The sequence below is a fragment of the Mytilus edulis genome, chromosome 3 (assembly GCF_963676685.1).
Source record: "Mytilus edulis chromosome 3, xbMytEdul2.2, whole genome shotgun sequence".
NCBI classification, from domain to species: Eukaryota; Metazoa; Mollusca; class Bivalvia; order Mytilida; family Mytilidae; genus Mytilus; species Mytilus edulis.
Window position 1 is genome coordinate 14081174 of NC_092346.1, and position 144179 is coordinate 14225352.

The 144179-nt window shown below is 33.3% G+C and overlaps 1 protein-coding gene and 1 long non-coding RNA gene across 2 annotated transcripts; one reads left to right on the forward strand and one right to left on the reverse strand.

The window, feature by feature from the left end:
- The first annotated feature begins 211 nt into the window (after positions 1 to 211).
- LOC139515867 (uncharacterized) lies at positions 212 to 86952 on the forward strand. The gene is made up of 11 exons (XM_071305604.1): positions 212 to 296; positions 10515 to 10856; positions 35724 to 35953; positions 36622 to 37015; positions 59394 to 61976; positions 64780 to 65031; positions 69595 to 70158; positions 74334 to 74470; positions 77884 to 79089; positions 82470 to 82956; positions 83861 to 86952. The coding sequence occupies exons 2-11, from the start codon at positions 10640 to 10642 to the stop codon at positions 83920 to 83922; spliced, it is 6132 nt and encodes a 2043-aa protein (XP_071161705.1). The 5' UTR covers positions 212 to 296; positions 10515 to 10639; the 3' UTR covers positions 83923 to 86952.
- A 25173-nt stretch (positions 86953 to 112125) lies between these two features.
- LOC139515849 (uncharacterized) lies at positions 112126 to 118174 on the reverse strand. The gene is made up of 4 exons (XR_011662855.1): positions 117922 to 118174; positions 115157 to 115313; positions 114263 to 114340; positions 112126 to 112940 (listed from the first exon to the last, which is right to left on the reverse strand). It is a non-coding gene; the product is annotated as an uncharacterized lncRNA (long non-coding RNA).
- Between the last annotated feature and the right edge of the window lie 26005 nt (positions 118175 to 144179).

Sequence of the window (144179 nt, forward strand, 5' to 3'; positions counted from 1 at the left end):
GTCTCATGTCTATCTATATATATATTGTTTGTACTTTACTATATATTATATAAAATATATGTTTTAGATCATTTATTGATAGAAATCAAAGTGACTGGAATTTAATGAACCAATCTATAAACATCCATCATCATCCTTCATGGCCAGTTTATTTATATCGACTACATTCGTTTCGGTACTTGGTTAGACTATAGAATCAGAAACGAAAGTAGGAAATTTAAGGGGATTCCCCACTTTGAAACGATTTTGTTGTCCATGTTCAAGGAATGTATTTTTAAGTTCAACATGTTTATCTGGTAAATATAACACATCTCATCATAGTTCCATAGATTTTAAAACAACAAAAACATCAGTAATATAGCTACATGCATTGAAAATGAAATGTGAAAGAGGGGGTAATACCTTTTTATGTTAACCTGTTTTGGCCTTTTTCAAGGTGTTAAATAAATTTGAACTGTACATAACGTTAACTGTTTTAACCCATGTGTTAACTGTTATCAGCATTTTTGCATTTGTTGTTAACGGTTTTTGCCCAAATCGAGATGTTGTTAACATGTTAACGGACCCCCTATACACCTTATATCGCTAATCCCGGCTAACCCGGCCGCTTGAACTTTTGACGTCAACAACAATCACTTTTCCATTGTGGCGTCAGATATTTTGTTTTATGACGTCAACATTTTACGGGAACCTGTGTGATTTCCAGCAATTGCGGACAAATAGCGATAAGGTGTATTGCCGTCGAATACGAATATCATGAGTATGGATAGTAAACAGCATATTGCCAAAAACAGAAAAAGTTGTGCCAACGTTAAAAACGTATATATGATGTAATAAAAATTGACATGTAAAACGAAAAAAAATTATTTGAAAAACATTGATAAACAAAATATGAAGATGATGACCGAGTCCCTGTGTTGCAAAACACTAGTAAACGACCAAAAAAAGACAAATATCAGTCTACAAAACACATTATAAACCTTTTTCTAAATTATTAACATATGTTTTATCAGCAATCAAAGCCGAGCTTCAAAGTTATTGTTAAACTGCCTAATCCAGAGAAGGCGTGAATCAGATGTGGATACTGAAAAAATCCAAAGATCTTTTAGAGTACATACAACCTAAGACTCTTTCACCTGCAATAGTTTTAAAACATTTGACTTTTCTACACTTTACACAAGTATTCCCCATTCCAAACTAAAAGACAAATTGAAAGAGTTGGTATTATTTTGTTTCATTAAAAAGAATGGCCAACGTAGATACGTACAAGTATCTTGTCTTAGGGAGGGACACATCCTTCTTTGTAAAGGATCACACTGATTCAAACAAAAAAATCTTTGAAACTGACATTATCAAGATACTTGATTTCTTGATTGACAACATATTTTTCACGTTTGGAGGACGTGTTTTTCAACAGACTTTCGGCATTCCAATGGGAACCAAGTGTTCCCCTCTTCGTGCCGACTTGTTTCTTTATTGTTATGAAGCTGATTTCATACAGGAACTTCATAGGATGAAAAATAAGAAGTTAGCAATATCCTTTAACTTTACTTTCCGCTATATAGATGATATTCTCTCACTAAATAATTCAAAATTTGGGCCTATGTTGAACGCATCTATCCCATCGCACTAGAGATGATTAAGGATACAACAGATACAGTGAAAGTCTGCCTCATATCTTGACTAACATCCAGAAATTGACAATAAGGGTCGGTGGAAAACAAAACTTTACGACAAATTAGATGATTTTAGCTTCCCAATTGTGAACTTTCCATTTCTATGTAGCAACATTGCAGCAGCACCTGCATACCATTGGCATACGGAGTATATCTCCCCCAATTGATACGATATTTCCCCACTTGTATTTCCTATCATGATTTCCTTTACAGAGGGTTGATGCTCACTAGTTAGCTATTAAATCAAGACTTCCAAATGGTTAAGTTGAAATTACTCCTTCGTAAATTTTACGGACGCCATTACGAATTGGTTGACCGTTATGGAATAACCGTTTCACAGATGAAATCGGATATGTTTCTTACGTTGTTTCTACAATCCCCTTCCCTTTTCATGAATGTGACCTACCGAATTAGACTATAAACCGGGTTAGTAATAACATGAGCAACACGACGGGTGCCACATGTGGAGCCGGATCTGCTTACCCTTTCGGAGCATCTGATCACCCCAGTTTTTGATGTGGTGCGTGTTGCTCAATTTTTAGTTTTCTATGTTGTTATTTGTGTACTATTGTTTGTCTGTTTGTCTTTTTCATTTTTAGCCATGGCGTTGTCAGTTTATTTTCGATTTATGAGTTTGACTGTTCCTGAGGTATGTTTTGCCCCTCTTTTATAGAATACATGAACCTCACAAAAATGGAGGTGATCTCAATTGCTCAAGAAGGATAAGAAGATCCTGCTAGAATGTTGCACATCGTGGTGCTCTTAATAGATATAGATAAAAGAGGAGAAACCATTAAAGATTGGCAAGATGATCCCATCTTATTCTTGTAAAGGATCTAACAGCTGATACACCACCCTTCTATTTCTGTCGCTGGCAAATAACAACTACACCAGACCTAGCTTTCTGTACTGACGAATATCAGTAGAAAGGTATGAAACCAGCTAGAATGCAGTGACCATCGCCCAGTTATACAATCCATCAGAGGAACGATAAACACCTGATAATTCTTATTTACCAAGTTTGAATTACAAGAAGGTAAACGGGTGAAAATTTGAAACAAGAGCAAATGAACTTACAAAGGACATAGTTACAAAATGAAAGAACATCAATAATGTTGTCAAAATATTCAATGCAAGCATAGTAAGAGCGGCAAAAGAAAGTAAACGAAAGGGTGTGAGAAAGGACTGCAAGCCATACTGGTACAATTAAGTTCAGGAAACACATGATGTAGCCCCCAAGAGCAAGAGAAGAGACCGAATCAAACACCATACAGGTGAATAACATCAATCTCTAACAAAGCAAGGCAAAACACCTCAGAACAAAGCTTAAGTGCCAGAGAAGATTGGCAATGTGATCGAAAAGTAATTTTAACACAAAGGATCCCACATTGAGGAGTATAAACACCAACTCTATTAATACTTTTTATGAACGATCTAGTACCAGACATTTAGTACTTTATGCAGACGATTATGTTCTCTGGTGCTAAACTAAATACAGAATACAACCAGCTTTAGATAAAATAATCACATGGGATAAGCAGACGTGTTTTCCAATCAACAAAGAAAACACAACTGGAACACTCTCGAAATATCACAAAACCCGATCTGTCAGACTGATTGTGGATGGTAATCCACTTAAAATGGAAGACCAACACACATACCTTGGGGTAACTTTTGACAAAAGAATGACGTGGAAGTGTAAAGCAAAATTATATCCGGGTGAAATTTGATCCGGAGGAAAAAATGTCACAGTAGTTGTTATTTTTTTATCCGGAGGAAACTATTTCCCTGGGATATTTTATCCTTTGCCGTGAAATTCTATCTGGGTAGTTAACTTATTGAATAGTTATTAGAAAAAAATTATCCTTTAAAAATACAATGACATAATAATAGTGTATTTGAAATAAAGCGAAAATGTTAAAAAAAAATATATTATAATGGGAAATAATTTCACAAATTATCCTTGAAAAAAGAGGTAGGGACAATTTGTCGGCAATTTGTTTCATTCGATAAGATAGGTAAATAATGTTTTAAATAGCCCGATAGATGCTATTTATAGTACATAAAAATACGTCACATCATTTATTTTCATACCTTGAACAGGTATTCCTACAAAAACAAGGCCATGACTATTGATTTTTTAATATTGATTTTATTTTATTATTAACATCCTTTATGCAAGGTGCCATACCATGCAACTTCTCAAGGAGCCAAATGATATCGAACTAATTCAAATCGTGATTTTCTCATTCTAAATATGTATATCTGTTACACAGTATTTGTCCTGGTCTTTTAAGGTTTTATCGTCTATAAGATTAGACAAGAAAATGCATGTGCATGTATATATTTTAACCGCAGAACATCTTACATCAGTTGGTCATAGATCACCCTGTGTTACTACTTCATGTTGTATTGCCTTTTCTGTAATTTTAACAAATCGGCCCTTCGTTGTGATACAGATGCAACAGCTTCTTGATGTTTTACCTACAATCACGATTTGTAGTGTAATTGATTTGTTCTGTTATGTTGTTTTATTTTTCTGATGAGTTATGTACCCGTGTATAGACGGTGGTAAAAATTTCAGTACTAGTATCTTTACAGTTTGTGATTTGGCGACAAAATTGTTGTTGACTGCATTTGTTACATATAATACCATGTTCAAAAAAGGTTTCGACGAAATGTGTTTTGTTGTTATGAAAATTGTATACAATGGCCTTATTTTAAGTTATGTGTATATTACACCCGCAACATGTAGGCTTAATTTCTATAGAATTAATTCTCGTGTTATTGGTTATGTACAGGCACCTACATCAGTTTGACGGCAGTTGTCCCTTGGGCCAAGTTCGGATGGAATTCTAGAGTAGATTGAATTGACATGGTCATATATAACACCTGTTATGATTGGATAAAGCTTTTCCGCCATTAACACTCGAGGAACCCTGGTTGTGGCAGGGTTCCTAGAGATCGACTCGATATCCCGGATGTTATGACGTCAATCCAATCAAATTTGAATGTAAACATATTCAGAGTAGAGGCCTTGTACTTCCGGTAATCTAGAGACCTTACTCTTCAAAATTAATTACCGTTCATATGGAACTCTAGTCAGAACTCTAGGTCCATCCGAACTTGGCCTTGGATATATGTAATAACGTAAACACATGAATAGAAAGTAATTCAAGAGTATGGACAGTCATAGGATTGCACACAATAAGCGATACATTGTTTTTTCTTTGATACACGTAAAATTATTTACTAGTACACTAACTGAATAGTCAAAATGAACCAAAATGACTCTATGAATCAAGCAAACAACCGAAAAAATATGATAGAAACTTTAAAATTTAATATAACAACACAAAAAAATGCAAAAGTTCTAAACGAGGTTCGAACCCTTTCTTCAAAACCGTCATTTATTAGTAGTTCTGTGCTCTACTGGTGGAGCTACGGCGATTCTTATCATTATGACTCTTATTTAGAAACTATATTGGTACAATTTATCGATGTTACAATATTTTCTTTAAAAAGTTGTTTTTTATGTAATAAGGACACACTAAACCAATTTCATTTTTGAAGTAAAAAGTAGTATGAATAACAACAGTCATAAAAAGCATAACTTTTCTTTGGTTTGAAAAGTCCTTCTTGGGGGATTCCCTGTTTTTTTCCACAAAAAAACACCCGAAAATCCGGATATTGTACTTTCATCCTTTTTATACGACCGCAAAATTTGAAAAAATTTTCGTCGTATATTGCTATCACGTTGGCGTCGGCGTCGTCGTCGTCGTCGTCGTCCGGCGTCCGAATACTTTTAGTTTTCGCACTCTAACTTTAGTAAAAGTGAATGGAAATCTATGAAATTTTAACACAAGGTTTATGACCACAAAAGGAAGGTTGGTATTGATTTTGGGAGTTTTGGTCCCAACATTTTAGGAATTAGGGGCCAAAAAGGGCCCAAATAAGCATTTTCTTGGTTTTCGCACTATAACTTTAGTTTAAGTTAATAGAAATCTATGAAATTTTGACACAAGGTTTATGACCACAAAAGAACGGTTGGGATTGATTTTGGGAGTTTAGGTTTCAACAGTTTAGGAATTAGGGGCCAAAAAAGGGCCCAAATAAGCATTATTCTTGGTTTTCGCACAATAACTTTAGTTTAAGTAAATAGAAATCAATGAAATTTAAACACAATGTTAATGACTACAAAAGGAAGGTTGGTATTGATTTTGGGAGTTTAGGTCCCAACAGTTTAGGAATTAGGGGCCAAAAAGGGACCCAAATAAGCATTTTTCTTGGTTTTCGCACCATAACGTTAGTATAAGTAAATAGAAATCTATGAAATTTAAACACAAAGTTTATGACCATAAAAGGAAGGTTGGTATTGATTTTGGGAGTTTTGGTCCCAACAGAATAAGGGGCCCAAAGGGTCCAAAATTAAACTTTGTTTGATTTCATCAAAATTGAATAATTGGGGTTCTTTGATATGCCGAATCTAACTGTCATGACTGTGTATGTAGATTCTTAACTTTTGGTCCCGTTTTCAAATTGGTCTACATTAAGGTCCAAAGGGTCCAAAATTAAACTTAGTTTGATTTTGACAAAAAATGAATCAGTTAGGTTCTTTGATATGCTGAATCTAAAAATGTACTTAGATTCTTGATTATTGGCCCAGTTTTCAAGTTGGTCCAAATCGGGGTCCAAAATTAAACTTTGTTTGATTTCATCAAAAATTGAATAAATGGGGTTCTTTGATATACCAAATCTAACTGTGTATGTAGATTCTTCATTTTTGGTCCTGTTTTCAAATTGGTCTACACTAAAGTCCAAAGGGTCCAAAATTAAACTTAGTCTGATTTCAACAAAAATTGAAATCTTGGGGTTCTTTGATATGCTGAATCCAAAAATGTACTTTTTTTTATTATGGGCCCAGTTTTCAAGTTGGTCCAAATCAGGATCTAAAATTATTATATTAAGTGTTGTGCAATAGCAAGTCTTTTCAATTGCACAGTATTGCGCAATGGCAAGAAATATCTAATTGCACAATATTGTGAAATAGCAAATTTTTTTTTAATTAGAGTTATCTTTCTTTGTCCAGAATAGTAAGCAAGAAATATCTAATTGCAAAATATTGTGCAATAGCAAGATTTTTTTTTAATTGGAGTTATCTTTCTTTGTCCAGAATCAACTTAAATCTTTGTTATATACAATATACAATGTATATTCACTTTTTACTACCAACTGATAAATTATAATAAATAACATTCAGTGATAACAAGCAGTTTTTTTTACATCTTAATATTTTATGATGTATTTAAATGAGTAGTTATTGTTGCAAACTCCATTAGAAATTTTAATTGAGATTAGTTTTGGAATAAGGGAAAGGGGGATGTGATTAAAAAAATTGGGTTCAATTTTTCTCATTTGAAATTTCATAAATAAAAAAGAAAATTTCTTCAAACATTTTTATGCCCCACCTACGATAGTAGAGGGGCATTATGTTTTCTGGTCTGTGCGTCCGTCCGTCTGTCTGTCCGTTCGTTCGTCCGTCCGTCCGTCTGTCCCGCTTAAGGTTAAAGTTTTTGGTCAAGGTAGTTTTTGATGAAGTTTAAGTCCAATCGACTTCTAACTTAGTACACATGTCCCCTATGATATGATCTTTCTAATTTTAATGCCAAATTAGAGTTTTTACCCCAATTTCACGGTCCACTGAACATGGAAAATGATAGTGCGAGTGGGGCATTCGTGTACTGAGGACACATTCTTGTTTTGAGAGGATTAATATTCAACAGCATAGTGAATTGCTCTAAGAGAAAACAAAAATTTTAAGTTCATTAGAACACATTCATTCTGTGTCAGAAACCTATGCTGTGTCAACTATTTAATCACAATCCAAATTTAGAGCTGAATCCAACTTGAATGTTGTGTCCATACTTGCCCCAACCGTTCAGGGTTCAACCTCTGCGGTCGTATAAAGCTACGCCCTGCGGAGCATCTGGTTTAGGGTTAAATTAACTATTGATCACACATATCATACTATATGTAAATCGAGATATAGATCAAAAAGCATTTTTATTTTTGGTTTTTATAGGAAATTTTACTCTGTTGGCACTTTTTGAAATTTGCCCTTCTGTGAAAAAAATCCTCGGCATATTGGCCCTACCTCTTTCCTGAAATATTCAAGTCAATATCATCCTTTTAAAAAGAAAATTATCATGAAACATAGGGAAGAAAATCAGAAGTAATTTCAAAGATAGTAATTGTGAAAATAATATCATGATTAAATAAGGTTAGTGAAATTCATGTAAAAGTGAGTTGTTTTCAGATCTCAGTACAAATATAAATTTAAAAGTAAGGTAGAAATATAGTTGCATTACTACCGTTAACAGTAATAGAAGAATTTGATTATGATGATATTTTCAACTATATAAATAGTTTTGTCTGGGGACAGAGATGTAGTTGTTGATTATATGGAAATCAGATAAATCATAGCATAACAATATATTGGAACAATAGCATATGTTTAACAGCTGGATAGTTTTTACCTGTGAAATGTTATCTGTCTTATTAAATCAAGTTGTAAGTCATCTTTTTATATAAATGAATATATAAAAAATAAGATTCAAATAAAAATTTCGCTATAAAATAGATTCAGAAATATATTATATTAATGTCTTTAAAATATAAATTGCTCATAATTACCTCCCTTTGATAAATTATGCAAATTTAGTCTACCTTTGTGAAACATTTTATAATTATAGTCAGGTATATATTGATTGTGAGTAACTTACATAGTAGTTAATGGGACTCTATTTCACACAGTTCTGTGAAATATAGTACGGCAAATATATACCAGTACATACTATCCGCATAACACAGATAGATTTTCACTCCTCTGGAAAAAATCAACCTGTGAAATACCATGCCTGGAAAAAAATTACCGGGACAAATTATCCTCAGGATAAAATATCACAGAGGAAGAAATAAACCGTTACAAGTAACACACATAACACCATTAATTAAGAGAAAGGATTGAAAACCCATGATACAGTAACAGGCCATCAAATATCAGTGTTCACAAGACCACCTGATGAATACCAGACTGAAACAACTCAAGGCAGGCAGACTCAAAAGATCCAGCTTTACATTAGAAACAAGAGCCTTACAAAGAAAACACCAGAAAGTTCTATCTTAATATATCAAACCCATAGCTTTCACAATGAATAACAACCCGTGTGAACATAAACTTGGGAATGTCAATATTTAGACAGTAGTACCCCTCATTACTACCAAAGATGAACAGACTATCACTGTTTACAAAACACTGACGATGAGCATACTTGAAGACGAATACCCTTCAGACTCCTGGGTAAGAGTATATAAAGACGGGTCAGCCACACATGCCACAACAAAAGTAAGGACTGGTATATACATTAAGTACCCCAACGCAGATCAACAATCAGATGCAATTCCAACAGTCCTACAAAGCTGACGAAGAAGCCCATATTCATGCTACACGCTCATCAGAAACAAAATCGATAACACTTTTAACTTTTAAAAAGTATTTCATACTGATGCCCTCTCTCTCTCTGTGCTACAGGCTTTGTCGAACGACAAGCTACCTCAACTCAAACAAGCTTTATACACCATAAAAAGTCTGACTACAGTACTACAGTTGATCCCTTCGCACTGTGGAGTTTTAAGTAATAAACAAGCCGATAAACTAACACAGCATGGTGCTGAACAACAACAGGAAGAAAATCCAGTCTGCTACACAGAAACAACACCCCTAAGCAACAAGACAGTAACCAACAGCTAACAAGATCTTAACAAACCACCATTTTTAGACGGAGGACAGGACACAACAGACTCAACCAACATATATATCCAAAGTTATGAAAGTTGTTCCATCTCCAATGTCCTTGTCGAGAAGCAGAGCTGGATACCGCACACCTCTTACAGTCTTGAAAGATGAATCAGGCACAGAAACACAACCCAGAGAAAGGCATTATGGACCAGTGGATGCCCTACATGAGACCACCAGATTTGTTGAGGAGACTGGTATTCAAGTGTAAAAGCTTACGATAAGAAGGAGAAGATGTAAATACAAGCTTTACGATTAATACGTCTGTCACGTTGGTATGTTCGAGATTACTCTGACATCTTATGACTGTCTTGCCAGACATGCTGGGGCCTTGATCCGTCACGGCCTCAGCTTGTCTCTTCAGTGATGCTCGAGGCAAAATTATTTGAAAATCAAAAGCCTATTAAAAGGTGAAGAGCTATACTCCAAAAAAGGTATAAAAATGTGTAGCCAAAGCAGCGCAAAGAATCAGGGCTTTGCACGAGGGAGATACAATCCTTAATTTTAAATAATTTCTAACATTTTGTAACAGCAAAATTTAATAACAAAAAAAATCTGTATTTACATGCCTGGTTTCGAAGTACTGGCTACTGGGCTGGTGATACCCTCGGGTACTAACAGTCAACTTGAACACAAACGTTTTTATGAAAATATGTTTTTGCAATTTTGTATTTTTGCAGATGAATAATTTTATTGGGGAGGAGGGGAGCCGATCTTAACCATTGGCTAGCGAAGATGCATTGATATGTAGTTAAGTGTGTAAAAATTCCATATAACAAAAATTTTGTCAAATCTTAATTGAATTTTATTGTCTTAGGTAGGGTAAGTTTTCATCAGACATTCTAATCAATTTTCAAGAATTCAAAATTATTCCAGATTCAAATAATTCCTTGTTTGTATGAAATTTAAAGGATTTCCTATTTCCAACAACAGTATTTTCCATACATGCTCAGTTGATTCATGTATTTCTTATTTTATTTCAGGGAATCTCATGATGGAGGTTAATTTCATAAGATGTGCAACGATCTAGATTTATGTAAAAAATTTACTTATTGCATGGACAAAAATTAAGAAAAAACGTTACGCTTGGTTCACATAGTCCAACAAGATGGACCTTTTTTCTCCAGAGGAAGAAAACTATGTCAGAATGAGTTTGTTGCTGACAGGAATTTCTCCACGTGCAATAAGAACCTGTTTTGATGGTGAATTTCCTCCAGCATCTTTAGAGGACTCATTGAAGAAGAAGTATAACAAATTGATTGACTTGAAAGATAAATGTTTAATCAACAAATTACAGTGGAACCGCTTGTTCCCAAGGTCACCTGGTAAGTACATAAAGACAAACTATACACTATACTGTGACAAAGACCCCCCTTAAAAACAAACTATATGATATGCTGTCATAAAGACCCCTTTTAAGGACAAACTGTATAATATGCTGTCCTAAAGACCCCCATTAAGGTCAAACTATATGATATTCTGTCCTAAAGACACCCCCTCTTAAAGACAAACTACATAATATAATGTCCTAAAGACCCCCATTAAAAACAAACTATATGATATGCTGCCATAAAGACCCCCATTAAGGACAAACTATATAATATGCTGTCCTAAAGACCCCCATTAAGAACAAATTATATGATATTCTGTCCTAAAGACCCTTATTAGTCCCCTACTGACTAAGTTGAAAATTGACTTAAGGTTTGCACTCCGTTCGTCTGTCTGTTTGTCTGTCTGTCCATCCGTCAGTCCGGCAAATCAATTTTCCACTCTTTTTTTCTTCGTTCTTGAAGATATTGATTTGATATTTATTATATAGTTTAATCAGGACAGCATATTATATAGTTTGTCCTTAATGGGGTCTTTATGACAGCATATCATATAGTTTGTTTTTAATGGGGACCTTTAGGACATTATATTATATAGTCGATACATCAAGTTCGAATTTTGTTCCGGTCTAATGATTTAGTCCAGAGTTATGGTATATATCTAATAATAGAATGCCATGTAAAACAATATTTCTGTACAAAGGAAGATAACTCATTTTTTAAAAGACATTCTTTGGAAAATAATATGAATAATTTTGGTGCAGTTTTTTTGTTGTTGGTATAAACTAATTTTCTGAATGCTATATATATGTTGTGTACAAGTTGTAATGTTGTACAGATTTTTTTGTACAAGTTATCAGTGTTTTATGACCTGCTGAACAAAAATGGATGATGCAATCACACGGTCTTTTGTTTCGCAGATTTCTGTCATATTTTCACAACTTCATGATACAGTCTTATACTGAGCATTGATACAAAAACATTATAAGACCACACAAAGTTTTTGTATAAATATGAATATGGTTTATGGAAAATAATAAAATTAGAATTTAAACCATTCATGTATCCTCATTTGCAGTTTGAAGACAAGGAGACTAGCACTAAATGTAAGGTTGAAGTATATTTTTTTAATTTAAAACATTACACTGGTACATTTTTTAAGATAAACCTGTATCACCTGTTGCAAGAAGGTAGGTGTCAAAAAACTTATAATTTGTACAAAAACCCTGAACAAATTGTACAAACTTACATCTTGTACACAACATATATATATATATACATAACTTGTTTGATGAAGTGAAAATAATCTATTTTTATAAGAAATATATTTCATTACATTACATTGTGTAGATATAAGTTGTTGACATTTTATAGATAAGTTACAAATCTATATTAGTTTGTTTCAAATAAAAGAAAGATATTTGGAACTATTAATAATACTAGAACACACCCGCGAAATCGCGGGCATATACAGCTTGTAAACTATTGTAGGATGATTTTTTGTCAAAGATATTATGTATGGAGAATTTCATAAAAGGTACGAAAAGCTCTCTCCCTTTTTCCAAAGTCCGATATTTGTTTCCTTTCTGGTAAATTCAATTATTTCGTGTTTTTGGCCTCAGACCACAATTATTCTTCTCCTTTGCTACAATGCTTCTTTTGGTAAAAGTCAAATCAAATAAAAATTTGCACCGTTTCAAACATGAAATAAATGTAACTGCTTATATATAGACCATTAATAGTCTAATAAAATATGCTTCCAGGACAATCCATTAGTGCTTTTTCTTTTGAGATCCTTATTAACATGCCAACGGTAGGATATGAATCTTGTATAAATGACCAAGACCGACTAAGGCTAATTTGAGGTGTGGTCGGAGGGGGCCTGATTCCGAAATCCCGGGCTTAAAACCATGAAATTCCGAGATGCAGAATTTAAAGAAACTTTATATCCCGAAATCCCGAAATCGAAAAATTTATTCCCGGATCACGTAAGGATCAATCCCAAAATCAGGAGCTTAAAAACACCCGATCCCGACGCCCCCATAAAGGTCCTGCCTTCCTCTAATCTCTACCAAATCACTATTTTCCCTTTCAACAATAAATTTGTATGCCCAATTTATGGGCATTATGTTTTCTAGTATGTACATCCGTGCGTTTGGTCGTCCGTCCATCCGTCTGTCCCGCTTCAGGTTAAGTTTTTGGTCGAGGTAGTTTTAGATGAAGAGCATGTTTAATTTATTTATGCAAGTAGTATGACCCCTTAAATAGTAAACATTTCAAAGAAAACAGTAGACAGCTTCAGGGACTTTCTATACTAACATAGAAAGTCCCTGACAGAATATAAAGAGTCTCTATATATTAAAGTAGTATAATTGTAGTTTACATGTAGATAATCGCGAAAAATAACCGTCCTCTGTAAGGAGGTATAATAGTTGTGATTCTTGCGATCTAAACACCATGCTATGGAGAACGCTCTGAATGGCTTATTTATTTTTCATTTCTGTTATCTATCATACGATTGGTTGTACTTGTGTCACAAGTTTTACTTTTTTAAATATATATGCAACTGGTATGACCCCTTAAATAGTAAACATTTCAAAGAAACAGTAGACATAATACATACAGAGAGTCTGTTAGACTATATATTAAAGTAGTATAATCGTAGTTTACATGTAGATAAACGCGAAGAACAATTGTCTTCTATAAGGAGGTGTAATAGTTGTGGGCCTTGAGATTTATACAGCATGATATGGAGAACGCTGTGATTAGCTTATTTATTTTTCATTTTTGTTATCTATCATACGATTGGTTGTATTTGTGCATGTTTCAAATCGGAAGTCTTATCTATGACTAAAAGTCAGTCTGATGACGGAATTATATCCGGACTCCTTTTTTGTCGTTTTTCTCCCAAAATAACTCAATCTGAATAATCCTAAGAATGGATGACAAATGCGACTATGCATGTTACCTATAGGACACAGAGGCATGATGATTGATTTATTGTGGAAGGAAGAGAAGCGACACACAAAATGAGTTCTTCTCCTTTAATAGTATAGATTTAATAACAATTTGAAAATAGATAAACATTGTATTACATATCTAATTTTACAGAACTATTAATCATACCTAATGTTTGAGTGATTTCCACACTTGTTTACACCATGCATGAAGATATTGATTGATAATTGGTATATAGTTTTATTATGACAAGTAACTGATCAAGTTCAATTTTTTTCGGTCTGATAATTGTGTGCAGAGTTATGGTCCTTGGACTTGAAAAATTAACTCATACAATCAGTTTTCCACACTGTTTTTAGTCATGCATGAAGACATTTACTTAATATTTTCTCCTTTGTTTACACCATGACAAGTTATAAAACAAGTGAGCATTTTGTTCCAGTATAATGAATCTTAACGCGGTAGAGGACTATGTCTCAGAATGCTTGTTTAGAACATACTATATGATAGGCTGTCTTAAAGACCCCCCCCCCAAAAAAAAAAAAAAAAAAAAAAAAAATTTAAGGACGAACTCCATGATATGCTGTCCTTAAGACCCCTGTTAAGGACAAACTATATGATATGCTGTCCTAAAGACCCCCGTTAAGGACAAACTATATGATATGCTGTCCTAAAGACCCCCGTTAAGGACAAACTATATGATGTGCTGTCCTAAAGACCGCGGTTAAGGACAATTTATATAATATGCTGTCCTAAAGACCCCCGTTAAAGACAAACTATATGATATGCTTTCTTAAAGACCCCCTTTGATGAACATTTTTATGATACACTGTCCTAAAGTCCCCAATAAGGACACACTATATAATATATTGTGCTAAAAACCTTTTGTAAGATAAAAATGTTTCAACATGAATGCTCAAACCCAATAAATATAAACAGCCAAGGATATGAAATATATATAAATGTTCGGAGCTATATGGTTTTTGTCTCACAAAGGTCACGGTACGTGAGATATAGGGAATGCTATCTGGCACCGGTGTAACTAGTTGTTAAAGCTTTGCATCTCAGAAGGTAGGATAACTTGATGCTTCATACCTTGTATGCAGATACCTTATACTACAACAGTGTCATCTGGCATATGTCCACTGTCCTTGACCTCACTTCCATAGTTCAGCATCTTCTCGAAAAATAATAAAATTTTGGCATGAAAATTTCTTATATATTATGACTAATGAAATAACTATATTTGGTATAATGTAACGTTTGTGGGTCACTTTATTTGGTTCATTTATTTATTTCATTATTACTATTTTTAATTATTTTTCCAGAAAGATTGCTTTTTATTATTTTATTACTTTCCGATTTTTATTTCATTCATTAAATTTTAGTGACGTAACGAACCTCGCATTAGCATTAAAAATGTTTTCCCTTCTCAACCAATCAGAGAGCTCGATTGAATTCCCGGGGAAAATTTAGCTCGTGCAGATATTGTCTGCTAGAAATCATTCTCAGCCCAGACTTCCAGGTGTGTAGATGTAAGGTAAAAAGGGGAATTTTCAACCATGTGCGCGATATTTTTGGAAGTGGTCTCGGTAGGAATCACGCGCTATTTTTATATACTATAATTAGTGTATTGAAGAAAAGGTGTTCTACAATATTTTTAGGTAAGAAATTCCCCCTCCTATGATTTTCATGTACATATTTTGAATGACTAAAACTGGCTGGTTTTTGATCACGGTTTGCATTGGAGATTTAGCGGAAAACTTTGAATATTTACATGTTGAGGCGTGAATTATTTAGAAAGCGGTTCGCTGGTTAAATTATGAGTTGAGTTTTTGAAAAGTTCTTTGAACTGAATAAAAGTTGTCAGTTGGCGAATAACGAGATTCGGTTAACTGTTCAGCTGTTCAGTTGTTAAGGTTAAAGTTATTTATAACTTGCGGGTTAAAGCAAGTAAAAGTTCGGAGTCATTATTTGTTGGCATTCACGTGAGTGACTCAAATCTATGACTTGAACTTAAGGACGGTAAATTTAAGTATTAAAGTGTTAACAAGCGAAATCCATATGCAAGCCCTGATCAGAACGGCAGAGTGAGTCGTTAAAGAAAGTTAGATACTGAAAGAATTTATTTTCTTGGTCTAAGAAATCTTGTTATAGACTGCAGAAATAGACCAATGACTCGCAAAACTGTAACTTATTAAATGTGCAGCTGATTCATATGCGTGTTGTCTAATAAAAGTTGTATCTTACTGAATTATTTTATTACAGAGAAACGCCTTGTCCCTTGCCTGAATTGATCCTTCGATTAAAACTCGTCCTGATTACTTCCCTTGGTATTGGTAACAACCTAGATTTTGAACCTCCCACGAGTCTGCGTTTCATGGTTTGCTGATTACAGATTATTTAAGTGAGAGCATATTCAGGACAGAACGAGTCTTATGTTGCCTTAGCTTCCCTTTGGATATTTATTTTCTGGTATTTGTCTGTGTATTTGGTATATAAATCCTACTACAGGTTTGGAAATACTGAAATAGATTTGTTTTAAAAGTCTGTTATTTTTGTGGTGTCGTACTTGAAACGCCCACACTTTTTGGGTCGGGCTATTTACATTTGGTCCGTCTGTCTGTCTGCCCCTTTATTTATTGTTTACCTTTAGGTTTATGGGAAATGTTTTAGTTTTACTCCAACCCATACAGATCTATAATATAGAATTAGTGTAGGACGGTACTTCATACTTGAGCAATAAAAATACCTAGACATATTTTTAGAGGTGCAGTATATTACTCGGCTACTACCCTAACTGTCGTGTTAGGACTGATTTCTCTGGTAAACTGATATTGCCAGATCCTATATTTGGTAACAGTCCAGATTGTCATTTCAGTTGTTCATCAAGTTCTATACTAGGATAGCACGACTGCGGTCAAGGTCAAAGGTTAGGATCTGGTTGGCCCTCTGAGTAGACTAGATCTTCTTGTTTAGATCTTCTTTGTTTACCTTTGGTAATAGAATCCAGAAGTCACACTTAACTGAGACTTGGAGAGTACTGAACATCAGAGACATCTTGTTCCAGAACACATATTTTAAATGAATTATAAACTGGTGGCATAGACCGGTAAAAATTATACCTAATAAAACTCTTTAAAATATTCTAGTCGGGCATCACTATAATAGAAGTCCTAGAGCGAAAGCATAGGCCGAACCTACCCTCGAGATAGATTAAATGAAAAATTGGGTTGCTGTCTAGTTTATAGAAAGTCTAGGTTAAGGTCGCATAGACAGTACCCCAGTTTCGTTTCACTTAATCTATCTCGAGGGTAGGTTCGGCCTATGCTTTCGCTTTCGCCGTCCAGGTAGATTAGGCAAATGTCCCACTGTAAACCCGCAATCACTATAATAGAAGTCCTAGAGCGAAAGCATAGGCCGAACCTACCCTCGAGATAGATTAAATGAAAAGTTGGGTTGCTGTCTAGTTTATAGATCCTAACCTTTGACCTTGACCGCAGTCATGCTATCCTAGTGTAGAACTTGGTGAACAACTGAAATGACAATCTGGACTGTTACCAAATATAGGATCTGGCAATATCAGTTTACCAGAGAAACCAGTCCCAACACTACAGTTAGGGTAGTAGCCGAGTAATATACTGCACCTCTAAAAATATGTCTAGGTATTTTTATTGCTCAAGTGTGAAGTACCGTCCTACACTAATTCTATATTATAGATCTGTATGGGTTGGAGTAAAACTAAAACATTTCCCATAAACCTAAAGGTAAACAAATAATAAAAGGGCAGACAGACAGACAGACGGACCAAATGTAAATAGCCCGACCCAACAAGTGTGGTCGTTTCAAGTACGACACCACAAAAATAACAGACTTTTAAAACAAATCTATTTCAGTATTTCCAAACCTGTAGTAGGATTTATATACCAAATACACAGACAAATACCAGAAAATAAATATCCAAAGGGAAGCTAAGGCAACATAAGACTCGTTCTGTCCTGAATATGCTCTCACTTAAATAATCTGTAATCAGCAAACCATGAAACGCAGACTCATGGGAGGTTCAAAATCTAGGTTGTTACCAATACCAAGGGAAGTAATCAGGACGAGTTTTAATCGAAGGATCAATTCAGGCAAGGGACAAGGCGTTTCTCTGTAATAAATTAATTCAGTAAGATACAACTTTTATTAAACAACACGCATATGAATCAGCTGCACATTTAATAAGTTACAGTTTGGCGAGTCAATGGTCTATTTATGCAGTCTATAACAAGATTTCTTAGACCAAGAAAATAAATTCTTTCAGTATCTAACTTTCTTTAACGACTCACTCTGCCGTTCTGATCAGGGCTTGCATATGGATTTCGCTTGTTAACACTTTAATACTTAAATTTACCGTCCTTAAGTTCAAGTCATAGATTTGAGTCACTCACGTGAATGCCAACAAATAATGACTCCGAACTTTTACTTGCTTTAACCCGCAAGTTATAAATAACTTTAACCCTAACAACTGAACAGCTGAACAGTTAACCAAATCTCGTTATTCGCCAACTGACAACTTTTATTCAGTTCAAAGAACTTTTCAAAAACTCAACTCATAATTTAACCAGCGAACCGCTTTCTAAATAATTCACGCCTCAACACGTAAATATTCAAAGTTTTCCGCTAAATCTCCAATGCAAATCGTGATCAAAAACCAGCCAGTTTTAGTCACTCAAAATATGTACATGAAAATCATAGGAGGGGGAACTTCTTACCTAAAAATACTGTAAAACACATTTTCTTCAATACACTAATTCTGGTATATAAAATAGCGCGTGATTCCTACCGAGACCACTTCCAAAAATATCGCGCACATGGTTGAAAATTCCCCTTTTTACCTTACATCTATACACCTGGAAGTCTGGGCTGAGAATGATTTCTAGCAGACAATATCTGCACGAACTAAATTTTCCCCGGGAATTCAATCGAGCTCTCTGATTGGTTGAGAAGGGAAAACATTTTTAATGCTAATGCGAGGTTCGTTACGTCACTAAAATTTAATGAATGAAATAAAAATCGGAAAGTAATAAAATAATAAAAAGCAATCTTTCTGGAAAAATAATTAAAAATAGTAATAATGAAATAAATAAATGAACCAAATAAAGTGACCCACAAACGTTACATTACCCCCTTTCCCACAGAACAGATATGTCCGCATATCTGGCAAAATCCATGTGCTAGTTAACGCGCGCTGCTATGCAAAGCTGGTGGTCTCGGGTGCAAGAAATCAAAATTTTCAATTAAGATTAAAACATCTCCCCTCCTGAAATATACAATTAATTATACAAGCTGAAAAATATATTTACTCCACATTATTACGAAAAAATATATCTCAGCCACCACCAACCACTCCACATTAAAATGTATATATCTATAATAAGTGATAACAAATGGCATTATTGATTTTTATTTTCTAAGAGAAAGCTTAACAGCCCTCTTTAAGGAATAATAATAAGTCCTCATTTTGGTTTTATTCAAATGGACACCATCTGTTGTCAATAGAAATTTTGATGTCAACCTCTTTGGTGTCCAGTACACTAGAAAACCTTTAAACTCCCTTTTTGTCAAATTTACAAGTTCCAGATTAATCTGGGCTCTTCTGCCTGCATATACAGACCTTGAAACTCTAGTTTTCAATCTATGAAACAATTGAACTATAACCACCTTTTTTACATTTTTAGACTTCAAATGTCTCAAAAACTTTTTAAAAGTCTCTATAAAAGTATTAACCATGAAATTATGGTTATCTATGTCATTACCTCCTAGTGAAACGAAACTGGGGTACTGTCTAGGCGACCTTAACCTATACTTTCTATAAACTAGACAGCAACCCAACTTTTCATTTAATCTATCTCGAGGGTAGGTTCGGCCGATGCTTTCGCTCTAGGACTTCTATAATAGTGATGCCCGACTAGAATATTTTAAAGAGTTTTATTAGGTATAATTTTTACCGGTCTATGCCACCAGTTTATAATTCATTTAAATATGTGTTCTGGAACAAGATGTCTCTGATGTTCTGTACTCTCCAAGTCTCAGTTAAGTGTGACTTCTGGATTCTATTACCAAAGGTAAACAAAGAAGATCTAGTCTACTCAGAGGGCCAACCAGATCCTAACCTTTGACCTTGACCGCAGTCATGCTATCCTAGTGTAGAACTTGGTGAACAACTGAAATGACAATCTGGACTGTTACCAAATATAGGATCTGGCAATATCAGTTTACCAGAGAAATCAGTCCTACCACTACAGTTAGGGTAGTAGCCGAGTAATATACTGCACCTCTAAAAATATGTCTAGGTATTTTTATTGCTCAAGTGTGAAGTACCGTCCTACACTAATTCTATATTATAGATCTGTATGGGTTGGAGTAAAACTAAAACATTTCCCATAAACCTAAAGGTAAACAAATAATAAAAGGGCAGACAGACAGACAGACCAAATGTAAATAGCCCGACCCAAAAAGTGTGGGCGTTTCGAGTACGACACCACAAAAATAACAGACTTTTAAAACAAATCTATTTCAGTATTTCCAAACCTGTAGTAGGATTTACATACCAAATACACAGACAAATACCAGAAAATAAATATCCAAAGGGAAGCTAAGGCAACATAAGACTCGTTCTGTCCTGAATATGCTCTCACTTAAATAATCTGTAATCAGCAAACCATGAAACGCAGACTCATGGGAGGTTCAAAATCTAGGTTGTTACCAATACCAAGGGAAGTAATCAGGACGAGTTTTAATCGAAGGATCAATTCAGGCAAGGGACAAGGCGTTTCTCTGTAATAAAATAATTCAGTAAGATACAACTTTTATTAGACAACACGCATATGAATCAGCTGCACATTTAATAAGTTACAGTTTTGCGAGTCAATAGTCTATTTCTGCAGTCTATAACAAGATTTCTTAGACCAAGAAAATAAATTCTTTCAGTATCTAACTTTCTTTAACGACTCACTCTGCCGTTCTGATCAGGGCTTGCATATGGATTTCGCTTGTTAACACTTTAATACTTAAATTTACCGTCCTTAAGTTCAAGTCATAGATTTGAGTCACTCACGTGAATGCCAACAAATAATGACTCCGAACTTTTACTTGCTTTAACCCGCAAGTTATAAATAACTTTAACCTTAACAACTGAACAGCTGAACAGTTAACCGAATCTCGTTATTCGCCAACTGACAACTTTTATTCAGTTCAAAGAACTTTTCAAAAACTCAACTCATAATTTAACCAGCGAACAGCTTTCTAAATAATTCACGCCTCAACACGTAAATATTCAAAGTTTTCCGCTAAATCTTCAATGCAAACCGTGATCAAAAACCAGCCAGTTTTAGTCACTCAAAATATGTACATGAAAATCATAGGAGGGGGAATTTCTTACCTAAAAATACTGTAAAACACATTTTCTTCAATACACTAGTTATAGTATATAAAATAGCGCGTGATTCCTACCGAGACCACTTCCAAAAATATCGCGCACATGGTTGAAAATTCCCCTTTTTACCTTACATCTATACACCTGGAAGTCTGGGCTGAGAATCATTTCTAGCAGACAAGATCTGCACGAGCTAAATTTTCCCCGGGAATTCAATCGAGCTCTCTGATTGGTTGAGAAGGGAAAACATTTTTAATGCTAATGCGAGGTTCGTTACGTCACTAAAATTTAATGAATGAAATAAAAATCGGAAAGTAATAAAATAATAAAAAGCAATCTTTCTGGAAAAATAATTAAAAATAGTAATAATGAAATAAATAAATGAACCAAATAAAGTGACCCACAAACGTTACATTACCCCCTTTCCCACAGAACAGATATGTCCGCATATCTGGCAAAATCCATGTGCTAGTTAACGCGCGCTGCTATGCAAAGCTGGTGGTCTCGGGTGCAAGAAATCAAAATTTTCAATTAAGATTAAAACATCTCCCCTCCTGAAATATACAAATAATTATACAAGCTGAAAAATATATTTACTCCACATTATTACGAAAAAATATATCTCAGCCACCACCAACCACTCCACATTAAAATGTATATATCTATAATAAGTGACAACAAATTGCATTATTGATTTTTATTTTCTAAGAGAAAGCTTAACAGCCCTCTTTAAGGAATAATAATAAGTCCTCATTTTGGTTTTATTCAAATGGACACCATCTGTTGTCAATAGAAATTTTGATGTCAACCTCTTTGGTGTCCAGTACACTAGAAAACCTTTAAACTCCCTTTTTGTCAAATTTACAAGTTCCCGATTAATCTGGGCTCTTCTGCCTGCATATACAGACCTTGAAACTCTAGTTTTCAACCTATGAAACAATTGAACTATAACCACCTTCTTTACATTTTTAGACTTCAAATGTCTCAAAAACTTTTTAAAAGTCTCTATAAAAGTATTAACCATGAAATTATGGTTATCTATGTCATTACCTCCAATTTGTAATACTACTATTGTAGGAGAAAAATTAGTGATCAATCTTTGAAAGACATGATCTTGTATCATATTGCACAATTTTGTACCACCTTTACCATACATAATACCATTAATATAAGTAATACCAAAGTTGGTTGACATCCTATTCATTTTACAATAATTAGATAATCTTCGAATATAACTATGTCCCAAAGTAAGTACAGTGGGATTCATTTTTAATCTTTAAATCTATTTTCCCAATATAATTTTAATATATCTTTACTTTTGGTTTCTGAAATTTAACCCTGAAAAATAAATTGTAAGGTGATATTAATATTGAATTAGTCATGATTAACCGAAATAAAATCTATTTATAATTACATTATGTTTTTCTTAAAATAAAAGAAACGAAAGTTCTTGTTCAACACCTGATTCCTAGCGAAAAAAGTTCATCTCCACCAACACGAAATCAGTGTAAGCGTTGAATAATGATAAAGATCTGACGCACTTCCAAGATTTGTAGGTATTTTTTTCAAACCAATGACACAAGTTTACGGATAAAACAATGAATATATTTCCCTTTGATGAGTTTACGGATAAATTTCCCTTTGATGATAATTACCATGGTTTTAGTCCGTAATAAAGTTATCAGCCGGACTCCGAATGTTCGGAAGCCATTTCTCCAGATACTTCTAGTCGTCTTGGTATTGTAAGTTTAGATACTTCTAGACGTCTTGGTATGGTAAGTTTAGATACTTCTAGACGTCTTGGTAGGGTAAGTTTAGATACTTCTAGACGTCTTGGTATTGTAAGTTTAGATACTTTGTATAAATGTCTTTTATACAATCGCCTCAGTTTGAGACTAAAACGATTGATAATACGTATTTTGTTGTACAAAGCAATTAATTTTCAAAAACTTGGATACAGTTCAATTCTAAATAGGACATGCTGCATGGAGTAGGCTGGGTAACACCTCATAAAATCTATCTGTGGTAATTACCTCCTCCAACACCTAACTGTTGGTTAGTTTTCTTGCGATACATAAATATCAGTCATACCAATTGAGTGAATTTCCACCATAGAATTTTACCGTGATATTAATCCTGGTTACACATAGATTCACAGACATTTTCAAACACAATTTCCTTTAAAATAGCTTATAGCAACAATATTGTATGAATATCGGTTGAATTATAGGCACTAACTGGTATATTTCGCACAAAAATTAACTTGTATCTTTCATGGATTTGATATTACACGATGGAAGTGTTAGATAGGACGCACAGACGTGTTTATGGAGACACCACGATCCACCATTTATCCAGCGTTGTAAACCACGAACAGATGTTGAACCCTTATCCCTTATTATTCATAATTAAATATATATAATAAATGAAAGTTCCAACTATTTTAATTTATATTACTAACAAGAACTATAATATTTGACAAATTAAACTGTAGTGACTTATAAAATTAGCTTTTAATAGGATTCAGTCATAGAATCCGAGCAAGAAAAAGAACATCAAATTTCAGTTGAAACCTTCATTCAGTACTATCGTATCAACAAAAATAAAAATAAAATACATCATTATTACACTTATACCTGTATTACTCGTCTGGCTTGGAATGGATTTTATTTCTCAATTTTAGAAGAAAAAAAAATTAAAAAAAAAATAATTGGGTGTTGGCATGGACATCAGGCAATTTTTGACCATACGACATCAATACAAACAACCAATTTTCAGTTGAAGCAAGTTAATACATCATCTCAAAAGAATTCCTTCTACTATGTTCCAATTCAAGATCACAGGAGGAATTAAGTTTTTCTTTCATTCCAAGCAGACATAAACCTTATCTTATGTTAATATCTATAATTATGTGGAGTTTACAAAACTTAGTGGTGTGGCAGCAGTGGCTAAGAAAATAAAAACAAATATATACACATAAAAACAGCTGACAAGACAACTACAAGACAGGATTCTCAGCCCAGCTCAGTATATTCAGTTTAATAAAAGACATAATCTCTAAATCGCCTAGGAGGAAGTCGCCTACGTCTGCCGGGTATAGATGGTGGGGTTTGGAGTTGCTGATCGAACACACCCTCTGAGAAAAATTATCTCTACCTCCATAAAAGGTTGGTGCATTTCCCTGGGACTGACCTGTAAATCCAGTATTTTGGTCAGGATAACTATAATACCCTCCATTTTGGTTTTGACCCATATATTGGCCAGGAGAATTATAACCCCCCCTTTGGGCACCTCTACCATAATTTCCTCTCCCTCTTCCTCTATACCTGTTACCATATCCACCCCTATTACCAGAGTTTGGGGTATTCCCTGCAGGTATCTGAATTGGCGCGGGCGCGGCGGCGGCCTCCTCCACGCGATCAACGGAAAATTTTCCCACGGACAACTTCGCCACACACTCGCGCAATTCCTCCAATTGCTTACTAAACACGGAAAATTGATCAGAGGGTTCAACTTCGCTAAGTGATTGAGTTTTTGGACGTTTCTTTTCCAACGTTACATATGACTCTTCACGTAAAGCTAAGTCAACAGCCTCGGCCAATGTCTTAGGACTTAAACGACGTACTTGTTTCTGTACCTCACTGTCTGACAAAGCATCAATAAAATACTGAATCGACATCTTTTGTTTAGAGTCAGAGTCTATACTGGGATATGCTTTGCATACTAACCTAAATACAGCAGATGAAAGCTGCAATAAGCTCTTATATGAACTCTGAGTCATACTATGTAATTGACTTAAATAAACTCCGGGATCCTGAATAGGATCAAATTTTTGAATAAGAAATTTAATAAGTGAACCATAGTCTCCCTTTTCAATCAAAGTCATATCATTGTACAACTGCAAAGCTTGAGCTCTCAAAAATGTCGGCAGTATTTTTACACACTGATCATCAGTCCACAAATTAATGGCACGACAATTTTCAAATTGACTTAACCAATCTCTTATCTCCATCTGTTTACCATCAAAGCAAATAGGAGTTACAATCGGCTTATTCGGCAATTTGCCCAGGTGTGTGACTTTGTCGTCCGCGGGTTTAAACGCGCGCGGAAGTGGTCTCGGTGGTGACGATAAGCGTGTTTGGGAACTCCCTTTATTTTTATCCCGGACTGTCACAAAAGCATCCCAAGCTCTTGTTACCTCTGGTGTATCATACTGATCTCCCAGATAGGTACTCTCGTACCTAGGAATAGGGGCCTTTTTAATGGGACTATGTGGTGATGGAAGCCGCTTCGGAGTAGAGCTATATTTCTCAACCCGATCAAGTTTAGGCGAGAAGGTAACTCTCTTAAACTCATCCATCTCAGGAATAAGCCTTCTCCGAGGGATAGCACCTGCATAGTCCGTCATGTGTACAGGAGAACTAGGTGGACCTGTATCCAAGTCATGGAATTTAGCCCGAGGCTCAACCTCAGCGAGATACAATTCATTCTCTTCAATCTTTTGTTTCATTTCTCGCAACTCCTTTTTAATCTTTCGAGTATCCATAACTAACCCTTGAATTCTTTTACTTAATTTTAAATTTATAAATTTTTTTTTTTTTTTTAGTGTTTTAACTTATTTAGTTTTTATAAATAAATTTATCAAGTACACATTATATATGCGAGGGTCCCTACGTGGGCGCCAGTGAAACGAAACTGGGGTACTGTCTAGGCGACCTTAACCTATACTTTCTATAAACTAGACAGCAACCCAACTTTTCATTTAATCTATCTCGAGGGTAGGTTCGGCCTATGCTTTCGCTCTAGGACTTCTATAATAGTGATGCCCGACTAGAATATTTTAAAGAGTTTTATTAGGTATAATTTTTACCGGTCTATGCCACCAGTTTATAATTCATTTAAATATGTGTTCTGGAACAAGATGTCTCTGATGTTCTGTACTCTCCAAGTCTCAGTTAAGTGTGACTTCTGGATTCTATTACCAAAGGTAAACAAAGAAGATCTAGTCTACTCAGAGGGCCAACCAGATCCTAACCTTTGACCTTGACCGCAGTCATGCTATCCTAGTGTAGAACTTGGTGAACAACTGAAATGACAATCTGGACTGTTACCAAATATAGGATCTGGCAATATCAGTTTACCAGAGAAATCAGTCCTACCACTACAGTTAGGGTAGTAGCCGAGTAATATACTGCACCTCTAAAAATATGTCTAGGTATTTTTATTGCTCAAGTGTGAAGTACCGTCCTACACTAATTCTATATTATAGATCTGTATGGGTTGGAGTAAAACTAAAACATTTCCCATAAACCTAAAGGTAAACAAATAATAAAAGGGCAGACAGACAGACAGACCAAATGTAAATAGCCCGACCCAAAAAGTGTGGGCGTTTCGAGTACGACACCACAAAAATAACAGACTTTTAAAACAAATCTATTTCAGTATTTCCAAACCTGTAGTAGGATTTACATACCAAATACACAGACAAATACCAGAAAATAAATATCCAAAGGGAAGCTAAGGCAACATAAGACTCGTTCTGTCCTGAATATGCTCTCACTTAAATAATCTGTAATCAGCAAACCATGAAACGCAGACTCATGGGAGGTTCAAAATCTAGGTTGTTACCAATACCAAGGGAAGTAATCAGGACGAGTTTTAATCGAAGGATCAATTCAGGCAAGGGACAAGGCGTTTCTCTGTAATAAAATAATTCAGTAAGATACAACTTTTATTAGACAACACGCATATGAATCAGCTGCACATTTAATAAGTTACAGTTTTGCGAGTCAATAGTCTATTTCTGCAGTCTATAACAAGATTTCTTAGACCAAGAAAATAAATTCTTTCAGTATCTAACTTTCTTTAACAACTCACTCTGCCGTTCTGATCAGGGCTTGCATATGGATTTCGCTTGTTAACACTTTAATACTTAAATTTACCGTCCTTAAGTTCAAGTCATAGATTTGAGTCACTCACGTGAATGCCAACAAATAATGACTCCGAACTTTTACTTGCTTTAACCCGCAAGTTATAAATAACTTTAACCTTAACAACTGAACAGCTGAACAGTTAACCGAATCTCGTTATTCGCCAACTGACAACTTTTATTCAGTTCAAAGAACTTTTCAAAAACTCAACTCATAATTTAACCAGCGAACAGCTTTCTAAATAATTCACGCCTCAACACGTAAATATTCAAAGTTTTCCGCTAAATCTTCAATGCAAACCGTGATCAAAAACCAGCCAGTTTTAGTCACTCAAAATATGTACATGAAAATCATAGGAGGGGGAATTTCTTACCTAAAAATACTGTAAAACACATTTTCTTCAATACACTGAAACCTGGACGATGTCATTATTTTTTCAAAATCATTTGATAAACATGTTCAGGATTTAGATAGGGTATTTGATAAATTTCAAAAGGCTGGTCTGAAATTAAAACCTCAAAAGTGTCACTTGTTTCAGTCCGAGGTTAAATATTTGGGACATTATGTTTCTCGGGATGGGATAAAGTGTGACCCTAAAAAGGTAGCTAAAGTTCAGGATTGGCCTATTCCAAAAAGATTAAAGGAAGTCCGGTCATTTTTGGGGTTGGCATCATATTACAGGAGATTTATTAAAGATTTTTCAAAAATTGCTGCTCCTCTTTTTAATTTGACCAAAAAGAATAGCAGATTTCTTTGGGATGAAACATGTCAGATTGCTTTTGATCAGTTAAAGCATTGTTTGATAGATTCAGCTGTTCTGAACTACCCAGATTTTTCTAAACCCTTTATTTTAGACACTGATGCTAGTGACACTGCAGTGGGGGCAGTTTTATCTCAGCTTTGTGAGGATGGGTTAGAACGAGTGGTTGCATTTTATAGCACAACTCATTCTCCCCAAGAGATTAATTATAGTACAACTCGTAAGGAACTACTTGCTGTGATTAAGTCCATTAAACATTTTAAGCATTATCTATATGGTCAAAAATTTATTGTTAGAACCGACCATGGGTCTCTTACCTGGTTGCGTAACTTTAAAGAACCTCATGGTCAGGTAGCTAGGTGGTTAGAATTTTTAGCAAACTATGATATTCAATTTGAATATAGACCTGGGGTCCACCATCAGAATGCTGATGCCCTCTCTAGATATCCTAAAGTTTCTAGTATTCAAATACAAGGATTCACTGCACAGGAAGTCCTTGAGGCCCAACGTGCAGATTCTGAACTAGAATTTGTTATAGCTATGCTTAAGTCTCATGTGGAGAAGCCTCCCTTTTCTCATGTCTCCGGACAAAGTAGCGTTATTAAAGCCTACTGGAATATGTGGGAACAGCTTGAATTGGTTGATGATGTTCTCTATAGAAAGTGGTTTAGATTAGAGACAGATGAAATATCTCGTCTAGTGATCACCCCTAAGGAGTTGAGACAGAAAATTCTGACTCTAGCGCATGATGACGTTTCAGGTGGCCACTTGGGTATAACAAAAACTGTCCAGAAAGTACGTCAACGGTTTTATTGGGTTAATTTACAAAGTGATGTAACTGATTGGATAAAAAGTTGCCCAATTTGTTGTGCTAGGAAAAACCCTCCAAGGAAAAATAGGGCAGAAATGGAGAATATCAGGGTAGGGGAACCTTTAGAAAGAGTAGCTATGGATATTACGGGTCCTTTTCCCATTACAAAGTCTAAAAATAGGTATGTGTTAGTACTTATGGACTATTTTACTAAGTGGGTGGAAGCTTATCCAATTCCAGATATGGGGAGTTGCACAGTTGCTCGATATTTTTGTAAAGAATTTATTTCCCGCTTTGGTGTGCCCAGAATTTTTCTGAGTGATCAAGGACCTTGTTTTGAGGCGAGGCTTTTTCAACAATTATGTGACCTGTTTGGTATCCATAAGACTCGTACCAGTTCATATCATCCAATGACAGATGGTCTAGTGGAGAAAATGAACCATACATTAAAAAATGTTATTGCTTCATATATTGATGAAGGTCAAACCGATTGGGATGAGTGGTTACCATTTGCCCTAATGGCAATACGCTCCAGTGTTCAAGAAACTACTGGAATGACCCCAAACAAACTTATGTTTGGTAGGGAAATTAATATTCCCCTGACCCTTTTACATGAACCTTTACCCTCAAGTCCACCCTCCCATATAGAATATATAGGGAAATTACAGGACAACATCAATAAAGCGTATGATATTGTCAGAGGTCATATGAAAACACAACAGAAAAGGCAGAAAGTCAATTATGACTTGAAGCAGTCTGGGAAACCCTACAAGGAAAATGATCTGGTTTGGTTATTTACACCTCGTAAAAAGAAGGGACTGTCCCCAAAGTTGCAAAAATTTTGGGTAGGACCATATCGCATAGTCAAGAAATTGTCTGATGCAAATTATATGATCCAACTTGAAGGTTCTCTTGCTAAGCGAATAGTCCATTATAATAGGTTAAAGATCTATGTTACTCCTCACCCTGATAGGACTTTGGTTAAAAAGCCTATTATTAGCCCTCCTCAAAGACCCCTTTCTTCAGACGAGGGTTCAGAAACTGAAGATATGAGTAATGATGAGAGTGGGAATGAAGAGGGTGTGTTCGATCAGCAACCCCAAACCCCACCATCTATACCCGGCAGACGTAGGCGACTTCCTCCTAGGCGATTTAGAGATTATGTCTTTTATTAAACTAAATATACTGAGCTAGACTGAGAATCGTGTTTTGTAGTTGTCTTGTCAGCTGTTTTTATGTGTATATATTTGTTTTTATTTTCTTAGCCACCGCTGCCACACCACTAAGTTTTGTAAACTCCACATAATTATAGATATTAACATAAGATAAGGTTTATGTCTGCTTGGAATGAAAGAAAAACTTAATTCCTCCTGTGATCTTGAATTGGAACATAGTAGAAGGAATTCTTTTGAGATGATGTATTAACTTGCTTCAACTGAAAATTGGTTGTTTGTATTGATGTTGTATGGTCAAAAATTGCCTAATGTCCATGCGAACACCCAATTGTTTTCTTTTTTTTTTTTGTATTTGTTTTTTTTTCTTCTAAAATTGAGAAATAAAATCCATTCCAAGCCAGACGAGTAATATAGGTATTAGTGTAATGATGATGTATTTTTTTTATTTTTGTTAATACGATAGTACTGAATGAAGGTTTCAACTGAAATTTGATGTTCTTTTTCTTGCTCAGATTCTATGACTGAATCCTATTAAAAGCTAATTTTTTAATTCACGACAGTTTAATTTGACAAATATTATAGTTCTTGTTAGTAATATAAATTAAAATAGTTGGAACTTTCATTTATTATATATATTTAATTATGAATAATAAGGGATAAGGGTTCAAAATCTGTTCGTGGTTTACAACGCTGGATAAATGGTGGATCGTGGTGTCTCCATAAACACGTCTGTGCGTCCTATCTAACACTTCCATCGTGTAATATCAAATCCATGAAAGATACAAGTTAATTTTTGTGCGAAATATACCAGTTAGTGCCTATAATTCAACCGATATTCATACAATATTGTTGCTATAAGCTATTTTAAAGGAAATTGTGTTTGAAAATGTCTGTGAATCTATGTGAAACCAAGATTAATATCACGGTAAAATTCTATGGTGGAAATTCACTCAATTGGTATGACTGATATTTATGTATCGCAAGAAGACTAACCAACAGTTAGGTGTTGGAGGAGGTAATTACCACAGATAGATTTTATGAGGTTTTACCCAGCCTACTCCATGCAGCATGTCCTATTTAGAATTGAACTGTATCCAAGTTTTTGAAAATTAATTGCTTTGTACAACAAAATACGTATTATCAATCGTTTTAGTCTCAAACTGAGGCGATTGTATAAAAGACATTTATACAAAGTATCTAAACTTACAATACCAAGACGTCTAGAAGTATCTAAACTTACCATACCAAGACGTCTAGAAGTATCTAAACTTACAATACCAAGACGACTAGAAGTATCTGGAGAAATGGCTTCAGAACATTCGGAGTCCGGCTGATAACTTTATTACGGACTAAAACCATGGTAATTATCATCAAAGGGAAATTTATCCGTAAACTCATCAAAGGGAAATATATTCATTGTTTTATCCGTAAACTTGTGTCATTGGTTTGAAAAAAATGCCTACAAATCTTGGAAGTGCGTCAGATCTTTATCATTTTTCAACGCTTACACTGATTTCGTGTTGGTGGAGATGAACTTTTTTCGCTAGGAATCAGGTGTTGAACAAGGACTTTCGTTTCTTTTATTTTAAGAAAAACATAATGTAATTATAAATAGATGTTATTTCGGTTAATCATGACTAATTCAATATTAATATCGCCTTACAATTTATTTTTCAGGGTTAAATTTCAGAAACCAAAAGTAAAGATATATTAAAATTATATTGGGAAAATAGATTTAAAGATTAAAAATGAATCCCACTGTACTTACTTTGGGACATAGTTATATTCGAAGATTATCTAATTATTGTAAAATGAATAGGATGTCAACCAACTTTGGTATTACTTATATTAATGGTATTATGTATGGTAAAGGTGGTACAAAATTGTGCAATATGATACAAGATCATGTCTTTCAAAGATTGATCACTAATTTTTCTCCTACAATAGTAATATTACAAATTGGAGGTAATGACATAGATAACCATAATTTCATGGTTAATACTTTTATAGAGACTTTTAAAGAGTTTTTGAGACATTTGAAGTCTAAAAATGTAAAGAAGGTGGTTATAGTTCAATTGTTTCATAGGTTGAAACTAGAGTTTCAAGGTCTGTATATGCAGGCAGAAGAGCCCAGATTAATCTGGAACTTGTAAATTTGACAAAAAGGGAGTTTAAAGGTTTTCTAGTGTACTGGACACCAAAGAGGTTGACATCAAAATTTCTATTGACAACAGATGGTGTCCATTTGAATAAAACCAAAATGAGGACTTATTATTATTCCTTAAAGAGGGCTGTTAAGCTTTCTCTTAGAAAATAAAAATCAATAGGATGCCATTTGTTGTCGATTATTATATATATATATGTATATATGTTAGTGTGGAGTGGTTGGTGGTGGCTGAGATATATTTTTTCGTAATAATGTGGAGTAAAAATATTTTTCAGCTTGTATAATTATTTGTATATTTCAGGAGGGGAGATGTTTTAATCTTAATTGAAAATTCTGATTTCTTGCACCCGAGACCACCAGCTTTGCATAGCAGCGCGCGTTAACTAGCACATGGATTTTGCCAGATATGCGGACATATCTGTTCTGTGGGAAAGGGGGTAATGTAACGTTTGTGGGTCACTTTATTTGGTTCATTTATTTATTTCATTATTACTATTTTTAATTATTTTTCCAGAAAGATTGCTTTTTATTATTTTATTACTTTCCGATTTTTATTTCATTCATTAAATTTTAGTGACGTAACGAACCTCGCATTAGCATTAAAAATGTTTTCCCTTCTCAACCAATCAGAGAGCTCGATTGAATTCCCGGGGAAAATTTAGCTCGTGCAGATATTGTCTGCTAGAAATCATTCTCAGCCCAGACTTCCAGGTGTGTAGATGTAAGGTAAAAAGGGGAATTTTCAACCATGTGCGCGATATTTTTGGAAGTGGTCTCGGTAGGAATCACGCGCTATTTTTATATACTATAATTAGTGTATTGAAGAAAAGGTGTTCTACAATATTTTTAGGTAAGAGATTCCCCCTCCTATGATTTTCATGTACATATTTTGAATGACTAAAACTGGCTGGTTTTTGATCACGGTTTGCATTGGAGATTTAGCGGAAAACTTTGAATATTTACGTGTTGAGGCGTGAATTATTTAGAAAGCGGTTCGCTGGTTAAATTATGAGTTGAGTTTTTGAAAAGTTCTTTGAACTGAATAAAAGTTGTCAGTTGGCGAATAACGAGATTCGGTTAACTGTTCAGCTGTTCAGTTGTTAAGGTTAAAGTTATTTATAACTTGCGGGTTAAAGCAAGTAAAAGTTCGGAGTCATTATTTGTTGGCATTCACGTGAGTGACTCAAATCTATGACTTGAACTTAAGGACGGTAAATTTAAGTATTAAAGTGTTAACAAGCGAAATCCATATGCAAGCCCTGATCAGAACGGCAGAGTGAGTCGTTAAAGAAAGTTAGATACTGAAAGAATTTATTTTCTTGGTCTAAGAAATCTTGTTATAGACTGCAGAAATAGACCAATGACTCGCAAAACTGTAACTTATTAAATGTGCAGCTGATTCATATGCGTGTTGTCTAATAAAAGTTGTATCTTACTGAATTATTTTATTACAGAGAAACGCCTTGTCCCTTGCCTGAATTGATCCTTCGATTAAAACTCGTCCTGATTACTTCCCTTGGTATTGGTAACAACCTAGATTTTGAACCTCCCACGAGTCTGCGTTTCATGGTTTGCTGATTACAGATTATTTAAGTGAGAGCATATTCAGGACAGAACGAGTCTTATGTTGCCTTAGCTTCCCTTTGGATATTTATTTTCTGGTATTTGTCTGTGTATTTGGTATATAAATCCTACTACAGGTTTGGAAATACTGAAATAGATTTGTTTTAAAAGTCTGTTATTTTTGTGGTGTCGTACTTGAAACGCCCACACTTTTTGGGTCGGGCTATTTACATTTGGTCCGTCTGTCTGTCTGCCCCTTTATTTATTGTTTACCTTTAGGTTTATGGGAAATGTTTTAGTTTTACTCCAACCCATACAGATCTATAATATAGAATTAGTGTAGGACGGTACTTCATACTTGAGCAATAAAAATACCTAGACATATTTTTAGAGGTGCAGTATATTACTCGGCTACTACCCTAACTGTCGTGTTAGGACTGATTTCTCTGGTAAACTGATATTGCCAGATCCTATATTTGGTAACAGTCCAGATTGTCATTTCAGTTGTTCATCAAGTTCTATACTAGGATAGCACGACTGCGGTCAAGGTCAAAGGTTAGGATCTGGTTGGCCCTCTGAGTAGACTAGATCTTCTTGTTTAGATCTTCTTTGTTTACCTTTGGTAATAGAATCCAGAAGTCACACTTAACTGAGACTTGGAGAGTACTGAACATCAGAGACATCTTGTTCCAGAACACATATTTTAAATGAATTATAATATATAAACTGGTGGCATAGACCGGTAAAAATTATACCTAATAAAACTCTTTAAAATATTCTAGTCGGGCATCACTATAATAGAAGTCCTAGAGCGAAAGCATAGGCCGAACCTACCCTCGAGATAGATTAAATGAAAAATTGGGTTGCTGTCTAGTTTATAGAAAGTCTAGGTTAAGGTCGCATAGACAGTACCCCAGTTTCGTTTCAATATGGGTTCCTTGCAACGTCTTCATATCTGTCACCTGACATTGACCACATTTAATGGATCAGTGATTAATGTAGAAGTTGCATGGTTATGTCTGTTATCAAAATACTATAAGCAGTGATCATATATATGTAGTATACGGAGTGAATGTAAGGGGTACATATCAGGCTGGTAGGATGGTAGGTTTTATCTGACAACCTCATTTTCATTGTTCTTTGGTCAATGTTTAGTTTTTGTTTTTGGTCTTTTTATGAAAACTATAAGCAATATGCCAACTATATTTGGTGTATGAAATGATGGATAGTTGAACTTGTCTACCTAGTAGTTATCATCTGACCTTCGCCTAATTTTCATGGTTCATTGGTCAATCTTTTTTTTGGTCTGTTTTGGAATACTGAAAGCAATAGGTCAACTTTATTTGGTGTAAAGAATTATTATAAGGTGTACATGTCAGTCTATAAGGTATCATCTGACTCTGACCCCTTTTTCATGGTTCAGTGGTCATTGTTAAATTTTGTGTTTTGATTGGTTTTTATATCTAGTACTTGATGATTAGGATGATAACCAACTGCTAATTTGCTGATCAATATATCCTTTAATGTTATTCTGACCCTTATGAACTATCGCAAATCAAATTTATTGAACAAATGGTAATTGTACATCATATTTTAAAACAGAAAAAACATAGCTGATCTGAAAAGTACACCTGCCACTATCATGACCATATACAATGCACTGTGCAACACCCCTAGATTAAGCCATGAGGAAAGACATTACTCGACTTACGAAGGGCTATATTTTTATATAGCCTGGTTGGTCAAAATTTCTAGGGCGCTATGATTCCTAGCACCAAGACTTCTCTAAATTTGTAGAGTTCTTATGTACCTCTTGATAAAGTATGTGCTGTGTCCTTTCAACATAATAAAAATTTGTACCCCCAATTTTTCTAGAATCAATTTCATTGAGCTGTGTTTTTTATTATTTTTACAAAGTTATATTTTTTCAACAACAATTTTTATATTCAACGTTTTGATGATTTTGATTGTCTCAACTTGTTCATCAGAGGGTATGATATACTTTCTGCATTATCGTTATTATAGAAGATATAATACACCACATTTTCTTTTATGCATTTGTGACTAAACTTTGTTTCAGGTGTTCCAGATTCAAAGACCTTTGACATTATATTAATGATAACAGTTTTGAGAAATCTCACGAATCTAATCCCTTCTCATGGTGAAGTTGATTGTTTACCTACTGCAATGGAAACCACTCTAGGTGGAGATTTAGCTAGAATGGAATACTACTGGAAATACCTGGCTCATCTGGATGATGGCAGAGTAGAAAGTACTGATTTCACCACTGCATGGGACGTTATATCTGAGGTAAGTTGTGTTAGTAAAACCTGTCTCAATGCCACGTGATGAGAAAAGGGTGAGCTAAAAATAGAACGTAGGGATAAAATGCAGTTTTTAACTTATATCAGTGAAACTAAAGTATTAAGATCAAATCAAACATTGGATAAAAATGTTTATCAGGTTGAGCTTAATTATTTTTGAAAGATTTATGCCCTTGGAAATATCAATTATATAACACAATGCATTGTAAACGCTCTCACATGTCCAGTTTTGCATATCACAGTTTAATATCAGCAATTTCTCTTGACAAATTTCATAAATTAAACATTTCTTAAAAGAGTTAGCCCATTAGCAATAATACTTATAACAATATTGCTTTGAATAAACTTGCACTCTAGCATTCATTTTCCTCAGATAATTGTATTTTTTTTTTTTTTTTTTTTACTTATTGCTCTTTGAAAGATAAAATATGTGCAATGAGGAGGACATTGGAACCCTGTTTTATTGTCTAGAACCTTGACTTGTTTCATAATCAATTTATAAGATATGATCATATGTAAACTACCTGAATTTATAGTTAAAAATATTTTTGAATATAATAACCTGCTTCATGTGTTGACATATACAAAAAAAAATTATTCCCACTTTAACTTATTTTCTAATGACTGTTCTAAATTTCTGATCAAAATCTCTAGGCCATTGGAAGGTTAGGTGGACATCAGATGAAAAAGGATTGTGATCAACTGAGAACCAAAACACTGGATCAGACAAACCCAGAAATCATGACAGATATCAAACATTCAAGAAATGAAATCAAAGAAGTGAAACAGATGTTGGAGAGTGTAAAACGATCTCACAAGGAACTCCATGGGGACTACAAAAAAAAGACAAAAGAGGTGAAGAGATTAAAAACGTCTCAAGATCAAGCAGATGATACCCTACCACATGTAAGATTGAACAGATCTCATGAGGCTATGCAAAAAGATCATTCTAAAATAAAACCATCTCAAGAATCCGAAACAAAGGGGACACAAGAAATGGATGGAGTGGAATATTCTGCAAATGACTCAGTGCCTTCTAATGTTGGAGGTAAATTTTAGCCTTGTAAATTTCTTAAAATATCAGATGTTATAAACAAACTTAACATAGATCAGCTGGTTTTCGCTGGAGGTTGTAAAATTGACAACTAATAATATTTGGTAATTTTTAATTTGGTATTAATAAGGCACATGAATTCACATCTGATTTTAGTTGAGTCGATGCAACTCTAGTCCTGTTTTTATACGACCGCAAAAATTGAAAAAATTTTGGTCGCATATTGGTATCATGTTGGCGTCGTCGTCTGCGTCGTCATCGTCGTCGTCGTCCGAATACTTTTAGTTTTCGCACTGTAACTTTAGTAAAAGTGAATAGAAATCTATGAATTTTAACACAAGGTTTATGACCACAAAAGAAAGGTTGGGATTGGTTTTGGGAGTTTTGGTCCCAACATTTTAGGAATTAGGGGCAAAAAGGGCCCAAATAAGCATTTTCTTGGTTTTCGCACAATGACATTGTTTAAGTAAATAGAAATCAATGAAATTTTGACACAAGGTTTATGACCACAAACGAAAGGTTGGGATTGATTTTGGGAGTTTTGATCCAAACAGTTTAGGATTAAGGGGCCCACAGGGTCCAACATTAAACTTTGTTTGATTTCATAAAAAATTGAATAATTGGGGTTTTTTGTTATGCCGAATCTAACTGTGTATGTAGATTCTTAATTTTTGGTCTCGTTTTTAAATTAGTCTACATTAAGGTCCAAAGGGTCCAAAATTATTCTTAGTTTGATTTTAACAAAAAATGATTCCTTGGGGTTCTTTGATATGCTGAATCTTAAAATGTACTTAGATTTTTTATTATTGGCTCAGTTTTCAAGTTGGTCCAAATCGGGGTTCAAAATTAAACTTTGTTTGATTTCATCAAAAATTTAATAATTGGGGTTCTTTGATTTGCAAAATCCAACTGTGTATGTAGATTTATATTTTTGGTCCCGTTTTCAAATTGGTCTACATACAAATGTCCAAAGGGTCCAAAATTAAACTAAGTTTGATTTTAACAAACATTGAATTCTTGGGCTTCTTTGATATGCTGAATCTAAACATGTACTTTTATTTTTTATTATGGGCCCAGTTTTCAAGTTGGTCCAAATCAGGATAAAAAATTATCATACTAAGTATTGTGCGATAGCAAGACATTTTCAATTGCACAGTATTCAGCAATAGCAAGAAATCTTCAATTGCACAGTATTCAGCAATAGCAAGAAATCTTCAATTTCACAGTATTGTGCAATGGCAAGTATTTTCAATTGCACAGTATTGCGCAATAGCAAGAAATATCTAATTGCACAATATTGCGCAATAACAAGAAATTTTCAATTGGAGTTATCTTTCTTTGTCCAGAATGGTAGATGAATCATCTTAAATCATTGTTTTATACAATATACAATATATATTCACTTTTACTACCAACTGATAAATAAAACAATCTTTACCATTCAGTGAAAACAAGCACTTTTTTCATTTTAATATTTTATGATGTATTTAAATAAGAAGTTATTGTTAGGGGCCATTAGAAATTTGAATTGATATCAGTTTTGGAAAATGGGAAAGGGGATGTGAAAAAAAAATTGGGGGGAGGGGGGGAGGGGGGGGTTCATTTCAGATTTCATAAATAAAAAGAAAATTTCTTCAAACATTTTTTTGAGAGGATTAATGTTCAGCACCATAGTTAATTGCTCAAAGGCAAAATAAAAATTTAAAGTTCATTAGATCACATTCATTCTGTGTCAGAAACCTATGCTGTGTCAGCTATTTAATCACAATCCGAATTAAGAGCTGAATCCAGCTTGAATGTTGTGTCCATACTTGCCCAAACCGTTCAGGGTTCAACCTCTGCGGTCGTATAAAGCTGCGCACTGCGGAGCATCTGGTTTTTCTATAGTGTATTGAGGATTGTATGTTGTTGTCTGTTTGGTCTGGGTTTTTTTTGTAGCTATAACCTGGCTGAGAAAAATGGTGTCCATCGTTCATCCTTAAATTGTTGCCCTCTGTTAAATTTTACAAAACTACTGGGTCAAATTAAATAAAACTCCAAGCCACAATCATTTTTGGGATATCTAGTGTGTCCAAAGACCCTGCCTATGAACCGAGATGACCGACATGGCTAAAAAAATTACTACTATTATGAATACTATAAATCTGAAAAGGCGAAAATGTTGCAAATGTTGAAATCTAACTGCTGTCCATTTACGTCAAAACTTTTTGACAACTTCTAATTGAAGTTATAGCCCTTAGATGTCCAAACTTATCTATTTTAGCTCACCTGACCAAAGAGCTTTTCTCGTCACTATGAGTCCGTTGTCCGTCCTCGTCTGTTAACTTTTACAATTATCTTGTTCTCTGAAACTACTTGGCCAAATTTAACCATACTTAACCACAATCATCATTGGATTGTTAAGTTTAAAATTTTTGTCCGATAATCCTGCTTGCCACATGGCTAAAATAGAACATAGGCGTAAAATGCAAGTTTTTTCTTTTATGCTAAAAAAAGTTATACATAGAAAATAGAGGCTGTAAGAGTTAGAGGCTGTCAGAGTGACAGCAAACTGGATTTCAAGCAGAGGTCAAACTATGAACAGTTGAACAAGTATGGAAACTACATTTAAGTCTAAAACAGCTCTTAATTTTGATTGTGATTTAAGATTTGTCATAGCATAAGTTTGTAACACAAAATTTATGATGAAATCAAACAAATGTTCAATTTAAGACCCTTTGGACCTGTATGTGGACCAAGTTGATAAAAGAACCTATCCACAATCCAAAATCTCTAAATGCATGGTTATATTCAGCATTTTAAAGAACCCCATAAATTATTTTTTTGTTGAAATTAAACCAAAAACAAGTTTAATTTTGGACCCTGATTTTGACCAACTTGAAAACTGGGCCCAGAAATCTTATATTTCATGTTAATGAACATACACTGTTTGGCAGTCACCCGCCCGCGCGCCGTACACCCCCCGAAAAATAACCGATTTGTCCCTCGAAAATCCAGTTAAAGATTGACTTGAGCATTAATGTCCAGAAAGTTGTGATCTCTCAAATGTTGATATAAGTTTAAACTGTCAGACAATGACTTTACCAGTTATTGCCCTTAAATGACAATAAGTTGAAAACACTGTCACCAATTCGCAATACATATTAGGGAATGGTTTATATCTATTGATGCGAGCTCCCTTGTATTTATATGAGTTTTAAATTTTGCGTTTTCGAGTAATGGGGTTTTATTCATTAAAAAAGAAATTTCCAGTTTTTTTGGACAAGAACTCAGAAACGCTTTGAACACTTTTCAATAAACTTTGAAGAATTGCTTAAATTTGTTTTAATAAGCTCCAGTTCGATTTTTATAAGTTTTTTATTTAATGATTTCCTTGTTATGGGATTTTATGACTTTCATAAAAAAGGGATGATTTTCCAGTTTAACCACTACTAACTATGCAGTACTTTGAGCAGTTTTTATGAAACTGTTGTGACTAACCTATTAAATTAGACTCCCTTTATATTTTTTATTCTTGATACAAGTGTGGACACAGATGAGTGTGGATAGTATGTTTGAATGTTTGACAGTGTTTTATGATAAATGTAGTTCTATGATTTTCCTATATGTGTTATTAACTGTGTTGCACGATGACAACCAACCGGAGCATTAGGAGTATTGTTTATTTTATATGTAGTTTAGTTTTTATGTTCAAGACAGGCATGGAAGAGACACTAATTGCATTAGTTACCAAATGATTATGATAGAATATGTTCCACATCTTTGATTTTGGATACATTTTATAGCTAGGAGAGCAACACATAATAGGTTCAATTTTTCGTGATTTTTTTAAATTGGGAGATGATATCTGAGAACATGATATAAGGAGCCTGTAATTCAGTGGTTGTCGTTTGTTTATGCGTTACATATTCGTTTTTTCTTTATTTTTTGTACATAAATACGCGTTATTTTTCTCCTTTGAATTGTTTCACATTGTCATTTTGAGACCTTTTATAGCCGACTATGCTGCATTAGCTTTGCTCATTGTTGAAGGGTGTGTGGCGACCTGTAATTGTTAATTTCTATGTCATTTTGGTCTGTTGTGGAGAATTGTCTCATTGGCAATCATATCACATCTTTTTTTATATGTATTTTCTAACTATTTGTATGGTTCTATTTATATATACTGAGTGCCAATGAAAACGCAACACTTGGTTTTTCAAAAATAAAATTTATATTAGAAATCATGATCTTTCAAAATGAATTGTTCTTGAAAATTAACAATTCTAACAATAGATCGATATCAAACAAAAATGTTTCATTGTCATCTTTCGGGCGCAATAGATAAACGAAACATCCAATGTCGAATCATCAAATCACAGTCCTAACAAAAAATGTTACAACCCTGTTGTGCAGCGCAATCTCGACAGCGCCGCGGAATTGATCATCCCGGACGTTTAATGTGATCTCGAGAAATGTTATTCCACTTGTCCCGCAAAGCAAACTCACTCAAGCTGACTTTTTGATATTGGTGGTGGTTTTCATCATCTAAACCATGTCAAATCTGATGCAAAATTTGCTCTATCGGACCTAAATCTGGCGAAACGCATGACTTTTGGCCAAGGCGGGTGCCAAACGTCTATGTAACCACCACTGACGATTTTTGGTACATAATGAATGATTTTTGGTCTACAGAATTCGATGTTTACGCCAGACGGCCATTAAGATGTCGGCTGTGGTGTTCTTTAACTGTTGAATTTCTGCGCAAATGGTGCTTTACTGAAATTGCTTCAGAGGATCTACCTTGACTACCATTGAACTCTCGTGACCTTTGGACATCCATCAGAGTCGATATCGGATATGTTAAAGACCAAATGTATCGGTTTTGCCGAGCGTTTCTTGCTTTTTGAACCCCGGGATGTGGCTTATCATTAACTGATCCATTTTTGTTGAATTTGTGGATGATTTGGGTTATTGTAGAGGCTACAGTCTTCTCGAAATTGTATGCTGTGAAAGGCTTCATTGGATCATGCCGGAAACTGCATGTCGCTGGTTGTCAGAAAGTCCTGGCATTTACTCAGATGTTTATTGCAGTTTCCTTACAATAAGGGCGGGAAAATTCATGACATTAGCCAAGCTTTAAATGACAAAATCGTGAAAATGGTGCGTATATTGAAAAGCGGTGAACTCAGTTTATGTCCGTTAAATATAACCCTTACTTCGCATTTGTTCCAAAAATCACCCAACCGTAAAGTTGTTGACAATTGTCTTTAAAGTCATTTTCAACCAACTTTACAAAGTTCTAATATAAAATAAATAAAAATTATCAGACTTTTTTGAAAAACAAAAGTGTTGCGTTTTCATTGGCACTCAGTATATCTTTGTGGTGGCTTGTCAGTATCATTAGTAAAACACTTTAAAATGTTGAATTGATCCTCAGATTAGAAGAAATTTATTGGATTTTAGTAATGACAATGCCTAACATGATGCTTGGGCCTGATGAGCTAGAAAGTAAGCTTCTGTGCTGTTTTCTATCAATTCTTTGATAATATCTCCTTCAAAGCTGGTGAAAGCAAAACAAATTTGGTCAATGGACAAATAATGTTTGGTTCAAACAAAAAATAAAATGCTTTTATCTCCCTGTTACTTACATTGTACATAGAAATGATAATACATGGAGACATCCTTGTACATGAGAGTTGTCTGTAAAATCTTTACTTCACAAAGAATGAATTGCATAACAATGAACCGAGCTCAAAGCAAAGCACTTTAATAATACACTTAGACAGAGAGCTCAATCCAGTGATATACTTTGTACTACAGGTCCTTCGTGAACATCAATCAACCAGAACCATATCTCAATAACATGCCATTCTACATGGTTGGATCAGAAGTCCTGAAAAAGACATGATTTTTTTTTTTTATCGTATTTAAAGTATATATGCATAGGTTAAAACTTTCACAAATTTGAGGTATAATCATTCAGTGTCTGGCAACTATCAATCGCTTCATGCACAAACTGATATAGGTTGAGCATGAGTGCCCTCTGTTGGAAATAAAAACATACCCCCACCTAATTTTAGTAAACTGATGAAGAAACATTCAAAACTATAAAATGTTATCCAAGACTTGTCAGTGTCTATAAATAGCTATTCACCATCGCCACTGAATCAGTGATATATGTACACATAAATACATGTAAGACTAAAATTAAAGTACATATATAAGACTAAAACTGACATTCAGTCTTTACCTTCATTCCCCAAGTCCTGTTCAAATCTTAATTCATGATAAAATAAAATTACAACCAATGAAATCAAAGGCGAATTAAGAGGCCCCCCCCCCCCCCCCTGTCTGGAAAAATATGGTTGATTATTTAGAGGACCACTGGAGCATGATCAGAGTGGGCCCTCTCTTAGGCAGTCAGTGGGCCCGCACTTATGAAAATTTCTGGATTCGCCACTGGAAATATCCCTCTAATAGACTAGCATTTAAATCCCAGTTTTCTAATATGGTAGCTAGGTGGAACCTAAAACTAAATCAAAGCGCTGTAAGCGCTGAAGGCAGTTAACCAAAAACCAAGACAACCGTAATTATGAAAACTGTGGCAATGTTGCCTCAACATTAAACATTCATGTATAGTACATTCATGTTTATCTAATGATGTATTTATTAAGGCAAATAGTTTATATGTTAGGGAGCTACCATTTGATTTTTATGGGGGGGCTAGGATGAAATTTAAAAAAAATAGGCAGGACAGGAGTTTTGAGTAAAAAAAAAAGGCAGGATGAGACACTTGCAAAAAAAAAAAGTCAGGACGACAATTTAGGTAAAAAAAAGTCAGGATAAACTAAAAAAAAAAAAGGCAGGACCGAACAGAGTGAAAAATAAAAAGGCAGGACAGAGATTACAGCTAAAAAAAAAATGCAGGACAAAATTTTTCATCCTAGCCCCCCCCCCCCCCCATAAAAATCAAGTGGTAGCTCCCTTATCAAGGTTTCAAAAGCAATGCATATATCAATGTATATTTTTTATGGTGAGTCTGCAGTGGTACAAGTTCCCAATGATTGCAGTTGTTCTACTTGGTAGTTAACCTTGGTTTTATTTGACTGCTAGAAGTTCAATTTGACGTAGTATGAACATGTAATAGTATGAATGGACTGGTTTCCCTGGAAAGAAAACTGAGTTTGTGTTCTATAGTACAAATGAGACACGAATCAGACAAATGTTCACTACAACAGGGATCAAAGATGAGGTCTGACTGACTTGCCCATAGTAAATGTAAATGATTTGTTATTTTGTCCCATACATATGAATATATATAATTTAGGGATGGGGATCTCAACGGTTTTCAAGTTCTCAAACAGGTAGGGGTAGGCAGAGGATTTAGGGGGCAGGGGGCTTATATAGGGAATCACTGAAGCGTGACTGGAGCGGGCCCCTCTTAGGTCAGTCAGTGGGCCCCACTTATGAAAATTTCTTGATCCGCCACTGGGGGTAGGGTGACCCTAGGGACTTCCCCTACATTTCATTTTATTTGTTATATTGTCCCATACATGAATATATATGGTTTAGGGGTGGAGATCTCATTGGTTTCCAAGTTCTCAAACAGGAAGGGTAGGGTGACCCAAGGGACTTCCCTTATATTTCATTTGATTTGTTATATTGTCCCATACATGAGTAATATATATGGTTTAGGGGTAAGGATCTTGACCATTTCCAAGTTCTCAAACAGGAGGGTGAACAGTGACCTCAGGGACTCCCCCTATCTTTCATCTGATTTGTTATATTGTCCCATACATGAATATATATGGTTTAGGGATGGGGATCTTGACCATTTTTAAATTCTAAAACAGGAGGGGTGGGGTGACCCCTAGCGACTCTTCCTATATTTCATTTGATTTTTCATATTGTCACAAACATGAATATATATGGTTAAGGGGTGTGGATCTCGACCGTTTCCAAGTTCTCAAACAGGAGGGGGTGGGGTATCTCCAGGGACTCCCCCTATATTTCATTTTTTATTTATTATATTGTCCTATACTTGAATATATGCAGGGGCGGATTCGGACAGGGGGGGATTGCGGGCTTGCACCCCCCTTAAATTTGCAAGCATGGGTTGTTCTCAGCTTAATAAAGAAAATTCCGATAATTTTACCTCAATTTTTTTTTAATAAGCTGAGAACAGCTCGGCGAAAATTTAAGTTTGCGCCCCTCCTAACCTAAAATCCTGGATCTGCCCCTCATATGGTTTAGGGGTGGGGAGCTCGACCGTTTCCAAGTTATCAAACAGGAGGGGGTAGAGTGGCCCAAAGAATGCCACCTATATATCATATGATTTACTTACATTAAGGTATATATAATATAGTTGCATTATTTGTGAAAATAAAGAATGAAACTTTCAGCTACTTTAATTGACCCTTCAAAATTGAGAAAAAACAAATAACCCCTCGAAATTGCAGTAATATGTTTACACTTTAAAAGCATCTCACATGCATTATCATCATTTATCATTTATAAAGAAAATTTAGACTGTGACCATGGAACATGTATATTGTTAGATATACTGTTCCCAGCTGTCACGTTGTATTGGATCATTTTAAATTAAAATTTATCAAAAAGTAATTTTTAGTTTCTGAATAAAATATTTTTTAGCTTTTTCTTTCTTTTACATATATCTTTTGGTTTACAATACTAGTGTTTATATTCATTTACCATGCATAGATGTATTTTTTCACCTGCTTGGATTTATTTTGTAAATGATCGTCAAACCCGGAATTATCCTTATCCGCTTCCGGAATCGGATCCGATTTTGTAAAATTTTGTCTTTACGGCCGCCATTGTTATGTGTTTACAATGTTGTTTTTGTCAATCAGATACGATTTTACTCGAATTTATACAATATTTGTCGGCGATTTTCTGTATAAAGCTAGCGGTTGAACAAAATGAACATCGCCGTCACGAATAATAATGATAAAAATAAGTTTTTAGCTCGTTTAATTGGAGACTTTGGTGAACATGGTGCCGAAAAGGTTTGCAAAGTAATTTCTTATTTTCTTTCAAATGTAAGGCGACTACGTCGGGCGTAGCTAGAAACCAACTATCCTAGTCGAAATTCCGCTTTCAAAAGTGGAAGGTCTCGGACCACCGCTAATTTGCACACCTGCCTCCAAATTGAAAAGCTACGAAAATTTCTTTTTCTAATTTGAAATTGCCGCCAACAGCATGAACAGTTGAATTATATAATAGACTACTGACGTAGTTGTACTACGTATTGATGACAAACAATATTCCTACGACTTTTGTCATTTGGGAAATCTAAACTGCTTGTCTTAATAGATTTTCGGCGATTAAATATTTCATACAATTGTTCTTTGACATCTTAGCTAAAAGCACGAGTCATAATGAACTACACAAGGATTTTTAATCAGCACTACTTCCTATGTGTAACTTTAAAACTTTTGGATATGATGATCATTTAAGGTTTTTCTGGTCATTTTTTTTGTAATCCAGAATAAAAAGTATTAAAAAAGTGTTCAATTAGTTATATATAACATAGTAACAAGCTAGATAATAACAATGGCAAGTATTTCAGGATTTATTGGGTAGAACACAAATCTAGGGTGCTCGCATAATGCAGCTTAACTGCATAAAAATTTGAAAAAAATATTTTAAATATATTTCAAATGCATGTATATGTGATAATATAAATTCTCCAGATTTCACTGTATTTTCCCTTTTGATGTTTTTCAACTACAGCCAGTTTGGTGTGGGTTGATGTTTGATTGTTGTACAATGTTATATATCGACATGAGATTTGTTTATATACATAATACATGTACTTATTTCCCTAAATTCAAATAAAATAGATGTGAGAAATTAAAGGAAACCATATGCAAATATTAAAAAAATAATTTGCATTTGTTCTGTTGATTGATAGTGGTACACATATGATGAAATGGTGAAATCACTTATATATAGTTCTGATCAAAAGTTTCATGATAGACATGCATGGTAAATAAGTAGTAGGTTGTTTGAAGTTTGCAGCATATTCAACTTTGAAAATCTTTTTCAGGTCTACAATCCATATAAAAATCTGTATATATGTGGTATAATTTCCAATGAGACAGCTTTCCAGAGGTTAAAATAACAAAGTAATTATAGGCAACCATACAGCCTTAATAAGTGAGAAAAAAACAGTCTAGACATGTTAAGTAAGCAACAATTAATGTAATGGCCTGATTTGCAACTTATAAACAACAGGTTTGGAACCCTCCCCCCAAAAAAATCAAAGAGCAGATTGCTCTGACGGATACGATTGCCGTTGTTTCGTTGACACATGTACATGTATACATGTAGCTGGATAATATTATTTTCAAAACTAATTCAACTGCACATGTAAAATAGTTACAAAATAGCCAATCCCGGATAAAAGTGTATGAACAATACGATTAGGCCTATTGTGTTTTATTTTTGTACTATCAATTCCAAGTTTACTTTCCACAGCAGTCACTGAGACTCAGAGTGAGAGAAGGTATTTCACTTCGTATCTTATCACCTATTTTCCTACGTTAATTCTAGGAGGAACCCCATTCCTAACTCTTTAAATATTTAATTTCCTTTCGGTCAGTGATCATGACTCCTTTCCGTACACATTTATCGGTTTAAATTTTGATCATTTTTAATATAATACACTTTATTGACAGAACGAGCTAATACTCGACGTATTGTTTTAATTCAGAATTCACGTAAGTTACTTCCAGAAGGGAGACAATTGGAAACAATAATATGGAAGACTCCATTTTGCCTGAAGGGGTGTTCTACGATGTGGACTATATTTATTTTCATTTAAATGATGCATATGATTTAAAATTATGCAACAATAATAACCTTCAATAGCAGACATACATAGAAAAGATCCCATGAGTTTAAAATTAATTAATTGAGTGGGGAATCCAGAGCAACCATTCAATCGAAAACCCCTCAAAGTCAAGAAAACTATACGCATGCGCATAATTTCCAAAAAAAACCTGGAGCAAGAACGTATATTAAATGTTTATTAAACGACCTAGATAGTTCTCTATTTCTTTATGGAAGTACAATCTCAAATATCAGTTTCATAAAGGTAAAATATAAGAAAAACTCCACTTCAGTTCTTATATGACAGAAATAGATTTATCGGAATTCAGAGAACTCGCATTTTATCAAACTGGGAATTCCCTCTAACGTGTTTCTAAATTTAGAAAAACACTAAATATAAATACTGCGTAATTCTGATTTTCCGTGTTGTTAAAAACACGCATATAAGTCAAGGGAATTATCAAACATGAAGATTATGAAAAGAACATTATAGGAAAGTTGTTAAAGTTCAATCCCTTTGTTTGTTTTTACCTTTAAAGCAAGACAATCATAAGAATCTGAGATGTTCCTTAATGTTTAGAATAAAACGATTGACGTGAGGGCAATGCTCTGAGCCACCAGTATAAGTCTACAGATTGCTTGTTTTTACCTTTAAAGCAAGACAATCATAAGAATCTGAGATGTTCCTTAATGTTTAGAATAAAACGATTGACGTGAGGGCAATGCTCTGAGCCACCAGTATAAGTCTACAGATTGCTTGAAAGCAATCGTATCCCAAAAATTGATCCAATGAAGATAAAGGCAAGCCTGGAGGGGATTCATTACATTTGGAACAACTTTTCTGAAGGATGGATACGTATAAAAATTAAAATATGTAATAAGATTGCCAATAAGACAACTACCCACAAATGTTCAAATGAAAAAGCAATTATAGGCAACCATACAGCCTTCAAAAATGAGGGAAACTGTCCCAACATGAAAAGTATACATTAATACAATTGAGAAGAGAAATGGCCTGATTCACAATTCCACTAATAAACAGGTCGGGAACCAGTGGCGGATCCAGAAAAAAATTTGGGGGTGGTCCCAAATGAATATTGAATGGTATGAAAGTCCAGCAAGGCCAATATTAGTGTTTTTGTCAACAATATGCTTGGATTCATCTCTGTGCCCTCGTAAAGTCAAATTTTGCCTCCCACATAAAATCACACATTTGATAACAGAGGACAAGATTTCGCGATTTTTTCTTACAACTTCGGCATTTTTTGTGTTTGATTGAGTTCTAATATTATCTTTGGTATTTTCCATCTCAGCAAGAAAATTGAGTGCCTTTTCCCTAGCAAATTCATGTGATATTTTGGCCTCTTTACCGTCTTTACCAAAATGTTTTGTAAGCCTGTCGTGAGCATAGGCCATATCTAAAAGAGGTTTTTCACTGAGTTGCTGTTTATATGAAAAATTACCAACATCATATTTAGTAGAAAAATGCAATGTCTCAAGCGTGTGAACATGAAGGTTTAACAATTGTATCAAAAAGTGACTCCTCAGATGAGCTCCCTCGACTATCACAAAGTTCATCTAGATTTTCTTGTCACTTATATCTTTATTTACCAAAGTCATAACAACTATAGGCATACAACATATAAACTACACAAAGTATACATAGATAGCAGATTTGAATTGTGACGTTTTCTAGGCTGAACATTGTCATCTTGCTCCAACTTGCGTTTGGGACTAGGGCAGCTTGACGACCTAAAATATATAGTAGGTCAGTCAGTCGTGCTTAAACATTTAAAGCTTTTAGGAAGGAAAAGGGAGGAGAAAAGGAGGAGAGGTAGATAAACAAATTTAATTTAATTCATTCATAATGATTGTTTTTTCAAAATGTACATAAATGAAATTTAAAACCGAGACGAGACTCCGTTAGTTGGACAATGCAATTATATATGGAAATTTCACTTAAAAATACAATTTTTTTTTTTATTTACCTTTCAAAATAAGAAGTCAACTTCTTCATGTTGACAAGCTGTTTTGACAATTTAATTACATGTATGCAGGTGAAACGCATTGATCCGTATTCTATCATTGTGACACCTCCAGGTATCCAGGTAATCCATAACCAATTAGTGCGATGAAAGGATTGATCTTAAGTGTTAATTTGTTAATTTGTTAATTAGCTAGTTATTGAAAAAATAGACACTTTAAAAAAAAATTGAGGTTCGTCATAGGGGTGGTCCGGTGCGCCGTGGGACCACCCCCTGGATCCGCCACTGTTCCATCTTCCCTTCAAATAAACCAGATGCTCCACAGGGCGCAGCTTGATACTACAGCAGAGGCTGAACCCTGAACAGTTGGGGCAAGTACATGTATGGACACAACATTAAAGCCAGGGCTTTCCATTGAAATGGAAGTAGAAGGCTGAATTAAAATTATAGGCGGCTATAACATGCGTTCGGCAAAGCCGGACGCCCACCAAGCTGTAAGCTTGGTGCCTTACGGCAGGGGGTCTGGGGGCCGCTCAAGGCCCCCAGAAGCTCTGGCATAAATAGAGCAAAATCCTGCATTCTCGCAATCTCCTGGCACCTAATTTAATCTTTCAAACCATTTTTTATGTAGGAAATTAAAGAAAGAAAAAAAAAAAAACTCAAAGAAATTTCATTTTTTTTTTATGTCAGATTTTTATTTTCATTACCTTATGCTTAAAATTCATTTACTTTTAAAGGAGTTTTATTTAAATAATCATCCGGTTTGTTAGAAATCTTGATCGATTTATTTTGCATAACTACGTGCATTTGTAAACAATTAAATGACCCCCCTTTTCTCTCTAAAGACTGTTACGCGTATTTAAATCATACAATTATTTCTCAAGCATTGACAGAAAATTGATATATCCTCTGATTTTCTCTTTTTTTGTAAACTGTTCAATAAGTCGGATACATAAATCATTTGGAAATTTTATTTATTTGAGGTCGAGTCGACAATATTCTACTTTCGTTTTTGACCTTGATTCTCTGAACACCACGTGGGCTTTGAAAAAATGAACTTCAAAAGATACTGTTTTCCAGATTCTGAACAATATGATCTACTACACTTTCTTTAATTTGACTAAATATTATTCCATCCTATCTGATTGTCTTCACGTTTTAAAAGCCAAAAAAAGCCAACGCGTTAATGACAATCGGAACGTCTCTATTGTTATCATTCAATGACCACCGGAACGTCTCTCTTGTTATCTTTGAAAAGAAACGATGCATTCTGACTTTAAATAGACAACCAATCAGTGACCTGAATTCATGTGAACTATATTTAGACCAAGGTAAACATTGACTTCTCATCCTTGTTTATCGTGACCGCGACTTTGCGACAATATACGTCTCTCGGCTGCCTGTAAACATTTGAAAAAAGATATTTTTTTCTTTTTGAATTTATATTTTTGGCAGTGAAGAAGCCGGCACTTGAAACCACCGTAAGCGGCGGATTTCCGCCGGCTACCGGCTTCAATGGAAAGCCCTGTTAAAGCCTGATACAGCTCTGAATTTGGATTGTGATCAAATAGTCAAAACAGAAATTGAGAATAGGTTTCTGACACAGAATGAATGTAGTCTAAGAACTTAAAACATTTAATATTAAATTGGACTTTTACCTATTGTGGTCCTTTATCCAAAAATCTTAATACATGGTTTGAGGCACTTGTCGCAGAAAAAAATCCTATAGACTTGGGGGTCGACCATTTGATATTCTGGGGGAGGGGCAGGTGGATTTGTTTTTGATCGGTTATTTATTTTTGTAATCTAAGAGGACAAATTATTCATTTTCTGCACTAGTAAAGCAAGATTTTTCATTAAAGCAAGGGACTGATTATTCATTTTCACAACTGTTTTTATGATATTCGAAAAACATACAATTTTCAAATGATTTTTTTATTGTAAACAACATATTTGTGTTTCCTTTAAATTTTTATTTTGATATTTTTTTTTTTTGCATACTGAATGCTATAAATTTTTATTTTGACATTTTTTTTTGCATGCCGAATGCTATAAATTTTTATTTTGACATTTTTTTTGCATGCTGAATTGATATGCACGCAGTTGCGTGTTGGCATATAGGGAGCTATGCGCCTGAATACAATTTAATTAAATATATTAAATAACTTATCCTCCCCTTTTATAAGTAGAGACAATCCATAACCTCAGAAATATTAATCTTAAATTTATATAAATGAAAAGTAAGCTTCCATAAATAAAATTCAACAATGTTTCTTAAAATTGGTAAAAGCGGTATAGTCATACCCCAACATGTTGACCATAGATAGACAAACAATTCACTTGCATTCGATTCGCATTTGAACTATGTGTTGTTAATGTATACTGTTTCAAATGTGAATTAAACTAATTCAAATTAGTTAATGTCAATCCAATTCAAATTAGGTGTGAACTCAGTATGATTGTCAGGTAGTTTCAAACTGAAAGATACTTTTAAGGGAAGGGAAAGAAACGGATAAAACCATGTGTGTTACAAACACTGTTTATTCAAGTCAGAATCCTGGATCTCAATAGTACTTTCATAATGTCAAATAAAAACATGAATATGATAGTTACATACAATGCTACATGTATTTAATACGTATTAAATAACATTTATTTTAGTGATTGGTAATTCGGAAAAATCTGAAATTCAGGCGTAAATTGAGACAAACAATATCACTGAATGCAGTTTCTAGTCAAGTGACCAGCAAACATGGAAATTTACCTTTTGAATGAAAGGAGAACTCTTACATTGAAAATGAATGATGTAAATCTAAATTCTAATAATAGCCAAAGGGAGCTCACATTCACAACAGTTAAAGCATTGCTGAATTAGTGAACAAAGCATTTTTCTCATTAACTTGAAAATCCACCTATTTTTATAATAGAAAAAACCCGAATTTTAAGACATAAATTATAAAATTCCTGATAAAAAGCAGTGCTGAGCATGCATGTAATATGCTTGAAACATATTCAAGAGGGGGAGGACAGGGGTAAAAGGGCGTAGGAGAAAGGAGAAAGGGGGTTGGAGAAAGGAGAAAGTAGGTAGGAGAAAGGAGAGGAAGGCTGGGAGAAAGGAGAAAAAATAAAATATCTCTACTTTTAAAAAAATTTCTAATATTTCAAGAAAAAATATCTCAAAAGGAGATGTTTTATTCTAATGGGAGAAAGGAGAACGGGGGTAGGAGAAAGGAGAAGAGGGGTTGGAGAAGGGAGAAGGGTACCCCCCTGTCCTCCCCCTCATTCAAAGAATAAAGTTTTATAACTTCCTAATGTCATTTCCAAAATTTATCAAAACCTAGATCTTACTGTGGATTCCTATATTTTTCAAAATGTCAATTCTCCTGGATTGTTGAAAACTTGCATATTCATCGATATTTGATTTTGTGGTTTTAACAATCCAGACAGACAAATAGCAATAAGGTGTTTAGGAAAACATGACCTAAAACCTCCTTCATATAAGACAAAAATACATGGGAACTCATACTGAATGGTCAAATGTGTTCAATATGAAAATTGCAGTCAAGATGGTAAAATCACAAATCAGCCGTTTCTGTAAATGGACTATGACTTTTGAGCAAATTTAAAAGTAGTCCGAGATTACTCTGACGTCCAACGGCTGTTTTGCCAGACAAGCTGGGGCCGTGGGACGTCAGAGCTCGTCCCATATCAAAAAGTGGATATTTGCCCCGTGACCCAAAATAGATGCGCTGCTTCGCCGCTTCTGATGCCGACTGACGGCCATGGAGTTATATAAATCGGGCACCAATCTGTTCATTTTTCATTTATCTCTTCATTTATGTAAGTTTCACCTACCTGCCAACCTTTATTTTTCCATATTTAAACAGTTTTCACAGTGACCCATCGATTTCGGCATTTTGCCGTTGGACGTCAGAGTAATCTCGAACTAATTTAAAGGGAAATGACAGGGAAGGGGCCAAATATTGTTCAAGGGGAGCAAATGCCCTTTCATTTGGTATGCAGGTTTCAAAGATAGAGGGAGAATAAGAGGAAAAGTTGAGTCATCTTATTAGACTTCAGTTAAATAATGTAGACTAATTTAAAAAAAAAAAAAAAAACCCACAGAACTATGTCTAATTCACTTTGACTACTGATATGCAAACCTAAAAACAGAAAAATATATCATAAAATAGTGATTGAAAGATTCATAACACTTTGAAAGGATAATTCAGACACGTGTTACACGGGGAGCATGTTTGTTTACAAATAATAATGTCACGTGATCGCTCAGACCTCACATGTTGCATCGCCCTTACAATCCACTGATACATAACCCATTATCATGCAAACATGCAACGTGAATGTGATTGGTTATCAAATAATACAGAAATAATGCATGCACAGTTTATGAAGAAATTAGTTCATCAAATAGATCGATTTTCACTTTTGACACGAATAGGTCGGGTTGACATTTCTGTCATCGGGGATAATATTGAGATAAATGTGATAAAACTGACCGTCAAAAAGGTCTAGAGAAGCACATCAGTAGAACCTTAACATTAATAAGTAATACTTACCAAAATTTCTCTAATTAATAAACTATATATTAACTGAAATTTCACAAAGATAACGGTAAATAATTATGATGGTGGCGGTGATGCTGGTTAAATTGGCGCGAAATAATATTCTTACTCCTATTGCTTTACGTAAAAAAAATGTATAGAATTGAATTTGACTAAAGTTGAACATAAAAAACGTGAATATGCAAAAGCCTGGTAATATATTAATGATAAAAGTGTGTATAAATTTCTGTAAACGAATTTACCCGTATACTTCACTAAGAATTACATTTGAGCGCAAGGAGATCTTTATTGTGAATCGGTTTATTAACTCAGGGTCGAAGTTCAACATGTTTATATTAACGGAATTTTTTTGCGTTGCTTTTTAATAAATCATTGAGGCCATCTATTTTTATTACGGGTTTCCACATCTTTAAATCGGAATTATAGAAAAAATGGAATGTTGTTAGCAGAATCAAAACAGAAATGATGAACACTGCAACATTTTCAGCAAAACATAAATAGGATGGAGGATCTGTGTATTCACATTATTTGTAAAACTCTCCTTATTCATGTGAAGCGTGTGCTTTACATCGAGGCTTGTGCTTTACATCGAGGCTTTCTATGCTTATCATCGACGCCACAGTACTTCAACCAATCAGACAACGTTTATTTGGGGCATTCGACCTGTTTTAACTCAGATTTTGGAATTTTTTAATCGAAATTATAGAAAAATGGAATGTTGTTAGTACATATAAAATAGAAAAAGATGAATACTATTAGTTAAAGCAAGTTTGGATGGGGTTCTGTGTATTTACATTGTTTGTACAACTCTCCTTACTGATGCCATATTTTGGAATTTCCGTGACCTAAATGGTTCGCGAAAATTAATATTTTTATATATAGTATAGTAATGACATTTAGAAGTTATTGAACTTTAGTTTTTGGAAAAAGCGACGGGCGTATCATGTGCTCATGGCGCAGCTATTAATTGCCTTATATCTTGAAATGTATTAAAGAGAAAGAGAACCTTTAACATGCAAACATGATCAGCGAGACAAGTTGTACAAATAAGTGTAACGTTCAAAAGTGTCAGTCAAATCCTAATAAGAGTTATTGCCCTTTTATTATCAATTTTACCTTTTGCATTATTGCCGTAATTTAACCCTATTTAGTTGGGTAAGTTTTCATCATTAATTTCTCATCATTTTTTCAGATTCAAAATTACACCAGATTCAAATAATTTCTCTGTAATACATTTGCAAGATCAACAAAAAAGAGATTTTTACCATTTTGATTATGTCAAATATTTGATCACAATCCTAATTTAGAGCTGTAATGCACAATCAATAGAAATTGTTAGTAGATTTATGGTCAGGAAATTTACTGTTCATTATTCATTTATAAGATATTTTGAAAATTTCAGTTTTTTTAAAAACATTGTACATTTATTGAAGTTCATATTTTGGATTTTTTTTTTTTAATTTGTTTTTGTAAATTTTTTGAAGTTCCAACAACAACTTCAACAAATGGAAAATTTTAACAACCTTGACTGGCTATACAGCCCTTGCACGGTCGGGTCCCAACTTCCTGGTAGGTCTGTTATTATACCCCCGCTTAAAAAAGTGGGGTATACTGTTTTACCTCTGTCTGTCCATCCTTTCGGTCCGTCTGTTCGTTTGTCCATCGTCAACATGTCGGACCATAACTCAAAATGCTTTAACCCATTGGCAAGAAACTTTGATGAATTGTTTCTATCTATTGGCGCCAGCTCCCTTTCGTTGTTTGTTATAAATTAAAGATTTTAAATTTCCGAGTTTCAGGTTTTTTTCCATTAAAAAGGGGGATTTTTCAGTTTTCTGATAAGAATTCAAAAACACTTTCATCAATTTGCAAGAAACTTTGGTGAATTGTTTATATCTATTGACACATTCGATTTTACGTTTCCGAGTTACGGGGTTTTATTCGTTAAAAAAAGGAGGATTTTCCAATTTTCAGACAATAACTCAAAAATGCTTTTAGCAGTTTTAATGAATTTTTGGTGACTTGTTTATATCTATCGAAGTAAGACCCCTTTCAGTTTTTATAAATTTTTGATTTTACTTTCCAAGTTATGTAATTTATTCATAAAAAGGATTGATTTTCTAGTTTTCAGTCAATGCAGATTGAGCAGTTATCATGACACTTTGGTGACTGTTTTTGGTTTTCGCACAATAACATTAGTTTAAGCGAATGGATCTCTATGAAATGTTACCATAAGGTTTAATACCACAAAAGGAAGGTTGGGATTGATTTTTGGGGTTAATGGTACCAACAGTTAAGGAATAAGGGGCCAAAAAGGGGCCAAAATTAAGCATTTTTGTAACTTCCAGACAATAACCGGTGTGTTAGTGTATGGATCTCTCTGACATTGTTCAAAAAGTTATATATCACAAAGGGAATGCTGGGATTGATTTAAAATAATTGCCTCAAAATTTTAGGAATTGGGGACAAAAAACATGAAAAAGGGCAAAAAACGGGCATTTTTCTAGTTTCATGACAATAACTTGTGAGTATGTGAATAGATCTTTCTGAAATTGAACTTCAATGTTCAATATCACAAAGGGAAAGCTGGAATTGAATTTCGGAGTAATTGACCGAAAAGTTTGGGAATTAGGGGCCTATAAGGGGCCAAAAATAAGCATTGTTCTAGTTTCCAGACAATTACCTGTGTTCAAGTGTATGGATCTCTTTGAAATTATACTGTAAGGTGTCATACCACAAAGGGAAGGCTGAGATTGATTTTGGGGGTGATTGCCTCAAATCTTAGGAATAAGGGGTAAAAAAGGGGCAAAAAAACAAGCATTTACTAGTTTCCGGACAATAACTTGTGTGTAAGTGTATGGATCTTTCTGAAATTGTACCACAAGATTTCATAACAAAAAAGGAAGGTAAGGATTGATTTTTGGGGTTATAGCTTAAACTGTTTAGGAATAAGAAGGGTCAACAAGGGGCCAAAAACAATACTTTTACTAATACTTTGTATAAGTTGCTTATTTCTTGACCAATTTCAATGGGGATTTATTCTTGAATTCTTTGGGTTCTTAAAAAATATGCTGAATCAAACCGAAGTTTTTTGATTTTGGGCCCGGTTTGTAAATTGGTTCACATTGAGGTCCAAAGGGTCCAAATTTAAACTTTGTTTGATTTCATCAAAAATTGAATTATTGGGGTTCTTTGATATGCTGAATCTAAACATGTATTTAGATTTTTGATTATGGGACCAGTTTTCAAGTTGGTCCAAACCGGGGTCTAAAATTAAACTTTGTTTGATTTCAACAAAAAATGAATATATGGGGTTCTTTGATATGCTGAAACTTACTATATATTTAGATTTTTTAGTTTTAGGCCCCGTTATCAAATTGGTCTACATTGATCAGGTCAAAAGGGTCCAAAATTAACTTTGTTTGATTTCATCAAAAAATGAATTCTTGGGATTCTTTGATATGGTAAATTAAAATGTTTAAGGTAGATCATCAGTATACTTTGCCAAAATGAAGATTTTACTATACTTTTTTCAAAAATATAATAAAAAATATGGGTCTAAATTTGGTTAGATTGTTAATGAAAAACTTATTTGTGTGCATACAAAGAAATCAATGAGATAGAATATTGAAATAAATTGTGAGAAGATAGGTTTTATAATATGTTTTAAGAAAATAAAAAGCCAAAATGGTGTTATCGAACTTGTTTTCTTGCTATAAGTAAAAATAAAAAAATCCCTATCAATCTAGTATAATATTTTTACGAAAAGGGTTATCTCCCTTTAAATGACTAAGTTGACAAAAATTGATTCTTAAAACAAAAAAATATATATATTTGTTTGAATATTTTGAATAATAGAGTAAATCACCAAGTTTTCTTTCTTTACATAAACAGTTTAACCAAAAAATTGCAAATCTGTCTCCAAATTTGCAGATTTGGGCAAATAACTAGACCGATTTTGTATTGCGATCATAAATTCCAAGATGGCGCTATACCATGAATCTACCTTAAGTTCTTAGACCACATTCATTCTGTGTCAGAAACCTATGCTGTGTCAAATATTTAATCACAATCCAAATTCAAAGCTGTATCAAGCTTGAATGTTGTGTCCATACTTGCCCCAACTGTTCAGGGTTCGACCTATGCGGTCGGATCAAACTGCGCCCAGCGGAGCATTTTATTTATCTATTAAGATAACCTTCCTTTAATTTTACTAAGGTTACACTGAAAGATCAGTTTAGAATTTTATAATAAAAGAGATCAACACTAGGGGGCGTCTGTTTTTTATCTGAATGTTATAATAAACACTATGAGGTAATATTGATATCTTGTAATGTTAGAGGTCAATACTTGAAGGTCAGTTTGATATTATGGTATGTATGCATGTAGCCAATTAAGACTCCAGTCTCATTAATTGATTAAGAAGAGACAAATCAGGGTATTATACAAACACAGGAATGTGGAATGTTAGAGGTCAATATGTGATTTTGTATGCCTAAAATGTCTACTTAAAGCTTTTTTTTGCACTTTTGCATGGTGGTCTAAGATATTTTATGCAAGAAGGGGTCTAGGGTGCACTACTTAATAATCAGACATATTTGGTGTAAACTGCGCCTGCTGTTGCCAAAAGTAAAATCACAAAAATACTAAACTCCGAGGAAAATTCAAAACAAACATTTCCTAATCAAATGGCAAAATCAAATGATAATACACATCAAACGAATGGACAACAACTGTCATATTCCATGATTGTCAGACAGGGCCTATCTCATCCTGACACTTAGGAGTGATTGATATTTTTTTCAAATGTGTTTGTGATACCTGTATAAACAGCTTGTTCTCAAAGAATTCTATCATAAAAACTATTCTATTTTATCTTGATAATATAACAATAGTTTCAAGTTTTGTGAATTTTAATGTTCGAATTACTGCTTAAGTCACACTTATTTTGTGCCCTATTTTCAGTTAACATACAGACTATGATTGAAGACTGGTCAAATGGAAAAGTAAATGCTGTATTTAGTAACATCAATATGAAGAAACCTCAGTTCAGACAGATATTTCTGAGTCATTTGAATATACTAGATATACCTTACCAGAGACAGCTAGTACATATCATTGATAAGTATAAATCTAGGGAAACAAATAAAGCTAGAGATGGTGATGGTACCTTTGATACAGCTATATTACATTGTTGTTATTTAGGAGATGTTTCTTTGGTCCAGTGGTGTTTTTATCATGGTGTTGATGTAAACAGGTGTACATATAACGACAAATCACCCATAAATATTGCTTGTGAACAAGGTCATATTGAATTGGTAAACATGCTGATAGACAGAGAGGTAGAATATAATAAATATGACAAATATGGTCAGTCACCTCTAATGAAGGCTTGTGAACAAGGTCATACAGAAATAGTCAACACCTTGTTATTCAGAGGAGCAGATTATCATACAAGTGATAGAGATGGTCAGTCACCTATAATGAAGGCTTGTGAACATGGGCATAAAGAAATAGTGAAGATTTTGTTAGACAATAGAGCAGACTTTAATAAATGTGACAATACTGATCAGTCATCAATAATGAAGGCTTGTGAACAAGGTCATACAGAAATAGTCAAAACCTTGTTATACAGAGGAGCAGACTATCATAAAAGTGACAAAGATGGCCAGTCACCTATAATGAAGGCTTGTGAACATGGGCATACAGAAATAGTGAAGATTTTGTTAGACAATAGAGCAGACTTTAATAAATGTGACAATACTGATCAGTCATCAATAATGAAGGCTTGTGAACAAGGTCATACGGAAATAGTCAAAACCTTGTTATACAGAGGAGCAGACTATCATAAAAGTGACAAAGATGGCCAGTCACCTATAATGAAGGCTTGTGAACATGGGCATACAGAAATAGTGAAGATTTTGTTAGACAATAGAGCAGACTTTAATAAATGTGACAATACTGATCAGTCACCAATAATGAAGGCTTGTGAACAAGGTCATACAGAAATAGTCAAAACCTTGTTATACAGAGGAGCAGACTATCATAAAAGTGACAATAATGGCCAGTCACCTATAATGAAGGCTTGTGAACATGGGCATAAAGAAATAATTAAGATTTTATTAGACAATAGAGCAGACTTTACTAAATGTGACAATACTGATCAGTCATCAATAATGAAGGCTTGTGAACAAGGTCATACAGAAATAGTCAACACCTTGTTATACAGAGGAGCAGACTATCATAAAAGTGATAAAGATGGTCAGTCACCTATAATGAAGGCTTGTGAACATGGGCATACAGAAATAGTGAAGATTTTGTTAGACAATAGAGCAGACTTTAATAAATGTGACAATACTGATCAGTCACCAATAATGAAGGCTTGTGAACAAGGGCATACAGAAATAGTCAACACCTTGTTATACAGAGGAGCAGACTATCATAAAAGTGACAAAGATGGCCAGTTACCTATAATGAAGGCTTGTGAACATGGGCATACAAAAATAGTGAAGATTTTGTTAGACAATAGAGCAGACTTTAATAAATGTGACAATACTGATCAGTCATCAATAATGAAGGCTTGTGAACAAGGTCATACAGAAATAGTCAACACCTTGTTATACAGAGGAGCAGACTATCATAAAAGTGACAAAGATGGCCAGTCACCTATAATGAAGGCTTGTGAACATGGGCATACAGAAATAATTAAGATTTTGTTAGACAATAGAGCAGACTTTAATAAATGTGACAATACTGATCAGTCATCAATAATGAAGGCTTGTGAACAAGGTCATACAGAAATAGTCAACACCTTGGTATACAGAGGAGCAGACTATCATAAAAGTGACAAAGATGGCCAGTCACCTATAATGAAGGCTTGTGAACATGGGCATACAGAAATAGTGAAGATTTTGTTAGACAATAGAGCAGACTTTGATAAATGTGACAATACTGATCAGTCATCAATAATGAAGGCTTGTGAACAAGGTCATACAGAAATAGTCAACACCTTGTTATACAGAGGAGCAGACTATCATAAAAGTGACAAAGATGGCCAGTCACCTATAATGAAGGCTTGTGAGCATGGGCATACAGAAATAGTGAAGATTTTGCTTAATAGAGGAGTAGAATATAATAAATGTGACAATTATGGTCAGTCACCTCTGATGAAGGCTTGTGAACATGGGCATACAGAAATAGTGAAGATATTGTTAAACGTAGGAGCAGAATGTAATAAATGTGACATTAATGGTCAGACACCTATGATGAAGGCTGGTGAACATGGGCATACAGACATAGTGAAGATGTTGCTAAACAGAGGAGTAGAACATAATAAAGGTGACAATAATGGTCAGTCACCTCTGATGAAGGCTGGTGAACATGGGCATACAGAAACAGTAAAGACCTTATTAGGCAAAAGAGCAACCTGTGATAAATGTGACAATAATGGTCAGTCACCAATAATGAAAGCATCAAATCATGGTCATACAGAAATAGTAAAGAAGTTATTAGACAGCAGAGCAGACTATATCGAATGTGACAACAATGGTAAGTCACCCATAATGAAGGTTTGTGAACTTGGTAAAATTTTATTGGAATTCGGTTATTGATATAAATCAAAGTAAATCTTGTGGTTTGGTTTAACTTTGATAAAATGCTGATTATTATTGTAGCTCTTTGTCATATAAAGCTCTTTACTTGTTTATTGCTTATGTATCCTTGGCTTTGAAGATAAATCCATAAAAGTGGTTCGGATGCATAAAAGAATATTTTCTTTTGTTATAAAGGCTCAATTGACTAGTTGGTGCTGCCCTTTTGTAATTACTGTGTATATTTGTATGTCTGTTTGTCAGCACTGTTATGCTCAATTTTTGTCGAGCCTGCTACTTTAGTCGCAGAAAGCTCGACAAAGGGTTAGTGATCCGGCAGTGGCAGCAATAGATATTTTGTATTTTCTGTATTGAATGATTGTTAGGTGTATATGTCCAACTTGCAAGTGTCATCTGACCTTTACCCCGTTTTCATGTTTCAATGGTGAAAGTTAAATTTTTGAGTTTTTGTCTTTTTTTTCTAATACTGTATGCAATAGGTCAACTGCATTTGATATATGGAAATATTTAATGATGTTCAATTCAGTCTCGCAGGTTTTATTTGACCCTGACCTCATTTGCATTGTTCATTGCTTAGTATTTAAATTTTGTGATTTGGTCTGTTTGTTCTTAAACATGTTAAACTATAAGCGATAAGGAAACTGTATTTGTTGTATGGAATGATTGACAGGTGTATATGTCTGTCTTGAAGGGTGACCTAAGTCACCTTGACCTCATTTTCATAGTTCAGTGGTCAATATTAAGTTTCTATGGTTAAGTTGGTTTCTAAGATACTGTAAGCAATAGGTCAACTATATTGAATGCATAGATTGATTGTAAGGTGTACATGTCTGTTTGGCATGCCTCATCTGATTTGACCTAATTTTTATGGTTCATTGGTCAATGTTCAGTTTCTTGATTAAGTCTATTTCTTAGAAATTATAAGCCATAGATCAACTATATTTAATGAATTGAATAATGTAAGGTGTACATGTATTTCTTGGTTGCTTTATCTGACCTTGGCCTCATTTGCTTGGATCATGTTTAATTTATGTGATACTTGTAGTGAAGCTTTATATTGAGGACTATCAACATAAAAGCAATGATTAGTAAAGAAGGCAAGACATTCCAGCGTGTGCACTCTTGTTACTGTGGAATTATATATTCGTCAATTTTTCTATAGTCTTTGTATGCAGAGATATCTAAACCACGAAATCATTTATCCACGAAAATGCAAGTTTTATTCAATCCACGAACATTGATAACAACGAAAATGAATCCACAGTACCTTCAAAAAGGACTGACAACAATATTTCATTCTTTCACATTGGATCGGTCTGTTTTGCTTGAAGCTCATTATCTCGTGTATTTTTTTTTTAAAACAAAAATTGATGGAGAATAATCCATAGTTGTTTCATTGCGACCACAACAAGAAAGCTAGGATAGGGTTCAAAAACGAGGATTTTCTGGTTTCAGGACAATTACTTGAGCATTAGTCTATAGATATCTATTCAATTTTTGTACCACAAGGTTCCATACCTCAAAAGGAAGGTTGTTATTGATTTTGGGGGTTATGGCCTAAATTGTTACCGATTGAGAAAGGGTAGAAAAAGCAATACTTTTCTTATATTTTGTATAAATTACTTATTTCTTAACCAAATTCAATGGGGTCTAACTCAAAGTCTTGAATTCTTGGTTATTTTATATCATGCTGAATCAAACAATGTATTTAAGATTTGTTTTTTTGGTTTATAAAGTAGTCCACTTTGAGATCTAAAGGATTCCAAATTAAACTTTGTTAGTTATCAACAAAAAAGAATTATAAGTAGCTAGGGTTCTTTGAACTTCTGAATCTTAACCCTGTATTTACATTTTTAGTTTTGGGCCCTTTTTTCAAACTGGTCCACATTAAAGTCAAAGGGGGTCCAACAGTAGACTTTGTTTGATTTCTACAAAAATTGAATTATTGTGGTTCTTTGATATGCTTAATTTAACCTTTTTTGACATGAATAATCTTTTTTTATAAATTTTTGGCCCAGTTTTCAAATTGGTCCACATTAAGGTTTAACTTTATTTGATTTCAACAAAACAAGAATGTATGGGATTCTTTGATATACTGAATCTTACTGTATTAAGATTTTGGATTTAAACCTGTTATCAAATTGGTTCACATTGAGGTTCAAAGTGTCCAAAAAAATATTGTTTGATTTTATCAAAAATCGAATTCCTGGGGTTCTTTGATATGCTGTATCCAGCCATGTATTTAGATTTAAGATGTTTGGAAAATAATTTGTAAATGTTCAAATTTTTTTTAAAAGTTCGTAAAACACATTCATTCAGTCAGCAACCTATGATGTGTCAGATATTTTATTGCAATCCAAAATCAGAGCTGTATCAAGCTCAGATGTTGTGTCCATACTTGCCATAACAGTTCAGGGTTTGACCTCTGCGGTTGTATCAAGCTGTGCCTTTGGGAGCATTTCAGTTATTTTTCATTCATCGTAAAATGACTATTTATGTCCTATTTGTAAATGGACATACCCCAATTTTATCTAATTTCAATAAAATCGTGACGTTGCATTGTAGGTTTGAAGGAACACAAATATTGTTATAAAGCTGACATAACAGTAATTCCTTACATATTTATGTTTTTATTTTTTTTCTCGACCAAACGAGTTTTAAAATCTAACACTTCAAAATTGATGAAACCAACCAATTAAAAAAAACTTGGCCTTACATATTTATTTTAATATTTTTTTCAGATGGGAAAATTCCAGTAGAGATTAGGAACATGAATCATCATTCAATAGATATTTACTTAAAGGCCTTGAAGTCTGGTTCTGAAAAGAGAAGGGACATAAACTTAGTAATAGTGGGTAAAAAAGGTGCAGGGAAAACATCGTTAGTTCACAGACTTTTTGGAGAGAAATTCGCTAATTTGGAAAGTACAAATGGTATAGAAATCCATCGCAGACAATGCAAAATCAAATCAGATGAGTGGACCAGAATAGGAGGTAAGCAGTATTGATTTGTATGCCACACCTACGATAGGGCACTATGCTTTCTGGTCTGTGCATCCGATCGTCCGTCCGTCCATTCGTTCGTTCATCCGTCCGTCCATCCCTTAGTCCCGCTTCAGGTCGAAGTTTTTGGTCAAGATGGTTTTGATGAAGTTGAATGTATATCAACTTGAAACTTAGAACACATGTTCCCGATGATATGATATTTCTGATGTTATTGCCAAATTAGAGTTTTGACCCAAATTTTACGGTCCACTGAACATAGAAAATTATAGAAAAAAGTTCAAATTTAAGTTTTTGATTAAAGTTTTTGGTCAAGGTTGTTTTTTGATGACGTTGAAGTCCAATCAACTTGAAACTTAGTACTTATGTTCCCTATGATATGATCTTTCTAATTTGAATGCCAAATTTAAGTTTTTATCCCAATTTTACGGTCCATTGAACATGGAAAATGATAGTGCGAATGGGGCATCCGTTTACCATGGACGCATTCTTGTTTGTAGAATAAATAATCATATCAAAAGTGGGCATAATATAAGGGTTTGACTTCCATCATTTTGTTTTTAAAATAAATATAAGATCAATTAACTTTCAAATTTTGTATAATTGATAAAAAAAAATTGGCAGATTTGTAGGCTACCACTTCTTTGTGTTCTATCACCACTTTGGCAAGCGATTTTTATATTTTTCAATTTCAATAAAGCGGTATTAATTTCACAAGAGTATTTAAGATATCCTGTATTTTTTTATGAGATATCTTATTATTATCTTATTAGAGTTTTGTCAACTTTTCATTCTTTATTAGAAACATGTCTGCCTACTCTGACCTTGTTATTATTTATCTTAGTTGTTTAGACTTACAATGATATAGAGTTTAATATGGGAATGTTCTGTTAAATAAAGGCAACAGTAGTATACCGCTGTTCAAAACTCATAAAATCATGGACAAAAAACAAAATCGGCAACAAACTAAAACCGAGGGAAACGCATTGAATATAAGAGGAGAACAACGACACAACACCGAAACGCAACACACACAGAAACGGACCAAGCATCATACAAAAAACCACGAGAATAACAAATATAACATCAAAACCAAATACATGAATTTGGGATAGACAAGTACCGTGCCACGTCTTTTTTTGCGGTTCCCTAATACTGTTTTCTATATAGATATTAATTAATTACTTAATTAGATTATTGTCCATAATTAGTACATTGAGTAAATGGGCTATATATTATGATGTAAAATTCCTTAGACTATTATCTAGTCCTAGGTAATAATGCTGAGGGTTTTATGTTCATAGAGCAACGACCAACAATACATAAAATGGGTATAATTATGTGTTTTCATTTGTAAATGTTTTTTTTCGAGCGGGTACTCAAGTATCGCTCGGTAAATCCAACGAGTACTCGATTAGTAAATCTTCACCGAGTTGACATCCCTAACAATAACCATTAAAATCCATATCATCATTAATACCTTTTATTGATGATTTTGAGATAGCCTTTTAAATGGTATATTATATTGAATTACTTGTAAACAATGATAAATAGAGAAAACAATTTTATTTGTGGATAATTCTGTTAAGACTACTGCCCATCCCTAGATTTTCCATGCAGTTCAACTTTTTCCATGATAAAATGATGGAAAATGATGGAAATTTTGTTTTTTTCCATGATTTTCCATGGAATTTCATGGAAAAATAATTCATGTCAGATGGAAAACTTATATGTGTTACTTATTCCATCATTTTCCATGATAAGATGGAAAACTTTCCATGGAATTTCATGGAAAAAATACTTTTTGGATGGAAAATGGGATGGAAAGTAGACTAATAAAACTTTGTAGATGGAAAAGAGGATGGAAAGTGGACTTAGAATATTTTTGAGATGGAAAAGAGGATGGAATCTTGACTTAGAATATTTTTAACATGGAAAAATTATAGATTCTTAACTTAGAATATTTTTGAGATGGAAAGTCATGGAAAAAATGTACACAAATTACATACATTAATTCTTTATCATCAATTAGACAGTGAAAGAAATGTAAAGTGCCATCTGGTTTGCATTGGTCTTTGTGTAGAAGACAGGAAATGATATGACCATACAGTGTGAGGCCAAATGTAGGGTAGAACATGGATTTATACATTTTTGTGCAATTATTATTACTTAAAACATAAAAATGGTAAATAAACAATAAATGGACAATCTTTTATTAAAATATATATAAAATATCCAAGATTTTGGTAAAAAACAGTATTCAATTGTGACTCTTTTAAAAGAAATCAGATAACTCCTCATACATCCCCCAACACATTGAAAATTTGAACTTGCAATGGATATGCAGGCAACAAATAAAGATGTCTTCTCTCCTGAACAAAATGCAAAATTTATATTGGACTTAGATTAAATAGTTCCAAATAGTTCTTGACATCGAATAGTGCAGATTTATTCTCTGATGACTTGCATTGACTGTTGGATTTAGAGCATATTTTTTGGTAAGTACACTGAATTAGATTCTACCATTTTAAGTGTGTGCAAGCTCCTTTAGTTCAACATAAAAACATCATGAAAACACCTATAGTAGATTTTTCACTTATAATTATAATGATTGGGTATTAAGACAAGACAAACTGTATATGGTGTATTATAATAACTAATAATCCACTAATGAAGTAATTTGGTTATAAAATTTAAGATCTGTTGAAATTGGTTGCCAATGAGAAATAGATCCATAAAAGTAAAAAAAAAGTGTATCTTTACAGCAAACTGCAGATCAACACTAAGTTCTAAATATATGGAAAATACCAATGAAGACATTTATATACAATAATTATGGAAAAAGATATTTAGGACAAAGACTAAAGTTCTTAACCATTATTAATAATGTCATTATTTAAAGAATATCTCTTTATTTATAACAGTAAAATTATTTTTAGGTATCATGAGGAAGAAATGAAACTCCAATAAAATGGTTAATGCTGTTCTACAAGATGGATCTACTGAAGACATAAGTGACATTTATAACCTTAATTTCTTGATATAAAGGCAGTGCAAACATATAATAGTATTGAAAGTTTTTCTTGTTTGTTGTATTTATTATAATACATTAAATGAGTTTGAATTAAAGGTTAAAATGATGTTTGAGTCTATTGCTTATTACTGACCATTGTAAGACTCAAAAGACCTTACCAAACCGAAAAAAGCATGGCACCTAGTTTTTTTTTATCTTCATTATTACAGATATTGTTAAACAGGGTATATTGTCAAAAGGTTAATTTGAGCAATTCATTTTAAAAGGAAATGATGGAAATATTTCCATGGAATTCCATGGAAAAACTTCATGGAAAATATTTTCCATGGAATTCCATGGAAAATGTTTCACATGGAAATTTTATTAATTGCTTTTTTTCTCTTTTTATTTTCCATGGATTTCCATGGAAAACAGGTTCCAATACTCCATGGAATTCCATGGAAAAATATTCCATGGAATTCCATGCAGTTTTCCATGATAGATGATGGAAAATCTAGGGATGGGTTGGAAACCCATTTGGTTTTCTGTCTGTGGTGCTAGTAATGTGGATAACGTGAGGGATGGACCTTGGTGACATATTTATTCTCTATTTTTTGTGCTATTTTCACATTTCTAGATAGGTATGAGAAAAACATTTCTTCTCACTAGTGAATTATCTGTTCTTGGCAAATGATTGGTCGAAATTAAATTATGACATCAAATTTTCTTGGTTTCTTCTCAATTTTCATATTGTGACGTCAAGAAAAAAAAGGCGACCATGCCTGATGATATCACATATAAAGAACACAACTGTTTGCAAATCTTTGAAAGGGAAGGATACAAATCATTAGAGAAACAGATTCCACCACTATGAATCGTGTATTTCGATATTTCTCCACTCTCACCAGTTAATTTTTAATTATTTAAAAAGCTTGGCAAGTCTCGCGCTTTAAATATCAAAATTTAACTGTCTCGAGTGGAGAAATATCGTAACACACTTGTTGTAGTGGTGGATTCCATATTTTCAATTGATTAATTATTGTGAACGCGGCACTGCAATGACAAATTATTTTTTGACTTTATTGTTGACACACTCAAAAACCATGCAAAAAACAACTTATCAAACCTTCCTCCTATACCGCTTACTTGAGGGCAGAATAATGAAATGCTTATGTCAATCCATGTCAGTCAGCCAGACATCAGAAGTAATCTCATGCTGTCATTTCTCATCTGAATATCTATGAAATCTATGTCAAAGGTTTGTAGCAGCAATATCTCAGACAAAATATAGAGTCAATAAAACCTGCATTTCTGATAAGAGATTAATAACATTTAAAGTTGACATCAGCAATATCTCAAAGCAGTTTGAAAATGGGCACACATCTTTTTTTTCGGGGGTTGGCGGAGGTTAGTGATTGGGAAATTGAAAGGATATTGGCAGGGAAATATATATGTAATCGTAAGTGAAATACTATTGTGTATAAATAAATTCTCGTTTCAAAGTCAACACATCTTACTTGCAACATTACTTATATCTGCAGAAAAAGACAAAGACAAAGAATCTGATATTAACAACAGAATAATGGAGTCAGTTGTTCAACAATTCCACATAAATAGCAAAGTTCAAAGCACATCAGTGTCTTCACATGGAATTTTAGAGAGACAAAATGAATACCTTAATATATCAAAATCATTAGACAAAGAAGAAATTCTTAATGAAAGATTTGAACACAAAGAAGATGTTATTGATAAAAGGGTTGAACACCAAGATGATGTAGTTACTGTCAGGATTGGAATTAACACAACAGAATTAGATAGTCCTGTTCATCTATCGGAAACAGAACCACATCAACCACCTTCATCAGAATGGGATGACAGGCAAAAAACATCTAAACAAATTGCATCTGAAGAGCTTTCAGCCTTATTCAAGTCTGGTGTAGTTTTGAATGATAAAGATGAAAACTACACTACATTAACTTTATGGGATTTTGCAGGTGATGAAGAATTTTATGCAACACATCAAACTTTTCTTAATCCAGATGCTGTTTACATTTTGGTAGCAAATTTAAATGACAAAGACAACGATAATGAAAACCATAAACATGGTATGTCAAATTTAAAATCATAAATTAAGTTAGTAGTTTGAAATAGGAGTGTATAGTACGTCATGTTAATGTATAAAAAGTTCTCCTTCGTTTTAAAATAATATGCAGTTTACATTTCATGCTTTTATAAGCTGAAGATGGGGTCATTCTGTTTGACATTTAATATCTGTGTTTTGCTTACAAATTGCATCTACAACTATTATATAATTAGTAGATGGGACAAAAAAAAAACAGGATAGTAGTGGTGTTCTATCACTTTCTGTTTGCACATATTTGGTCAATATAAAACTGTTCTCCAAAATACCAAAAACATTTTATAACTTCAACCTTCAGTCAGGGGTAGTATCATACAAGTTATGTTTGTATCCTCAAAGTTTTAAATGATTATTACCTGTATAAGAACATTCTGTAAATTTATCAGTTAACAAAAAAATAATGGTTTGAATAATCTCATTTTAGACAAAAGAAAAGTATTCATACAAGTCATTATAGCATGTCTGTAAGTCGGTTCATCCCATAAATGTCTAATAATCAACACATCTTAACTTCCTAAAATTTTGTATCACTCTTCATGTTATCATTATGCTGTACATAATGATGCTTTTTCAGATTCATCTCCCATTCATAACTTCCAGTTTACCGAATTCTTATAGCGGGGGTTTATCATTTGTGAATAAGTTATCGCAGAATGAAATTTTTGTTCTTGGGTCTACAAATTCTACTGTTCACAGATGTTTAGTACCTGTCTTTGTAAGAATCATTCAGAGGGTGATTCATGACATGTCACAAAAGTATTTTTTCCCCTTTATCATAAGAACTATGGTACATGACTAAAACTTTGTCTTTATTTTTCATGTAAAATGTGCGTTGTCATGGTAACAGTCAAAATAACATTTTGCCTGAATAGGTGAAAAAAGTAGCCTTTGAAAATTTAAGATTTAGGGATTATTAAGTACCGTTAAAATAAAGTTGAATACAAATAATAAACATTTATACATAATGACTGTTGACAAACAAAAACCCCAAACTATTCAAAAACGTTACAATTTTGAATTTATTTAATAGTTTGTTTCCAAAAAAAAACTATCCCAAACTGTGTTTTCACAGTTTGGTTTGTTTCTTTGATACCATGCACAAAAGGTCAACTTCGTTTGGAGTATGGTCCTAAGGGAATGCTTTTAAGGTTTACATATATGTCTGTCAGTATTCCTCTAATCTTGACCTTATTGTCATTGATCAATTTTAAATCAATTTAAGTACAGCAGATGGGACATTTCAGTGTATGCACTCATGTTTCAAATTCTGGAATTTTCTGATAAATAGACTTACTTTTATACGACCACGAACATTTTCTTGGGTTTGTATAATGCTATGATGCCGTCGTCGTCTGCGTCCGAAGACACATTCGGTGAAAAGTTTCAAGAAGAAATCTTCAATTGCACAGTATTGCGCATTAGATTAGTAAGATCTTTGACCATATTTATTAGTCCCCTACCGACGAAGTCGAAGGGGACTTTTAGGTTTGCACTCTGTCTGTCTGTCCATCCGTCAGTCCGGCAAATCAGCTTTCCACACTTTTTCTTCATTCTTGAAGATATTGATTTGACATTTGGTATATAGTTTTATCATGTATATAGTTATAGATCAAGTTTGAATTTTGTTCTGGTCTAATGATTTAGTCCAGAGTTAACATGGTCCATATCTAACGTTAGAGTACTACATATTGTATGTAAAACCATATTTCTGTTTAAAGGAAGATAACTCATTTTTTTAAAAGACATTCTTTGGAAAATTGTTTGAAGAATTTTTTGCAGGTTTGTTTGTTTTGTATAAACTAATTTTTTTCTGAATGATATATATATATATATATATATATATAGACAACTCGTCTAAACATCAACCCAACAATGTTAGATCTGTAAATTTGCTTTCGCAAATTTTTTGTTCTTCCCTCGCCGGGATTCGAACCCATGCTACTGAGATATCGTGACACCAAATCGCCTGCACTGCAGCCGTCCCGCTAGACCACACGACCACCTGGGACTCACAATAATAAAGCTTTCGTTGGCCGTGTGTTACCTTTCCTCGTCAGTTTTAATCTAGCGGCGTACTACAGTACATGATATATAAGGCATGGAGATCTTATTGTTACAGATATATATATATATATATATAATTATGAAGTGAAATACTTTAATAAGATAAAAATCTATTTTTATTAAGGTATACATTTCATTACTGTACATTGTGTATTGATGAAAGTTGTTTACATTTTATAGATAAGTTACAAATCTATATTATATTTGATTATAATTTGAAAATAGATATACATTGTTTTACATCATATCTAATTTTAGAGAACTATTAATCATATCTAATGTTAGAGTGTTTTCCACACTTTTCATAATGCTTGAAGATATTTATTGATAATTGATATATAGTTTTATGATGACAAGTTACAGATCAAGTTTAAATTTTTGTTTTAGTTTGATAATTTTGTGCAAAGTTATGGTCATTGGACTTGAAAAATTCACTCATATAATCAGTTTTCCACACTTTTTTAGCTCACCTGGCCCATCACTTGGCGTCCGGCGTCCGTCGTCTGTAAACTTTAACAAAAATCTTCTCCTTTGAAACTACTAGGCCAAATTTAACCAAACATGGCAAAAATCATTATTAGGGTATCTAGTTTAAAAATTGTGTCCGGCGACATGGCCAAACAATCAAGATGGCCGCCATGGCTAAAAATAGAACATAGGGGTAAAATGCAGTTTTAAGCTTATAACTCAAAAACCCAAAGCATTTAGAGCAAATCTGACATGGGTAAAATTGTTTATCAGGTCAAGATCTAAATTTCCAGATGAATCCGACAACCCGTTGTTAGGTTGCTGCACCTGAATTGGTAATTTTAAGGAAATTTTGCTGTTTTTGGTTATTATCATGAATATTATTATAGATAGAGATAAACTGTGAACAGCAAAAATGTTCAGCAAAATAAGATTTACAAATAAGTCAACATGACCGAAATGGTCAGTTGACTCCTTTAGGAGTTATTGCCCTTTATAGAAAATTTTTAACCATTTTTCGTAATTCTTAGTTATCTTTTACAAAAATCTTCTCCTCTGAAACTACTGGGCCACAATCATCATTGGGGTATCTAGTTTAAAAATTGTGTCCGGTGACCCGGCCAACCAACCAAGATGGCCACCATGGCTAAAAATAGAACATAGGGGTAAAATCAGTTTTTGGCTTATAACTCAAAAACCAAAGCATTTAGAGCAAATCTGACATGAGGTTAAATGGTTTATCAGGTCAAGATCTATCTGCCCTGAAATTTTCAGATGAATCGGACAACCCATTGTTGGGTTGCTGCCCCTGAATTGGTAATATTAAGGAAATTTCGCTGTTTTTGGTTATTATCTTGAATATTATTATAGATAGATATAAACTATAAACAGTAATAATGTACAGCAAAGTAAAACCTAAATAAGTCATCATGACCAAAAAGGTTAATTGACCCCTTATGGAGTTATTGCCCTTTATAGTAAATTTTTAACAATTTAAAATTTGTAAATTTTCACTAACATTATCTACTGTAACTACTGGGCCAAGTTCATTATAGAGATAATTGAAAGCAGCAAGAATGTTCAGTAAAGTAAGATCTACAAACATATCACCATCACAAAAACACAATTTTGTTATGAATCCATCTGTGTCCTTTGTTAAGTATTCACATAGACCAAGGTGAGCGACACAGGCTCTTTAGAGCCTCTAGTTTATTCATGCTTGAAGATATTGACTTGATATTTTCCTTTTGTTTACACCATGACAAGTTATAAAACAAGTTAGCATTTGTTCCAGTATAATGATTTTTTCCCCGGTAGGGGACTATGCATTGTCATGCAATACTCTCAGAATGCTTGTTTTGTTTCAGTATTAAACCTATATTATGTCAAAACTTTGATGACAATTCACATTCAGGTAGTATCAAGCTTGAATATTGTGTCCAAATTTGTCCCAACTGTTCAGAGTTTGACCTCTGCAGGCATATCAGGCTGCGCTCAGCGAAGTATTTTACTACAGATATCATAACTCTTTTATATTGACAGCTGATGGAAAGACACAGGGTTCGGCGAATTTTGTTTTAATCAATATAAAATATGATTTTTTAATAGCTACTTTCAAATTTTGGATGGACACAATACACTGTTATGGATGCAGAGCAGACAAAAATGAAGTTGGTCCTATTAAACAAGATACTCTACTTGACCCACCAGTGGTTTTTGTTGGCACACACACAGATGAGTTACAGGTATAATACATCAAAGTACAGTTCTCTTTTTTGTTTGATATAATTTACTACTCACTTCCTTTTAAATTTGACACTTAAGAATATTTAGACCAGGGCTTTTGTGTTTCAAAATCAATCAGTCAAGATTTATCCTCAATGATCAGTTTCATTATTTATCTTTTTGTTTTCACATTTACAGCTCTTAACTTTATTAAAGGTTGGAAAAGGTTATTTTCATATAATTTTTGAGATTGCAAAAGAAAACATAGGAGTACAAATCATTTTTTGTCTAAGGTAAGGGCTATTTTGAGGTTAACATACTATCCATTTAAATCAAATCTGCCCGAAGGGCCAAGTGAGCTTTTCTCATCACTTGGCGTCCGTCGTCGTATGTCGTCCGGCGTCCGTCGTCGTTAACTTTTACAAAAATCTTCTCCTCTGAAACTGCTGGGCCAAATTTAACCAAACATTGCCAAAATCATTATTAGGGTATCTAGTTTATATATTGTGTCCGGTGACCCGGCCAACCAACCAAGATGGCCGCCATGGCTAAAAATAGAACATAGGGGTAAAATGCAGTTTTTGGCTTATAACTCGAAAACCAAAGCATTTAGAGCAAATCTGACATGGGGTAAATTGTTTATCAGGTCAGGATCTAACTGCCCTGAAATTTTCAGATGAATCGGACAATTGGTTGTTAGGTTGCTGTCCCTGAATTTGTAATTTTAAGGAAATGTTTGCTCTTTTTGGTTATTATCTTGAATATTATTATAGATAGAGATAAACTGTAAATAGAAAAAATGTTCAGCAAAGTAAGATTTACAAATAAGTCAACAGGTCCAAAATGGTCAGTTGACCCCTTTAGGAGTTATTGCCCTTTATAGTCAATTTTTAACCATTTTTCGTAAATCTTAGTTATCTTTTACAAAAATCTTCTCCTCTGAAACTACTGGGGCAAATTTTACCAAATATAGCCAAAATCATAATAAGGGTATCTTGTTTAAAAATTGTGTCCGGTGACCTGGCCAACCAACTGAGTTGGCCGCCATGGCTAAAAATAGAACATAGGGGTAAAATGCAGTTTTTGGCTTATAACTCAAAAACCAAAGCAATTAGAGCAAATCTGACAGGTATAAAATTGTTTATTAGTTCAAGATCTAACTGCCCTGAAATTTTCAGATGAATCAGACAACCCGTTGTTAGGTTGCTGCCCCTGAATTGGTAATTTTAAGGAAATTTTTGCTATTTTTGGTTATTATCTTGAATATTATTATAGATAGAGATAAACTGTAAATAGAAAAAATGTTCAGCAAAGTAAGATTTACAAATAAGTCAAAATGTCCAAAATGGTCAGTTGACCCCTTTAGGAGTTATTGCCCTTTATAGTCAATTTTTAACCATTTTTCGTAAATCTTAGTTATCTTTTACAAAAATCTTCTTCTCTGAAACTACTGGGCCAAATAAAATCAAACTTGGCCACAATCATCATTGGGGTATTTAGTTTAAAAATTGTGTCCAGTGACCCGGCCAACCAACCAAGATGGCCGCCATGGCTAAAAATAGAACATAGGGGTAAAATGCAGTTTTGGGCTTATAACTTAAAAACCAAAGCATTTAGAGCAAATCTGACAGTGGGAGAAATTGTTTATCAAGTCCAGATCTATCTGCTCTAAAATTTTCAGATGAATTGGACAACTGGTTGCTGCCCCTGAAATTTTTAGGAAATTTTGCTGTTTTTGGTTATTATCTTGAATATTATTATAGATAGAGGTAAACTGTGAACAGCAATAATGTTCAGCAAACTAAAATCTACAAATAAGTCAACATGATAAAAATGGTCAATTGACCCCTTAAGGAATTATTGCCCTTTATCGTAAATTTTGCTGTTTTTGGTTATTATCTTGAATACTATTATAGATAGAGATAACCTATAAACAGCATTAATGTTCAGAAAAGTAAGATTAACAAATAAGTGACTGAAATGGTCAATTGACCCCCTAAGGAGTTATTGTCCTTTATAGTCAATTTTTAAAAATTTTCATAAAATTTGTAAATTTTTACTAACATTTTCCACTGAAACTACTTGGCCAAGTTCATTATAGATAGAGATAATTGTAAGCAGCAAGAATGTTCAGTAAAGTAAGATGTACAAACACATCACCATCACCAAAACACAATTTTGTCATGAATCTATCTGCGTCCTTTGTTTAATATTCACATATACCAAGGTGAGCGACACAGGCTCTTTAGAGCCTCTAGTTTCAAGAGTTATTACCTTTAATTGATGAATTTATAATTTTCTCATTTCTATATGACTTTAAAAAAATGCACCTTCAACCACACGTTGTTATTTTTAGCTCACCTGGCCCAATGGGCCAGGTTAGCTTTTCTCATCACTTGACGTCTGTCGTCATCTGTCGTTGGTTAACTTTTACAAAAATTTTCTCCTCTGAAACTACTGGGCAAATTTAACCAAACTGGGCCACAATCTTAATTGGGATATCCAGTTTAAAAACATGTGTCCAATGACCTAGCCTGGATCAACCAAGAAGACCGACATGGCTAAGAATAGGAAATTGGGGTAAAAATGCAGTTTTTCGCTTATAACTAAACCATTTAGAGCAAATCTGACATGGTGTTTAAATGTTCATCGGGTGAAAATCTATCTGTCATGAAATTTTCAAACCTGTTATACAACCCATTGTTTGGTTGCTGCATGGTAATTTTGTCTGTAACTAAGGAAGCCGACATTTTGAATTGCTGAATGTATTGACATGTAATTTCCACAATAAAAAGCCAAAAAACTCACATGTTGCACCAAAAAATCTTCTTTTTATCAAATTTTATTACAGTCTGAAGCGACACAGAAACCAGAAAATGCCCGGTGTTTATGTTTGACGCCGGAAGCATACCTATGACGTCACCTAGTGTAGGGACCAAAGAAGATCTCGTCTTTTCGCGGAATTTTCTTTACACTTAAATAATGATTGAAATTTAATTATGAACTTGTTTTGCATTAGAATAGAGATAACTGTATTGTATTTGAAGCTTTGTGGACGTCCATCGGTAGTTTTACTGTCGCAAATACCCGTTTACCTGTCTCTGCTACGCGTCACCAGGTAATCTAAATTTGCGACAGTAAAACTACCGATGGACGTCCGCAAAGCTTCAAATACAATACAGTTATCTCTTAATTTTCTTCTTTTGAGTACACCAACAACATTAGAAAATAGAAAACATAAATCGTAGCCAATAAGAATAGAAAGGCACATTTATGTAAAAAGTATATAAGAAAAATAAGTTGGATTACAGTATCTTACTGTGAAAGAAAAGAAACCAAATATGTTATTTTATATGTCATGTTGTGTTTTATTATTGCTATTCACCTCTGACAGTTTTAATATAAACCTTACGTTTTTTGTTTCAATTAATAGGACCGAAATGAATGTTCAAAGCAATTAACATCTCACATGGATAAACTTTGCAAAGATACAAGTCTACATTTGAGAAAATGTCATCAAATTTCCAACAAAAATGATGGTAATGATGAGTTTCAAAAAATTAGAGACGATATATTGTCCCTAGGAATCAAAACCAAAACAGCAGAGAAGGAATATCCTGTAAAATTTATACAACTAGAGAGAGTTTTACATGCTGAATATACATCAGAAAAACGCATACGGATCCTTTCTTTCAAGACAGTCAAAGAATTAGCTTCTAATATATCTATTCCAATAACAGAAGAAGAAGAACTAAGTCTTTTTTTAAGATATCAACATGAAATTGGCAACTTAGTGTTCTTCCATGATATCCCAGAGTACATCATACTTGACGCACAATGGCTGGCAGACGCCTTCAAATGCATTGTAACTGCAACACAGTTTCAGGAAGAATTACCTTATTTCAGCGAGTGGAAAAAAGTAAAGGAAACTGGAAAGATAAGTTTTAAATTGATTAAAGCAATATTTAATTCACAACCAGCTAACATTAGGGAACATCAAGACCATTTACTTGCTGTAATGGAAAAGTTTGACATTATAATAAATCCTTGGGTGCAGACAATCACAAGTCCAGTAAACAGTGATGAAGAGTCTTATTTCTACATACCATGCATGATGCAGTTGCAAAAGATAGAAACAATTGATAAATTATTCAAAGTAGAAGATGATTATAAATCAACATGTCTATGCTTTATATTCAACTTTCTGCCACCTTATCTTATTAGCCATCTCATTGTCTCATGTATAAGAAAGTTTTCAGTAGCATCTGTTCAACAACAGGAAGGACTCTTTAAAGATTGCTGTGTATTTGATGTTTCTGACTGTAGATGTATAAAGTTGCTTCTGGTGAAGTTCGGTAATATGATACAGCTACAAATTTGGCAAAGCAATAAAGACAAACCTTGTCAGTATAATGAAATATTCAATTTTATTGAAGGAGAAATCAACAGAATTTTGACCACTAGATATAGAATGACAAATGTGTCCTTTAAAAAGAAATGGAAATGCAGCTTAACAAACTATACCTGTGAGAATAGCTTTGAAGAATTTGGAAAGAAGACAGATGGAGAAACATTCTTGTGTCAGGAACATGCAGTTAATCATAGATATAAAGATGACTGGTTTTGTGAGACATCTAAGGTATATAAAATATAGAAGGGATTATAATAATAAAAAAAGAAGTTTTTTTGAATGACATTATACTTAGGTTGTTTATAGTCCTTTCAAAAATATGTTTATTGTAGTGAACATGTATTTAATGACGATATTTATCCTTTTTAGCTTCTGACCCAAAGGGACAAGCTTTTCTCACCACATGGTGTCCCTGTCGTTGTCAGTGTCTTCGTTGTTCGTTTCCATTTACAAAAAATCTTCTTATCTTAAACTACTTGATTAAACTAACCAAACATGGCCGCAATCATCAAAAGGGTATTTTTGTGCACTTCTTACCAAGATGGCTGACATGGCTAAAAGTATAACATAGGGGTAAAATGCATGTTTTATCTATGATTTGGAATAACGTTTAAACAGAAATAAACTGTTAACACAGATATATGTCTCACCTTTTTATACGAACGCAAAAATTTTAATTTTTCGTCGTATATTGCTATCACGTTGGCGTCGACGTCCTGCGTCGTCATCGTCATCGTCGTCCGAATACTTTTAGTTTTCGCACTCTAACTTTAGTAAAAGTGAATAGAAATCAATGAAATTTTAACACAAGGTTTATGATCACAAAAGGAAGGTTGGGATTTATTTTGGGAGTTTTTGGTCCCAACATTTTAGGAATTAGGGGCCAAAAAGGGCCAAAATAAGCATTTTCTTGGTTTTCGCACTATAACTTAAGTTTAAGTGAATAGAAATCTATGCAATTTTGACACAAGGTTTATGACCACAAAAGATTGGTTGGGATTGATTTTGGGAGTTTTGGTTCCTACAGTTTAGGAATTAGGGGTCAAAAAAGGGCCCAAATAAGCATTATTCTTGGTTTTCGCGCAATAACTTTAGTATAAGTAAATAGAAATCTATGAAATTTAAACACAAGGTTTATGACCATAAAGGGAAGGTTGGGTTTGAATTTGGCAGTTTTGGTCCCAACAGTTTAGGAATAAGGGGCCCAAAGGGTCCAAAATTGAACTTTGTTTGATTTCATCAAAAATTGAATAATTGGGGTTCTTTGATATGCCGAATCTAACTGTGTATGTAGATTCTTAATTTTTGGTCCCGTTTTCAAATTGGTCTACATTAAGGTCCAAAGGGTCCAAAATTAAACTTAGTTTGATTTTAACAAAAATTGAATCCTTGGGGTTCTTTGATATGCTGAATCTAAAAATGTACTCAGATTTTTATTATTGGCCCAGTTTTCAAGTTGGTCCAAATCGGGGTCCAAAATTAAACTTTGTTTGATTTCATCAAAAATTCTTTGATATGCCAAATCTAACTGTGTATGTAGATTCTTAATTTTTGGTCCCGTTATCAAATTGGTCTACATTAAAGTCCAAAGGGTCCAAAATTAAACTAAGTTTGATTTTAACAAAAATTGAATTCTTTGGCTTTTTTGGTGTGCTGAATCTAAACTTGTACTTAGATTTTTGATTATGGGCCCAGTTTTCAAGTTGGTTCAAATCAGGATCCAAAATTATTATATTAAGTTTTGTGCAATAGCAAGAAATTTTCAATTGCACAGTATTCACCAATAGCAAGAAATCTTCAATTGCACAGTATTGTGCAATAGCAAGAAATTTTCAATTGCACAGTATTGCGCAATAGCAAGAAATCTTCAATTGCACAGTATTGTGCCACAGTAAATATTTTCAATTACTCAGTATTGCGCAATAGCAAGAAATATCTAATTGCAATTTCAATTGGAGTTATCTTTCTTTGTCCAGAATAGTAGTTGAATCAACTTAAATCATTGTTTTATACAATATACAATGTATATTCACTTTTTCTACCATCTGATAAATTAAAACAATCTTTACCATTCAGTGATAACAAGCACTTTATTTTACATTTTAATATTTTATGATGTTTTTAAATGTGTAGTTATTGTTGCAAACTCCATTAGAAATTTGAATTGAGATCAGTTTTGGAAAAAGGGAAAGGGGGATGTGAAAACAAATGGGGGTGGGGGGTTAAATTTTTCTCATTTCAGATTTCATAAATAAAAAAAATTTCTTCAAACATTTTATTGAGAGGATTAATATTCAACAGCATAGTGAATTGCTCAAAGGCAAAAAAAATATTTTAAGTTCATTAGACCACATTCATTCTGTGTCAGAAACCTATGCTGTGTCAACTATTTAATCACAATCCAAATTTAGAGCTGAATCCAGCTTGAATGTTGTGTCCATACTTGCCCCAACCGTTCAGGGTTCAACCTCTGCGGTCGTATAAAGCTGCGCCCTGCGAAGTATCTGGTTGTAATTTCGATAAAGCAAATGTTGAAATTAAACAGGCAGCACTTTAACATGTAAGTAATGCCAATACTTAAAGTCAATTGACTAAAGGTACATGACTAAACAATCTCCATGTTAATGAGATGTGCCAATGCTAATAAAACTGCATACTAAATACCATTAACTTATCGTAAGTCGTTCATATTAAACAAACCTAAACACAAACTATTACATGTACAATAAGCAAATTTCAAAGTCAATATACCATAACTGAAGAGGTGATGTTATCTAATCCCATTGGAAATCAGTTCGGTAGATCATGCAGATGACAGATGTACCAATGCTTATACAACTGCACAATACATATCATTGACCCACTACTAGTGGTTCCCCATACGCTGACATAATCACAAACTAATACATGAAAACCAATCAAACGTTTCAAAGTCAATAGACCATGACTGAGGGGCCCCAAATAATATTTATAACAAAGAGATGGTGCCAATGTCAATGCTGATACAACTGCACACTCAGTTTCATTGACCCACTACTAGTGGTTCCCCATAAGCTGACCTAATCACTAACTAATACACGAAAACCAAGCAACCAAGCAAACGTTTTAAAGTCAATAGACCATGCCTGATGAAGTTGTGTCAAATAATATCCATAGTTATGAGATGAACTAATGCTAATACAACAGCATACTAAAAATAATTGACCTACTACAAGTTGTACACCATAAATTACATCATCACAAACTAATTACATTGCTGACGTTGACGCGTCTGCCGCAGGAAACAGCATACATATGTCTCGATTTTTGACTCCGTCAAGGCAAGACAAAAAATTTAAGCAGAACAGCAATCAATTTCCCGATTACCAATACTGTATACGTCAAAACTGTCAAACGACTTCTCATAAGTGTTATTGCACTTGAATGACAAGTTTTACCATTTGTTTTCTCATTTTGCCTATTATCTTGAAAACTATAATACACAGAGAGTAACTTTAACATGCTAAATAATCAACAAATAAATATATCTGATTGATCCCTATATCGTTGAGAGCGATACAGGCTCTTTTAGAGCCTCTTTTTTCAAACATATTTATTGTATTTTTCAGGATTCTGACAGATCAAGTGATGAACAACGTAATTTTGCCAGACTGTCAATGGTAGTTCTTGAAATATTCGGGAGTGTTTTGTATGATCGTTTAGACCTTGATAAAAATATTGGAAAAATACTTCAAACACGTGTGCAGTATGACATAACAAGACTGTACAGAGAACTTCGTGCGCTCAATAAAACTATTCCAAGCAGAGGCTGGGGAGGTGGTCAAACAGTTGACTATGTCTTTCCAAGCGATACATGCATTGGTGATGACATTGAGAGGATCCGTTTGATAAGAAATGAAATGCAGCATTCTGGAACGTTTGCATTAGATGATGCACGGTACCATATACTGATTACTATTATTCAGGATATGTTGGATCGGTTTGACCAGCGTAATAATCCATCAGGGGACTCCTATGTCAATAGGTTGAAGGAGATAAGGAAAATGGAATTGAAGCCAAAGGATCTCGAAGAGATGATAGCACGAGTTCAGACAGGTATTTCTTAACCGGTTTAATGATATTTATCCTTTACGATTTTATGGATATGATAGAAAGGGAGAAAGTAAAAAAAAATGGAAAGTCCCTCAATTTTTAAGAGAACTAGAAAAGTATGAAACACAAATATTTATGAAAAAAAACAAACAAATATAGATGAAATACCAAAAACCGTTGGTGGAGGTGCCACTAATTTGACAGAAACTGAACTTCAACAATGAGATAAAACATTAAATTTGAAGAAAGTTCAAAACACCACATTGTAATTTAAACATGATACAAAACACTCACAATGTAAAACATTACTTAAAACAACAACAAACACGAAAAGCCAACAAAATAACATTCAAAGGCATCTTTTCCAAAGGGATGAACACATAGCATACATATTCATATAAGAACTTGTTTGAATGATTTATAACCCAAGTTTAATAAGATTCAGAATTGCATGCTTCATAAAATAACAAACATTACAATAAAAATGTACTTTACCTACAACATATTTTGATTGAATGAGGCAAGGGTATTTCCTAAGAGTTTAACAGTCAATCTGTAACAGAGATATTATAAATATTTTTATTTGTCCCATTTATGGGCATTATGTTTTCTGGTCGGTGCGCCCGCCTGTCCGTTCGTCCTGCTTCAGGACAAAGTTTTTGGTCGAGGTAGTTTTTGATGAAGTTGAAGTCCAATTAACTTAAAACTTATTATACATGTTCCCTAGGATATGACCTTTCTAAGTTGTATGCCAAACTAGATATTTCCAAAATTTTTACGGTCCACTGAACATAGAAAATGATAGTGCGGATGGGGCATCCGTATACTGGGGACACATTCTTGTTTTAATATAGATCAATTACATTATAATACATAATTAAATGCAATTACATATTATCTATTTCAGAAACTTCAATCCCACATCAGAATTTTGCAGACAAAATAGAATATCACTACTACTTTAAGTGATTTTTCCTGTATTGAAGTGACCAAACATACCATCAATTAGAGAATAGACAGACGGTGTCTGTCATAGTTTTAACACCCCAAACCTAAGAAGTGTTTGGATTACATTGCAATCACCATTTCAGTTTTTCATTTGTATGTTATTCATTTCGTCCAACAAATATTCTCGTCATATTTTTCTCAGAAACTACAGAAAAAAATGACTCTATATTTGAAAGTGTTGTGCTGAAATTTTTTAGTGGGTAAGCTGGACACACACTTTTCTGTTTCCCAAAACTTAAAATGACTAGAAGGGTAGGCCTAGTAAAACTATGCTTTCAGCTTTTTGCTGTACTATTAGTCTACGACAATGCGGGTCTAACACAGAATATCGATCACAGGTCTGGAGTAATGTTGATAGGACAAAAACTTATTCAAAAATGTGTATGAAAAGATATAATTACAATTTTCAAAAAAGGTTATTTAGGATATTTTTCAACCTTCAAATGCAAACTTGTTCTTCATTTAGATACAAACTATTATAAAAACGCTGAATCTGAAAAATAAACTATTTTATTATTTAAACTAGAGAGAAAATTCTTACTTATAGAGAGATACTTCAAATATAACATGATAACCTTCTTAACACAAATTGAAGAGAAAATATGTTTATTATTTTAGGAAGCAGGACATTACACAGGACCACTATGCCATAATGAGTCTTTAATCAGATCAATTACTTTATTGATTCCAAAAATATTGTATAAAAGTATTATGACTTGAATGCGTACCTTTAATCATATATAGGAATGAAGTCATTTGCATGAATATTTATGTTAAAACTGTGACATTAACCTATTCAATGACATACATGGTGAAGGCTGTACGGTGACCCAATGTTGTTTATTTTTGTGTCATTTGGTCTCTTGTGGAGAGTTGTCTCATTGGCAATCATACCACATCTTCCTTTTTATATATATGTTGGCCATTTTGTGAAAGTCTATCAGAATTCAAGTATATGTATTTAATATAGATTTCATAATCAAATAAATTGAATGAAATTTTAGATTGATCTTTATAAAAAGACAAGTAGAGATGTATATTAAGAATTGCAGATCTGATCTACCTATGTTTATTTTTCAAAAAATCTGAAATATATTTCTTCCTTATTGGCCACATTATAAAATAATATTTTATAATTAAAGAAGTAATTCCTTCTTAAAAAAAAAGAAACAGTAGAAATTTTAGAATAAAAACAGTTATATGACAAGTGAAGAATTTGAATTCTATTTTTGGTGCTAAATTTTAGTTAATAAACAAAAATTAATTTAGGTTAGAAACTATGTCATTAAATTTCATATACATGTAGTCTAGGATTTTTTTATGTTAATATATTTATTTATTAAAAGTTGAAGCATATCTTAATAATTAAATCCTAATCAAATAATATACACATTTTTGCATTCGCCTATTTTTTTTTAATTTATGTTAATTTGTCTAATTAATCTATTGCATTTTTCGAAAAGTTTTGTCATTTTTGCGCCCATTTTTTGTGGTCAAATTTTCTGGGAAATTATTTTATACATCTTTATAATTATTAAGTACATTTGCACCGGTTTACTATCATTTAAAAATAACAAGTTCATCGTTTCCTATTGGAATCTACCACAGGTTTTATTTTTTTTAATTCTAAAAGACTTGTTTTATTTACATTAACTTACTGGGATAAAAGAGGGACGATAGATACCAAAGGGACAGTCAAACTCATAAATCTAAAACAAACTGACAACGCCATGGCTAAAAATAAAAAAGACAAACAGAAAAACAATAGTACACACGACACAACATAGAAAACTAAAGAATAAACAACACGAACCCCACCAAAAACTAGGGGTGATCTCAGGTGCTCCGGAAGGGTAAGCAGATCCTGCTCCACATGTGGCACCCGTCGTGTTGCTTAAGTGATTACAAATCCGGTAAATAGTCTAATTCGGTAGGTCATATTCATGAAAGGGAAGGGGATTGTAGTTACGACGTAAGGAACATATCCGATATCATTTGTGAAACGGTTATTCCATAACGGTCAACCAACTCGTGATGGCGTCCGTAAAATTTACGAAGGGATGATTTCAACTTCACCATTTGGAACTCTTGGTTTAATAGCTTCCTTGTGAGCAGCAAACCTCTATCAAGAAAATCATGATAGTAAATGCAAGCACGGGAATATCGTATCAATTGGGATAAACTGCATGATATTTTATTCATATCAACCTGCAAGTTTGACCAGATGTTTTTGAAATTCAGCTTTTATTTCTGCTCGGATCCAAAGCAGTTGCCTTTTTCCCTATATTATCCTGTTGGGATTAACTGTACATTTTTGTTTACATATTATTTGTAAGATAAGTACAAGGAGATAGTCTCCTAGAAGGCAAAATTTTGCATCAACGTTGTATGTCATTTATCTGGTTATCTCCCAAATTGGCCGAAGTTATACAGAAAAATATTTATTTATATTACATTGCGTTGTTCATTTGTTGATGAAACATAAATAAGAGTTACATAAAAAAAAAGGTAGCAGCACTGCCGACAGCTAAAACATCAGAGAGAATCCAGTTTGTCATTTATAATTCTAATAAGTTGGCACAATTTTCGAAATTTTGTATTCTGGTTTTGATTCACAATAGCTTTAAATCTTTAAAACATTACAGGTCGATAAGTATTTTCTATCTGTCAGTACATTGTTGCATGCCATTAAATGTGCAAAAGCTGATTCAGGGGTTGAAGGCCTCCACATCTTTATATTTGATATTTTTCTTATAATACAAAGGTTTTTTTATAAAAAAATCCTATAACTTCTATAATTACTCATGGTCATGGCCAATATGAATTATTTGATTTGCAATATAACAAATAAAAACAAAAGTAGAAGGAGTCCATAATTGGCAGTACATTTCATTGTTAATGTTATGTTCTATTTTCATTCATGATCATGCAGTATTGAAAGAATTATCCATTTCACTATTAACAACACTTTGTAAGTAAAATTTATAAACTGACATTGTGAAGCCTATTTTTTATGCCCCACCTACGATAGTAGAGGGGCATTATGTTTTCTGGTCTGTGGCTCCGTTCGTCTGTGCGTCCGTTTGTGCGTCCGTCCGTTCAGGTTAAAGTTTTTGGTCAAGGTAGTTTTTGATGAAGCTTAAGTCCAATCAACTTGAAACTTAGTAGACTTGTTGCTTATGATATGATCTTTCTAATTTTAAAGCCAAATTAGACTTTTGACCCCAATTTCACGATCCACTAAACATAGAAAATGAAAGTGGGAGTTTCAGGTTAAAGTTGTTGGTCAAGGTAGTTTTTGATAAAATTGAAGTCCTATCAACTTGAAACTTAGTACATATGTTCCCTATAGTATAATCTTTCTAATTTTAATACCAAATTAGATTATTACCCAATTTCACGGTCCATGGAACATGGAAAAGGATAGTGCGAGTGGGGCATCCGTGTACTTTGGACACATTCTTGTTTATGAATCATATAGGTCCATATAAGGTATGGCCATCCCTTATTTTTGTCCTCGTAAACTTTTATCAAAGGTTTTTGTCTCTAAAACCAATTAACGAGTTTCAACCAAAACTGGGGGTATGTAGTATATATATATATGATAAAGTTTATATTTTTTCCTAGTCAGTCAATAAACTCATTGCCACCAGGACTAAAAATAGAACATAAGGATAAAATGCAATAATTTTCTTATATCTCGAAAACTAAAAAAGGTAGAAAAAGTCTGATTTGGGCAAAAAGCGTAGAAAGTCAATATCTTCCTACTTTTGGTTCGCAGCAACATTATACCAGATGACTCCTTCGGCAGCTATTTTCCTTTAACGACAATTTTGTGCTTATTTTATGTTTTTGCTTTTTAATTCCAAAACTATATTAGATAGGTAGAAAAAGGCGAACGATACCAAAGGTACATTTAAACTCGTCAGCCGAAAATAAACTGACAACGCCATGGCCAAAAAAAGACCCTAAGACAAACAGCAGTATACATAACCATAAAAAAGAAAATTACATACTAAGAAACAAGAAAACCCACCAAAATTGGGAATGATGTGCAGCATCTGCTGCACATGTGGCACTCGTTGTGTTGCTCATGTAATTACATTCCCGTTGATAATTAGTCAAATTCGGTGCAAAAGGAAGACAGGATTGTGGTAACTGCAATCGGAACATATCCGTTGTCATCTGTGAAACAGATGTTCCATAATGGTCAACCAACTCGTGATGGCGTCAGTAAAGTTTTCGCGAAGTAATGATTTCAGCTTCACCACTTGGAAGTATTTGTTTAATAGCGTCCTTGTGAGAAGCAGTCCTCTTTCAAGGAAGTCTTGATAGGAATCGCAAGCTCTTGAATATCGCTTATACTACGAGATATATACTCCATATGCAGGTGCTGCTGAAATTTTGCTTCATAGAAATGGAAAATTCACGATTGTGAAGCTGATCTCGTTCATCTCTATTGTCGTAAAGTTTTGTTCTCAACCGACCATCATTGTCAATTTCTAGATCTGTGTCAAGATATGAGTCAGACTTAAGATTATTTGATTTATCCTTTGTGTCAAGTTCGATGGGGTAGATGTGTACAACATAGTCAACAAAATTGGAACTATTTAGTGAGAAAACAGTATCGATTTAGCGGAAAATGAAGCTGAAGAATAATGCTGGGTTCTTTTTTTTCCCCTAAGAAGCTCTTGTATGAATAAAAAAGAAAACAGTAGTATACCTCTGTTCAGTAGTCATAAACGAAGTCAGTCTCATACGAATAAAGGAACAAGTTGGCAAGATGAGGAGCACAGTTGATTCCCATTTAGAAACTGTTAAATGCAAAAATTATCAACAAAAATACCTGTATAATTGAAACCAATGGATGACTCTTTAATGAGTTATAACCAATAAATAATGATTTTTGTATATTTTTGGGGTATTTTATTAAAAAAAAATAAGAAGATGGTATGATTGCCAATGAGACAACTCTAAACCAGAAACCAAATGGCATAATAGTTGACAACTATGTGTACCCGCACTGCCTTCAACAATTAGCAAAACCCATACCGCAGTCAGCTATAAAAGGCCTTAAAATGACAAAAAAAAAATCAATTCAAACAAGAAAATTACCTATTATCTAAACAAAACTTGAATAGAAGTGTTAAACTGCAAAAGTGTTCAACACTGAAATAATTTGATGACTCCTTAATGAGTTGTGGTCTTCCGAAAAATGTTGACGGATTTTTATTTTTTGGCAATTTATTCAACATCTATAACAGATAGAAATTACATAAAACAGATCAGAATTACAAGACCTTCCAAATGTAATAATTGAACATGCATGAAATATTTGACGATTAACATTCAATCAATCAATTTATATCGACAAACATGCACAACATGCTGACGTCATCCTTTAAAATTGAATAAAAGTTTTCATATATAGGTCCTGCCTTTAATACTACTCATAACATGTTGATGTTATCCCTTTATATGAGATTTCTTTTTACAGTATTACAAAATGCAATGACCTTACGTAAGTTTTTTTAGACACTTGTTCAACATACAATCTCCTGAGGTCAGCCTTTTTTAAGGGTACAAATATAGTCATTCACAATGTTTTGATATCATCCTTTTGTAAAGGATCCCTTAGCATACATACAACCCACAATGGTTATTCTACTAAACAGGTTACAGTGACGGAAAATACAACGCACAATTAACCTTTCACAAGGATTAGAAATCAAAAGCCATACCAATTGCGAAGAATGCCTTCACGTAATTAATACAACACACGATTACCCGGTTGCATCTTTAATTATAAAATATGATGAAAGTGTACCGAATTACAATGAATATAATATATTCATAAATCAAGAGATTGTTACAGCATTAGAATATAGCCAGTACTTCCTTTATAGCATATCGGCAAGATATGTCTTTTCATCTCATCGTTTTTTCCAGAAAATACTTTTTTTCCCAATTTGGTTACAATGTTAACTTGGATCATCATAGGCGGTTAGATTCAAATTCACACCGATCTTTGATTGATAACACTGATCAGGCCGCCTTAAAATAAACACATCTATAAAGGTTTTTATAGGTAGCATTCAGCCGAGTGTAGTGTATCTTCATTCTTTTTTGTTGTAATTAAAAAAATGCTTTTAAATGTAAGCCAAAAGTATAATCACAAAAATACTCCGAGGAACATTCAAAACGGAAATTCCCTAATCAAATGGCAAAACCAAATGATAAAACACATCAAACGAATGGACAACAACTGTCATATTCCTGACTTGGTACAGGCATTTTCAAATGTAGAAAATGGTGGATTGAATCTGGTTTTATAGCGCCAAACCTCTCACTTGTATGACAGTCGAATCATATTCCGTTATTTTTACAATGATGCGTGAACAAAACAGACATAATCGGTAAAATAGTCAAAATATGGTTACAGCAAATAATAGAAGGAAGTGATGGCATACATCAAGCTAGCACTATGTGCCAGATTAACATTACATTATCTTATTAGCAATGAGTTGATTAAATTTTATTCCTAAGGTGGTATCCCTTAGATATAACCAAAATGATAACACAACTTTGTCAAAGGAGTAGGTCCGGTAAGGGCCGATTTTGGCCCCAAATTTCAGTTTCATCTAACGAGATATTTAGGACACTTTTTAAACACTTAAGTGTCTATTTCAATTGATTCGATTAGTTTATGTTAAAGATTTTAACTGATTCAGTCATTAAAAACGCTCCGATGGAAGCTTAAATATGAAAAATCTATCAAATATGCCAAAAAACGTCACTTTTCAGATGGTTTTCGTCAAAAATGAAAGTGGCCGCATCCGTGTTCATCCTCAACCTTTATATATGTTCTGTATTATCATCAAATACAACTTACATTTCAATATAATGAATGAACACGAATGCGGCCACTTTCATTTAAGACGGAAACCGTCTAAAATTTAACTAAAATGCTATAATTGTGAAGATTTCAGTAATTTAGCATGACTTTATGATGCTAGTACACGATATATGTGCATTGTATTGTCAAAAACAGCACATATTTATGTAGCAGAAGCATTCTACTTTCCAAAAAATAGCTAAAAGATTACATTTTCACAATTTTGCAAAACTGCTTAATTGTGGGGCCAAAAAGGGGTCTTACTGAACCTACTCCTTTTCCCATTAAAGTAAATGGATATCTTGGTTATGTTCTTAACGAAAGCGTATCAGCGCCACACAACTTTTTTGTTTAATATTTCGCCATATGTTTGCGTTGTAACCCAAACATTTTGCGTTATAATTATAAATTGAGTAACTTGAAGTTATACCGACGAAAATAAAAAATCAACCCTGCTAATATAGCTACAACCGAATATAAATATACTTCCAAAGTAAGCTCTCGTTTGAGGACTATGTAAAGTTGGTTAGATTCAAACAAGCTACCCTTTGGCAATAAACGTATAGAATGAAGATTTTTTATTAATAAAATTATGTTCTCTCCATTCAGATTACTACCCAAGCATCTTAAAAATACTTCACTTTATTGAAATGAAAACTCAATGACTTTCTATTAAAGAATCTTTATCATATTCTGAGATTTTAAAAAACGATTTCTTGCCTCAAAATTAAAAACAAATGTTTATTAATAATTCATTTTAAAGCAGAAAGATCATTTTGTCTATTTGTAAAGTTTTACAATTGTACGACATTATTTTTTATCTTTCAATTAATACTATACTATATCTATTTTCTTGTTAAATTATATACTTTTCTGATGCACAAATCATTCTCAATTTATGTATAATTGCACTTCAACTATTACCGTATTCCTATGCATATTTATTATAATGATTTGGCCTTGTATGTATGTTTCTTTTTTAGCTCACCTGGCCCACAGGGCCAAGTGAGCTTTTCTCATCACTTGGCGTCCGGCGTCCGGCGTCGTCCGGCGTCGTCGTCCGTCGTCCGTCGTCGTTAACTTTTACAAAAATCTTCTCCTCTGAAACTACTTGGCCAAATTTAACCAAACTTGGTCACAATCATCATTGGGGTATCTAGTTTAAAAAAAAGTGTTCGGTGACCCAGCCAACCAACCAAGATGGCCGCCATGGCTAAAAATAGAACATAGGGGTCAAATGCAGTTTTTGGCTTATAACTCTGAAACCTAAGAATTTAGAGCAAATCTGACTGGGTTAAATTGTTTATTAAGTCAAGATCTATCTGCCCTGAAATTTAAGGACGAATCGGAAAACCGGTTGTTGGGTTGCTGCCCCTGAATTGGCAATTTTAAGGAAATTTTGCCGTTATATGGTTATTATCTTGAATATTATTATAGATAGAGATAAACTGTAAACAGCAATAATGTTCAGCAAAGTAAGATCTACAAATAAGTCAACATGACTGAAATGATCAGTTGACCCCTTTAGGAGTTTTTGCCCTTTATAGTCAATTTTTAATCATTTTTCGTAAATCTTAATTATCTTTTACAAAAATCTTCTGGTTTAAAAAATGTGTCTGGTGACCCGGCCAACTAACCAAGATGGCCGCCATGGCTAAAAAAAGAACATAGGGGTAAAATGCAGTTTTTGGCTTATAACTCCAAAACCAAAGCATTTAGAGCAAATCTGACATGGGATCATTATGTTTATCAGGTCAAGATCTATCTGACCTGAAATTTTCAGATCAATGGGAGAACCTATTGTTGGATGGCTGCCCCTGAATTTATAATTTGTAATTTTAAGGAAATTTTGCTGTTTTTGGTTATTATCTTGAATATTATTATAGAGAGAGATGAACTGTAAACAGCAATAATGTTCAGCAAAGTAAGATTTACAAATAAGTCAACATGACTGAAATGGTCAGTTGACCCCTTTAGGAGTTATTACCCTTTATAGTCAATTTTTAATCATTTTTCGTAAATCTTAATTATCTTTTACAAAAATCTTCTCCTCTGAAACTAATGGTCCAAATTAAACCAAACTTGGCCACATGAATCATCATTGGGGTATCTTGTTAAAAAAAATGTGTCTGGTGACCTGGCCAACCACTCAAGATGGCCACCATGGCTAAAAATAGAACATAGGGGTAAAATGCAGTTTTTGGCTTATAACTCAAAAACCAAAGCATTTAGAGCAAATCTGACATGGGGTTAAATTGTTTATCAGGTTAACATCTATCTGCTATGAAATTTTCAAATGAAGCGGACAACCAATTGTTGGGTTGCTGCCCCTGAATTGGTAATTGAAGGAAATTTTGCTGTTTTTGGTTATTATCTTGAATATTAGTATAGATAGAGATAAACTGTAAACAGCAATTATGTTCAGCAAAGTAAGCTTCACAAATAAGTCAACATGACTGAAATGGTCGGTTGACCCCTTTAGGAGTTATTGCCCTTTATAGTCAATTTTTAACAATTTTCATAAAATTTGTAAATTTTTACTAACATTTTCAACTGAAACTTAACTGGGCCTAGTTCATTATAGATACAGATAATTGTAAGTAGCAAGAATGTTCAGCAAAGTAAGATGTACAAACACATCACCATCACCAAAACACAGGTTTGTCATGAATCCATCTGCATCCTTTGTTTAATATTCACACAGACCAAGGTGAGCGACACAGGCTCTTTAGAGCCTCTAGTTTTATCTACTAGTAAATCACAACCGAATTGAATGACAGACGACCATATATTATACAAAACTTAATGAATAATTGAAATCAAGATATATGCGTTATTTCGTAAACCATTGCGTTAAAACGCAAACATAGGGAGAAATATTAAAAAAAAGTTGTGTGGCGCTAATACGCTTCCGTAGTTTTTGGGTGATGCATATATTTATATTTTTCGTTTACCATTACTGGTTATACCCAACTAACGTTTCGTGAAACGTTCCATACAGTTCTATAGCTGACGTCTTCTTAATTATTAGTTTAGAACTGTTATACATATTCAACCTTGTAATGACCGTTTTTTTATATGCATAAACAGTATAGGGACAAAAAGAACTAATAAGTATCAATCAAACATTTTTTTCAAATAATCCATAACGTTCTATAGCTGACACCGTCTTACTTGTATTGTTTTTTTTTCAATTAAAACAGTTATACATATTCAACCCTTTAGTGGCCGTTTTAAGATATGCGTAAAAAAGGCATAAGAGACAAAACGAACTCCATCGGTAATTAGCTATGAAAATACTTATTCAAAGTACAATATATGGTTGTTATTTCAAAATTAGTGGTTTATTTGCTATTTATTGCCGATGCAGTTCGATGATTGTGACAGATAACTACATATCTTTCTTGTGGATCCTCACCTGTACTATCATTATTTTAAAACACAAAAGTCATGTTTTTTTTTGTCAGATACCAAAAATGACTTTCCAATAATAATTGGAAGCTTTTACATATAATTTACATGAGCAAGAAACGTTTTTGTTTATCAATAAAATGGACAAAAGACTATAAGTTAATGTACTACAAGGGAAATGCAATATATTGCATAGGAACATCAAGATAAACATTTTGAAAACACTGATTTTAACATTTCTGAAATTTCCAGAAAATATATCCTTCTCAAAAATCTTTCCCCACACAAAATATAAATAAAATAGAAATATAGATAATAATAAAAGAAAAAAACATCAGACAATGAAAATAATAGGCATGTGAAATACAGAAAGCGATCATATGGAAAGTATATTGAAAATTCTCCCAATTATCATAATCCATTGATCTTTGCAAAACCCCTATAACGTTAAGAGTTAAGAAATCAAGTGGATCTTAACCTTTGGTTTCACAAAATGTGTACAAAAGCATTTAATAGGAGGTCATACATATGATATAAATATTATATTTGTTTTGACCAGTACATGTCCGAAATTGAATACTGAGAATAAAACGTTTGATCAGCAGTTTCATTACAATGATTGTATTAATTTAATGCGCACTGGAATATACTGTCATTCAACATGTTCAATGATATAACTCCATAATTGCTGATTTTTCATAGACAGGATGAAATGTTTGCTGTTCGAGGTCGACCCACTCTTCATACCTATTTTTCTTGTCCTGAATATGCATATAGATTATTTCAATCATCAGCCAATAACAATCAATCGACCAAACCTGCATTGCAGCCCTTTAACCATGGCGAGTCTTCAAATGACACTTAATCTAACAAAGTATGTGTATTCAACAAGAAACATATCCATTCAGTATAATTTAATGCTCCCCTCCATTATGCTGTAATGCAATATCACGGGATACGTTCAAATATGTTGGTTATGTCGGGTAAATTAATGTCATTTTGTTGAAAATCTTTAAGGAGCTCGTATATTGTCTCACATTGGCTACATGTATAATGATGGACTCTTCAAATGCTGACGTGCTGCCTGAGGCTATATTTAAATGTAAGATAACAAGGTCTCACATCATACAGTATCGGAGGTATAAATTTCGATGAAGAACTCAGTCAATCATTAAATATCAATCACTGCAAACTAGTTTCACTTGGATGTTACCTTCCTTCAAAAGAACATACTTATGACATCAGATGATTCTTTAGGATCAGATATGAACTTCGATGTGAAAACTCAACCGAAAGTAACTGTGAATCATGTGAACTTTACGTCATACTGATAGTTTTTTGTCAATTGGATGCTGATCTAGACTACTTACCAACATGCATAATAATGCAATTTTAGATGATCATAAATCCTACAGTAGGTATACAATATACTAGACTTAGTACTCATAAACTTTAAACAGGATTTAAAAAATTCTATTTCGAGACGCGCATTTTGTCTACTAAAGATTCATCATTTACGCTCGAAAAAAAAATTATCCACATATTGTGTGAAGTTGAAGAGCCTTTAGGACCCAAAATTTCGAAAGGTTTAACCAAATACAGCATAGATGGTTTTTTGTTGTTGTTGGAATGTACAAGTACATCCACTCTGTGTTTTTGTTAGACGTATTTCTATTTTTATAGTTTGTTCTTTTCTTCTGTTATACCACTGTCCAAGGTAAAAGGAGTGATTTCACCTTCAAACTAGTTTTACACCGCCACATTCTGTATGTGCCTGTTCTATGTCAGGAGCCAGTTATTAAGTGTTTGTTGTTTGTTGCTGTGGTACATATTTGTTTTTCGTTCACTACTATCGTACATAAATAAGGCCGTTAGTTTTCTTGTTTGAACTTTTATGTCATTTCGAGGTCTATTATAGCTGACCTTAAGGTTATGGGCTTTGGACATTGTTAAAGGTCCTACGGTGGACTATATATGTTAACTTCTATGTAATGTGGTATCTGCTGGAGAGTTGTCTCATTAGCAATCGAACCAAATATTCTTCTATTCCAAGCGCAAAGTATGCACAGAAGAATTCCAGTTATCTCGCTTTCAACTGAAGTGCCTCGTCCGATTCACGTCATTAACGAGGAGAGCGGAAATTTCATTAATAAACAAAAAATATCCATAGATCAAAGGAATCGACTTAAATTCAAACTACTTTAAATTCTTACTTCTCACAAAAAATTTGTTTGGGTAAATATTAAAGGTTGAACAGATTTAAAACAACAAAGGAGTAGGTCCGGTAAGATCCCTTTTTGGCCCCAAAATATAACAGTTTTACAAAATTGTTAAAATGTAAACTTTTAGTTATTTATTGGACAGTTGAATGCTTCTGCTACATAAATATGGGCTGTTTTTGACAATACAATGCACATATATCGTGTTGTAGCACCATTAAGGGACGACATCAAAAGTTCAATGTAGGATAAAAAACTTAATTCACATAGTTTTTTCACTGACCCCCACCCCCCTCTTAACTTAATTTGGGAAAAATTGATTTACCAATAGGAATATATGTAAAAATCGATTTTTTATATACAAAACTTGCAGAATTTTAACCCCCTCCCCACCCCCAAACTATTTGATTTAAGTTTTTTATCCTACATCGATCTTTTGATGTCATCCCTAAGTCATGCTAAATTACTGAAATTTTCAAAATTCTATTATTTTAGTTAAATTTTAGACGGTTTCCGTGTAAAACGAAAGTGGCCGCATTCGTGTTCATCCTTAATATTGAAATGTAAGTTGTATTTTATAATAATACATAACATAAATAAAGGTTGTGGATGAACACGGATGCGGCCACTTTCATTTTTGACAAAAACCATCTGAAAAGTGACGTCTTTTGGCATATTTGAGGGATTTTCCATATTTGAGCTTGAATCAAGTCGTTTTTAATGACTAAATTAGTTAAAATCTTTCACAAAAACTAATTGAATCAAGTGAAATAGACACTTTAGTGTTTAAAAAGTGGTCAAAATCTTTCGTCAGATGAAACTGAAATTTGAGGCCAAAATGAGTCCTTACCGGACTTACTCCTTTACAATCTAGGTAAAGAACTTTTAGCACTGGACATATAATCAATCGTGCGGACAACATACATAAATGTAAAAAAATAATACACTCTGATCTAAGTTTTGCAGCACATATACTGTGATACTGATAAACTGTACTAGTGTGTAATAAATGAGGGGGAACTTGATACTACCTTATTTTGAATTAAAAGGGGAAACACCTAGTAGATGCAATTTAAACACAAACTGAACTTTTATATCATATGTTGAAATATGAAACGATATTATTTGAGATCACGCAAGCGTGGCAAAGTAATGTGAATTTAAATGCAGTTAGATTTACCTTCGTCCTAAATATTTTCTTTTGAATAAAAAGGAAGACGATATGTATTTCTGATACGTTTTAAGGTAAACATTTTTCTTTTATTGTAGATTGAATTTGAGGCATGCCTTTAGGGATAAAATGAAAATCATATTTCCAAATAATGGTACAATTAGTGTTAGACTTATAATTTAGATATATAAATAGTGTTAATATTAACAATTTCCTGAATCTGTTCATACCAATGATAAAGAATGTGGCAATTTCAATTCAAACGTCCTTCCAGGTATTCGAAACGTTGTGGTGTCCCCAAAACGTACTGTTAAAGTCTATTGATGTGACTAGGCCTCTGTTTAGTTTAAATTTTAAATGCATGTTATCGTTCAAAATGATGACAATAGGATTAGACACAAGTTATATTGCGACATGAAATGAACAAGCAACGAAACGGCGTGGATCATGGATTTCTCAAAGCCAAGTTGACCGTAAATTTATTTATCAAAAACCTAGTACGATGTTTTAATCTGGGAATACATATTCCCTTTAAAGGTAAGTTTAATTTTTAATTTTTAAGGATTATGTACCCTTGTGTTGATGCAATGCTAAACATTTTATAGAAAATCCACAGCCTTTCCCCTTGTACACTTATATTTGGCAATTCGATGCTTGATAAATAGAGGATTATTGCATGCAGTGCTAGCAATGATTCCGTTAATTTTTTTTTACAAATTTAGATATTGGTTAAAACAAATGCAAATATGGGTGTTGCTAAACGGCGGAAACGGAAAACGGAACGGAAACGGAAACGGAAAGATATTTTTATATAGACGGAATTAAAGTGGGGAATAAAGAACTATGAAAACCAATAGATCTTGTCTTGCTGGTAATTTTTGGTAATAAAAGTTTCAATCTATTCATTATATATTTCAATTTAACAGGCGAACATGCAAGTCAGAAAATTCACCATATAAGGTCGATAACTCCTATAAGAAGTAATCTGACCGTTTTGACGCGAATGGACAGAAGGTAGAGCTCAACATTCTAAAAAAATAAGATGATGAAAACGGGAAACATGTCAAAGGGGCAACAACCCGACCAAAGTGCAGACACCTTTCGAAGGCCACCAATGGCTGTTCAACGCAGCGAGAAAATCCCGCACCCGAGGTGGTATCAGCTGGTCCCTAAATAAAATTGTGTACTACTTTGGTGAAAATGGGCTTCAAACTAAACTCCAACACATATAAAGGAGATTAAATAAAAAAAAAAAGATAAAAGACTTACAAAGGCCAGATGTTCTTGACTTGGGACAGGCGCAAACATTCGGCTGGGTTAAACATGTTTTGTGAGATCCCAACCACCCCCCTATACCTCTAGCCAACGTAGAATAAAGAAACAAATATGAAGCAATACATGTACATACAGTAAAACTCATTTTAAAGTCCGAGTCCAATGTCAGATTAGACATGTTTTTCACATTAGGTTTTCGTTATTCATTACGTTTTTTGATTAACAGCACTTACATTTTATCCCTGGGTTTTTATTTTAACCTTGTCGGCTAACTTGGCTGACAGTCAGGGTTATCCAACACAGTTTTTAAATTAGATACACCAATGATAATTGTTGAAAAGTTTAACCAAAACTAGCAGGCGATTCCCTAAAAGACATTTGTTCAATAACATTTGGCCTAGTAGCTTCAGAGACAGAGAAATTTTGTAAAAGTTAAAAAAGACGAAATCGGACGACGAACACTAAGTGACGAGCAAAGCTTTCTAACAGGGCCAGGTCAGATATAAAAAAAAGAACTCTCTCAACGTTTACCACTAAAGACTAAAGCAGTTCTAATTACCAGCAGAAAACGACCCTGACCGAGCAAAAACATTGATGAACAGTTCGCTATAATTGTATCAACTAAGAAGACATCAACTAAATATGTACCACTTAATAAACCGCTACATCCAAAATGGAAAGACATAATAACTTAAGCGAGAACAAAATTATAACATGGATTCAATACATACAAGTATGAGGGCCAGAAGAAAGAGGCCATACAATATTAATAAAAAAATATATGAATTAGCATATTCGCGTGTTCCTTCCTCCGCTAACTGTAAATGTCCTACTTTCAACAAAACAAAATGATGCACATATTACATAGAATTCACATCTATAAAACCATAAAAAAGAAAGAAAAGACTTCAGTATCATACTTATAAGTCATTGTATTGTCTCTTGTACCACCGCTTGAATTAAATCATATTCTAGTTGAATATATAAAAATGCAGAAATATAATTCCAGCTAACATAATTTCTGATGTCAAAAGTATTTAGCTTAACAACAAATTAATGTAATTAAAAGATTTGAAAAACTTAAAGGTTACTCACGTTATACTCAGGTAACTTTTGTCACAGAAAGCTCGACATAGGGACTGTGATCCAACGGCAGCGAGGCGTTAACTAACTTCTTAAAAGCTTTATATTTTAGAAGGTGGAAAACCTGGATGCTTCATACTTTGTATATAGATGCCTTATTTTACGAAGTTTCCGTCTGTCACATGTCAAATGTTCTTGGCCTCATTTTCATGGTTCAGTGACTAATTGAAAAAAAATGAAGACTTTTTGTGATGTTAATTTCTCTCTTATTATGATATATTGGTCACTGGACGTTAAGCAACCAATCAATGAATCTCTTATTATGAGTAATAGGATAACTATATTTGTACATTTGTGTACCTTGCAAATTAAAGTCCTCATGCCCATCAGACAGTTTTCACTTGACCTCGACGTCATTTCATGGATCAGTGAACAAGGTTAAGCTTTTGTGGTCAAGTCCATACCTCAGATACTATAAGGAGGGGGGGCAAGGGGGGTTCCAATAACAGCAAAACAGTAAATTGATTTGGCTTAAAACAGATAACAAGGAATTGAAAAGTGATAATAACTGATAACAGTAAATGAAATCTTAAAATCAGTCCGTTCCAGGACCAATACATTAGATCTTACTAGATAACTGGTTTTATGGACCTAGCTAGGCCTTAACAGAGACTTACATATATAAATATTCCTTTAACAAAAACAGGAACTAGTACTTTTGTTCAGTTTTAAGTTTTTCAGTTTTGAGTGTACATGGATTTTTTGTACAAATTACATTTTTTTACATATTTTAGTACAAATCATAGGGGTCTCATTGAGGAGGGGGTCTCATCCTAGACCCCGCTTATTGTTTAGTTAGAACAATCAAGCTGTATCAAGCTTTTCGTTGCCATAATAGTAATTTCCTGTGTCCTGCAAGAATTTGTTTCCACTGAGTTTTTACGCTTAACTATTCGACTTTCACATGTCACGCTTAAAAAAAATCGACTAATCCAGGCATCCCTAGCCATATGTTTTCCTTTTTTTGTGATATTTATAATTGTCTGAATTTACATATTCCGTATGTATGGGGATACTGTTCTTTGTACTCCCTGTGTACATGTATATTAAATTTAAATAACAAAAATGAAAAAATATGGCCAAGAATATATCTGATGAGGATCATAATTAAAACAAAAATCAAGGGAATTCGATAGATCAATTTTTGGGCTTTTCTCTTTTTTTAATTTTTCAAGAAAATGAAGCCAGTGGCACATTATATTTATTTGATATTTAGAGCACTTTTTCCTGAAAAGCAATTTTGATATAAAAAAAAAAACATTGAAGCACAAATGTGTACAAAGTCAAAACATAAATTTTAATTTGTTAGAAAAATGTGTACAAAGTCAAAATACAAACTATGATTTGCATGATTTATACACATTTATTACAAATTATAATTTGTATGTAACAATTGTACATCTAAAGACATTTTCACAGACAATGGAATGTATTACAAAGAGTAATAATAATGTATACTGGAATGGTCCTTCTGACCCGACTGATATTTATATGTTTATGAGATGTATGTTACTGGAATCCTTCTGCAAATACGTGACCTCCATATCACCATTGGAAAGACCTTAGAAGATGTGGTATGAGTGCCAATGAGACAACTCTCCATCCAAGTCACAAATTCACAATGTTCAATTATCTTCAATTTCTACTTGAGAGTCTCAGAATTGTTTTTCTAATATTAAGGTAAATAGGATTTTTTTTCTGAGACAAGTGCCTGTGTTAAGATTGGCTGTCAAAATGCTAACATTCCAATTTTCAATAACAGTTAACAGCAAATACAATTTCACAATAACAGATAACAATAAAAACAATAGTCCTATAACAGCTAACAAGTAACAGGACAATAACAGCTAACAGCAAATATATTTTCAGAATAACAGATAACAAAGAATTAAATTACCCCATAACAGCATAACAGCTAAACCCCTTGCCCCCCCTCTATAAGCAATAAGTCTAGTACATCTGGTGTATGGAAGGATTGTAAGGTGTACATGCTCAACTGACATGTGTCAACTGAGCTTGACCTCATTTTCATGATTCAGCAGTTATATATAGTTTTGTGGGTTTTTTTGTTTTTTTATACACTGTATGCAATAGGTCCACTATATTTAATGCATATATTAATTGTAAGGTGTATATGTCTTCTATTTATGGTTCATCTGACATTGACCTCATTTGCATGGTTCATTGGTCAATGTTAACATTAAGTTTTTGTCGAGCCTGCGACTGTAGTTTCAAAAAGCCCGACATAGGGATTGTGATCCGACGGGGGCGGTGCGCGGCGTTAACTAACTTCTTAAAAAGCTTCATATTTTAGAAGGTGGAAAAACTGGAGGCTACATAATTTGTATATACATGCCTTATGTTACGAAGTTTCCATCTGTCACATGTCCATTGTCCTTGATGACATTTGCATGGTTCAGTGACTAATTTGCAAACAAAAAAAATTGTAATGTTAATTTCTCCCTTATTATGATGTATTGGCCACTGGACGTTAAGCAACCAACAATCAATCAATCTTTTATTATGAGTAATAGGATAACTATATTTGTACATTTGTGTACCTTGGAAAGTCCTCATGCCCATCAGACAGTTTTCACTTGACGGTTACCTCGACCTCATTTCATGGATCAGTGAACAAGGTTAAGTTTTGGTGGTCAAGTCCATATCTCAGATACTATAAGCAAGAAGTCTAGTATATGTGGTGTATGGAAGGATTGTAAGCTGTGTCATGCTCAACTGGCATGTGTCAACTGAACTTGACCTCATTTTCGTGGTTCAGTGGTTGTAGTTAAGTGTTTGTGTTTTTGTCTGTTTTTCTTATACTGTATGCAATAGATCTGTTCCAGACCATATGAGTATTTGGACCGTACGCGTACGGTCCGGACCGTATACATATACTCGTACGGAAGTAAATATACGCGTACGGTCGGACCGTATGAGTATACGCGTATGGTCCAGTACGAGCTAACCAGCTAACTATATATGTTATTAGATCATATGGGTTAAATTTAAACAAATTAACATTAATCATCTTTATTTTTAGGTTAACTAATTAATATTATTACAATTACACGGATAAAATGAACAAATGAACAATTGAAATTAAATATTTGTTTAATTGTTTATATCTTGATCCTTATTTTGGTACTCTCAACCAATGTTATACTTGCTACCACAAGTAACATACTAATATTTTTTACATTTACATTTTTGCAGTTCGTGTATGTTCCTTAGCATTTTCATTTTTCGTAAAGTTGCTAAATATTCTAAAACAATTGTCCTCCCACATTATATTTACTTCCAATATTTTCAATTTTAGTGTTCATAATTCAATTATTTTACTGAGTGATCGACATGCTAAATACAAGAGATTAACAGATTTAATTAGCGTGATTTTTTTTTAAATCAATGAAATATAAAAGTGTTTTTTTTTAATTACAATTAAACTGTTTTATATCAATTTGAGAATTAAGTTATATTGATCTGTTATGTGCATCTAATTAACTTTGCCAACTTCTTAATATTAGTCAGATCGTACGCGTACGGTCCGACTGTATGAGTATTGTGACTGAAAAAAGTACGCATACGGTCCAGACCGTACGCGTACGGTCCAAATACTCATACGGTCTGGAACAGATCTACTATATTTAGTGTATGGAATGATTATAAGGTGTACTGTGATGTCCAACTGGCAGATGTCATTTGACCTTGACCACATTTTCATGGTTAGGTGGTCAAAGTTAAGTTTTTGAGATTTGGGCTTTTTTTGTAATACAATATATGCACGATGTCAACTATATTTGGTGTATGGAAATATTTTACGATGTACATGTCAGTCTTGTATGATTTTTTGACCTTGACCTCATTTTCACGGTTAAGTTTGTGTCTTAGATATAGTAAGAAATAGTAAACTATATTTCATGCATATAGATTGATTGTAAAGTGTACATGTCTGTGTGGCATGGTTCATCTGACCTTGACTTCATTTTCATGGTTCATTGGTTAATGTTTAGTTTTCTTGGTTAAGTCTGACTGCAAAACAAGTTTCCCGCTCCAAATATGCTTTAGTGATTCTCTATAAAATCAACCAATCACCCCCACTATAATTTGTTTGCAGAGTTGTAATCCTTATAGACTTTTAAAGTTAACACAAATAATCAGTTTTCACACTTTTTTATACCGTCATGCTTGAAGATATGCTATTTATTATATATTTTACACCATGACAAGTTATAGATCAAGTAAGCATTTTTTCCAGTACAATGAATTGTTAACTGGTAGGTATTTATGTTCATGTCTACATGATGTATTGCCAAGTAATACTCTCAGAGTCAGAATGCTTGTTTATCATGTTTATATGAATGTTTATCATATTATCCTGTATTCCAACTGAAGCTTTCAATGCTGACAAGGATTTAAAAACACACTATTCTACTTTCTGTTTTAATGACCTTATATGACCCTCTTGTTTGATCAAATTAATACACGCCTTCATAAAATTGAAGGTTGAAATTTCGTTGGCTGATATACACATGATATAAATTATAGGCACCTTTAGCTAACTTTTAAAAAACAATGATAACCACATATATAAATGATATATAATAAAATGGAGTTAAACGTGTTTGCTGGTACCAAACCCTCAATGCTAAATGTCAATTCAGTGATACACAAGACAAAAACATTTGAAATCCAAACTTTATTTAAAAGAGCTGATAGAGCAAGAGTAAAGCCAAACCAAAATGTATAAACAAAGAGGGCTTATATTTACTGTAAGCAGCAAAACTAATAAGCAAGATCAACAAAAAATGTCAAACTGAGACCATGAATTGACTCTCATACGATATGTCTTAAGTAATACATTGTCTTATCAGGACCTATTATAGCTGACTATGCGGTATGGGCTTTGCTCATTGTTGAAGGCCGTACGGTGAGCTATAGTTGTTAATGCCTGTGTCATTTTATTCTTTTGTGGATAGTTGTCTCATTGGCACATCTTCTTTTTTATAAGATCTACCAGTAAATATAACTGAACCACTTATTGGATCCATAATAGGAGTTCGTATCCTTTTAATGATCACATTCACTTGAATTGTGTTACTGTAAAATTAGACATTATTGAGTTATTTTTATTATTAAAAAAAAAAAACACCACAGGGATATAAATAAATTTTGTGTTTTTACTGTTTTCTGATTGGTTAGAATTATTAGTTTTATTTTCAATGTTGTCAATTTTGATGGCGACACGCCCACTTTGACGTTGTGTATTCATACGCCAACATTTGTGTACGTTGTTGTTGTTATAAATATACATAATATAAAAAAGTTCTTTGAGCCTGTTTTGATAGAAATTTATTTATAATGAATGGCAATAATTTATTTTGATTTTATTGAACCATAAAACTAATTTTTGACTCTTCACATTTTACATAATCCGCTTCACGGATTATTCAATGTGAAGAGTCAAAAATTAGTTTTATGGTTCAATAAATTCAAAATAGATAATAGCCATTCATTAAATAGTCGCAATAATTAATTTAGCATTTTGAAATTTTTAATATGAATAATTATAAATATTATTTTTCTCAATATCGCAAAAATTAAAATCGCATTTTTACAGTATTGGATATTACAATGTAGCTAGAAGAAAAAAATATCAGTATAGGAATTATCTCAACAAAATTGCATCCAATCAAATTGTTTATTTCAATTGACTTGTTCAGATATTTAAATTCGTTTGATATCTTTTTTTTTTCAGAAAATATACCAGACATCATAATGATTTTCTTCATGAAAGAGAAAACAACCAAGACTTGTGCCCAAGAATAATGCCAGCTTGAAAGTCATGAAATTTACAATATAACTTATAGTTGGTTTTCCCCGTTTCAATGACAATTTTATACTGGCTAGAATTCTGTCTATTATTATCAAAGGAATAACAACACATTTACTATGGCGTCTCTGTCTGTAGAGGAAGAAAACTATGTTCGAATGAGTGTTATTAACAGGAATTTCTCCACGTGCAGCTAGAACTTTCTTTGATAGTGAATTTGCTCCAGAATGTTTAGATGCGACAATAAAGAAAGAGGAGAACAAATTGCTTGACTTGAAAAAGAAACGTATAATCAACCAATCATAGTGGAACCTTCTGTTTCCAAGATTGCCTGGTAAGTGTAGAAATAAATTAAATTAAAAACATTTCTTTAAAGATTTCCAGTAATTATACACAAAACCATGCTGTATCTATACATGTACTAATCATATCCAAACTTTCTGTTCGGCAGATGTTGAGTGCATTAAGTGCATTATATTATTTCTAGTTTCATTTTTATTTTTACCAACCGCCAACATATTGAACTGCCTAGCATCCTAACTATATGTATAAAATAATGAGCCACTGAAACAATAGTATAACATCACAACTTGGAAACATCTTATTGACCTAATGGCTAAAGCAAAATTGCGAACTATCTTGTAAAGATGCATATTTTGTGCAGTTTTTATTTGACCGCAAAAAATTAAGTTCACATATATTGCTATCATGTTAAACTTTGTTGTCGACGACGTCCAACAACACTTTTAGTTTCTGAACAATAACTTTAAGTTTAAGTGAATGGATCTCTATGTAATTTAACCTGAATGTTAAATACTACAAAAGGAAGGTCAGGATTGATTTCGGGGGTTATGGTACCAACAGTTTAGGAATTAAGAACCAAAAGGGGGCAAAAAAAAACCATTTTTATAGTTTCTGGACATGTACATTATGAATAACTTGTGTTTTAAAGTATGAATCTCTGAAATTGTGCCACAAGGTTCCATATCTCAAAGGAAAGGCACAGGGATTAAGTTTTGGGGTAATTGCCCAAAAAGTTGAGGAATAAGGGGCAAAAAAAAATAGCAGAGTATTGCACTGTGCAATAGCTAGAAATCTTCTATTGAACAATATCACAGTATCGCATAATAGCAAGAAATCTTCAATAGAAAATAAATTCAAATCTTTTAACCAATTTCAATGAGATTGATTTAAAGTCTTAATTTTTGGTGTTTCTAACCTTTTATTTCTATTTTGGATATTGGACCCTATAACATTCTAGGTTAATTTATTGTCCCATTCAAATTTCAAGATCTTTGACAAAATTTATTTTGTGTCAGAAAACCTTTGTTATGTAAAAAAAAATTGATCTATCAACAAACATGGCCACTGTGGCTAAAAATGAAACAAAAGGGTCAAATTCAGTTCTTGGCTTATACATGTATTTTAAAAAGTAAAGCATTTAGAGAAAATCTGACAAGTGATAAGCATGTTCAATATGTGAAGATCTATCAGCCCTGAAATTTTCAGTGGAACAGAACAAATTGGTTATTTTAAGAAAATTTGCAGTTTTTTACCACTGCAAAAAAATTGCGGTTGTACACTGGAATCACGTCATCCCTCAGCCTCAGTCGTCAGGGTCAGTGTCGTCGGAAGACATTTGGTTTACGAACAATAACTTTTCTTTAAGTAAATAGAAATCTATGAGTATGAAATTTAAACACAAGGTTTATAACCATGATAACCACAAAAGGAAGGTTAGGATTGATTTTGAGGCTGATGATCCCAACAGTTTAGGAATTAGGGGCAAAAAAAGGGCCCAAATTAGCATTTTTCTAGTTTCCAGACAATAACTTGTGGAACGGTGTATGGATCTCTCTGAAATTACACCAGAAGTTTCCATATGACAAAGGGATAGTTAAGATGAGCTAAGGGTGGGGCTGGGGGAATGGGGGTGGGGGTGGTGGGAGTTGGCTCAAACCGTTTAGGAATTAGGGGCAAAAAAAGGGGAAAACACAGGTTTCCTGGTTAATAGAAATTGCTGATTTAAGGTAAATTAATTTTAGCTATGATTATGTATGTCATTTTCTATTTTAAGACTTTTATGATGTATTTAAATGGATAATTATTATGACCATATGATATCTTGACGGAAAGACATTTTTCTTGGAAAATGCGTGAGGGGAGTGGGTTGGTAAAAAAGAAATTGTGGGGGGAGGGGGGACAATTTTTTCTCCTCAAGATTGCAGAAATTAAAAAGAAAATTTCTTTAAATTATTTTTTTTTTGCAAAAAATAAAGGGGGGGGGGATTTAAACAAGAGATTTAATACTACAAGTAGAAGATAGGAATCATTTGGGGGATTATGGTGCTAACAGTTTAGGAATTAATGGTAAAAAAAGTTAAAAAAAAAAGTATTTTTGTAGTTTCTGGACAATAACTTGTGTGTAAGTGTATGGATCTATCTGACATTGTACCACAAGGTACCATATCACAAAGAAAAGCCTTAGGGATTGAGTTTGGGGGTTATTGCCCTAAACATGCAGGAATCAGGGACAAAAAAGGGCCAAAAACAAGCATTTTTCTAGTCTCAAGACAATAACTTGTGTTTAATTGTATGGATGTCTCTAAAATTGTAGTACAAGGTTACATACATTTGTACCAATAGGAAAGGCTGAGATTGAGTTTGGTGAAAATTGCTCCAAGGGGGGATTCAAAAAATTGGGGGGGGGGGGGATTTTTTCCCAATAACTTTAAAGCGTTCAAATTTTTAGTTTTCTTAATTCTTTTACAACAGTTACTGCAAAAAAATTTGCGTTAGTATATTGGTATCACGCCATGTCGATGTCGTTGTCAGCGTAGTCCACAGTCACTTAGTTTCCGAACAATAACTTTAGTTAAAGTAAATGGCACTGCATGAAATGATGCATTTAATATAAAATTAAATGCATATGTTATGCATATTAAATTTCAAATTACAAAAAATATTATGCATTTACTTTGCTGGAAAATTTCTAATTTAATATAGATTTAAACTAAATTTAATATTGCAAATAAATTCCCAAATTTCAACCTAGTTTAAAGGTATTTTTAAATCTAAATAAATTTCAAATTTAAAGAATTTAAGTATACACTAAATTTGAATAAATTTCTAATTTAAAGAAATGTTTATGTAAATTAAATTTGAATAAATTTGAGATTTAAAGAATTTTTAATATAAATTAAATTTGAATAAATTTCAAATTTAAAGAAGTTTTGATATAATTTAAATTTGAATAAATTTGAGATTTAAAGATCTTTTAATATAAATTAAATTTCAATAAATTTCAAATTTAAAGAATTTTAAATATAAATTAAATTTAATTAATTATGTAATTTAATTACATGTAAATTCAAATAAATTTCTTGTTTATGACTTATTTAAATTAGAACTTCCATCAAATTTAATGCAATTTAAAGTCAATATAATCCTGTATAACTACTTACAAAACAATAGTGCAAATGAATAATAAAGAAAAGGCAGAATTTTTCCCTCTGCTTTTTGGAAAAGGGATGTTGGGGATTTGTTTTTACTTTAACCCAAATATCTGGTTTGAAAATATCTAATTAAATAAAAAAACAAAAATTAGGAAAAACAGGAATTTTTAATGGTGATAACTTTGTAGCTACTGTACTTATAAAATTGATCCTCCAACTTTTCTGATCCATGTTTACAAAGTATTAGACTTGAAAGGCATGGATTGCTGCTCTGTGTATTTACAGTAGAATAATATTTGTGGTTTCAAATGGCAATGTGGAAATGTATAATTTGTCAGTAACATTGAAGACTGTATTTTTCAGATAAAACTTAAACAATAATCCAACGAATACATGTCACTCATTTGCAAAGCTCAATACCATTTTGTAAATATGCCTTTACCTATATGTAAAGAATTGCAACGCATCTGAATTTATATAAGAACTTGAAGAGTTAGAATCTAAGACATACAAAAAACACAAACACCAGATATAAACTATAGGACAAGGCTATCTATGTGTGATTTGGATTTTGACAATGGCAGCAATATACAATACAGGAGATAACAAAAACTTTTGGACAAAGCATAACCATACACAACAATTTCTAGCATTTTCTTATTGTCATCCTGTCTTGGGCATAGTTATTTTCACTTCTAATCGGGTCAGAATAATAAAAAAAACCAGTTTTGAGTTATCTCCCTTTGTATATACTTCAATAAAAGAAACAAAGTATCTAACAAATTAATTTTATTCAGATACTGACAAATTAGAGTTGTTTTGGTGATAAATTAAAATAAAATGTCAAAAAGTTTGTTATACAATTTTAAAAACATTTAAAACAAATAAAAAAACACTTTTGTTTAAAAAAAGTCAAGTTCTACATCAAAGAACCTCATCAAATTCAAACTAATTAATAAAATAATGGTTATTGACAAATTAACATGCTTACTTGTATAGATTACTTAAGAATCATAACAATTGGGTTATAACAAAAAGCAAACATAGGCACCTCTAAATTTCAAGTTTGGCATCATAAAAATATTAATGAATAATCTCCCCTGCTAGCATTATTTGTCAATTTTAAAAACTTCAAAAAGCAAAAAACAAAAAACATAACATTATTTACATGATTAACATAATTCGTAAATTCACAAGAGTGCACACACTGAAATGTCTCGCCTTCTTTACTTATTATTGATATTATGTTGATAGTCCTAAGTATAAAGCTTTATTACAACTGTCACATAAACTTAACATTAACCAAGATAACTAAACAAAGACCAATGAACCATGAAAATGAGGTCAAGGTCAGATGAACCATGCCAGGCAGACATGTACAGCTAACAATGCTTCCATACAACAAATATAGTTGACCTATTACTTATAGTTTTAAAAAAATAGACCAAAACACAAGAACTTAACACTGAGCAATGAACCGTGAAAATGAGGTCGAGGTCAAATAAAACCTGCGCGACTGACATATAGATCATAAAATATTTCCATACACCAAATATAGTTGACCTATGGCATATAGTATTAGATAAAAAGACCAAAACTCAAAAACTTAACTTTGACCACTCAACCATGAAAATAAGGTCCAGGTCAGATGACATCTGCTCGCTAGACATGTACACCTTACAATCATTCTATACAACAAATATAGTAGATCTATTGCATAAAGTATGAGAAAAACAGACCAAAACACAAAAACTTAACTATAACCACTGAACCATGAAAATGAGGTCAAGGTCAGATGACACCTGCCAGTTGGACATGTACACCTTACAGTCCTTCCATACACCAAATATACTAGCCCTATTGCTTATAGTATCTGAGATATGGACTTGACCACCAAAACTTAACCTTGTTCACTGATCCATGAAATGAGGTCAGGTCAAGTGAAAACCGTCTGACGGACATGAGGACCTTGCAAGGTACGCACATACCAAATATAATTATTCTATTACTTATAATAAGAGAGAATTCAACATTACAAAAACTCTGATTTTTTTTTTCAAGTGGTCACTGAACCATGAAAATGAGGTCAAGGACATTTGACATGTGACTGACGGAAACTTCGTAACATGAGGCATCTATATACAAAGTATGAAGCATCCAGGTCTTCCACCTTCTAAAATATTAAGCTTTAAAAAAGTTAGCTAACGCCGCCGCCCGATCACTATCCCTATGTCGAGCTTTCTGCAACAAAAGTTGCAGGCTCGAAAAAAAAAACTTCCTGCTGCTCGAACATTGATTAAAATTTCATTCCAAATGCTGTATGCAAGAATAAAAATAATAAGGTGTAATGAAATACTTCAAATATGTACAATTTAATAAAATAGCACACAAATAAACTTTTATCAACAAAATTATGTAATGTCAAGCAAAAAATTATCAATATTGAATATGTACTTGGACAATTGAAGAAAATAATAAGTTTATATGCTTATAAATATATTTGGTGTATTGACTGTCTCCTGATTAGTTAAAAATTTTTAGTTTTATTTTCAATTTTTTTTGTTTACAAATTTTATGAAGTCAACATGTGCATGATGTGTGTACTTTGTTATTATTTATATAAATAAAATAAAAAAATTCTTTGAGCCTTATTTTTGATAGAAATTTATTTATAATGAATGGCAATAACTTATTTTGATTTTATTGAACCATAAAATTAATTTTCAACTATTTACGTATACATTTTACATAATCCTCTTCGCAGATTATCTAATGTGAAGATTCAAAAAGTTATCTCCCTTTGACCAAGCGATTATAAATAATGTAAAATCTTACAGGAAAAATCTTGACAGCAAATACAAGACACTGAAATGAGCCACACTCAAATTATTATTCAGCATTTAATTAATTAGAAAAGGCAACAGAAAGTTTAAGTAAAAAGAAATATGTGTAGCTTAACCAAACACATTAACATAATCTGATGTCACCGATATGCTGCACTTGTAAATAATTTTAATAAAAAATGCAAATGTTGAAATAAAAGAGCAGTAATTCATTTTTTTACTTTAAAAAATAATCAAATTCAATAAACCAAACCACTTCATTTTAAGGGTTCCCCCCTTAAGCTGAAAACTGTCAACTATAATTCAAAAGTAAACATGAAGGTATTTTTGTTCTTGCAAATTCCAAAAGTGTACCTTTGAATTGGTCCTTATTAAGATTTAAAGAAATTTTCATTGATATCTCTCAATTTTGTGTCATATGTCCTTAAGTAAAAATCCATGCAAGTTCTGTACATTTCTTGTGACAAGGCCTCTCTGATTTACTTGGACCTCAGCTCTTTGCCTTGTGCATTCAGCTGTCTCTGGTATTTACAGTCTAGTAAATGACTTTAGTTTATCCATGTAAGATTTAAAATCTTGTGACAGTCAAATCCCAGTTGTGATCAGGCGAGTTTATCTACAGAATCACTGTCCCAACTTGACATTAAATCAATTTGCATGGCCTTTCTAAGTTTGTCCTTTTCTGACACTGGCAGTTTCTTGGTTTAAAGGGCCTTACCTCTATTTTGTAGCTTCTGTAATAAAGTAATAAAAAAAAATGTTTAATTTTATTAAATTGACAAGTGATATATATGTGACAAAAGCAATAATTTTCTGCATGCAATTATTCTATCTTAATGCAGTTGTAATCAAAATCATATATTTAAAAGATATTCTAATGAGTGACCCAAAAATATCTCGTGGAATAACTCTATAAAAAGAATAGCTAGAAGTTGTGATAAATTTTCTATTTTCAATGGACCATGAAATTGGGGTCAAACCATTAATTTATCCTTAGAAAGATCATAACATAAGGCACATGTATATTTATTTTTAAGTTGATTGGTCGTTAACATCATTTACAACTATCCTGACCAAAAACTTTTACCAAAACTTGAACCTAAAGCAGAACAGATGAAAGAATAAACAAACAAAAGCATGGATCATTAAACATAAACCCCTTCTACTATTGTAGGCTGGCATAACAATTTATTACAACTATTACACATTGTGATTTATTTATCAACATCAAAAAAATTATTGATTTGTATCAGTTTAGTTTTTCAATTATATTTTAAAACTAACTCCTTCTATCATTGTTTGGTCTTATTCACGGTGTAGAATATATACAACTTTTATAATTTGATGTGTGATCCCCTCAGGGGTTCAGGCTTATATTTTGGCAAGTGTTTGATGTGTCTATGGGCACTATGGAGGTCTAAAATTAGGTAGCACCCCATTTTTTCCCTAGGGAGATTGATATTGGAATAGCTCATTATTGAGTTTGTTGTCTTTATCAATTTCAATATAAATCACAATATCAGGTACAGCAATTTTTTTTTCTTTTGACATATAAGAAGTATTTGTAAATAGTATTAAAATACAATCAGCTGTATACAATATAGCCAAAACAAAAATCTGAGACTGGATTACTGCCCTTTTATCTATTTATTATTTGATCTATAAAATAATATTTAATCAATAGAAATGTGAAAATTTCAAACAAGATTTAAGTCAGTTATTGTTTGATTTGGCTAATTCTACTAAATACACAATTATTTTGATTTTTGTTGTTGTTTTTTTTTTCCTGCAATTATTTTGTAACACTCTAATAAAAATGAGTATGAATTCAATCCTCCATGATTCTATTCATGCTATTTGTTAGATGTCTCTACTCTCATTGGCAACAACACTTCATCTCCTTATAAATTAATTTTTGCAGGCCTCAACTAACAGTATTTTCCATAAAATATATAAAACAATAAAAAGCTAGTACAATCATGACAATGAGTACTATTAATTTATCCCAAGACTTGGTCTGGTCATGTCAAATTAATGTAATCATCAAATAGCTTACTTCAAAATAGAACCAGCTGCTGTTTTACATGTCCAGACTAGATTGTTTATGCCTATAAGCATCACAAACAGCTGCTTACTGCAAAATAAAACATAAAAAGTTCCTAAAATAAATGTGTATTGCCAGGAGATAATTAGTTGAATTTAAACATTCATATTATATTTGTTAAACTTGGTCTAAGGAAAGGGTGTACAGGATTTCCAATACTCAATATATATATATATATGTCTAGCGGGACGGCTGCAGTGCAGGCGATTTGGTGTCACGATATCACAGTAGCATGGGTTCGAATACCCGCGAGGGAAGAACCAAAAATTTGTGAAAGCAAATTTACATGTACAGATCTAACATTGTTAGGTTGATATTTAGACGAGTTGTATATATATATATACATGTATATAGCCCAGGTGGTCGTGTGGTCTAGCGGGACGGCTGCAGTGCAGGCGATTGGGTGTCACGATATCACAGTAGCATGGGTTCGAATCCCGGCGAGGGAAGAACCAAAAATTTGCGAAAGCAAATTTACAGATCTAACATTGTTGGGTTGATGTTTAGACTAGTTGTATATATATATTTTACAATGTTTGGCTATTTGAAACATTATGATCACATGCATATATATGTATGTATATATTCTGACAGACATTTCAACATACATGTAATATACATAAGGTATATTTATAGATTTTAACAAGGCTAAGTAAGTATATAAGCTGATAATACTAAAAAGGCATATATGTACATGTAACTCTATCTTTTATCAAAGACAATGGCACGTCTCTATTTGAATTACATGACTTACAATGTACATTTATATCTTTTGAAAGATTTTTAAAATCATAAATTCAGAAAATGTAGACAAAATATATATATACAATATACAATGATATATACCTTTATATGTGAAGGAACATGGATGGCTGTTGTATTCCCTTATCTTTGAGCATCTGTTTCTGCTTGAAATCGATTCTCTGTAACAATTGGTGCAATTCTTCAATTTTTTCACTGTCATCAAGATTTCTGTTTGGGAATCCATCATCTTCTTTATTAGCTAAGTAAAATAAAAACTTTTTGAGAAAATGTAAATATTCAACATGATGTTCATACAAAATGATATTAAGTTTAAATTCTTTTCTTTTAAACTTGAGTCGCTGAACTGTAGTAACATGTATATGTTACAGTAAATAGGTGAAATTAGGAATTACATATAATTACTAAACACTTCAGTAAATACCTGTAATTACTAGCCAATTTAGTAATTACATGTATTTACTAGTTGTTTCAGTTATTACTGGTAATCACTGATTTTTTTTGTCATTTTTACAGCTATTTACTAACTTGATGTTTTTGTTTTAAAATTAAAAACATAATTCAAGATATCAAATAAGAAAGTAAAGGGGTAGGGATTTTAACGGCGCTAACTTAAGGATGTAGGAATATAATGCACATCCAAAGTGCATACTCTTTAGTGTTTGTGAATTGAAACTGGAAAATGGTTGTTTTATAGGTTTTGAAACTCCGTAAATATATGTATGCAAGACAATGATATCTATCCAAAATCAAACTAAAATCTCCATCATGCACTGTGGCTCAAAACTTAAAAAAAAACTTTCTCCAAATATCCTGGATTTCTACCAAACTTCATGAACTTGGACAGAAGCTAAATATTTATGATCATAAAATAATATCCAAAAGTAAAGTTTGAAAAAAAATCCTTTTTTTCGTATATTACTTATAAATGGACTAGTTTTGTCCCAGTTAACATTACATACACTCTGTAGTTAAAGTTTTTAAAACATTAGATTTTATAAACCATCCTGGATTTTTACCCAATTTTGACTGAAGCTTCTTACAGTACTAGTCAACAGATAGTATCTAGAGGAAAATTTTAATATTTTTTCCTCATTTTTGTTGAGCCTGCGATTAACAGCAAAAGTAACCGAGACTACATGTATTTGTTCTGCAAAAACCCTTACAATTTTAATAGCTTAATACATCGATAACCCATCTCCAGCTAGGGGTTGATTTGAAGGTCACATGAATACGTATTCAATGAGGTCCAAATATTCACTTGCAAGTGCACAACTCATCAACCTTGTTTCTCAGCTAATTTAACAAAATAAAACCAGAATGGCTGCTAACAGTGAATTATAATTTTACAATATCATTTTTATAAATGATTTAACAACAAAAAAAAGATATTTTTTTTATATATCTCGAAGCTAATGCACATAACAGTTCATTCCAGTTCTTAACCTACATAACGTTATCTTATCTTTATAAGGTAATAAGTCTAAATATTCTTCATATTCAAAGAGTTCTTTAAAAAGTTAAGACATAATGCTTTGGGAGAATTTTCCATTTCTGATTTCCATGTCTGCTGAAGTTGGTCAAAAATTATCTGTATTATAATGCTCAACTTAAACCATTTGGGATTAAAACTAAAGTTACTCTGATTTAACCAAATATTTGAAAGTCCATATTTATTCAAGATATTTTTTATAAAATTTTAAGTGTACTAACTGATCTTCTAGTTAGTATTACACAGCTAAAACAATGTTGTATTATGGTCAGGTGATCAAAAGTTATGGTTGTGTTAGCAGTCAGTAAATAGGTGTAAATATTCATTTTAAATTTAGTAATTACTGGTAATAACTGGGCCGTTTAAGGAATTACTTGTATTAACTAAGTGCATGAAGTGCATCGGGAATTACCTGTAATTCCTAAATTTTAGTAATTACATGTAATTCCTAATTTCACCTATTTACTGTAACATATATAAACAGCATGTAAAGGTTTGAAATGTTTCCAAAAAAATACTCAATAATCATAATATAAATGAAGGAAGTATGGTAACCTACATGTATGTATCATTTGTTTGGCTATAGTAATTGGATCAATATCAGTTGGTCTTTAGCGGATAGCATTTATTTTGGAAACATACCACATTGTTTACTTTAATCTAATTAATCTTCATATACAACATGTACAATGTACATATACATGTATCTTAGTTTTCTCGTTTGAATTGTTTTACATTGTCATATCGGGGCCTTTGTGGTATGGGCTATGCTCATTTTGAAGGCTGTACAGTGACCTATAGTTGTTAATGTCTGTGTCATTTTGGTCTCTTGTGGACAGCTGTCTCATTGGCAATCATACCACATCTTCTTTTAATATATCATTAAGCATTTGAATCACAGGCACTTGTTTCTATCCATTGGAAGACCCACTATCAACGTATATTTTCGAGAAGGTACCCAAGTAATTTTTTCACCTCTCCGCTTAAAACCATTATTTCTGGTAAATATATACGTTAATAGTGGGTCTTCAAATGGATAGAAACAAGTGCCTGTGATTTGAATTTATACCAATATCAAGGGTACAACTGATATGTCACCTGGGTAAGTAAGGTACATGTACCTATAGAACAAGTCAATTATCCAATAATCTTAAAAACTATAGCACAGTTTGTTATTATTCCGTGACAATAAACAATAATTTGGTTTGCACGACACTTTGACCATGTCCCCTCCTTTTTAAATAAGGTTTTGGGAATAAAATATATTGGGCATGCATATCAGATTAATCATAAAAAGTAAATTGATTGTGTAAGGTTATGTAATATATAATGATCTATATTAAAGTAATGCGGTTACCAAATCGAAAATCATGTTGAATTTGAAGTGTGTTCTTCTTTTGGGATTTGAAAATCCCGCAACATGACGACTTAAACATTGCTATAATAGAAAACACTCGAGACAACCGAAAGGTGCACGGTCGCACTAAATACCAATAATATGTTATTAAGCCAAATAAAATAATGTATCCTAATTGATAGATTGATATGATGCGTATATAATATAATTGTTTAAAAGATGTGAATAACAGAATAAATGACAGACACATGATCTCCAGAAACTAACTAGTAAAGATAATAAAGTATTTTCCTGGTCTACTTTTTGGTCTTAACTTACACTGTTATTATAACAACATTACAAAAAAAAAAACGCGGGACATGACCAGATAATAAATAATTTTTTATAATTTTTCATACGTACAAATCAAGTTGATCGAGTTACCTGGACTCATAATATTCACATATTAGAATAACCCTTAATATATATTTCTCAAATTATTGCTTTAATAGTAAGCATAGGTACTTGGGTACAGGACATTTTTTTTACCCTACCCTTTTTTTCCAAAATCTGTTATATTTTCGTTTTCTCACTTTCGTATTATTTATTTTTTTCGCGTCTGTCTGTACGTGTCATTAGAACATAAATACACTACAAATTACTTGGTTTTGCTATTTACTATCAATTCCAAGTTTACTATCCACAGCGGTCACGGATATATTACTAAAGAGAGTGAATTTTAAAATAGAAAACGAAAAAATAACGGATATTGGAAAAAAGGGGGAGGGTAAAAAAAAAATGGTGACATCCCATTAGTCTGACAACCATTATTCGGACAGCCCAATACTCCGACAACATGTACTATTCTGACAGCCCATTATTACGACAACCCATTACTCCGACAGCCCATTATTCCGACAATATGCGTTTTTCTGAGTGTATGGATAAATTTTCTCTAAAAAAAAAAAACCAACTCCGCTCTCTGATATTTGTGGTTGTCCGTTTTGATTCCAATTATTTTTTGCATGCGGACATTAATTTTTGGGAGACCGATTTTGTATCCTAAGATTATTCTAAATTCTAGAAAGATATGCCTCTTTTTTAATGATTGGTGGAGATGCAGGACTGCATGATGATTTACAACAAAACTTATTACGAAAAACAAATATGACGGACATGAACATTTCGGCAATTTCTATCTAAATATGCATAAGGAAAAGTGATATCGTGTCAGTGACTGTATATGTCATAGAAATATACAGTCAACGCATTTTGACTGCTCAAGTAGAACGAGTGCAGCATAAAAGACAATAACAAACTAGTAGAATAATACAATGTGTGACATTCTTGTCCTTGTGTCTTTGTCAAATTGTTTAATTGTAAAAACTTAGTAATATGTGTTTTGTGGGAAACTTATTTTTCATTTAAAAATTGGTTTCAAGAAGAAACATATTTAGATATCATTGATTTTAAGAAAGGTAATTTATATGTTAATTCAGAACTTTAAAACGTTAGACAATTATGATTAATTTCGAAGTGAACACAAGAAAACTTTACTATTATGGAGAAAAAAATGAGGATCATATCGTTAGTTCTTTTGAATAATGTAGTACATGTCTGGATACTGACTGTTAATTGATATTAATACGTATTTTTTTTTATATTTTGTCTTAGCTCCGATTGTGACTGAGGCTTATAGTGCTATAAATATAATTATATCATATTAGTATTGTAATGTCTTAATGTTGACACAATCATTAGACTGGCCGCCGCTTCGAAAAAGTGGGGGTATACTGTTTTATCTCTGTCTGTCCGTCCGTCCAACCGTCCATCCGTCAGTTCGCCGCCCGTCCCATAACTATTTTCGTTGCATCTTTTTCATGAACTACATTACAAGGATTTCTGAAAGGTTTATTGAAGTCAGTTATATCGTGTGATGCTTTTTCAAACTCATTACTCATTACATGACAGCCAAGTTGAAAACTTTTGTCACATTTTTCTCAGGTACTACAATACCATGATTTCTGATATTTAACTTCAAGGTTTATATAAGTCAGTTATACTGTGTAATGCTTTTTCAGATTCACAACTCAAAAACTTTCTATCTACCGAAATATTTGGGCAGGGTATCATCAGTAGCTCGCGCCATCAATGCTTGTTGTTGATTTACATAGATCCTTTAATTTGGAAAATAAAATATTATTTTCTGTTTTATTCTATATACAGATTTCGAATTGAGAATTAACATTGAAAGTATACGAACTACCTTAGCCTTGTATTATATATACGGAGTTATTTCTTAAAATATGTTATTACAAATATAAACGTAATGATACAGACAGACACATTTTATTTTACCCTGATATCCTGATACTTGACTTGATAAGTGTCGGAATTATAGGTTGTCGGAGTATTGGGCTGTCGGAGCAATGTGTTGTCGGACTATTGGGTTGTCAGACTAATTGGTTGTCGGACCAATAGGCTGTCGGATTAATGGGCTGTCGGAATAATGGCGTGTTACCAAAAAAAACAAAGTTCCGATGATAGTAAGACCCTTATTACTATACACATCCTTGATTCATGACAGTGATATATGCATTATAAACTGTATACAGAAATATACAAGATATTGACTTCTAAATTAACTTAATGTTACCTCAGTTACTGACTCCATGTTGACATTATTGTGTAATGTTGGTGTTAAATGAGATAGGTGTTGAAATTTTTCGTCGAATAACTGAATTTGGTGTGTCGATATCGTCTGATCCTCCACATGCCCCGGGCAAATCCAAAGGCGCTAACCGGGCATTCTTTTGCATCTGACCGAGAAGACTTTCAGAAGGACTGTATAGACGAATCTTTAATTGTTTTAGAACCTTCATCAGACCCGAGTCTTGCATGGAGATGGACACTGATAGACTTAAGTACTGGTACATTGTATTAACGATTTCACTACGAGGAATATCATCATCTTCAGAATGTGAGAGACAAGCAAATCAGCCAGACGACTTATCCAGACAGACTTAGTCAATGATGCAAATAATATTCTTGTAGACTTGTAGCCAGACTGGTATATATATATATATATATATATAAGCAGACTGGTGGACGTGTAGGACATGAAGGCAAACTGTTAGAAACGTAATCTGGCGGGTAAACATGTATATCGACTTGTAAACACGGAGACAGACTGACGGACACATAGAGACCGCGGTTAAAACGTAGTGACTTGTGGACATAGCCAGACTGTTGAAAATCATATGGACAGACTAGGGGTCTATAAGAAAGACTTGTGAAAGTAAAAACAGACTAGTGGATGATTGAAAAACTGGTGAACATGTAGACAGACTTGTGCAAATGTAAATTGACAGAAAATATTTGTCAGCCTAAAAATCTAATTCTAACTCTATTGGGTTTGATTTTCAGACTTACATGTATATGAATACGAAATCTATATTCTTTGGGGGGGGGGGGGGTATTATGTTGTAGGGCAAGCTAGGGTAACAGTTATCAAAGCCCCCCCCCCCCCCTTTTTTTCAAATAAACGAATTTTTTTATTAATCTTCATTTTGTCGGATTAGAAATGTTCTATGATCTCATCTATGATTTAAGTATAAACTAAAGGACACTTTTTTACTTGGTTGTGCTATAATGGATTTAGTATTACCATTTTTTTCAGTTAAGAACAAAAATGAAAATAATGGATTATTTAAGGTTCTCTCATTAAAATATTCAACATAATGATTCTTTATTTGCAAAACAAACAAAAAACAATTTTGATTATGGCAAATACATAGACAAACATAATGAAAAATTGTAAGGTTAAATTAACTGTAATATTTATTTCCAAAATAAATTCAACATCATGTCAGCTCATCGGGTCAATTTAATTAGCCGGATATCGTTGCCTTTACCAATTATTTCACACCACATTTTACACTAGTTTAACAAATAATTCATACTTTTTATACTGATTCAGAAGCGTTGTCTATGTGGTTTATTTATTATAAAAGTTGTAGGTCACTGGGTCATTATCAAACACTACAGGAAATTAAACAATGTATAAATTTGTCTTTGGTATACACGTCTATATACTATACTGACTAATATAAGTTCAGCATCGCATATTTTAATATATTTCAACAAATAAACAATACATATTGTCTGTGTGTGTGTTACAAGTATGCAAGTGATCTAATTATTACAGGAAATAAATGGAACCATAATGCGTGATTTTCTTTACTTGAAAATGGAAAAACTTGACAGAAATTAAGATAGATTTGACTTGAATGTATCTGTTGTTTTACCTTTTTTGTAAAGCAGTATATTTTGAATTTGTTAATAGTATAGAATTTTTTATTAATCTAATCAAGAACCCATAAAGGGCATCATTTTACAACACAATATATTAGTATACTAGTATATATAATGCGACGTAGGTAAAGATTTTTCTTTATAAAATATTATCATTTCCAATTTTGATGAAAACACATTATGTGGTCAAGAGGATAGCGTTTAAAAACTAAAAAAATGCTTGCACTTCGCCATTTTTTAAGTTAAATGGTCAGTTTCATTTGGCCTTATTAACATTTTTTAGTCGAGCGTCAATGATGAGTCTTTTGTAGACGAAATACCCGTCTGTCGTGAATGTAAAATTTCAATCCTGGTATTTATGATGAGTTTATTTACCATATTTACAAATATCTTTCTATTAAATATACCAACCGAGCTATACACTAGCTGTTGGCGCTTTTAATCTTGGTTGCAGTATTGAAAATAAATTGTAAAAATGAAACAATGTTACTTTTCTTAAAAGAGGATTTACGTATTCAGCTTCTTTTTTTTAGAGTGAATGGCAATATATATATATATTTTTTAAACAAATACATGACAGGGTGCTGCCTGAACTAAAGTGAGGGGTATCTCCAGTCAGTTATTCCCTTTATGGTATATAATCAATAAAAAAAATCCCACAAACGGGGGACCCGGACCCGGGCCCGCCCCCCCCCCCCCCCAAAATGGATCCGCCTATACCAACCGAGCTATACACTAGCTGTTGGCGATTTTAATCTTGGTGTTATTTAACATTTACAGCTATTGAGAATAAATTGTAAAAATGAAAGAATATTACTTTTCTTAAAAGAGGATTTACGTATTCAGCTTCGTTTTTAGAGTGAATGGCAATATATATATATATATATTTTTATATATTTTTTAACAAATACAGGACATGGTGCTGCCTGACCTAAAGTGGGAGGTCTCTCAAGTCAGTGAATCCTTATATAGTATATAATCAATAAAAAAATCCCACGAAAGGGCCCCCCCCCCCCCCCAACTGGATCAGCCTATACCAACCGAGCTAAACACTTGCTGTCGGCGCTTTTAATCTTAAGCTATTGAAAATAAATTGTAAAAATGAAACAATATAACTTTTCTTAAAAGAGGGTTTAAGTATTTAGCTTCGTTTTTAGAGTGAATGGCAATATATTTTTTTTCTTTTAACAAATACATGACAGGGTGCTGACTGACCTAAGGTGGGTGGGGTCTTTCAAGTCAGTGATTCCCTATATAGTATATAATCACTAAAAAAAATCCCACGAGAGGGGGACACGCCCCCCCCCCTTCCCACTGGATCCGCCTATACCAACCGAACTATACACTAGCTGTTGGTGCTTTTAATCTTGGTGTTATTTAACATTTGCAGCTATTGAGAATAAGTAAAAGAGACAACGACTCGAAAACAAGCAGACGATAGACGAAGGCAATTGGGTCTTCAACGCGGCGAGAATTCCACGCAAAATACGGATATAACAGAAAATGTTCTATAATTGCCGATCCGACACATGTATTGTAACTATCCATGCACCCATCGATTCAATCGAAAAACTCGACGTACGACCTTCGACAATAAACCAACACATGCGAAATGTATATACGTAACAATTTATAAAATGTCCCGATGTGACAAAATGTGAAACAATAGCCTAGAGTATGTAAAAACAAGAACAAAACAAAAAACAAAATTTGATAGAAAGCAACCATTGCATCCCTGAAAAATAACTTTCAATTCAGAAACTCAAATGTATTACGATCTTAGAAATCTTAGAATTCATGGCTATAAAGCTGAAGAGAAATGTTTAAGCAAACTGAGCACTATGAGGTTTTGATTTTTTATAAGTATCAACTGCAATTTCAAGCTTATTTTATGACCTCACTTTCATCGAAGGGTATATTAATTTATCGCCTACAGGTTCGTTCGTCTACCCGTTCGTCTGTTCGTCAAGCTATAGATTGGTTTGTCTGGCTATCACCTCGTACAGTTTTTGAGTTGCAACTGAAACATTTAAGTCAAATATCCTCAAAATTCAAGGTAGTTGGATACATTTTATTATAAAATGCAGAGAGAGATCATCGTTTGTCCTGCTTCCTCTTCCGACATTTTTTTTAACTATAAATTTATAGTTTTAATTAATATTTCAGAGGTTGTCTGAACATACAATTGAGATGTTCATGCATGTATTCCTATATATGCATCTTGATTTTTGTCAAATATTCTTAAATGCCAGGAAGTTGAACCTTAACAATTATGTATATAACCAGCATCTATAGAGCTACTCCTACATTTTTTTAAGCAAAGACCTTGATATCTTGTAGGATGCAGAGGCGTATCAAAGGAATGCGGTAGCAGGTGGGCCTCCCCCTTTTTTTGTGTTATTGATTATAAAGAGAAGCACTGAAACATGACTGGCACAGGCCCCTTTTCGGCAGTACTGAGACCCACTTTTGAAAATTTCTAGTTCCGCAACTGGGATGTTTATACGCATAATAGTGATGTGCAAGTCCATATTTAGTCTTAGATACATGATTTGTTTTATTAGTTGTTGGTGGCTTTGAACTAGCTGTCAGTTAACTGCGAGTACTTTGAGATATGTTCCTATATAGTGTCTTTTTGTTGGGGATGAACAAGTACCCGGCCACGTCCACTTGTAGTTTTGTCATCTGATGAGTTAAGCCATTTTCAAACGATTTTAATAGTTCGTTCTTATGTTGTACTGTTATACTATTGTCCCATGTTAAGTGCATGGGGTTGGGATCCCGCTAACAGGTTTAACCCCGCCACATAATATAAGAATGTGCCTGTCCCAAGTCAGGAGCCTGTAATTCAGTGGTTGTCGTTTGTTTATGTGTTACATACTAGTATTTTTTTTTCGTTCAATGTTTTATATAAATAGGGCAGTTAGTTTTCTCTTTTGAATGGTTTTACATTGTCATTTCGTGGCCTTGTATAGCTGACTATGCGGTATTGGCCTATCTTACTGTTGAAGCCCGTAGGGTAACCTATAATTATTAATTTCTGTGTCATTTTGGTCTCTAGTGGAGAGTTGTCTCGTTGGCATTCATACCACATCTTCTTTTATATATATATATATATATATATATATATATAGGTATATATATATATATATATATAGGATATTTTTTTTCAAATATACATTCATATACATTATAACTAATAATTGGACTAAATCAACTATGGCTGGGGTATCTAAACGTGTCTTATAGACACACATAATTTACGTTTTACTTCTGTATTGCTTTTTGCTAAATGAAATGTATGCAAACCTATGTTGTTTTATGCAGTGGTGTCACAAGGGGGATGGGGAGGGATCTTCTGCATGCATATGTAGTTCCTAAAATTTTACACTATATTCATTTAAATCTGAATTACCCGGCATAGTTTTCTCGTTTGAATTGTTTAACATTGTCTTATCGGGGCCTTTTATAGCCGACTATGCGGTATGGGCTTTGCTCATTGTTGAAGGCCGTACGGTGACCTATAGTTGTTAATATTTGTGTCATTTTGGTCTTTTGTGGATAGTTGTCTCATTGGTAATTATACCACATCACCTTTTTTATGTAGTCTTTCTAAAACATTCGATGAGCATCTTTTCATTTTCGCCAATACATTATTTTTTTTCATTCGCCCAAATTTTAGATACATGGCGTAAACACACACTACATAATTAATAAAAAAAAACACACTTCTTTCTGCTATTTGCACCCGCCTTGTTCGCCATGGGACATGAATGTGTGATAATCATATATAGGCGGTATGATATAACTTATAATTTTTTGTGAACGGGATGACGATCGGAATTCATTTTTGTTAACTTCGGAAATTAGTACATACATGTACATGTAAAAAAAAAAGTTCTTATTAATAATCGTGTCAAAAATATTGCTCTAATATATATTTTGACAACCTGGCAGTCAGCACTGTTCTTCTTTATAATTCTTAAATGTATCACCCTACGCGACATGCGTTGCGGTAGAAATAAAACTTTTTCATTGGCGTCCGAACGTGTCCGTGTTTCTGTCCAGCCACCTCTCATGTAAAATTCTTTGTCAATTGTGAATCAAACTTATATCAGAGATGAATCGTCACAAATGGCTCGGACCAGTATTGAATTTCAACATTTTTTAAAATATTCGATCTCTCTTTTGCACCGATTATTATTACTATTATCATCATTATTGAGGGGGGGGGGGGGGGGGGGGCAAGGGGTTTAACTGTTATGCTGTTATGGGGCATTTTAATTCTTTGTTATCTGTTATTCTGAAAATATATTTACTGTTAGCTGTTATTGTCTTATTCTTTGTTAGCTGTTATATGACTATTATCTATTTTGTTATCTGCTATTGTGAGAATCTATTTGCTGTTAACTGTTATTGAAAATTGGAATGTTAGCATTTTGACAGCCAATCTTCCGTAGAAATTGAAGATTATTGAAAATTGTGATTTGAATGGATAATAGTCTCATTGACACGCTTACCACATCTTCTTACAATGTATATCTATTGGGGTCTTTCTACTGGTATTATAGGGTGGCCCTGTATTTGCAGAAGAATTTCAGTAACATACATCACATAAACATATAAAATCAATTGGACCCAGGACCATTCCAGTATATATTATTATTATCCTTTGTAATAAATTCCATTGTCTGTGAACATGTAGCATTTTGTACAAATTATAATTCACTTATTACTTGTACAATAACTCATAGTATGGATTTTGTTATAAAAAAAGCATTGGTACACCCTATAGATTTTTTTATTCAATGACCACATAATAATCTTTATGTTGTACTATTACACCACTGTCCCTGATTAGGGGAGGATTAGACACCAACTAGCATGCTAAAGTTGATGCAGTCACATTCTGTATTTGCCTATTTCCACGTCAGGAGCCTGGATTCAGTGGTTGTACATGTAGTTTGTAACTGTGTTACTAAGTTTCTCGTTCACTATTTTGTGGATAAATTAGGCAGTTAGTTTTCTCCTTTGAATTGTTTTACATTACTAAGTGGTGTGGGTTTGAATTATGGCTTTGGGAATTATACAACATCTTTTTCTTTTAGTATTTAAATTATAAGTGCTACTCCCTCTCTTTTCATTAACATGAAAGAGAACCCTGGCCACCATATATTTAAAAGCTTTTTAACTGCTTCACATGGCGAAAATTGAAGCTCAGAAACCATTGATGCAAACACAGATGTGTCTTCAGTTTAATTTTTCGGTAAATACCCTTTTTAAAATCCCACAGCTTCTTCAATGCTGTACCCAAATTTTTCATATTCTATAATTTCACATAAGATACATGATTGGTGTTTCACTTGGTGTCATCCAAATTTTCACTATGTCCAATTTCTATTATACTATCAGAATTTTCACTTCAGTCAATTTCTATTATCAGAATAATCATAACTGGTATGCGTGTTTCAGTTACATGTCCTGTCTCCACTGATCTGGGTATTTTTGTATTTTATAATTAAGTTTTATCATAAGGTCATTAAATAAAAAAAATATATTGTGCATCAATGTTTTTTTTTATTACTTGTAAAGTATATATATGACATATATTGCTTTTCAGAAGAAAAAAAATCAAAAAATCAAATTGATAATAAAGTGTCACTGGCTGCACTATTTTTAAAAATTAAATAAAAAAAACCTAAATCATTAAAAATTGATCCCTCAAATGCCGTGGATTAAAAATATCCCTATATCAAAAACAGAAACCAGTAATTTCGTTCAGAAAAATTCAACATCCATACTATAACTTATTGTACAAGTTACGGAAAAAATCAACCAAGGCAGAACTGCCTCAACGGCCGGAACGTCTTGTTTACACAAATTACAATTTTCTAGGTCCATACCACAAGTTATATACTAAGATCTACGAGTCATCTACTGGATTGGTCCTGGACAGATCTATTTTCATATTTCATTTACTGTTATCTGTTATTATCCCTTTTCAATTCCTTGTTATCTGTTTTTCACCAAATCAATTCACTGTTTTGCTGTTATGGGGACCCCCCCTTGCCCCCCCCCCCCCTCATTATTATTACAAACCTCTACTGTTCGCTATTTATATACACATGTTATAAATTGTCATAATAATTGTTGTTCCTTGCAAATAGGCTGCTGTCGTTTTCATCTGGCGCAGAAATAACTGGTTTGTGTGTGTGTGTGTGGGGGGGGGGGGGGGTCCAGTCTGTTGGGCTAGTAGAGAGAAAACTCAAGTGAAATTGGTAAATGGCTATCGCAGTTTTGCGGTGACCATTCCTTCCCCCATGAAATCGAGGATTGCTTCACGTTTGACATTATATCTGACGCTCGAAGCCGTCATCCATGCATTCTAAGATGTTGTACTTGTATATGCTGAACTTCAAGTTAGCCATCTCATTGCTGGTCGGCTGCACGCGTTGAAAACTGTAAGAATAACGGTGCAGTTTTTCATGGATGTAAACAGAGTGCTTTTATCTTAATTTTACTGGTATGTTTTTAAACAGTTATACCATTGGCATTGTCCCACGTTAGGGCGATGGTTGGGATCCCGCTAACATGTTTAACCCCGAAACATTATGTCGGTAATGTGCCTGTCCCAAGTCAGGAGCTTGTTATTCAATGGTTGATGTTTGTATATGTGTTTCATATTTGTTTTTCGTTCATTTATTGTACAAAAATTAAGCCGTTCGTTTTCTCGTTTGAATTTTTTTACATCGTCAGATGGGGACCTTTTTTAAGCTGATTATGAGATATCGACTTTGCTCATTGTCGAAGGCCAAATGGTGACCCATAGTTGTTAATTTCTGTGTCATTTTTGTCTTTTGTGGGGAGTTGTTTCATTGGCAACCATACCACATCTAAATTCTTTTTTATAATCCTGCTCGGAAGCCTACTTTCACCTCCTCTTGAGTATGTTACAACAGTTATATACATGTTATGATTGACAATTTATAACTTATGTACTGGCTAACGGAAGAGATTTATAATGATCAAAACGACCCTGTAAGTAACATGTACACAAACAACGCAAATGAAACACAAATTCGGCAAAAAAGAAATAAAAAAAAAATCAGCGAAAAAGAAATGCAGATCAGACCTGTGCAAATGATGAGTAATCAATGATAGCGTTAAATTAGAATTTGAATGTTATGGTCCCATATCATGGTTTAAAAGAATTAGGGACCAAAAACTGGCCATAATAAGCAAAACAACGTTTTTCTGGTTTCCGGACAATAACTTGTGTAAAAGTGTATTGATATCTATAAAATTATACTACAAATATTTGCACAAGGGAGGGAGGGTTGGGTTTTATTTTGTTGGTTATAGCTCAAACCGTTCAGGAGTAAAGTGCAAACAAGAATGTAAACACAATACACGGATGCCCAACTCGCACTATCATTATCTATTTTCAGTAGATAGTGAAATTGGGGCCAAAACTCTAATTTGGCATTAAAATTAGAAATATCATAGTATAGGGAAAATGTGTACTTAGTTTCGAGTTGATTGGACTTCAACTTTATAAAAACTACCTTGACCAAAAACTTTAACCTAAAGCGGGACAGACGGACGACGAACAGACGAATGGACGCACAAAGCAGAAAACATAATGCCCCTCTGCTAGCGTTGGTGAAGAATACAAATGGGTATTTTTAATGATTTTCGGAATATCAGTATACTAGTAATAATATCTATAATTTAAAGCACAAGATTCATAAGACCCAGAGGCCCCCTCCCCATTTTTGTGGGAACAAAATGGTTGATTGTATAGGGAATCACTGAATCATGAATGGAGCGCCCCCTTTTAGGTCAGTCGACGGGCCCCTCCTTATGAAAAATTATGCATGGATCCGCCACTGAGGTGTCATTCCACAAAAGAAAGGTTGGGTCGATTTAGGGGTTAAGGATATATTGCTTAAAATTGTTATAATAATAGAGGCCAAAACAAGACTTTTTGAATACTTTGTAAAACCTAGATAGTTATTAATCAAAGAAACAAAAACCCTTTACTTCTCCGAAATCATTCCAACTGAAAATGCCAGTTTAGTTGTATACATAGAGATGAACGCGTTACGGACATAATTTTGCATTTACTAATCAATACTTGTTGAGTTGTACAATTCATATTTTACTAACTGTTTTTCAATTTTCACTGAAGTTATATAAATATAATATATATGTTCGTGTTCCTAAATTCATGTCTTTAATGTGTAAAGATGTTTAGTAACTTTTTATCACAGTAGTATTGTCAGTTAAAATATTTTGGTTAATCTTTGGTGATGTATTTCGGTATTTTTTCCCCTTAAGTTAAAGGTACATAGAGCAATATGATCTCTTTTTAAAATGCATCAATATACTTTTCTATTGAACCGTCTAAAATATATTATAAGCTTATATAACACATTCACCTTTTAAATAATTTCAATACATCAGTTTTATTTAAAATTAAAGATAATTCTTCGTCTGAACACCCCCCCCCCCCCCACCCCGCCCCCCCCCCCCCCCCGTTTTTCTTCTTTTTTTTATATGTTGTATCGAAAAGAAAGGATCTGAATCAGAATTTACATCTATTTTTATCTGTGATCATGTTTCATTGAACGCAGCTGTGTACCTAGTTGCATGGGGTTGATATAAATGACATGTTAATTGGAAGTTATGCAGTTACTGATAAGTTTCCTTGTCAGTTTTACTGGATAATTTAAGAGTGTTAAGGCCAATTCAGACTGGAGCGTTGTCAATGTGCACAACTTGTGTTTTTAAATTATAAAATTTCAATAGCAAGGTCAACATTCCAAAACTGAATGATTACCTTTGGAAGACAAAAGTTTAGTCGGAAGAATAGCCTGCTACAATATTGTACAGATGCTCGAAAAGCATCTTTAACTGTTGTTTTTTGGAGAGGAGTCGTCAAAATTATAAAAGAGGATGTGTCAAATTCAGAGGCGGATTTAGAGGGGACCAGGGAACCCCCCGGGTTTCTGGGGGAAGTTTGGTTGATTATATAGGGAATCACTGAAGCATGACCAGAGCGGACCACCCCCCCTAATCTTAGGCAGTCAGTGTGCCCCCCACGTATAACATTTCTGGATCCGTTAGTTAAATTCCCTATTCTCATACTATATATTTTTCTTATCATGGAACTTAATGCATTAATTCCCAGGGGAAGGCTATAGGGATAGCTTGAATAGGTCTTTCAAGCTTCATTAATATATGAAAAGGGTGGGAAATTTAAAACGGTCAGGGTTATTTCTAATTAAGTGTCTGATGCTAGTAGTATTTATCGTGTTGCGGTTAAAACCACATTAAAATTTTGTAAATGTGTCAGATGTTTCCGGCATTATTTGTAAATTTGCACCCATTTGACATCAAAAATAGACTGTAGGAATTTGCAAGTGTCGATAAGCTTTGTTTTAAAAATGTTTTAAGAGGGAATGGCAATGTAGCGCAAATCAGATCATTATATAGGTGTAGGTCTCCATTTTGGTATATAAATATCTGGAAATATACATAGACATGTATATCATGTTTAAACAAAAATATACATTAGAAAAGGGACAGGTTATAAGCAGATCCGGGTGGGTGGGGTTAGGGGGGGGGGTCGACGGGGTCGCCCCCCCCCCCCATTTCCTGAAGAAAAGGGTTGATTATATAGGAAATCACTGAAGCATGACTAGAGCGCCCTCCCCTTAAGGTCAGTCATTGCCCCAAACCCCTAATGAAAAGTTCTGGATCGCCACTGCAGGTATATGGAGTCTTAATGGCTGACATCTACCTCCAAATAAATGAACAAATTAAATTCAAGATTAAACGGCCTTTTGGGAATAACTTTTTTGAAATGCCTATTTATTTTGATATTGATAAACATCATACAATAATATTTCAATAAAATCTTACTCGCAATGGGGATTCCTTGAAAATAAAGAGAAATTGTCTTTCAAATGACAGCACGCAGAACATGTATCTATATACATGTATGTTACTGTACGGCTTCGTTATCGATCCGTAGCATACCACATCGTCTTGGTTACATGTATATGCATAATTGTGTAAATTATGTTTGCATTTTAACCCGTTTGGGTATTATGGTTTGCAAAAAGATTATCAGCTAATTAAACTACTTATTTGGGTTTTTTGGGCTGCTAATTTGGGCTTAAATTTTATTTAAAAATTACCAACTTGACTGCCAAAAAAAATCTAAAAATGTATATATTATAGTCCAGGCATGTTTCATATTAAAGAATTCCCATAATCAAGTTCTTATCAATATTAAAGTCAAACATCGAGTAAGAAAAGAGAAGATAAATGTTTAAGTATCGAGTTAACAAAGTAGGTTTACATTGTCGATCGGACTCAATCAACACTGATCGATGAAGCCACCAGAAGATTGATTTGACTCGTTCAACGAAAATGTTCGGGTGTCTATCTTGCTTGACACTGATTCCAATTTCTATGCGATAACCTTTGAAAGTCAATAAAATTCGAATAGGGATCAAGAAGTAGAATCCATGCACTAGATATTCGTCGGGAAATGTTAGTATATATATAGAGAGATCAAGAAAGGTCATCATACAAATATTTGAGGTAAACGGACAGAAAGTCACAGGACAAAAGTCACAAGACAGAAAGTGAAAATTTGATAGGACAAACTAAGTCACACTTACAATCAGTCACGCCGTTGCCGAGGAGGCATTAATTTTTAACCTTGTCTGTTCGTACTTATACGTAAAAATGTACTAATCTTATCGGGGCCTTTTATAGCTGACTAGGCGGTATGGGCTTTGCTCATTGTTGAAGGTCGCATGATGACCTAAAGTTGTTAATGTCTGTGTCATTTTAGTCTCTTGTGGACAGTTGTCTCATTGGCAATCATACCACATCCTCTTTTTTATAAATACGTCCGTATGTTCAAAAAATGTATCCGTTCTTTAACTTTAGTTTTCCTTAACCAAATGTAAGAATCTCATACACAATGCTTATCACCACATAACACATATCAAGTTTGAATTTTGGTCTCAATAATTTTCACCGTTCCAGAGTTATGCCTTTTACAAATATGCAAAATTGCTGAATATTTCGTTTCCTGTCTCTAACTCAAATTTGCCTCAACCAAATGTTATGAAGTTTAAAAATGCTTACTGCCACAAAACTCACATCAGGAACACACTTTTAATGTTCATGATTTATGAGCCTTTATAACGTCTTATGCAAGCGGGGGGATTATCTGCATATGGCCCATGCACACATTCCCTATTTAGTTTTTTTATTAAGTGTTTTATTTTTCAAAGAAAACTAATCTCAGAACTAAATTGTGACTATTTTGCCAAGTGACTTTTTGTCCGTGACTTTTTGTCTAGTGACTTTCTGTCCTACATATTTTAATGGTCAGTACTTGATAAGCTTGACTTTTACTTGATAAATAAATATATACGACGCTTGGAGCCCAATGCCATTAATCTGCGTTTTATCTGTTTTCTAGATTTATTCGAACAATACTTCTTTATCACTGGCTGACTACTGCCACCATTAATAAATCCAAACCTGACCTATATTCGACTCTACCAAACTCGATCGCCTTTTGATTCCTATACTTAACCATGCACATGCACGAGTACAAATGATCGCTACAAGACTCTATGAAAGATATCCACATAGATAGGAAGATGTGGTATGAGTGCCAATGAGACAACTCTGCATCCAAGTCACAATTTATAAAAGTAAACCATTATAGGTCAAGGTACGGTCTTCAACACGGGGCATATGCTCACACCCAACAACAAGATATAAAGGTCGATGAAAAATTACTGGTGTAAAACCATTCAAACGGGAAAAACCAACGGTCCAGGTCTGATCAATATATATAAAAAAAAAAAAAAAAACGATAAACGAGAAACACTCTTTCGATCGAGGTATAATATATATCTGTTATTAGGGGCTGAAGGGTCCTGCCAGTCCATTCCATTATTCAAAATATTCATTTCATTATTTAAAATTGGCTATTTTTCAATGTTCACGCGTAATTCGTTAGTTTTCTCGTTTGAATTGTTTTACAATGTCTTATCGGGGCCTTAAATAGCTGACTATGCGGTATGGGCTTTGCTCATTGTTGAAGGCCGTACGGTGACCTACAGTTGTTAATGTCTGTGTCATTTTGGTCTTTTGTGGATATTTTTCTCATTGGCAATCATACCACATCTTCTTTTTTTTATATTTCCTCATTTTTACGCATGTTGTTGCATTTAGGTCCTCCGTAAACCCTCTTATAGTCATTGTGAATCAAAATATAGCTATAGTGTCACAGTCAATTTTTTTTTATATTTATTTCACTATTCACCGCTTCGATTTGAATAATGAAACAAAAACCATTTTATTATTCATCATTCATTTTTTAATATTGAATAGTGAATAGTGAACTATGAATAATGGACGTACTTCAGCGCGGTTCATATATGATATATGGGTAGGCCCAAATTGAACTTTTTTGCAATCTTTATAATGTTCATGTCGTGTTTTTGATACTTTTCGTATTTCATCGAGCACCCATAATATTTCATAATTGAAGGATGGCTAAAATATAGAAATAAGAAATATATTGTTTATTTTCAAATACCACAAATATCTGCCAAAGACCAAACGACGGTAAATTAAACAAACAAGTTGATAGACGGCCTTCAACAATGAGCAAAAGCCATAAAATGTAATAAATTGTTAGACAATTCAAACGAAGATCACCAACAGCCTTCGGTATGTTATGATAAAACATGATAAGACAGAGAGCAAAAAATCAGGTCCCTGAAAATTTGATTTTACCTTGAACACAGACTTTAATTTTACATGTGACAGAATCACGTTGTTTTATACTTCGTGCTTAAGAAAATAGACACATGCATGGCCCAGAGGCGGATTTAGAGGTTTTTTTTAAGTTGGCAGCCCCCCCCTCCCAATTTTTGGTAAAACAAAAATGGTTGGTCAAACAGGGAATTGCCGAGGCATGATTGCAGCGTACCCCTCTTCGGCAGTCAGTGATCCTCCCCCTTATGAACATTTCTAAATCCGCCACTGCATGCATGGCAAATCAGAAAATAAAAGTCAGGAATAAAAGACCAGTTTAAAAATCTTTGTTTTCTACTAACACTGTCTATATTTTAAAAAAGAATATTTAAGATAATATCTTATTTGAAAACTATTTGCTAGTAGGTTTGTTTGAAATTGGTGAGAGAAAACAATGTTGCAGGGAGAATAAAGATTTTCATTGAACTTTATATTTCACTCTAAGTCATAAGCCCTGATTTTACACATAATTTACAGTTTTATCTCAGCATGTTATCAGTAATCTGTTACATATATAAACTTTGTGGTCACACTTTCTCTATGGTTCACTAATTGTAACCAGATGTATGTTGACTAAGTAAACCTCAATGTTAAACTGTTTTTATCAGAAATTGTTTTGTATAATTGGTATGTCCCTGTCCTTCCACAGGTTTAATGTATTTTCTGCTCTCTCTGGTCAAAAATATGATGATTTTGAAAAAAAATCTGGGACTATTAGACCCCGTTTACACTGACAAATAAGATCGATCTTATCGAACGCGGCCCTTATCTTTTTAAGATCGATTCAAATAAAGATCGATTCAGTTTCGTTGCCAGTGTAAACAGGGTCTTATACTATTAGTATAATAGTCCAGATAACATTTATAATAAGAAAAAAATACAAGATTGATAATGAAAAAACGAATATTTATTTTCTATTCCTTGTATTTCTTAATCTAATTTAATTTAATAAAATGTATGGAAAAAAAAATCTAGATAAATTTCTCATTAACTTAATGACTTCCTATTTTTTAAAACTATTGTTGAAGTGAATTCAGGAAAAAACAAAGATGTACCATAAACAATTATTCCAGCATCGACAAAGGATCTGATATATATATATATTTTCGTGCGTAAAAATTAACTCTTAAGTAGGCACGAGGTATGCATTGCCCTGCCTGTCTAGTTTGTTTAAATGATCAAACAAACTTTCAATTCCAAGTGTAATACGTAGCTGTAATTAATAGAAAACAAAAACTAACAGATCTTGGAAAAAGGGGGAGGGCTTAACAAAAATATTGTCCTTGATCTATGGATTCATTTTTTATTTATTTTAAATTTTAGATATTGATTGAACTTAAACATACTTTGGAGTAAAGTAGTTTTGAGATTTTAGCTACCATTTATTTTACTTAAACTGCGGAGTCCTTGGGACTTTTCTGCGTGACAATTTCTTTTTGGCTTACGGTAATTCATCTTCTTGAATATTTTGTTTTCTTGGGAAAAAAGTTCTCCCTTGATGTCTTTAGCAAAGGTTTTAGGTCCAAAGTTGCATTCAATTTCTCCTGATTATAATTTTGATAGACACCCTTGACCCTAAACAAGAAAATCTGGAATAGGTGCAAAATGAAGACTTGCTGACAAGAAACCTGTATTTGAAAGACAATCTACTGTAACATTTTTTGCAAGTGTCTGAACGGTTTATTCAATTTCATTTCATTTTGAATATTTTATAAGTTAGTATAAACTATACGAAGATTTCAATTGAACAATTTGTTTAACTTTAAAAATCATCAGAATTAATTAATCTATAAGTAAATTTGATAATTTCCAAGCTGGAAACGTTACAAGGTTTAAAGAAAATCCATAAAATAGGGTAACAAGAATTCTGATGATTTGTGACCATAACGAATCACCTTCACAATGTTATTCTATGAAACCCTACTATAGAAAATTCTAAAAGGTTCTATACGGAACTAGATACTAGCTTTTGATCATAAACAAGGTTCTATCCAAGTTTGGCAGAAATCAATGACAGTTTGAGAAGGTTATTATCATTTTTAAACCTTTTACCACAAAATGAATATTTGTGGAGGCCGCAACCAACTACGACGGAATGTAGGATGGCTATGTATCGCTTTTGCGACTAAAGTTGCAGGCTCGACAAAAAGGGAGAAATATTAAAAACAAGAAAAATATCTGAAAAAACTGAAGAAAATAAAACATAGTAAATTAACTAACATGCGATACAAAATTTCAAGAAATTCCATCAAGTAATATGGGAGAATATTACAGCACACACAACTATATAAATCGAGATATAAATGTTGAAAAATAAACTTTGAAGTCCAAAGAGAATTTGAGCAAACTGGATTTTATGACAATATGCACATGACTTTGTTTCATTTTAAGATAACAAATCCATATTTATTTAAGTACAAATGCAGTAACAGCAACACATGATTTTCAAAAACTTGAAAAACATGAACTTGTTTCAGCTACCTGTATTTACCTATCTGGTTAATTAGTATGATTGTTTTGATAAGCATTCCTTTTTGTTGTAATAACTACTTGCACCTTTTTTTTTGGCATTTCTAAAGATATCTTACATATGTCATCCTATGTAAGTCAATAAAGGCATATTGCCAAATTCCATTTCTACAAAAACTGAGGTAAATATGTCATTTGATATATAACATGGTGTAGCTTTTGGTGTCATTTCAACGTCGCACACGCCCTTGTCAAAATCAATTTTATCAAAAGATAAACGAAAAATATTAATTACACCCAAAATGACTATCCCCCTTTCTCCCCCATAACAGTACAATGTATTTATCAATTTCTTCTTTTCCAGCCTTGCCCATTAATGCTTGACAATATCTGAACCTATGTCATTCTCTTTTTAAAAGTGTGTAATATCAACTTCTGATATCAAACTTTCACATAGAATCGATTCTAAATTGGCTAGATTTGATTTAGTCAGTTCTATACATAGAACAGTATTACGAACTCTTTATCTTAAATGTAAATAAGTCTTATTAATAATAATATATACATATTGTGAAGCCAAGGTGGTCGAGTGGTATATATAAATATATAAATATATACAACTCGTCTAAACATCAACCTAACAATATTAGATCTGTAACTTTGCGTTCGCAAATTTGTTGTTCTTCCCTCGCCGGGATTCGATTAAAACTGACGAGGAAAGGTAACACACGGCCGCTGAAAGCTTTATTATTGTGGAGCCCAGGTGGTCTTGTGGTCTAGCGGGACGGCTACAGTGCAGGCGATTTGGTGCCACGATATGTCAGTAGCATGGGTTCGAATCCCGGCGAACCCATGCTACTGAGATATCGTGGCACCAAATCGCCTGCACTGTAACCGGCGCGCTAGATCACACGAACACATGGGCTTCATAAAAATGAAGCTTTCGCTGGCCGGGTGTTACCTTTCTTCGCCAGTTTTAATCTAGCATCGTACTACAGTACATGCTATAAAAGGCATGAAGATGTTATTTTTACAGATCAGCTAAATTATCTATATATATAGTGAAGGATCCTACAAATTAATGTAAGATACAGTCACAGAAATAATTATATTTACAAGTACGTCTGAACCAGTGACAATTTTACAACAGATGTATCTATCGGATCACATGCAGCAGTGATGGTGATACATGACTGTGTACATTCTGTATATACAACTCGTCTAAACATCAACCCAATAATGTAAGATCTGTAAATTTGCTTTCGCAATTGTTTTGTTCTTGTTATATATATATATATATATATATATATATATATATATATATATATGGCAGAACAAACAAAAAATGCGAGAGTAAATTTACAGATCTAACAGTTCTACCTATAACAGTTTAATACAGTTCTATCTAAAACTGGTTCTGACAGTTCTACTAAGAACAGTTTTTGGGGTAGAACTGTTCTAGGTAGAACTGTTCTAGGAGAGTTTACAACAGCTCTATGACAGATTATTCTGACAATTCTAACGAGAGATCAGAAGTTATATCCACTGTATGATTCCAAAAGAAGGTCCTGCATTTATTGTTCCCCTTCTTTTTTTTTAAATCAGGTCGTCATTTTGCACTTTTTTTTTGAATGACTCAGAGGACATAAGAGAAAAAGGTAAGCACGTGTAACCTGCCCCAAACGTTAGATTGTGTTTACGATAGAAACAAAAAGAAAAAAAAGCTGTTTACTTAATAAAACAGAATAAAAAGGGTGGGTTACGCCAACCTTGATATCCCTTTCCCAGTCTAGGCGTATCAGTGCATGTTCATAGATCTCCGTTGTAGAAAAACATCTTCTTATATCTATTTGAAATACATCCAATTTGGGGTCCTCATTGCGGTCTGCTTTTAAATCATTTCGATTTCTTTCAGAAACAAATAAAATACAGAATTGTGAAAAATATAAAATTCAACTTTTGAACATGTTCAGTTCAATATAACTACATATGTACAGTCATTTTAAAAATGAATTATCTTAATTTACTTGTCATAGTGTTTCTGAAAAACTAATGCGCGCCAATGTAGTTACGCAAACGTAAAAAAACCAAGGAGTAATTGTAACAGGATGCTGTTACGAAGTCTCCCAAACAAAGCTCCCATAACTCGCCATTCCTATGGTACCATCCATTTACAAGTATTCAAACAGGAGGGGGTGGTGGTGAACAGCAGGGACTTTACCTACATTTCATTAGATTTGTTTTATCGTCCCATACAAGAATATATATGGTTTAGGGGTGGGGATCTCAATCATTTAAAAGTAGTGGGGTGGGGGTGACCCCATGGACTCTCCCTATATTTCATTTGATGTGCTTTATTCTTCCATTCAAGAATATATATGGTTTAGGGGTGGGGATCTTGACCGTTTACAAGTTTTCTATCAAGATGGGGGTGGGGTGACTCTCTAGGGACTTCCCTTTTATTTCATTTCATTTGTTTTATTGACCCCTACAATAATATAGATGGCTAAGGGATGGGGATCTGGACTGTTTACAAGATAATAGCACATTCTCAAATTGAACAGGGTGGGGATGACCCCAGGTACTTCCCTTTAATTTCATTTGATTTGTTTTATCCTCAAATTCAAGAATGTATATGGTTTAGGGGTGGGGATCTGGACCGTTTACAAGTTCTCAAACAAGAGGGGGTGGGGTGACTCCCTAGGGACTTCTCTTTTATTTCATTGCATTTGTTTTATTGTCCCCTACAATAATATAGATGGTTAAGGGATTGGGATCTGGGCCGTTTACTAGTTAATAGCACGTTCTCAAATTGAATGGGTTGGGGGCGACCCCCCATGACATTCCCATTAGTTTTATTTCATTTGTTTTATTGTCCCATTCAAGAATATATATGGTTTAGGGATGGGGATCTAAATGGTTTACAAAATAATAGCATATTCTCAAATTGAAAGGGGTGGGGGTGACCCCATGGACTTCCCTTTTCTTACATTTGATTTGTTTTATTGTCCTCTACAAGAATATATATGGTTTAGGGGTGGGGATCTGGACCGTTTAAAAGATAATAGCACATTCTCAAATTGAATGGGGTGGGAGTGACCCCCGGGACTTCCTATTAGTTTCATTTGATTTGTTTTATTGTCCCATTCAAGAATATATATGGTTTAGGGGTGGGTATCTGGGTCGTTTACAAGATAATAGCATATTCTCAAATTGAAGGGGGTGGGGATGACCCCCATGGGACTTGCCCTATGTTTTATGCAATTTGTTTTATTGTCCTTTGAGCATTTCTGACGACTGCATGTGTCTATCACTTATAGTTTTCAAGTAATATTCTTTTGAAAATTTTAGAAAATAAAATCCCATAGGATTCTATTGTAAACCCCTCCCGTCTTTCTGCCCCCCCCCCCCCCCCCAAAAAAAAAAATACCCCTAAATAGACTCCAATGCACAAACGAACAATAAATTGCTCATCTAGACATATAAGTCTAACATTCTATGAAACCTTTGTTTGGGAGACTTAATAATCACAAAATGCGCGCAAATGAAATGCGTCCGCATAACTTTCACTTACGGAAAAGCGATTTATGTTGTACAAACGGGTATCATTATTTGCGAAAAAGTCGTTAGCAAAATACGACGACTGGGAAAAAAAATCCCGTTTACTTCGTGAATATTGTGAAATTTGCGCTAAAACAGCTTTTACTTTTTTTTAGTGTGCCCTTTTATACTAGTATGCGGCACATTTGGTTATTTTTTTTAAAGAATTATCCACCCATCTGTAAAACTGTGTTGAATATATTAAAAAGAAAGACAAATTTTAAAATGTATAATCTTAAATCTTTACGCTTTCCAATGTAATGGGAGATAACTTATTTTTAAAATAAATATTTTCCTCTGAAACAGATATGATTGTTGACAAAAAGAGTTACATCCCATCATAAATATTATCAAAAAAGTAATACGATAATTAAAAAATATCTGACAAAGTGCACTGTATAGAAGTAAATTTCGTATATATATGATTATTATAAATATCAAATGAAAGAAAAATGTCAAAATGTCAAAATATATTTAGTTTATAATAAGGGGGATAATCAAAACTGCTTGTTTCTAAAAATATATTCTATTTGTGTTGTTGATATGTACATATGTACTTCGATAAATACACGTTGTTTAAACTATTCATAACTGAATTATTCCTTATAAAAGACGATAAAAATCAATCAATGAAATTTAGCCATTATCCAAGCTCTTGTTATTTGTTGTGTTTTGTATTTTCTGTTACTGGGATAAAAGATAAACAGAACGTCCATGGAAATCTGACGAAGACCTTTACTTACTTTAAAATCTCTAAAGGTTTGGGGGATTTTCAAGATTTAAATATTGATTTACGTAAGTTGTAAATATTTTTTCAACGAAAGTTTCTTTTTTCTTCTTCTTCCTTTTGAACAATTATAATAAGCCCGATCGTAAAGTCGTCTTGTTTTCTTAATAACGTTTTCGCTCCATTTTATTTTGTACAACATGTATTCATATGACAGTAGTGAAGCCTTGTTGACCCTTAAGAAGAAGAGTTACTTCATCATTGAAATTAAACAAGAAACATAATATAAAAAAGAAGATGTGGTATGATTGTCAATGAGACAACTATTCATAAAAGACCAAAATGACACAGACATTAACAACTATAGGTCACCGTTCGGCCTTCAGCAATGAGCAAAGCCCATACCGCATAGTCAGCTATAAATGGCCCCGATAAAACAATGTAAAACACGTTACCAAAACTGGCATTAAATTTCAAATTTACCGAACAAAAATTGATCCGTATAAACTTGTTATTTAATCTAAATTAAATTTCAGTTAAATCGTCTGATATTAGTAGTTTCGATAAAAAATAAACGTATACCAAAACTGGCATTAAATTTCAAATTTACCGAACAAAAATTGATCCGTATAAACTTGTTATTTAATCTAAATTAAATTTCAGTTAAATCGTCTGATATTAGTAGTTTTGATAAAAAATAAACGTATATTTAAACGAAAAATTTAACGGTGATAAACTAGAGTTAAACCTTTTAAATAACAAATTTAAACTGCTATTATTTTTCAAATAAATAACAAGTTTAATAACCCATAAATCGGAATTAAACTTAAGAAAATAAGAAATTTAAAAAAATTATTAAACTTTCATAAACTACTAAAATAATTCTTCATAAATCAGACCTGAAATTCAAAACTAGAAATTTAATTTATGAATAAATTTTGTAAACGTATCATTTCATGCAGTGTGGATCTCTATGAAATTTAAACACAAGGTTTGAAACCGAAAAAGGAAGGTTGGAATTGATTTTTGGGATTATGGTTCCAACAGTTTAGGAACAAGGAGCCCAAAAGGGTCAAAATAAGTATTTTTTCTAGTTTCTAGAACATAACTTGTGTGTAAGTTTATGGATCTTTAATACAAGGTTTCATACCAAAAAAGGAAGGTTGGGATTGATGATGGGGTTATGGCCCAAACTGTTTAGGAAATGGGGTAGAAAAGGGACTAAAAACAATACTTTTCTAATACTTTGTATAAATTGTTTATTTCTTGACCAATTCAAATGGGGTTTTATTCTTGAAGTCTTGGGGTTCTTTGATATACTGAATCTGAATCTAACCGTTTATTAAGTTTTTGGAATTTAGGCCTGGTTTTTAAATTGGTCCACATGAGGCCTAAAGGGTCCAAAATTAAACTATGTTTGATTTCATCAGAAATTGAATTAATGAGGTTCTTTGATATGCCAAATCTAACGGTGCATTTAGATTTTTATTTTAGGTCCTGTTTTCAAATTGGTCTACGTTAAGATCTAAGGGTCCCAAATTAAACTTAGTTTGATTTTAACAAAAATTGAATTCTTGGGGTTCATGGATATGCTGAATCTAAACATGTATTTAGTAGGGATGTCGAAAGATCTGAAATTTAATACTTGGATACTCGGTCATAATACTCGAGTAAGTACTTGCAGGGGTTAAGAAATCCACTAGCCCAACGCCCTTGACGACAACGTTTATTCAATAAATTGTGTCACGCCGAATGACCGTTCTATAGGACCTATTTTGAGGAAAAATTTTCTTAAGCCAAAAAAAAAATCAACTGACTCTTAAAAAAAAAAAAAAAAGTAGGGGTGTGATAAAAGGTATGCGATAAAGGGTGCGCATCAAAGTTGCGCGATATGGATTAAACAGCAGGCTATTTATCAAATATGAAAAACTACTGTATTTACTACTAAACATATGATAAAAGACAATATCGCTATGTGATATAAGAAACGTTTTTATCGATTCGCTTCTTCCGTAGACTGATTATACAATATTTTTGCGTAAGAAAGGAAAAAATCGTGCACAGTAGACTTATTTTGCGTAAGAAAGTCTGTATGTATATATCATAAACTTAGTCAGTTGATTTTTTTTTGGCTCAAGAAACATTTTCCTCAAAATAGGTCCAATAGAACGGTCATTCGGCGGTACGCAATTTATTGAATAAACGTTGTTGTCCCGGGAGTCGGGCTAGTTGATTTCTTAACCCCTGACTGTATGTATATATCATAAATTTAGTCTACTGGCAACGATTTTTTCCTTTCTTACGCAAA

Excerpts from the sequence above, each read along its gene's own strand:
- LOC139515867 (XM_071305604.1), top strand. The coding sequence starts at position 10,640 with ATGGACCTTTTTTCTCCAGAGGAAGAAAACTATGTCAGAATGAGTTTG. Across the intron at positions 10,857-35,723 it reads CTTGTTCCCAAGGTCACCTG|GTGTTCCAGATTCAAAGACC; the intron begins GTAAGTACATAA and ends ACTTTGTTTCAG. Across the intron at positions 37,016-59,393 it reads AGTGCCTTCTAATGTTGGAG|TTAACATACAGACTATGATT; the intron begins GTAAATTTTAGC and ends CCCTATTTTCAG.